Below are 130637 nucleotides of genomic sequence, written 5' to 3'. Positions count from 1 at the left end.
AGGGTAGAAAGTAAACAGAGGGTTCCCCCCACCCCCACTATCATTTCCTGTAGTCTAAAAAATGAGAGGAATGCAAACACTGAGAAGATAGGTACTCAGGCACCGGGTAATAAAAAGATTTAGTAAGAACCGCCAGGAAAGATAAGCCTGCCCGGCCGTGCCCCTCCTCCCTGAGTCAGAGCATCCTGCCTGCCCACCCGCCAGAAGCCCCCTGGCCTCCTTCACCCTCCACGCTCTCTCCTCGGCTTTGCTTCTTGCTCCTAAATCATTCTATCTCCTTGTTCTAAGCCAAGGCATGCATTATTAACGTCGTTCCCACTTTTTTTCAACTTCCCCATTCATTTCTACCCATCTGCTGCAAATTCTAGGTGGCTGGCTTTTTTTTTTTTTTTTTTAACTTCAATATTTTTTTTTTTCTGCACAAATGTAGTAGAAACCAAAAGTAGGGGGGGAAAAAAACAAAACCCAGATCCCACCACCTTATCGTATTGTCACTGACCCAGATTTTCTTTTTGGTATTTGGCCTTGAACAGACATTATTTCTATTTAAGGAGAAACAGTATAGGACAACGGTTGAAACTAGGTTTAGGCGTCAAGTGGTCCTGGTTTTGAACCCTTGCTCAATCACTTTCTTTCTTTCTTTTTTTTTTTTTTCTTTTTTTTTTTTTTTTAATCACTTTCTTTCTTGTGACAATAGGAGTAGCCCTATTATCTAACCCACTGGGGTGTCATGAGAAGTAAATATGAGCCCAGCATCTGGCATAGGGTCGGTAATCCACAAACACTAGCTTGGGAATAGTGGGGGACAGAAAGTGATTTTAAAGTTTCTCACTTTAAATCGTATAATGAGCATTTTTCCAAGTTACTTTTTTCTACTATGTCTTGTTCTTTTCTGAGCTGTAGGCCCCATACTGAGGATAAAGCCAGGTCCCATTCAGCTTTGGGATCCCAGTGTCTGGGGACACACCAAGTGCTGAGTAAAAATTACTGGAAAGAATAATCATTCTCCTTTTCTCTTTCTTTCTTCTTTCTTTCTTTCTTTCTTTCTTTCTTTCTTTCTTTCTTTCTTTCTTTCTTTCTTTCTTTCTTTCTTTCTTTCTTTTTAAAGTAATCTGTACACCCAACATGAGGCTCAAACTCATGACCCCAAGATCAAGAGTCACATGCTCTACTGCTGAGCCAGCCTGGAGCCTTGAAAGAATAATCATTTTAAATGCCTGCATAGTATTCCACTGAATGGCTCTGCCCCAACTCAGTTGACCATTAGATGAGGTAAGATATGTGGGTAGGTCCCATTTCTTTATAAACAGCATCGTTGTTGACATCTCCCCACACGCAGCATGTTCATCCCCAGGGGAAGAGGGTGTTGTTAATTTCATAAGTCCTTTCTGAATAAAGAATCTGAGCATTTTTTTACACTTTCTAAACATATTGCCAGATTGCCATCAGAAGGGCTGTACCAAATTTACACTTTACACTGTCGTTGGTGGCAATTTCGACGAGAACTACTTCTTGCGCTAATTTACAGTTTTTCTCTTGGATCTGGCCCCGGCTGGTTCCCCTGTGTGGCATGAGGCATATAAAAAAATGTCTGAATGATGGCTGTCAAAAGGGAGGAGTGTCTGGTATGTTTGTCGGTGTTTCTGTCTACTGGGCTGGGCCAGGTGGGGCTGGAAGCACTGAGTCAGTGCACTGTCTCCCTGGCTGCTCTTTGGTGCCCCCCACCCCAGACACCTTGCCAGGTGGGAACATCCCACACAACCCTGGAAGATTCTCTTCAGGTGACCATTAGTGTTACTAAGGTTGTTCCTGCTCTGAAACCAGCCAGTCATCTTCTGGCTTCATACAGTAAATGCATCAGTCACTCCTGGAAAGAGAATCCCTCAAAGAGGTTCTGGCATCTGTAGTCAGCTTTCTGTTCTGGGGGATGGGGGTGCAGGAGGTGGGTACAGAACGGCCTTCAGGTCAGGGAAGCCATGTTTTCTGCAGCCACAGCTCTGGACCACACTGCCAGTCTCTTGGCATGGCCAGCATCACTCACCCAGGCTCTGCGGCGGCCCCAGGGCCTCTTCCCCCTGCCACCTCGACTCTGGTCCTCCTCCTCTGGGGGTGGCCCTTGTTTGCAAACAGCCAGGGGAAGTTTTGACGCTGCTGATTAACCAGACTCCCACGGCTCTGGGTTCTTAGTCATCATGGCAAGTCTCAACCTTCCGCCTGCCTGGCCGACATCATTAGCTTCCAGGTGATTGGGAGCTCTCTAGTTTAACTGGCCTCCCTCCAGTCACCTTGGGGGGACGGAAGGGGAGAGAACCTCCACTCATCCCAAACAACTGGAATCCACGTAGGGCCTGAATACCACAGCAGGAATTTAATCTCATTTGATTTTGCTTGCCTTTGCTGAGAGTCAGCAATGTGTTACTAAAATGAAAACGACAGGCCCAAAATGTGGTCAGTTGTGTCAGAGGCCCTAATCAGTAAACTGAAACTTAAAACCTTATCTAACTACAGTTTCAATCCCCCTCCCCAGCCTGGCCCCACTGCCACCTTCACCCAAGAATGTAATCTTTGACCAGTCAATGTGGGAATTTCCTGGTCGGCACCAGATTTACTGATAGATCTCTTCTGTACACCTCAGAAGGGTGACCTTGCCTATACTGGCATTCTTGCTAATGATTTCCTTTTTTCTCATTCCATCTCTGTCTTTAAAAGTCTTTCTTGAGATCCCTGGGTGGCTCAGTGGTTTAGCGCCTGCCTTTGGCCCAGGGTGCAATCCTGGAGTCCCGGGATCGAGTCCCGCATTGGGTTCCCAGCATAGCATGGAGCCTGCTTCTCTCTCTCTCTCTCTCTGTCTATCATAAATAAATAAAATCTTAAAAAAAAAAAAAAAGTCTTTCTTAACCTGTAACTTGACAGTTTGTTTCTATTTGCTAGATGGGATGCTGCCCAATTCACGAATCATTAAATAAAGCCTCTTGGATCTTTAACTTTGCTCTGATGAATTTTGTTTGTTTTTTTAACAGTGCCAAGCACTGGGCTAACTCTATATGCAGGATTGGTGCCTTGGGATTCATTTAGTCCTCTCAACCACGTGTGCAATGTTATAATCCCATTTCACAGATGGAGAAACTGAGGTACTATGTTTTAAGAACTGCGAGGGGGAGGCTCCTGACTGAGTAGAGAGCATCTGTGAGAAGACGGCTGCAGGTGCTGGAAAAGGCAGGCGCTCCAGGGCAGGGCCGTGTTCCCAACCACTGAGGGGCCTTGGGCAGATGTCTTCCTCTCTCTGGGTCTCCTGTCCCTCCCTGGGTAAATGAGGAGGGTGGGCTGCTGACCTTTCTGGCACCAAAGCCATGAGGGAGGGAGTTGGCAAGAGGGAAGGGAGGACTCAAGATTCTGCCTGCTAAAGGCCAGGCTTCACCAGTTCACCAGTCACTTCACAAACAAGCACTAGCAAAAGCAAGGGGGTTAGTGGTTGGCTCAGGAGTGGGGATGGTGAGTGACTGCTAATGGGGTTTCTTTCTGGGGTGATAAAATATTCTATGATTGGATTATGGTTATGGTGGCGCCATTCTGCAAATATACTAAAAACCATTGAGTTGTACACTTTTTTTTTTTTTTTTTTTTTACGATTTATCTATCCGTTGGAGAGGAAGAGAGAGCATGAGCAAGAGGAACAGACAGAGAGGGAGAGAGAAGCAGACTCCAGGCCATTTGGAGCCCACCTCAGGGCTCGTATCCCACGAGCCCAAGATCATGACAGGAGCTGAAACCAAAAGTCAGATGCCCAATTGATTGCACCACCAGGTGCCCAAGTTGTACACCTTAAATGGGTGAATGTTATGGTATGTTAATTTAAATGTTAATAATTTATTGAGATAAAGCTGTTTAAGAAAGAAAGGAAGGAAGGAAAGTAGGATGGAAGGAAAGGGAAGAGGGAGGGAGGGGAGGAGGGAGGAAGGAAAGAGACCTGCATAAAGGTAGGGCCAGAGCTACCTTTGGGATTTGCCTTCTGGGAGTGGGACCCTCAGCACCAAGCCCTTCCCTGATTCTCTCTCCTTTGAGCATCCACAATCCAGAGCCTAGGAGGGTGTCTGGGAAGACACTCAAGTGGCAGGTGATGGCCCCAGATTCTGACAGGAGCTCCTGGTCTCCTTGAAGGCCAAAGGACCCATGAACCAAAGAGCACTTGTGGGCCTGGAGGAATGGGGAAGAAGGGGTGGTGGGGGTGGCAAGAAAATGGATGAAGGTCAAAGTAGGGGGAACATGGGAGGAGGCCCTGAGCTGGGGCCCATTGTTGCTCAGATTGGGAGGGCCTGGAAACAGACCCTGGCTGGCAAACACCGGGACACCCAGGGGCTCTCTCAGTTGCTTGGAAACATCGTGGCACACCAAAAAGCCCGCACAAGAAATACCTGCCACTCCTGAGGGCTCCCCCTACAACCCCCACAAACTAGTTACAGCTGTCTTCTTGGCAGCAGTGGGGAACACAGACAGATACAACTGTCCCAGAGGCAACGTCAGCCCAGTCTTGAGCCCAAGCCAGGTGCACAGGTGCAGGGGGCCCAAAATTAGGGTGAAATTGGCCAGTAAGAGGTAGGAGCTCAATCCACTCCTGTTGTTAGGTAAACTTACTGTTGAAAGAGGAGACTCCCAGAGGGTCTGGGAGGCACAGCCTCCGTGTCTAAATCTCTCCTTGCAAACACCTCTCCCGGACAAACCTTACCCAATGTACATCCTCTTCATAGGAGCTTCCTGGGGCAAATAGCACTGGATGGTCCAACCATAAGGGAACAAGGAAGCTACATCTTGGAGACTATGGCTACCTTCTGAGAGTCCCTGAAGGTCAAACCCGTGTGCCTGCCAAGCACCTGCTTGTCAATTATTAGGATTTTGCTCTGCTCTGAAGGAAACCTCCAACCTGGCGTCCTGCTCATGACTGGAAGTTCCTGGCAGCTGGGAACCTCTCGCCCAAGTGGGCTCAGTCCTCTACTTCTTCACAGGGAAAAGACCCGAATGCTTCCTTGGCATAAACCCATGCTGTGCCTGGCAGACAGGCTGGCAGAGGCTGAGGGAATACACCCCAGCCCTGGACTGAGGACTCTTGCCTTACTAAGGGGGGCACATGCCCTGCTCTATTGCTTTGACCCCAGGCAGGCTGGCTCTAGAGTCCAGGTCTTGAGGCACTGCACCATACTGCCTCTCAAGGCAATGGTCAGGGGAGTCCTGCAAGCGTTCAATGCTCTTCAGCATCCACCTGCAGCTGACCTGCCCAGCCTTCTCTCTCATTCACTCCCCTCAAGGCACCTCTCCCCATTCTTTCAGTTTATCCTGTGTCTGCGCCCTCCCACCTTTGTACCTCCCTGATGACAGCTCATTCTCCTTGGGAGGTTCAATGGAAAGGCTCCTCCACCAGACCTTCTTGACTTAACCCAGTCAGAACTCCCCCAGGACCACCGACCCTTCACTTAACTCACTTATTACCCTAGGTTGGAGCTTGTCTCCTCCATTAGACTGGAGCTCCCAGATTCAGGCTCCCGAGCTGTGTGACCTTGGATAAGGCATTTGACCTCTCTGAGTCTCAATGTCCTCATAAATGGCAGCCATTACGACTAATATTAATTAAGCACTTATTGTGTTCCAGGCACTATGGGCTAAGTACTTTATGTACATGATCTCATTTAATCCTTACAGCACCCTGGGAGGTGGGACCTCCCGCCCATTTTACAGATGCAGAAACCATCACTGCTGTTAGGATCACCACTATTTACATGAGTGCCATGCTTTATCCCAAAGCCTAGCACACAGCAGAGCTCAAATCCTGTTCCTTAAGTTCCAACCTGATGAAACTGGGAGGGGACTTGGACAGAAAAGAGTTTCAGCAGAAACAGCACCCTGCACACATTCCAGAGTGCTCAGACCTAAACCCTGTCCTGGCTGGGGCGGTACCATCTTTAAAGGCTGACAGTTGAGGTGGGGGACCCGGGGTGGCCTGCTTTCGCTTCTGCCATCATCCCTGACTTTACCCACAGAAGCAGACTCTGCCCAAACCAGCCCTGCGGTGTTCAGAGCCCCGTGATTATCAGGCCTCCTGGGTGGATGGCGATGGAGGCTCTGAGGGTCCTAGGAGGCGGACTGGGGGTGGAATTTGTAAACATTTATAACTAGAATAGTACAGGGTTGGTTTTGCCAGCTCACAGAATGCTCCAAGCTCAACCCCCCCCCCCAGTGAATTCTAGGACCCCCCCCCCAACATTTCTCAGAAACCCTAGGGGCTACTTTGCAAAGATCTTTACCCTTCACTCCCACCCACTGAACTGTGGCCACATCCGTGGTTCTGGCCTGGTTGTTCAACACTGAACCCCCTCACCAGGCACTGCCCCAGATGTTGGAAACACCAGCTCCAAAAATGAAAGTGAGGCTCTCACTCCTAAGAAACACTCCATTCACCGCAGGGAAGAAGGGGGAATTGTCCGCTATCTCAAGGATGCCAGGGCTGGCTCGTCCCACAGCAGGGCTGCCTGGGCTCATGGGGCTCATGGCGTCACAGTGCTCTGGTTCACCGTAAAGACGCCCAAGACCTCCACGCCCCTTTCCTTGCCACTTCGCCGCCCTGGCGCATAGGCAGTGAGTGCTTGGTGCCTAGATTAAGTCTGTGCTCTGTGGTGAGCTCTGCCTGGGGCCCCACGTCCATTCGTGTGACATACCCAGTGGGACTGGCCTCGCCCTGCAGACTGGCTTTTATATCCTTGAACTTCAACTGGGGTAATCAGAAGTCCTGTCCCTTCTTCCCCCAGGGCCTCCGAGCCCCAGATATAAACTATTGGACACAAACAGGAAGGATGTGGTCAAACACTGTCATCAGCCATTTAACCTGCTACTAATAGTCATTCTCAGATGTGCCTGGCACTATGAAGCAGAGGAGAGGAGGGTGCCCGCCACTTCCCATAGCTCCTGGTGTCCTCAGAACATCCCCATTTACAGGTGAGAAAACCTAGGCCCTAAAAGATAAAGTGGCCAATCCGAGGAGAGTGCCAGAACCAGGCATCCTGAGGCCACTTCCCTCCATGGCCCACCTGAACCCTGAAGCCTGATTCTCCTTGTCCCAAACCCAGGAGCCAGGCCAGGCGTCCAGGGAAGGTAGGGTCCTTCTTCCAGAGGCCTGTCTCACCCTTGGTTCCTTCCGAAGGAGGCCTCAGAGGATCTGCCTTCAGTCACGAACAGAAGCTGGACAGAAGGCAAGAGTCTGCCTGCCACTGGGGAAACTCTGGCTCCGTGAGTCACACCTGACATTCGTCGTCTACGCGTGACAAAACCACAAGGGGCTGTGGAGTGACAGCCGGCTGCTCTGTCTGTCGCAAGAATGTTGTTGCCAGACAGGTTCATGAGGCATCTGCCGAGCTGGGCTCCAGAAACCAGACCTGGGCTCCTGCCACACCAGGTGGCTCCCGGGAGGCCTCGGCCATGGGGCAGCCACCACCCCTCCCCACAGCAAGGGCTCAGGGACACCCAGCCCCAAACCTCAGCATAACCCCCAAGATGCATGGGAGCCAGCCACCGCTCTGCCAGCAGCCAACCCATCCAGGCAAGGGCTTTCGGGAAACGTGGCCCAGACAACCACCCCACCCTCGCCCACACCTCACAGAGGCCAGAGGGGCGGCAAGGCTTCCCCCCAGTCAATGTGTAGCCAGCACAGAACCTACCCTGAACCATTAGTACAGAGGTGATAAGAATGATGACAATAATACATTGTCCAGCCACCGGGGACTACCCTGAACACTTCCTCTGGATTATCACATACATGGATTATGAATTTCCGGTGGCCACTGTAACAAATCATCGCAACCTGGATGGCTTCAGCCACCATGTATCTCCTCATGGTTCTACTAGAGGTCCAAATTCAAGGTTTCGGTAGAGCCACACCTCTGACGGCTTTAGGGAAGAATCCTTTCTTGCCTCTTGCAGCCGTTGGTGGTTGTTAGCAATCCTTGGTGTTCCTTGGCTTAGATATGGGTCACTCCAATCTCTGTCTCTGTCTCTACATGGTGTTCTCCTCTTTGTCAGTGTCTTTGTCCAGATTTGTCTTTTCTTATAAAGACATCAGTCATATTGGATTAGGGCCCATTCTGATCTAGTATGATCTCATTTTACCTTGATTTCCTCTGCAAGGACCCTCTTTCTAAGTAAGGTCACATTCCAAAGGCACATAATTTGTAGGAGACACTATTCAACCCCGTGTATCACATGTAATTCTCCTAGGAACCCTGATACTGCTCTTACCACAATCTTACAGGTAATAAAACTGAGGGTTAGAGAGGTTAAACAACTAGCCCAAGGTCACACAGCCAGGACCAGAACCAGTCTTTCTGACGCTACAACTCACATTTATACAGACATCATCCTCATCACAGTCTCCTCACTGGGGCCCAGCAGTTCGGTGGGCACAAAGCTTCTCCTGGCCGTCATCATGCTTTCTTCCTGCCACAGCCATGAGGGGCCTGGCTTACAGTTTACAAAGGAAACAAAGGCTCCATTAGTTAACCTGACTAAAGATCACACAGCTAAAGAGGGCCAGATCTCTTGACCCCGGGCCCAGCACACTCCACTACATAGGCTCCAAATGGTGATCTAATGAGAGCATTCCAAGGCTTTGCCAAGCCAGTAGAGGCTATTTACCTAATGTGTCAATGCCCATGCTGTGTTTACTTCAGCCACACTTGCCAAGTCCATAAAAAGTATTGTAAATCTGAGGCTTAAATTCACCTCCTCAGGTTTCATCCCCTCGTCCCAGACGGTTCTTCACCAGCAGTGAGGCCAGCTGTTGGAGTGGTTACCAAGTGAAGCAAAACCAGGTCAAGATCGCTGAAGGGCCTCACAGCCTGCAGGTGAGCCGCAGAGCCTGGCAGCAGCAAGAGATGCAGTGGGTGCCATCCCCCAAGCCACTCCCAGACCGGAGGGGTCATGACATAGACACAGCCTGCTGTGGGCCCCATGCCAGGCACTGCTCCAGGTACAGCCTAGCACTTTCTGATAATCCTCACAAACACCCCACAAAGCAGTTACTATATCAGTTCTCCCACTTTCCCAGAGCTGGAGACTGAGTCTCAGAGGAAGGTCACTTGGCCAGCAAGTGGCCAAGCCAGGACTCAGTCCCAGGTCTGCCTGAGTCCACAGCCCCATCTTGGTCTCTGTAGAAAGTGAGATCAGGGATCGTCCAAGGCTACGAGTGTGGTCACTGTGAGGGGAGCCCCTTAGAGCATGCAAGGGATGGGGAGGGACTGGAGGAGTATTTGAGAGAGGGAGGACCAGCAGGCTGGGCAAGCCAGTGTGCTCTAGGCCATGCAGGGCAAGAGGGAGGACATAGCTTGGCACAGGCAGGAAGGTGGGAGGCTTAGGGGGCCTCACCTCTGATCCACCATGACAGCCAGAGAGGTCCTACCACGAAAAGCAGACCACATCACCTTCTGACTTTAAAAACCCGAGCAGCTTCCCATAGAGCTCACAACAGATCCAAACTCCTTGCCATGGTCAACAAGGCCCTGCAGGGCTGGCTCCCATGACCTCCTCCAGCTCAGTTCAGTTCTAGCTGCATAGGCTTCCTTATTGTTCCCCCAGACATGCCACCGGGCCTTTGCACTTACTATTCCCTCTGCCTGGAAAGCCATTCTGCCAACTTCATGGATGCAGGCTCCTTATCCTTAGGATCTCCGCTCCACTGTGCCTTCCTCAGGGAGGCCTTCCCTGGCCACCAATTCAGCATGGTCCCGTTATTGTCTATGTAATCCCCCCATTATCTTTCCTTCATAGCACTTAACGCAACCTGTGGTTGTCCTGTTTATTTATTGTTCCCCTTAATTGTCTTTCTCCCATCAAAGTAAGGATATTGTCTTGTTTTCCTGCTGACCCCAGCTCCTAGTACAATGCCTCCTGTGCAAGTGCTCAGTGGGTTTTTGTCGAGTGAATGAATGAATGCATTCAACAGAGATACAGAGTCATGGTGGATGGATCACCCAAAGGAAGCCTGGGAAAAGACCAGACTGGCAGTGGAAAGATGGCCCGTGAATGGCCCATAAGGCTGAGGCTGGAGCGGAAGCTGCTGGGGGAACCCCTGGGGGGAGGGGCAGGAGAGGAATGTGTGAGCCCCAAGGGGCTGCCTGGCTACACACAAGGGCAGAAATGGACAGAAACCAGGCTGTTTTCTCAAAAGCAGTGCAGACCAGTCCTCGTGGCCCACCAGCTGACAGAGGAGACCACAGAGTCTGGTGAGAGGTAGGAAGAGGAGCCAGGTGTTCCTCTGCTGCTCCAGCTATAGACACAGCCACAGAGACCTGGCCAGGGAAGGTTTCTTAGTCCATGCCCTCCTCCAGCTGGGAAGGACTTGGATCAGAACTTGCTTAGACTCAAAGGTGAACTTTCACCCTGTAACCCTCTGCAGTCCTCTGCCTGCAATCTTTCCAAATGCTCTGAAAGCTAATTGCCCCCTTGTGTCTTATAGGCCCCAGGGGAAGTACAAGGGTCAGCCTTCTTATCTCTATAGGTGCATGGGGGAGGGTTCTAGGTAGGGGATGGCTGGGGATCTTCACAATAATCTGCTGACCTCATTGCTCCAGAAGTTAAACAGAAACAACATATGCAAATAAGACCAAGAAAATTCCTCTAGGGCACAACGTCCCAGTGGTTAGGAACCTGGGCTCTGGGTTCAAATCCGAGTTCACTTCTTACCAGCTAAATGACCTCAGGCGAGGCCCTAAACCTCCCTGAGCCTGTTTCCTTATGTGCAATGGGGATAATCATATCACGTGTCTTTCAAAGGGTTGTTAATGAGATGAATGAGATCACGTATGTGAAGAGCTTGGTACACAGTAAGTGCTCAATACGTGGTAGCACTTATCCAGGGTCAATTATGTGCCAAGCATTGCTGGAGGAACATTCATTCTACAAAATAACCGGCTTATCCTCTTCAAAAATGTCAATGTCATGAAATACAAAGAAAAACTCTGGAATTATTTGGGATCAAAGGAGACTCAAGGGATCTGGTAGCCAAAGGTCACACCAAGATTAATTTCCTTTTGCCATAAAGGGCATTATTGGGAGAATTGACAAAACCCTAATACAGGCTATAGATTAGACAGTAATATTGTCTTACATTTCTTGGCTGATGGTGATCATCATACACTGGTTATAAAAGACAATTTCTTGTTTTTAGGAAATATAAACCTTTAGAGGTCAAGAGGTGTCATGTCTGCAATTTTCTCTTAAAATTCAGAGAGAGGGGGGCACCTGGGGGGGCTCAGCGGTTGAGCATCTGCCTTCAGTTCAGGGCATGATCCCGGGGTCCTGGAATCGAGTCCTGCATTGGCCTCCCCACAGGGAGCCTGCTTCTCCCTCTGCCTATGTCTCTGCCTCTCTCTCTGTGTCTCTCATGAGTAAATGACTAAAATCTTTTAAAAAAAATTTTTTTTAGAGAGAGAGAGAAAAGGATAAAGCCAACGTAAAGTGTTAACAATACGTTGGGGATCTAGGTGGCGGGTACCTCAGAATTCTTTGGATTCCCCTTGCAACTCTTCTGTAAAGTCTATAATTATGAAAGGAAAAGTAAAAGAAGAAATGCATGGTCCTTGCCCTTGAAAGGGTGCCGAGTTCTGGCATATTCCGCTGTCAGAGGAGAGAGCATGTCCCTCTGGTGGCAGGCTTTCAGGGCGGGTGACCAGCCATCAGGGATTGCTGGGGACTGTCCTGGCTTTGGCACTGAAAAGCTTGCATCCTGGGAAATCCCTGAGTCCTGTGTGAACTGGGACAGTGGGGCGGGGTGTCCCCCTATTTCCGGGCCAACCTTGCGGATGAAGCCAGTGAGCGTCCCTGGCAGCACCTACAGCCAGGGGCATAGATGCCGCGCGTGGCCAGGGTGCAGGCTGGACGTCTCACCCGACCACAGCAGGGCCGGAGACGGACTGGCCGAATCAGATGTTTCGCCTCCCACGAGACCTCACAGTGGCCCAGTCACCCTTCGCCCGGTCACAGCAGAGGCCCCAGAGCAGAGCGGAGCCCACGGTGAGGCCAGCCCTGCCCCGCTGCCGCCCCTTGGCCGGGCCCTCGCTCAGCCTCGGGCGATAGTTAACCTGCTTCTGAGCCTAAGCCTATCAGCTGCGCCTGGGGCCCTGGAGCCCAGCGAGGGACGGATGGGTGGCTGTCAGTGGCAGAGCCCCGAGGCCCCATCCGCGGGGCACCTCATGGCTGAGGAATGTGGCCAACGGCCGGTCCACCCCAGCCCAGCCTGCCTGGCGGGTCGCCGGTGGCCTGGGGCTGGCCCCGCGGGCAATCCCAGACTGCTCCCAGGCGGAGGCGCTCCTGGGGGACTTCCCACCCGAGTGGGGCAGAGCCCGGGCGCCACTCTCGGTCCTCGGTCCTCGGGTGTCACAGCACAGTCCCCTCCTTCCTGCCCTTCCCTGCCAGATGCCGAGCATCTGTGCTGTGGCCTTCCGGCCTCGAAGGGCCCCGAGGAGAGTCCACGGGGTTCACACACCAGCTCTGAGCTCCATCCACGAAAGCCTGGATTCTGTGATCATGACAAGGATACGAGCTTGCACGCAACGGGCTGTTACCACGGTGCTAAGGGGAGCCACTCCACTTAGCTCCCTGGGCTGCTGCAGAGCCAGCTGGGAGGCAGGCTTCGCCCTCCACCGTCTTCTTAATTTAGAGGAGCAGCAGCTGCCCGCCCAAATTAGCTGCCCTTCGTCCAGCTTCGAATCCGTGCTTCCCTTGCCTGTCTCCTGCTCAGTTCTTCCGCAAGCCAAGTTGGCACGTCGCCCTGTGTGGTGGTTTTCTTGTTTGACTCCTTTAGTAAATGCCACACAGGTGCAAACAGCACAAACTCCACTGAAAAATAAGAAGCCCCCTTACCGCTGACCCCTGTCCCCCATCTGCCTCCTCTGAAACAGTCATTGCAGCCAGCGGCTGGCGGATCCTTGCCTGGATGGTTCCCGTGTACAAGCTCACACGAAGAAATGCCCCATTCTCCCGCTAATGTTAGCACAGGAAAAACAGAACAAAAATAAAGCACACACACTTTGCTTTTCTTACCTAACCCTTCTGGGGATCCTCCAAATCACATAGAGACTTGCCCCCCTAAGGTTGTGTATCCTCCAAAGGGCAAATGGACCCAATTGATTTCAGTAGTCTCTATTGATAGATAATGGAGTCATTTATAATCTTTTACAACCACAAACAATGCTTCCAAAGGGAATGTCCTTGTAGCTGGATTTTAGTTCTCATTTACAAGTGGTCGTAGGTATTCCTAGAAGCAGCATTGCTGGCGTTTTAAAATTTAGGGTAGAAATCAGCAACGTCTTTGAGAATCTAATAAAAATTAGTTTTCTCTCCAGAAAAAACAAAAACAAAAACCTATGCAATTATTTTGCATCAATTTTCTGGAGGGAAGGGCACCTGGGTGGCTCAGTGGGTTAAGCATCTGCCTTTGGCTCAGGTAATGATCTCAGGTTCCTGGGATCAAATCTTACATCAGGCTCCCTGCTTAGCCAGGAGTCTGCTTCTACCTCTCCCTCTCCCTCTCCCCCTGCTCATTCTCTCTCTCTCTCTCTCTCTCAAATAAATAAATAAAATCTTTTAAGAAATTTTCTGGGGGAACACTCACAGACCCCACATTAAGAAGTCTTGGTACAGGGGGAAAGCATGTATAAGAAAATTGCATGTGACCACCAGCTCTGTGTATGTCTGTGCTTTGATTCAGTCATACAGGAAGCAGCCAGTTTGTCCCACTGACAATCAGAGACAGCTAGCACAGCTCAGTTCAGATTCCAGAAGTCAGATTCTTTACCACGCTCCATCCACCAGGGTACATACCTCTCACTGTCGTCGTCATGCTCCTTGACCTCAGATTTCCAGGAGGCAGCTGCTGAGCAGGAATGCTAGGCTGGGGCTGCTCCTCGCGGCGGCCCACTGAGGCGCTGGGGCCCTGGGGCCTGCTGCTGACCCTGCCTGCAGCTGCTGCCTCAGGGCTGTGAAACCAGAGCCTGTGTCTAGAAGGCGCTGGAGCCCACACGCTCGGTTAGGTATTAATATTTGATGGCAGCAGCCAATAAGGACTCAGGGAAACAACAGTATCTTCAGGAAAGCACCATACAAAGAGACAGGTGCCATTGTTTCTTGTCCAGGGCCCACATCAGACTAAAGGGACTCCATGAGAGAAAAGCTAAAAGGAACCAGAACTGAGAAAGGCCTGTGGCGGGTTAGAGTCTGGTGTCAACATGCTCAGGGGCTGCCTTTGGCGCCCTTGGGAGATGGGAGCTTCCCTTGGGCAGTGACCACAAGCCATAGCTTGGTATCCAGCTGGCTTTAAGCCCGAGGGCACTGCCCACAGTGATGACATGGCAAATGCTAAAGCCAGAGAGCCAAGGACCCTGACTGACGGTCCCCCGGGCCACTCACCTGACACAGGGCAGTATCCTTAAATCCAGAGTGGAGCCAAAGCCTCTCAGTGCCTGACATGGAGGATACACTCCACACTTGTCATCCCATTCCTTCCTTCCTTCCCTCTTCCCCTCAAAATGCCTGGGGTGCACCTCTCCAGAGCCTCTTGCTGCTTCTACAACGTGTCACAGGGATGTCATGTCAGCAGCCTCCTAACATGGCCATTTTTTGAGGCTGAGGAGTCATCAGCTTGGATCTTAGCAATGATGAGGCCATGGATGGTCAGAAACTCCCCTGCATTCCCCGAGCTACAAACATCCCCATAGGCAGAGAACATGTCTCTCATTCTTTGAAGAGGAGGGAACTGAGAACTCCCATTTCTAGAACCTCATATAAGTTCTAGAAAGTTCCATCCTGAAAGTGAAAGCCATTTTGTCATCTGTCACTTGTATACCAACAACAACAATAAAATATCTAACATCTACTGAGCACTCACTACATACCAGGTAGCAATGTCAGCATCTTAGATGTGTTAACTCATTTATTCCTCCTAGGAACCCCTCAAAGTAAGTTCTAGGATTATCTCATTTTCAGGTAAGGAAACCGAGGCACAGAAAGGTGAAGTCCTGATCGATGTCACACTACTGGTAAGTGGTAGGGCCTACCGTGTTGCCCAAGGACCACTCAGGGGCTTTCCTGTGGGCAGCCTCATAAGGAGAATGGAGAAGAAAGCAACTCTCTGTCCCACCTGCTCCTCCCCGTTACATTCATCCTCATGATGGAGCCCCCACATGTGTCTGTCACTGAACGAGGGCTTTACCTTTGTCATCTCATGTCACTTTTACAATTGCCCTGTGAGGTAGGAAGTATGGTTATGTCTCTGTCCCAGGGGAGGAAGCTGACATGAAGCAACCTGCCCAGCGACTCAGGGGTACAGCCAGGATCTGGCCCAGGGCTGCACCAGCTTTCCAGACCAGGCCCTCACTGGGCACTGCACGAGGCAGCCCACGTGCAGCCGTGGCCGTGAGGAAATGGAGTGAAGCGGGGGAGATGGCCAAGGAGGCATCGTGGGCGGCAGGAAGGAGGTGTGCGGCAAAGTCTTGTCTATGTCTCTGCCAAGAAGATGTGCTGGTAATTGTCTCTCTGAGGGTGGCACCCTGCACAGACAGCCTCGGGTGGGGCTCCATGCCTCTGGGCTGGGGTCCAAGCCTGGGTTCTCGTCCCAGCTCTCTGCCTGGACAGATCCAGCCTCTTCCTGGGTCTGGGCGGAGGGTAGGCTCTGCTGACCCTCCTGGCCCTAATACTTTGTGATGCAGGAGTGAGAAGCAAGGCAGATTGCATAAACCCTCATTCGTAGTAGGTTTTCACCGAGTGCCTGAGAAGCAGCCTGCTCCCCAGGGTTGTTGCTCAGCACCCCTCCACAAGCCCCATAGCAGAGAGCAGGGACAGCAAGCACCTTGGAACACTAACCAGATGCCAGGTGCCATAGGGCAACCTTGACACAAGCTACCTGCTATGGATTAAAGCAGACACGGTTGCTACATCCATTTTATGGATGAGGAAACTGAGACTCAGGAAAGTCCAATAATTGGCTCAAGGTCACCACAAACCCAGTAAGCCCAAGGCCTACTTATCCACCAGAGCTGGTGGGCACTGTGCTCGGTCCCACAGTACCTTTTTGGGAGGGCCCATGAAGATGTTCTCACTTCAGTTAAAAATCTGAAGGAAAGGGACGCCTGGGTGACTCTGCCTTTGGCAGATGTTGAGCATCTGCCTTTGGCTCAGGTCATGATCCCGGGCTCCTGGGATCGAGTCCCACATTGGGCTCCCCACAGGGAGCCTGCTTCTCCCTCTGCTTGTGTCTCTGCCTCTCTCTCAGTGTCTCTCATGAATAAATAAAATCTTAAAAAAAAAAAAAAAAAAAAAACCCTGAAGGAAAAAGTAAGCTTTCAGAATAAAGAAAATTTTTAATATATAATATTAGGATATTCATCTTTACATCAACATAGCAGTAGATAAGCTTTTAGATTTTTCTTTTTCATGGAGAAAGAGACCCATAAAGGCAAAAGTACCTAGGGCTCATGAAAGTCATCATATGGTACTCTGGGGAAGCAGCACTTGAACCCATATCTATTCCCTTCCCAAGGCCAGAGCTGTCAAAGAAATACTACAGCCTCTCTGCTGGTGTCAGAGGAGCAGCGCCCAGGGCAATCCTGGCTGCTGCCGAGTACACCTGTCCCTGGGAGGGCCTCAGTCAGAACGGCCACTTGGCCATGGACGCTCGCCCCACTGGCCACCATCCCTGGTGATTAAGCTTCCCCAGGCTCAACCCCTGGCAAGAAACTGTTGGAGCAGAGGAATCACACATCTCAGGGGCAAGTCATTCATGAGGAGATGGTGAGAAACAATGTGATCCCTGGAGATTCCTGCCTGTGAGACGCAAGAGAAGGACAAAGATCATCCAGAAGAACGTTCTAAACATTCTTCTTCACCTAACAGAAAAGAATAAACAGCCTGGACCAATAGTAGAAATCCTGTCTCTGAAAGTTCAGGTAGAGCCAGGTAGACAAAGAGCCTTAGCTTTGGAGCCATGTAGACCTGGGTTCTGGTTCCCATTCTACCACTTAGTTTACTGTGTGACCTTGAGAAAGTTACTTTACGTCTATGAGTTCCCTTCTAGAAAATGGTTAAGAGTAACAACCCTCCATAGTGTTGTAGTGAGAACGCTTCCTGTACAGAAAATGCTTGCTGTATAGAAAAGCAGTTGCAACTAAAAGCCATAGGAATATTCATTTGGGGAGGAAAGAAAAAAATTGATCCCAATATCCCTAGGGCCTCAGGTAATTGCTATGCTTTGGGCTTGCCCAAGACATTGATATATTTGGAGAAGCCAGCAAAGCTGCCATTACTATGAGGTCAGCCTCAATTTTCCCTCCAAGTCTTTGAGGGGAAGGTTTAGAAAGGAGGTAGTCACCTTGCTAACGAAAGAGGAGTGTCACCTCCAATTAAAGCGTCACTAGAGTTGGAAATTCATCAGCCCCAGTGACTTATGCCACACTGAGCCTTGCGAGTCCAGGATTACACAATGTTAGGCAGAAACTGTGAAACAGAACAGAGGTCTGAATAATGAGCAGATCTGAGGGTTCCTTCCAGGTGAGCAACATTGTTGCCCAGCAGGTGAGCCTGTCTTACACCAGGCTTGGTGCTATAGTTAGAACCGCATCTGTGCATACCAGGGGAGGCTGAACCCTGCTAACCCAACCAGCGAGCTCCTCCAGGCGTCCCCCAAAGCCCAAAGCACTTGGCAGGAGGCAGCCTCCTTGGATGACAGCACTCCCAACCCCCTCCCCCAGAGCGGTGCTTCTCAAATTGCACTGAATCACCTGGGATGTTGTTAAAATGCAGCTTAAGATTCAGTAGGGCTTGGGCTTCTGCATCTCTGACCAGCTGATGACCAGGTGATGCTGATGCACAAGGGCAAGACGTTCCTCTGGGGATGACCTTACGCGGTAGACCAGGGAGCCCTGAGCACTCTGCGCTCCAGAGCTTGGCATTCGAGGAACCAGCTGCACTAAGATAAACTAGATCCTCGTGCTTTCCTTTTTTTGGGTGGGGGATGGGGCAGAAGACGAATTAAATAGAAACATCTGTGGCAGGATAATTGATTGAACAGTTCATTTTTGCCCTTCCAGCAAACCCACTTCCCAACACACATGCCCAGCACCAAAGGTGCTGTCTTGCCACAGATGTTTTGAAATCACAACTAGTTGCAGTAATCAGATGCTTTCCTTTTAAAAAGAGAAGGCTCTGGATAAAGCCAACCCCTCTGCTATAACTCCCTCTCCTAACACCCCCCCCACCACCACCTTATGGAAAAGGACTCCCTGTTCATGCTTATGGAAAAGTATTTTCAAAGAGGGATTTTTGCGGAATCATCTTGGAGTGGCTTTTCTTTCCTTTTATAAAAATGGAAGCCCAGGGTCACCTAGCTGACTCAGTCTGTGACACATGAGACTCTAGATCTTGGGGTTGTGGGTTTGAGCCCCACATTGAGTGCAGAGATTACTTTAAAATAAAATCTTGAAATATACAGAGGGGCACCTGAGTGGCTCAGTCGGTTAAGAATCTGACTTTGCTTCAGGTCATGATCAGGGTCCTGGGATCAAGTCCTGCATCAGGCTCTCCATGATCAAGAGAGTCTGCTTCTCCCTCCCCCTCTGCCCCCCCCCCCCCACATTTGTGCTCTCTCTCTCTCAAATAAATAATTTTTAAAAATCTTAAAATATATATAAGCCCAGAGGCCCAGAATGGGGCAGGGGACATTGGTGCAAAATGTGGTGGTGGCAGGTGGTGATGGTGCCACAGGGGAGTTCGGGGCCTTCAGCGTCCCTATCAACCCCACTAGGACCCATCTGTAATTCCTGAACATAGGTAGGTCAGCCAGAGCACCCTGGGGATTCCCTGCACTGGGGAGGAAGACTGTGTGGGGGCCGAAGCAACCAGGGGGAGCTGAGTCTCAGAGAGAAGCTTCCAGCCACATCCCAGGCTCCCCACTGCAAGCATGCTGCACCTGAAAGCAGACCCCATGGACCCCCTGCCCCCCACCCTGGAGGATCCAAAGACTGGGACAGTTATGATGCCAGCGTCAGAAACGATGACAGAGAAGTACAGAGCCCCTACCCTTCACTCTGGTGAGTTCCCCATTCTGGAGATACCTAGAAAGGGGAGGGGTTCCAAAATTATTGAAAAGGAATTTAGGGCCAACCCTCTCCAAGACATCTGGGCGAAAGAACTAGGCACCATCAATGACAATTTTTAATTCTTTTCTTTAAGTGTATTTATTTACTTTATTTTTTTAAGATTTATTTATTTATTCATGATAAACATAGAGAGAGAGAGAGGCAGAGACACAGGCAGAGGGAGAAGCAGGCTCCATGCTGGTAGCCGGACGTGGGACTCTATCCCGGACTGCACCCTGGGCCAAAGGCAGGCGCTAAACCGCTGAGCTATGCAGGGATCCCCTATTTATTTACTTTAAAAAAAATGATCTCGACACCCAATGTGGGGCTCAAACTCAGGACCCTGAGATCAAGAGTTGCATGCTCTTCCAACTGAGCCAGCCAGGTGCCCCTTTCAATTTTTAAAGTAGTTTCATACCTACTGCACACACTTAGTTTAATGATACTCAATATTTAGGAAAGCACTTACCATTTTACTTTTAAAGTGATAGCGAACTGGGGTTTAGAAACATATTATTGACTATACCGTTGGATAAAAAAAAAATCGCTAAAGGTTACCATCTGTTAAACTCCTCTCAGCGCTCTCAGTGGAGCTCTCCTTGTTTCAACTATTCTACACCATCATTTTAGCTGGTCCCTGAGCAAGCTGCACTCCCTTGACATTATTTAAACACAGGAATGAATGAGTGAATGAGTGAAAGAATAAAGCAAAGGTTATACACATTATACAGTTCATTCAGTATTTAGTAAAACATTCACCTTGATCCTTCTTTTTTTTTTTTTTAACTGTTAAAATTCTGAAATCCCTGTGACATCAGAATACCCATAAAGTGCCATTGAGATGGGCCGTTCCCTACTGGCACCTCTGGACCACACTGCGCTTTGTAGAAACAGTGGTTAATTAGCAATGCTCGGGCCTCCGCTACACTGCCGCCTCACGTTCTTCACCAAGGAAGGCCATCCATCTAGGAAATAGTGGGAGATACCTGCCTGTGATAGTAAAGCTCAGGAGGATTAAAAAAAAGCAACAGAAAAGCATCCTCTCTCCTTTCCTCTTTGCCAGGACTGACTGGATCCCTACAGGGCCCCTCCGCCCTGTGAGTAAGACAGAGGAAGATTCCCTCCTTTGTTCTAGTCACAGTCATGGGAGAAATGCTGCCTCTGCCCTCAAGGCACTCTCTATCAACATCTGAGTAGATGATAGGCAATTTCATCATCAGAAGGTTTTGGCAACAGAAAAAAAAAGAACTTCTTTTAAAAACAAAACAAATTTTTAAAATATCAAGATCACATCAGCTCCTTTATCAACAAACAGCGAGGGGGTGAAAAATGAAAGTTTGTTTATTGAATCCCAGCCTGTTCTGAAAGAGGAAGTTGGAACATATTCCAAAAAGCAGTGAAGAGCACACGTATGGAGAGTCGAAGCATGTGTCTTCCAATGATGGCAAGTTGACAGTACAATTTTCCTTTGTGGATTTTCTGAAGTCCCCAGCATGAATATAGTAAGAACTATCATCTACTGGGTACTTACTACATGCCAGCATTTTCCATGGCCTTCCTCAAATTCTGAGAACAGCCCAGTGAGGTGGCACTACTCAGCCTATTTTATACTAACAGAAAGAATAAGTATCTAGCTCCAAGTTTTGTGGCTAATAAAACTCCATTCCAACCCAGGCACCCAGGCTGCTCTGGATGCCAGGGGATGATCCAATCTGGACTGACGTGCAGGTCACTCCTCTCAAGGGAACACGAAGGTTGTAGACACAGCACCCTAGTAGGGCTAAGACCTTCTTTTTTCTTGATAAAGAACTAAACTAAACCTCCCTCTCAAACAGTTGAATTCATGCAAGGTCAAAAGGAATTCGTGGTAGAGTTTTCTCTCCTAGGGCTGAAAACTCTATCTCACTGAACTACCCCCAAAAGGCAAAGAAAGATCACAAAAATGGTGTACTCTTGCTCCAAAAGCATTCTCAGTCCTTTAAAGATACATCATCTGATAGTTTATGAGTTCTTCTGAGTGTGTGTGTGTGGATGTGTGTGTGTGTTTGGAAAAGATGAGAGTTGGGGAAGCAGGCGACAACTGAGGAAGTCACCTCCATCTCAAAGAAACCATCACAACACTGAAAACGTAGCAGCAAACATAGGACAGTGTTGCCATAGCAACCACGTAATTGACATTTTCATTTTCCCAGCATTTATTCTGGGCAGGTGTGAGCAGATATGTGTCCTCAGGGGTGTGCAAGGATGAGGGTATGCATATTTGCCATGGTTAGGGTTCATAATTGGGGGGCTGGTACTGCCCCCAGATAAGGCCCTTGGAATCCAGGTCTGGGACACTCAGTACAGGGAGAAGCCTGTGTCTCCAAGCATCCATGCCAGGTAGAGCATCATCACCGGGTCACAGAGGTGGAGGCGATGGTACTCTTGAGCCTCTTCAATGCGTGGATGTGATGCTGAGGTTCAGGCAGAGGATCATACAGAGCGGCCGAGGCAGAGCTTGGTTCGGATCCAGGTGCGCTGCCCCCTGAGGGCTGCTCCACAGCAGCTTGCTGAACCAGGGTCGATTAGGAGGCGTTGGGGGAAACACGAGGTAAGGAGGCAGCATGGCACAGCCTAAACTCATCGACAGAACGGGGCCATCTTTTATATACTCAAACAGTAATCGTTTTCAGCAGGAGATGATGCATTACCAGCAAATCTGCTGCCAAGGAACAAAGAACAGAAATGAGAGCATCCTCGAGCTCAGCCATTGGAGACAGAATGAAAGGCAGATTTACCTGCAAGAGCAGCTGATATTTTTACTGCAAACCTCCTCCAAGCAGGCTGTGAGGTTTGAAATGCGCGTGCCCTGCAAGCTGCACACAGCAATCCTCCAGGCGGCCACGGCTGGGTCTTCGCAGCCTCCACGCACGCAGAATACTAAACACACCCCGGGAGTTCCCGATGCGGCCACCTGGTTACGGCCCTGCCCACGCTTGTCTGCAGCAATTGCTCTCTGGGAGAGGCTTCACGCATATCTGTTCCCGAGCATCTGTAGACAGTGTTCGCAAAGCACAGCTCCGTATGGGAAAATATGAGCCGCCAGCAAATCATCTTCATGGGGGCAGGAACATCTTCAGGTGGAAAATATTGCTCCGATGACTTCCGCGTAAGGAAAGAACCAGCTGAGATAGCTATAGTGCTATAGCTTCCATTTCCAATAAAGCAAAAGCCTTTCAAGAAGCCCTTCCAGGTTAGACGGTATCATAGCTGAGCTTAACCCATTCCTTCATGGGTTGGGCGTCCTCATCCTGGCCCCCAGAACCACTCCTGCACTTTATAGCTACTGCCGAATCTCATCATTAAAGGATCTGTAGCGTCGGTAGTGTCGTTTGAAAACCAAACAACAAAAAGGCACCGTGGCAGGCAGATGCATGAAGCACTTGATGGGATGGGTGACTTTAGTAAAGTGGCCTCTGGGAAATGTGGGGGTGGCCTGAAAAACTCAGTGGGGCTCCTCCTAAAAACTGAGAGCAGGGGTACCAGCAGCTCAGTCAGTAGAGTGTGTGACTCTTGATTTCAGGGTCCTGAGTTCAAGCCTAGTTCACCTCCGGCCTAGACCAGCCTAGAGCTTCCTTAAAAACTAAAACTGAGAGGAGCAGTCTGGGAAATAACCCTTATTCTGGGTGATACTCCTCTCCTAAAACATTAAAGGTTATTGGTAATTGTCTCTGTAATCAAAAAACAAAACAAAACAAAACAAAAAAACACAAAAAACAAAAAACCCAACAAGTATAAATTGGAGACTTCCCCTATTGTCATTCCCTTATTTTACTTTAAATTCCAATGAAATTCATTTTCAAGCACTTCCTGTGCCTTGAAAATGTAGGCATTTTGGCTAACATTATTATTTGCTGCTTTGCACTCAAATGCAATCAGTGTTAGGCTTATTTACCCAAATTTATTTAGATCTAGGTTTTGGATTTTTTTTTTTTAATCTGAAATTACAGGATACTTGAGGAACATGAATTTGTCTGTCACAGTTTCTTTTCTTTTCTTTTCTTTTTTTTAAAGATTTTATTTATTCATTTGAGAGAAAGAGAGCACAAGCAAGGGGAGTGGCAGAGGGAGAGGGAGAAGCAGACTCCCGGTTGTGCAGGAAGCCCGATGTGGATGGAGCTCAATCCCAGGACCCTGGGATCATGACCTGAGCCAAAAGCAGACACTTAACTGACGGAACCACCCAGGCACCCCCATCGGACAGTTTCGCCACTGTTTTAAGGACTATCTTTCTCCTCACCATCTTATTCCATCCACAACACCATCTTAGTGATCTTACACCTCAAGTGGACTCCCCACGCCAAATTGCCCCTCCCCATCTATGTCCCCTCAGCCTTCCTGGTCACAAGTGGTCAAATCAAAATCATCATTACTCAAATCCACACCCCAGTTGTTAGCAAGTCCAGTGGGCCTTGTATGCTGGATAATGTCCAACCGGACCACCTCTCACCATCCTCACTCTAGAGGTCTTCAGAAGTCACCTCACCAGGCTCCCTGTGTCCCCTCCCTCCACGCGTCAGCAAGGGGGACCTGGTAAAAGCATAACGTACAACATGTCACTTTATTCAGGCTCTCATTCAGCAAATATGTACATATTTACTCTGGGCCAGCACTGTTCTAGCAATTTCTTGACCTGACTAGACCTTCCTTCCTTTCAGGCAAGGGACAAGTGCCAAAATTAGAGTAAAATGTAGGAATTTCTTCTGGGTGCCCCTCTACCTCCTGGTCTGGGCCACTCCATTCCCCTCTCCCTGCACACACACCCATCCTTCATTCTCCTTTTCTCAAGGCTGGCTCCTTGACAGATGTCACTTCCTTGCAGCTTTTTCTTCCAGGTCTGAGAGATGTCACTTCCTTAGAGGGGCCTTGCCTGAACACCCCAGCCTCCCATTACCCGCCTTCTTCCTGTATTTCATTCTCATCAAGGCTCTTGTCACCATCCAGAATTGTTTCCCGTCTGCCTCAGCTACGGGGAACGCAAGCTCTGCGAGAGAGTGGTGGTGGCCCATCCAACAGCCTGGAACGGGGCTTGGTTTGGAGCAAATGTTCAATACGTATTTGCTGAATGAAGCAATCCATCCGTCAAGTAGAACTAGTGAACGAACTTGTAAATCATTAATGTGATCCAGGGCAGCAGATCGGGCATCGCTCAAAAACTAATCAACCCCTGTCTCAGGCTCTGCCATCTTATCAACATTAAAACAATAACAAAAGTAGTAATAAAAATGATTCAATAATTCCATCTCATAATTCTATTCTATCAAAACAGTTCCATAAGACTAATAACTCGGGCATTTATTCAAAGCCCTCAGCATTTACTATCTCTCTTCATCTGGTGACAACCCAGTGAGAGATGGTCCATTCTTCCCATTTGAATAGGTCCAAGCACTGGGGTGTCAGAGATGTTTCGTGACTTGCCCAAGGTCACACAGCCAGTAAAGGGCAGAGCCAAGACCTTCACACCAGGCCACACAGTTGTATTCAAATTTCCCTCAATAACATCAGGAAGCACAGATTGTGTACAAGAAACCCTGGAAGAAAAAGTTGCAAAGATAGATGATCGCAGAGGTGAATTGAGATGTTTCAGACAAAAGGTTTTTCAATGAATTCTGAACTCCTTGACAGAGATCCAACCATAGTATAGTCAGAATGTGATATAAACCATTTAATGAGCGCTTCCTCCCAACCATGTCCTGGGCTATGCACCTCACGTGCATGACCTCATTGCTATGTACTATTATCCACACTTTACAAATGAGCAAAGTAAGTAACCTGCTCAAGGTCCTAGGGCCAGAAAGGGATGGATCTGGGTGCTGAGCGCTGCCCTGATGGTGGAGATATTCACCACAGGAAAAAACCTAGTCCTCTGTGTTAAATCTGGTCAGTTGGCAGGAGTTTCTGAGTACAGAAGATACTAGAAATGCCTAATCAGGCAACGTTGAGACCTGTTTGCAGGACTTGAAGGAAACTATCCATGCCCCTTCCCGGAGAAGATCCTTTCCTTTATCTAAAGACACAATCAACCCCTTGGCAACATCTGGTAGTCACCCCTTTATTCCTTACCTCTAAACTGCGGCCTGTCATCTCAGAGACCAGGATGCTTTCCAGGGAGGAGGCTTGAAGTTTGGCAAGGAGAGCTCTGTTGGAGATGCAGGGGCCAGGCCATGGCCCGCTGTCACAGCCAGGGGCCTCGTCCCGGCCTGTGCTGGGGTCCCTCTCGCCCTCTCCCCGCCGTCCCCCCCGCAGGGCCCAGCTGTTCGAGCTCAGCCGCACCAGGGCTGGGACCACAAACATGGTCAGGCTGTGGGAGTGGAGGCTTCCAAACCGGTGCCCGGAATGGCCCGTGCCCTGGAATTTTCTGCTTGGTTCACCAATTCCTGGCTGGACCCTCTGTGGCTTTGGTGCTGAACAAGGCCGCCATTCAGTCTTTAGTCCTGCAATTAAAAGGCTCTGAAGGCAGGCGCTCCTTCGGCTTCCGGGGGATGATTCAGGTCGCAAGCCGGGGTCCTGAAATGTTGTCTTCTGGGTTTTCTCGCCAGTGTGTCTCCTCTGCGGTCCATTCGGTTTTGAGAAAAATTGGAATTGGAACAGAATGGGGGGGGGGTGCAAGAATAAACTTAATTAGGCTCTCCTGACAGTCAGGTGGGAACTCAAGGTGTCCACAGTAGAACCTTGATTTCCTCTCCCCCCAAATCCTGCTTCACCCCCTCCTTCCTGTCCCAGCTGATAGTGGCCGCATCCCTCCCATGACTTGTGGACTCTTCCTCTCTTTCACACCCCACACCCTGTCCATCACACCTCCTGGGGGCCCACCTCCAAGTATTATCTAGAATCTGACCACTTTGCACCACTGCCTTGGCTCCCTCCAGCTCAGCCTGGAGCCTGCAGGAGGCTCCCATAGGTGTCCCCGCTCCGGCCCTGACTCGCTGCTGTTACTCCTCAACGCAGCAGCTGGAGTGTCCTGTTTAAATCAGAGTCGAATCAACTCACTCCTGCGTAGAGCCTTTGATGGCTTCCGTGTCCTTTGGAGTAAAAGCCCCAGTCTTACAGGGGCACTCGAGGCCTCTCTGCTCCAAACCTGCCACCAATGGCCCGTCTCCACCCTGCTCCTGACACCCGCCAGGCACCCTGAGGGCCTTGGCACTGGCTGTTTCCTCTACCTGGATGCTCCTTCCCCGGATACCCACATGGCTCCCTCTCTCCTGCCTTCACACCTGCTCAGATGTCTTATCTCAAGGAGGTGCACCCTGACCACCTTATTGAAAATGACAGCTCATTTCTCAACCCCTCCCCGTCTTCCACCTCTGTGCCCTCTTCCCCTCCCCATCCCTTACCATGCCCTAGTTTTTTTTCCCCCTTCATAGCATTCAACACCCCCAGCATACTAAACAATGTGCTTAATGGTTGTGCCTATTGTTCCGTATCTATTCTCCTCTATGACAGGGAGCAAGCCCTGCAGGGTGGGGATCTTTGTCTATTTTGTTTGCCCGTGTATCTCAGGCAGCCGGACAGAGCCTGACACGTGAAGGGAGCATAGGAAAGATGTGAAATGAAGGGGAGGCCCTTCGAGGCACAAAATTTCTGTCCAACCAGGATGAGAAAGAGCACAGAGAAAATGTTTTAGATCTTCCAGCCCCTTGTGGAGCTTAGAAGGGGAAGAGGGAGTGGGGGAGGAGCTGGGGACCAGGTAGGGACCCTCCCACACACACAGTGACTTGCAAACCTATGCCCACCCCCACCCCAACACGGAAAGTAGGTCCCGGACCTCTAGGGGCCCCTAGCTAGGTGCAGGGAGAGCTCCACCCCTGACCCTGAGTGGGGCTGGACAACAGACGACTTCCACCCATGGGGTCCTCAGCTGGTGGGGCTTCTGGCTCCAAACCCCAAGTCAGGCTGGGAAAAGCAGACAGAGCTGTAGGGTATATCTTTCCCTACCTGTGGCCTCTAGCAGCCTCCAACCTGGACTCCGGGCCTTCCAGACACGCAGCTTTCTAAATAAAAATGTTGATTGCTGAAGAAAGAGAATGGTACAGAGTGAGCCTAACAGAAGTGAGCTCTCTGCAGAGGCTGGAAGGCAGTGTCCTGCTGGGAATTGTAACCATCCAAGACAGTGCAGCCCCTTGTCTTGTCAAACCCATCCTGGCCCCAACTCTTTAATGAATCTGGTCACAGACAGCTGGTCTCCCTCCTCTCTCTCCCTCTCCATCTGGGTGTTAAGGCGAAAAGCAGATTAGAAATGTCACTCCCGTGGCTGGCTCAAAGCCACACCATCAGTCCACGCTCGTTCAACACTCACAGGTCCAATGACCTTCCCTAAACACTCAGGTATTGGGTTTTGAGAAATCTTCTACTTATATGAATTTCATGAACTCAACTATGACCCAGGGTAAGTCTTTTATGAGCAAAACAAAGAAATGCTCAACAAAAAGGAGTTTGTTCTCCTTCATGACTCCAAACAGAGTCTATGCATGTCGAACACACACAGGGCCTGCCCAGTTCTCTGTTGTAGGCAGGGAAGGGGAGGTGTGTCCTATAAGGGGATCTGCCAAAGATATTCCTTCATCTTACTGTTCAAGAGTATATACTTTCAGATTAAGGCCAGAGGCTGGAAGAGTCCTTCACAAAGCAATTTTGAAATCCTCTGGAAAATGATTGTTGGAACATCTTTGTCTTTGATTAAAAATAAATCAGAAGCCAAAGTTTTAGCACTAAGTCATTACTTTACATCCAGTGCCTTGAAATTGCCACATATTTGGGGGAGTCAATTAAAGCTATAAGCTCATTTTGTCCACTTGAGTGTTCATGTGCTTTCATGATGCCCTTGGGAAGTAAGAGATGTCCTGGAGTCGTTGTTACTTAGTCATTGTTTTCTTTAGTATAAAGCTGGAAATGAACAAGGTGTGATTTATCTGAAGAAGGACCACACAAAGAGATGAAATTCAGGACCTGTGTTAAGACGCCTGGTGAATCTCATTTTCTATTCTGTGTGTGGACCACCAAAGCATCTCTCCCACTAAACAGAAGCCCTAAGAATCACTACATAGCATTTTTAACAAAAAGATGTACCGTGGCTTAGGACTTTATGCTTCTGATACCTTTAGGCAGCCTTAGAAAAAAAAAAAAAACAACAAACAAACAAAAACTATGGAGGTTCAGCTGTAATTTTCAGTTTGTGAAAATTCTGTTAGAAAAAGAAAAATCTAAAGAATTTAGAGTCCCTGGAGGCAGTGATCTTCAACTTTGTTTTGTGGGAGAAAAATAGTCACATAAAATTAAGCTTTGTGAGAGAAGTTCTATGATGACTTCATTTCGCCTTTTTCTCCCCTCAATGAGACATTAATCCTGAAATCCCCAAATTGTTCTCCCTTCAGATGTCATGATAAGTAACCCACTTTTTCTGTGCTTTGTAACAAGCAGAAAACATTAGTACTGAGTGATCAGATGGTACAAGGGATTAGCAGAGAGGTTAGCAATAAGCTTTAAAGGTTTATACCTGTGGCTCCTTTAGTCTGAAACTGGGTCCCCTATTGGTGGAGACAGGAGCCCTGTTAACCAACTCAAGGCAAATTCCATGACAATTCCTCGGTAATTGGTAGTCCCAGCTGAAAGGGTAAATTGTAAATAAGCACAGAAATGAAACCCAGTTTTCACTCATCAATGGACTCCCTACAGGTCAGTCTCATTGAAATAAATAACCTTGTAGATAATGACAATGCAAGCTTACTCCAGAGCAATTGAGATACACTGTGTGTGTGTGTGTGTGTGTGTGTGTGTGTGTGTGTGTGTGTGTGTGTGTGAGTAAAAGCAGTCTTTGCGCTTACTGATGGAATTACTTTAAAGCACTTACTAATGTGTTCGGTGGGTTCATGGTGGCACTTCAAGAATCTGAAAGTCAGTAGAGTCTTTTCGATTGTAGCTACTACTCATTGTTCTATGAAGGGAAGGACACAAAACTGTTGCTTCTGGAATAGAAGATGTTAGGTAGAGGTACATAAGATGAGGTTTTTATGTTTCTTCACAGCGTGATGTTAAAATTCAAAGGACTTGCAATGGTTTACTCTTGTTTGTAATGGGAAATTTCTTTTTTAAAGATTTTATTTATTCATTCATGAGAGACCCAGAGAGAGAGGCAGAGACATAGGCAGAGGGAGAAGCAGGCTCCATGCAGGGAGTCTGATGTGGGACTCGATCCCAGGACCCCGGGATCATACCTTGGGCTGAAGGCAGACGCTAAACCACTGAGCCATCCAGGCATCCCTGTAATGGGAAATTTTTAAAGGGGGAAACTTTATTAAGAGAGAGAGATTTCTTTTCCTCCTTTGGTTAGTGATGGAAAAAATCTCTGAGGAAAACACACTGGGAAAATATCAGGACACACCTGAGATTTGCGGACTTTAAAGAATGAGTCATCATTGTGCTGGGCGTTCAGCAAGGCATTTTCGATCTAGGAGTTCATGTGCTTTGGTTTTGGGGAAATTTCCTGTTATTTCTCTGACATTGTCCTTCCCTCCATTGTCTTGACTTTCTCTGGAATTCCTTTGCATTTGTTTTTGGAATTCCTAATTTGATTCTACCTTTCTTTTCTCTTCTACCTATCATCTCTTTTTGTTCTAGCTCCTGAGAAATTTCCTCAACTGTACCTTCCAACCTGACCTATTGATTCCCTCCCCCACAGTATTTTTCTTTTTGATTCCCCAGAGATTTTTCTTGCATTTGAATATTTATTTATTTAATAGCATTCCAAGCATGCAATTGTATCTCATCTCTCCTGGATAACTAATTACAGGTTTGTTTGTTTTTTTCTTCTCTCTTCTTGCTTGTTTTCTCTTTCTTTTTTCCTGTTTGCTTTGTGTTGATCTCTATTTTTCAGCTAGAGACTTCCTATTAGATTATTCTTGACTTCTGTTCATATTTAAGGATGGGGCACTACAGAGGCAATTGGAAATCGTTTGTGTGGGTGGAGCTTGTGACTGAACTAATTCCTGCAGGGGGAAGGATAGGTGGGGATCCCAACATTTCCCTGGAAAGGCTCCACTGCAAGTTTTATTAGGTCCTTTCTCTTGAGCTGGTCAATTTCCCCCCAAGTGAATAATCCTCTCTCCTGTGGAGGTTGGGTATAATCCCAGCTGCCAACATTCTGAGCCCTAAGAGAGGGAAGGAGGCAGAGGTCTCATTGTTCAGAGTCAGAGTCAGACTTAATCCTTGTTTGGGGTTCTGTGCCTCATCTGCGCTCACCTCCACACTGCGTCTTTCTACGTCCAGATTTTTTTATGCCTTTTGTCTGATGCTTTTCCTGTTCTATTATCTTTATCCGTATAGGTTTTTACTTTTTAAACCCTTTACAGTCATCTCATTTGGGTTTAGGAAGGAATGAAAATAAATGCATACACTCAAGGCTTCACGCTTAACCAGAAGTCCTGCACATTCATATTTTACTTTGAGAGGATTAGTGCAAAGCTCATTCATATTAGGAACAATTATTGCTCATAAGCTATAGTGAGCCCAAGTGGGAAAGAGTAGAGAAAACATACGCGCCAAAAAGATGTCTACGTTCCACCCAGAGTGGTAGAATTTCAATTCTAAGTAGACTGTGCCAAATTAGATCCATATATTGTGTTGTCGTTCCCAGAGCAACTTAAAAAACTTTTGTAGAACATTTCTTTGAATAGAAAAGCTAGAACTCTTTTTTAAAGATTTTATTTATTTATTCATGAGTGACAGAGAGAGAGAAAGAGATAGAGAGAGAGGCAGAGACACAGGCAGAAGGAGTAGCAGGCTCCACGCAGGGAGCCCGACATGGGACTCGATCCTGGGTCTCCAGGATCACACCCTGAGCCAAAGGCGGCACTAAACCACTGAGCCACCTGGGCTGCCCCACTAGAACTTTTTTGTATAGAACTAAAACTACTATGCCCTAGTATGTAAATAAAACATGTCTTTGTCTAGAAAGACTACACAAAGAAATATAATGGAACACCCAATAGATAAATTAAAATGGTATACCAAAAAAATGTCCAAAGAGCCTAAAGGAGGGCAAGGAAGGCCAAATAAAGAAACAAAAAATGGAGAGGACAAACAGAAAACTAGTAATAACATGGTAGACCTAAATTCAAATATATTAATAATTATATTAAATGTAAATAGCCTCAACATACCAATCAAAAGACAAATTGTTAAACTGGAGTTTTTAAAAGATCCAACTACATGATTCCTATAAGAAATCTACTTTATGTACAGTGGTGTAGGTATATTAAAAGCATAAAGATGGAAATATATATACATGCTAACAAACAGCTGGAGTGGTTATAGCAATATCAGACAAAGTAAATTTCAGAGCAAAGAGATTACCAGGAATAAAGACAAATATTAGGTAATAATAAGAGGGTCAACTCACCAAGAAGACATAATAATTCTAAATGTATAGGCACCTAAGAACAGAGCTTCAAAATGTATGCAGCAAAAACAGAAATAGGGCAGTGGGCCTCTGCCACTCTCTTGAAAGTAAGCTTTGACATATCTTTAGAAAATGGATTTCATGATATATGAATGGTTACTGGCATTATTATTATTACCAAAATCTTGGGCTCATTGATATTGGTGATGCTGGTCTCATAACAGGAGGTGGGAGATATCTCTGGTCTATTTTCTGGAAGCGATTATGAAGAGGTGGTGTTATATGTTCTCTAAATGTTTGGTAAAATTCACCAGTGAAATCTTCCGGGCCTGGAGTTTTATTTTCCTAGAAGGATTTCACTATAAATTCAATTTCTTTTTTTTTCCAAGATTTTATTTATTTATGAGAGAGGGAGAAAAAAGCAGGGGGGAGGAACAGAAGGAGGAGCGGAAGGAGTGGGACAAGCAAACTTGGTGATGAAAGCAAAGCCCCATGCGGGGCTCAATTCCACAACACTGAGATTATGACCTGAGCCTTAACTAAAAGTTGGACACTTATCTGAATGAGCCATATAGGCACCTCTATAAATTCAATTTCTTTTTTTTTAATTTTTATGATAGTCACACAGAGAGAGAGAGAGAGAGGCAGAGACATAGGCAGAGGGAGAAGCAGGCTCCATGCACCGGGAGCCCGACATGGGATTCGATCCCGGGTCTCCAGGATCGCGCCCTGGGCCAAAGGCAGGCGCTAAACTGCTGCACCACCCAGGGATCCCATAAATTCAATTTCTTATAACAGATATAGAACTGTTTAGTCTATCCATTTCTTCTTGGGTCAGTTTTGGTAGTTTGTGGCTTTAAGGAATTGGTCTGTTTTGTCTAAGTTGTCAAACTTATGTGTATAGAGTTGTTTGTAATATACCTTTAATATTACCCCTTAATGTCAGTGAGAGTCTTTCATTATAATCTTCTATTTCTGATCTTGGTGATTCCTGTCTTCTCTCTTTTCTTCTTTGTCCATCTGGCTAGAGGTTCATCAGTTTTATGGATCTTTTCCAAGAACTAGCTTTTGGTTTTATTGCTTTTTTTCTATCATTTTTCCATTTTAAATTGTACTGATTTCTGCTACTAACTTTATTATTTTCCTGCTTCTGCTTGCTTTGGATTTATTTTATTTGTATCCTAATTTCTTAAGATGTAAGCTTAGCTTTTTGGGTTGAGATTTTTTTCTAATACAAGCATTCAATGCTATACATTTTTCCTCTAAGCACTTCTTATTTGCATCCCACAAATTTTCATATGCTGTATTTCCCTTTCACACTCAGTTTAAAATATTTTCTGATTTCTGTTGAGACTTCCATTTTGATTCATGGATTATTTAGAAATGTGTCCTCTAAATTCCAAATACTTGGAGATCTTCCAGGTATTTTTCTATTGATTTCTAGTTTCATTCCAATATGGTCAGAGAACATACTTTATGGGATTTAAACTCTTTTACAATTATTAAACTTTGTTTTATGCCCCAGAATATGGTCTATCATGGTGAATGTTCTATGTGCACTTGAAAATAATACGTGTTCTGCTGTTACTGGGTGGACTATTCCATAAGTGCTCATTAGATTCATTTGAGTGATGGTAATATTCACTACTCTATCCTTGATAATTTTCTGCCTACTTGCTTTACTAATTCCTGAGAGAGACAAGGTGAAGACTCCAACTATAATGGTGGATTTGTCTATTTTTCCTTTTATTTCTAAGTTTTTTAAAATTAATTAATTTATTTTTTTTAAGATTTTATTTATTTATTTATTTATTTATTTATTTATTTATTCATAGAGACACACACACAGAGAGAGAGGCAGAGACACAGGCAGAGGGAGAAGCAGGCACCATGCAGAGAGCCTGACATAGGACTCGATCCAGGGTCTCCAGGACCATGCCCTAGGCTGCAGGCAGCGCTAAACCATTGCCCAACGGTTTTTTTTTTTTAAAGATTTTTTTTTTTTTTAATTTTGAGCTGCGTGTCTTTCTAAGGAACTCCAGAGGGAAGCATACATGATCCTGGTTATTGTCAGCTTCTCCAGGAAACAGAACTTGCAGGTCAGGCATCATCATTCCTAAGATGCCAGCCCTCTTTCCTTGGGAAAGTCTTTCTTTCTTTCTTTCTTTCTTTCTTTCTTTCTTTCTTTCTTTCTTTCTTTCTTTCTTTCTTTTTTCTTTCTTCAGATTTATTTATTTATTTTAGAGAGAGAGAGAGAGAGAGAGAGCATGGGTGGGGGATGGGACAGAAAGTGAGGGAGAGAATCTCCAGCAGACTCCCTGCTAAGCACAAAGCCCTAGACTCCAGAGACATCAGGCTTCATCCCATGACCCAGAGGTCATGACCTGAGCCGAAATCAAGAGTCTGACGCCCAACCAGGTGTCCAAGGGAAAGCTTGCTTCTGAACCTTGCTCTTGGTCCTCTGACTTCAGCCTGGCCTCTTGAGATTATTCTCTCATATTTTACTTCCCAGAGTCTCCTAGGATCCTACCTCTCTTGCCCCCTCCCCCCCAAAAAAAAACCAAACTTCCTTTCTCTCCCTGTTCAAATTTCCTAATATTTAACAAGCAGAGAAATTTAGTTTCTTTGAGTCTTGGAGCCTCATTGCACAACCTGAAGGTCCAAAAATAAAATGTCCCCAGGATGAAGAACACTTTGCCCCTTAGTGAAGCTTTCTTTTCCCCGGAATTCAGAAGCAGCTGGGCAGGTTTTAGGTTTTTGTTTTTGTCTCATTCGTTTTTATTTTTCACTTCCTGTCCCACTTCAATAGTAGAAAGACAGGCAGTGTAAGTTTTGTGCACTACTTATCAGAAAAGCAAAGTGTACAACTGTCTTTCTCTGTTGTTCTGCTCCAGATGTATGGTTAAATGCTGCTCACCTTCTATTGCTTGCTAGTTCACAAGCACACCTTTTCTATGCCTTACTGTCTTGAAAAAATTTTAATATATATATATAATTGAATTCTCAGAACAAATTTAATGCCCATTTGTGTCAAGACAGACCAATGCATAAAAAAATTTATTAAGTACTCTTTGGTTTTATACAAAAGAAGATAAACAAAAAGACACTTTTACTTTGCATTCTTATAGTCTTAAAATACTATATAGGAGGGGCGCCTGGGTGGCTCAGTCAATTAAGCATCTGTCTTTTGCTCAGGTCAAGATCTTAGAGTCCTAGGATTGAGCCCTACATCGGGCTCTCTGCTCAGCTGAAGGGGTCTGCTTCTCCCTCTCCCTCTGCTCCCTCCCCTACTCATTCTCTCTCTGTCTCTCTCAAATAAATAAATAAAATCTTGAAATATATATATATTTATATATATGTGTATATATATTTATATATGTGTGTATATGTGTGTGTGTCTATATATATATATATATATATATATATATATATATATATATATAAACATCACCAGCTCAGAGTTAGATTTCCTTAAAGCCATGGCTACCCTATAACTTTATACTGCAGTGGGCAGCAAAGATCTAAAGAGGAGAGACAAAGCCTTTCCAGAAATGTCTTCACTAAAAACACTTACTTTCCACACATCCAGAATAGTTGACTAATGCATTCTTTCCACTTATTTTCCCCGCTTCCACTTCCAAATTTGAGAAAAAGCTTGCCCTCCCTTACCCAAAATTTCAGTTTTGCAGTTAAAATGGCATGAATGACTTTAGTTAGGAGTAAAAGGCATTGCAGTGAAAGAGCTACTAATTATCTTCTCACCAAGCTTTCAGAAACTCCACCAGGGGGCTCATCCATCCCTACCAAGCTGCCACAGACCCCGAGATTATGTTGTCTATGCTGGCATTAGAAATTCCCTCACATGGTTCCCCTCCCACATCCCCTGAGTAATAGACAGTGACGACAGGAGGCAAGCTGTGTAGGTAACTGAAAATGCCGAACTACTGGTTTCATTTCAAAACACATGACCTACAAAAGAACAAACAACCAGCCACGAGTGTGGCAGATGAGGGCTCCTAATGCCTACCAAGAAAATTACATAAAGACAGAGGAAAGTGTAGAAAATCAAATTGGACATACCAACGAAATTAACCACGTATTGGCACTCATCACCACCATCAATCTTCTATCTCAGTGTCCCTCCCTCTGATTCTATTGCCAAGAAAGCCTCCACTAGTTTGTCGGTCTCCTATATCACATGGGATTGACCTGGCCTGGAAGCTCTCAAGGAGATGTTCACAGCTGGTGGCAAGAAGAACTATGGACCGAGGTGCTGGCACTTGCCCAGCAGACACAGGGGACACAGTGTTCATGTGGTCTGAAGGGGCAGGCTGGCAGAAGGGTGCAGTGTGAGCAACATAACCTTTTCCTACAGGTAAAACAAATCATCTCCAGCTCGGGGAACTGGAGCATTGGTCAACAGTGTGTACAGATCATCAAAGAGTGAGGATGAGCTTCCAGGTACAAATCCTGGCCGGTTGGGCTTTTTGGGGCTGCCTGAGTCTGGGAGCTCTTCTGTTCCTCCTGTGTCACCTTCTCAGAGAGACCTTCCTTAACTTCTCTTTCTCAACTAAGTACTTAGCTAATGCATGGATGAATAAAGCAATGGAGCGCACACCTGAGTTGAGTTTCCTCCTTTGTCATGGGGAGAGCCAATGGGTCTTTGCAGACCTTCACTGGGCCCCCACAATGTGCTGGCTCAGAAAGGAGCTCTGGGGGTGCAGTGGGGAGACAAAGAGAGGAGCCAAGGTGAACTTTCCTGGCAGGAGAGGATCCCAAGGATGAGAGACAAAATACTAAAAATGCCTGACATGGAGTAAGCTCTTGATAAATAGGAGCCTTTAGTGCCTCTTAAAAGAAACCGCAAACTTGGAAATCTATGCGAATGAGACAAAGAAATTTTCTTGTGCTTGGAACATTTCAAGGGTCCTCATTCTATCCAGGACTTTGCTTCTCTTTTTTCCATGCACAACTCCTCCCACCTGCATCCTCACCCCCTGGACACATTTGAAATACAATTCTGTTCACAAAACTTCTAATTTGGGATGTGAAGTGATGTTAATGGTAATAATAAATATAATTAGTGCTTGAGTAGGACAACAGGAAAATAGGATGGTTCTGGACTTGGAGACTCTTTTAAAAAAAGAGTCTCAAAAAATTCCCTCTGGGGCAAAGCGGCAGCTCAGAGCCTACTCAGAGCAGCCCCCCATCAATGGTCCCAAAAGCTCTTCCCCTCCAGCTATAGGGAAAAGCCCTGCAACCCACCAAGTGGGCCACTGCAGGCTGGTCTTGGTGGTGACAGGTCCAGGAGAGAGAAATAATGTCCTCGGTCATCGGTGGTGGTAACAAAAAGAAAAAAAGCTCTGGTGGAAGCAGAATTTGGACAACTAAAAGGAACACATCAATGGCATGTTCCAGAAAAGGAAGGAGATGACAAAGGTGGCCTGAAGAGGTCTATTTGTCCTTAACCCTAATCAGGCAATGCTGGGAGGCGAGTGGGGGCACAGGGGTTCTCGATCCCGTTTATGATGGGGGGGGGACACTCTACAGGGAGATCTGTGCTTTAACTTGAAATGCCATTAAATTGCATTTTAGGGGCACTTGGCTGGCTCAGTGGGAAGAGCATATGACTCTTTTTGTTTTTGTTTTTGTTTTTGTTTTTAGCATGTGACTCTTGATCTCAGGGTTGGGAGTTTGAGCCCCATCTCGGTGTACAGATTCCTTAAAAAAAAAAACCTAAAAACATTTTTAAATAAATACATTGCACTATCTTAAAGATTGCATTTATTTATTTGAGAGAGAGATAGTGAGAGATAGAGGTAGCAAGAGAGTGAGCACAAGCGGGAAGGAGAAGGAGTTATGGGGCTCCATCCCAGGATCCTGGGATCATGACCTTAGTGAAAGGCAGATGCTTAACCCACTGAGCTACCCAGGCACCCCCTAAATAAATTGCATTTAAAAATAATTTCAAAGATGTCATTTAAGCAGTATATGTGTTTAATTAAAACTTCATTTTGTCAGTGCTAAGTAATTCAAGGACTAGACTTGTAACAACCCTCTAAGGATATTGGTCACGACCCGGATCACCGTTTTCCAAAGAGAAGTCTGTGGGTTCCACGCCCAAGGTCTGTCTCCAAAGCGTCTTCCCCTCCCGTCCCCACTGTGCGGCCCCTGTCAGGCCACCACCTGGGTTTCCTGGCCTCCAGCCCCCATGCAGCTGCCAGGGTGCTCTTTCTGAAAAGCAGAACCATCCAGGCCATTCCCTGAGCTGTACTCCTTCCTGGGCTGTCCCGCCACCTCTAGAGTCAAAGGTGCATTGTAAGCATAACCCCTTCAGAGTGGGGCCTTCAGAGGCCTTTAGAGTGTTTCCTGCTTCCAGGCTTGCCAGCCACCACTTTGCCCCGGGCCCTTTGGGCTCAGCCACAACCTGCAGCTCTCCAGCAAGCCTTCCCACCTTTCCCACGCTCTTCCCTGTCCAGAAGATTCTGCCTCCTATTTCTCAGTCCCCAAGCCCCCATGTATGTCCTTCAGCCTCAAAGATAATCTCACCAAAATCTTCCTTTTTTAAAAAAGATTTTTAAAAATTTATTTACTGAGGGAGAGAGAGAGAGAGCGCGCGAGAGAGAGCTAGCATGAGCAGGGGGGAGGGGTGTAGGCAGAGGGAGAAGCAGACTCCCGCTGAGCAGGGATCATGCTTTGGGGCTCCACCCCAGGACCCTGAGACCTGAGCTCAAGGCAGAGGTTTAACCAACTGAGCCACCCAGGCGCCCCCAAATCTTCGCTTTAAATTCCTCAAGCAGGGGATCCCTGGGTTTGGCACCTGCCTTTGGCCCAGGGCGCGATCCTGGGGTCCCGGGATCAAGTCCCACATCGGGCTCCCGGCATGAAGCCTGCTTCTCCCTCCTCCTGTGTCTCTGCTTCTGTGTGTGTGTGTGTGTGTCTATCATGAATAAATAAATAAATCTTAAAAAAAATAAATTCCTCAAGCAGCTGGTTGCAAATTCCTCCAAGTGACCAGAGTGTACTACAATCCCCTCTATTATAGCATCTTTGATTGAGGGTGTGACTTTTTATTTCATTTCTGTATTTCTTTTTCAAGATTTTATTTATTTATTCATGAGACACAGAGAGAGAGGCAGAGGGAGAAGCAGGCTACCTGTGGGGAACCCGATGTGGGACTTGATCCCAGGACCCCAGGATCACAACTGGAGCCAAAGGCAGATGCTCAGCAGCTGAGCCACCCATACATCCTATCATTTCTCTATTTTTTTAAAGATTTATTTATTTATTTATCCATGAGAAACACAGACTGAGAGAGAGAGAGAGAGGCAGAGACATAGGCAGAGGGAGAAGCAGGCCCCTTCCCACAGGGAGCCCGATGCCGACCGGATCCTGGATTCCGGGATCACGACCTGAGCCGAAGGCAGGCGCTCAACCGCTGAGTCACCCAGGCGTCCCCATTTCTCTATTTCTTCAGAGAATATGAGTTCTTTGAAAACTTGTCTCACTTAAAAAAAAAAAAATTCCCAGTGCCTAGCATTGTGCAAAGCAAAAGGTAGCTTCTTCTTGGGTGGAATGAGTGAGTGAGCCAATGGTCCCCTGCAGGTGCCGCAGCGCTCCTTCTGCAAAGCGAATCCGACCACATCTCTCTCTGACCTACCTTCCTTCCTGGGCTCCTGCTCTGGTGAGGAGTTTACAAGGGAGCTATTAACAAACAAGAATTCAATGAACCAAACAAACAAAAACGAAATGGCCGCAGAAGGGGAGAAGTCCAGGGGACTCTGACAAATTACTTATTTTCACTGAGTTTCTGTTTCCTCATTTGTGAAATAGGAGGGCTGCCCCAGGGTGAGCTCTAAAGGAATCTTCCAGTTTTCAAATTCCAGCTGGCAGGGCTCCAGGAAGGACAGTTTTCTGGAGTCCTGGCAGCTATAACCCAAGTCTTAGCACCATCTAGTGATAAACCGGCTCAGTAGCAGCAAGGAGGAAGGCTGGAGAATGAGGACCATAGGCAGAGAAAGAAACCTCGAGCTTATTTTAGGAGGCAGCAAGAAATCAGGTCAAATGTGAAGTAAAGCCAAGAGGCCCAACTTGGGAGACTTTGAGTCCTTCCTCCTGGTGTTGGAACTAACGAGCCATGAACAGGTGAGAAGCGGCCAACCGGGACCCTTAAAACACTATCAAGGCAACAAAACAACGCCTGTGTGCTATGGTCCTCTTGTTCTTTTATTAAGTTACTGCTTGCTATCTCAGTGGAAATCTTTTCCTTGGGAGGAGATGTACTTTTGAAGAACCTATGGTGTGGCACTCTAAAAGTCCCCCCAAAAGTACAAATTATTCAATTCAAAGTTTATATGAATTTTTGAAATGTCTTTTTTTTTTTTTTTTAAACCTTCATCAGAGTGCAATAAGAAATGTTAAAATTTCTAGGTGGCTCAGTCAGTTGCATGTCTTGCTCCAGCTCCGGTCATGGTCCTAGGGTCCTGGGATCAAGTCCCACATTGGGCTCCCAGTATGGAGCCTGCTTCTCCCTGTGCCTGTGTGTCTGCCTCTCTCTGTGTGTGTCTCTCATGAATAAATAAATAAAATCTTAAAAAATTAAGATAAAATAAATTTAAAAATAGAAACCTGACTGATGGAGGATGACACCGAGTCTTTGCTCCATGCTCTGTCCCTGCGGCCAGGCTCCCGAGATGGCATTCTGGGCAAAGCAAACAGTTAGAAGCTTCTTCACAGACACTCGAGCGAAGCAGGGCCTTTGAGTGGGGAGCAAGACTAAGCAGTCCTACATCTAAGCCATCTCTGAAGGCAGATCCCATTGGAGGGCGTAATTCCATTTGCCAAAAAACAACCTACATCTGCAGAGGGCCTGCTTCTAGAAACCTGTCCTTATACATCCTACCTCACTGGGGTGCAGTAGAAGCCCACTAGCTGTTTATTGGCTGGCAATGACTTACATCACTGAGATGCAGTAATTATTATTACACGCACCCCCCCCCCCCCGCTGCGCCGGACACATATAGTGTGACATGGCAACCAGGACCATTTCACCATAGTGACCGTATTTTCCAAACCCAATCTGAAGCCATGTGCACAGACAAGGACTTCTGCGCACACAGATGTGGAGGGGACGCAGGGACTGCCCGTGCACATCACCTCCAGATCCTGCCTTGGGAAATGTATAATCTCGAAGTGTCTGGAAAAGGCAAAAACTGCAGATGGGGGGCGTCTAGGTGGCTCAGAGGTTGAGCATCTGCCTTCAGCTCAGGTCGTGATCCTGGAGTCCCGGGATCGAATCCCACATCAGGTTCCCCGCAAGGAGCCTGCTTCTCCCTCTGCCTGTGTCTCTGCCTCTGTGTCTCTCATGAATAAATACACAAAATCTAAAAAAAAAAAAAAAACTGCAGATGGAAAAGCTAGTTGGTGTTTTCCGAACTGGAATCAGAATGAAATGGGCAGGGTTTGGAGGCAGCTTTGAAGAAAGGGGGTAAGCAGCCGGGCACAGTTGGCTCAGGCATTAGCAACATAGAGGAATGTTGCTTTTTAAGAGCCATGGACTCAGGAGGCAGGTCTGGGCCTGAGTTTTTTATTCTACCTGCTGTCGAACATACGCCCTAACCTGTAAGCCGACCAGAGGTACCTCTTTTACTTCCAACACAGTTACATAAAAGATGACCCGTTCTACTTAGATCAGCTCAAGTTTACCTGACAAATCTGAAACGAGGCTTGGAAAACAGACTCCAAATAAAATTTTAAATTCTAATTGTGTTGAAATCGGTACCCAGAGCCCTGGGGGGGCGGGGGGGAGGGAAGGTCCATTAGCTCGGTACCAAGTCATCAGCTTCATCATAAATTCCAAACAAGGGAAACCCCTGCAATTAATTTCATGGGGATTTAACATATATTAGGTGATTGTGAATGTTACCTTCCAAACAGCACCCATTGAAATGTAAATGTGTTCTTTATTCTCCAAACTCTCCCATTATTTTCTTCCCGAAATTCCATTTGGAAACTGTGTACATCCGCAGATGTCACAGTCATTACCTCCTTTTTGTTGATAAGTATGCTCGAGGTTTTCATAAGAGTTATCTTTCCTGTAATGAATACTCAGCAATCCAAGCCTGCCTTTCAGCTAGCTGGATGTAAGTGTCTCTTGATTAATGGACCTGTCAGCTCCATCAGTGGCTATCATACAACAAAAGCTCAGCCTGAAAAATGTCACTTCTTATCCTGGTCGTCCAAGCATTTCTGGTTTACAAGCTTTGTGCACCAATCAGACATACCTAGGATTTCATTTTGGGTTTGGTTGATCATAAGGAAAGTTACATTAAAGTAGATAACTGAAGGATTTAATGTCACAGGACGATTTCTTTTGTTCAAACAATGCAATTTCTACGATGGAGGGTTTTCCTTTTCTTTCTGGTTTTTCAGTCCTATCTGCTGAACTGCTATCTAACCACTTAAATCAATGTATAGATCAATATAAACAACATCCATTTTTTTCCCCCTCAATTCTGCCTGGAGTTAGAGCTTTGCAAGACTAGAACTGCTTTGGATGAAAAAAAAAAATCAAGTCCTTAAATGAAATTATTCTGCTTTAGTAAGTCAAAGACATAGAATCAGTTAAAATTAAGGGTGTATGCTGTGAAAGTCAATTTTGTGTGTGCTTTTATGTTGTTGGATTCCATTTCAGTGCACGAATCAGAGCTCTCAGATTATAAAGGGACAGAATCATGGGTGACTCCAAGCTTCTAGATAGACAATATTCTTTTAATATTTTTTCTTTTTTTTTAAGATTTTATTTATTTATTCATGAGAGACACACAGAGAGAAAGAGAGAGGCAGAGACACAGGCAGAGGGAGAAGCAGGCCCCACGCAGGGAGCCCAATGGGGACTCGATCCTGGGATTCCAGGATCATGCCCTGGGCCGAAGGCAGGCACTAAACTGCTGAGCTACCCAGGGATCCTCCTTAATATTTTTTCTAAAAGATTTTGTTTTTAAGTAATGTCTATACCTGACGTGGGGCTGGAACTCACAACCCCAAGATCAAAAGCCTTATGCATTACGGACTGAACCAGCCAGGTACTTGTAGATTGACAATATTCTTGAAAAATTATGTAACTTTCTACATAGGATAAATTTCAAGGGGATTATGAAGACCATTGGTCCCAAAATTATAAGAGAGTGGATTACCTCAATGTGTTCCACATTATAAATAAAAGCACCAAATGCCATGCTGCGGGCCCCCATAATACAAGGAAGGCAAAAAACTCTTTCAATGTCTGGGGAGAAAAAATGTCTGGGGGGATAGATAACATAAAACGTAGGTCTCAAAGGAAACAAGGACTAGTGTAGGGTATAAAATTTCCATAAGTATAAAAATCTAAAATGTTCCTAAATAATAAGAAATGATGGGGCACCTGGGTGGCTCAGCGGTTGAGCATCCGCCTTTCGCTCAGGTCATGATCCCGGGATGCTGGGATCAAGTCCCACACTGGGTTCCCACAGGGAGCCTGCTTCTCCCTCTGCCTGTGTGTGTCTCTGCCTCTCTCTCTGTGTCTCTCATGAGTAAATAAATAAAATCTTTTTTAAAAAAGTAATAAGACCCTCAACTGAATACAGTAGAGTAAGGCTCATACACTGCAAATACACAACTTACATGGAGTATGAAGAGATTTAAACAAGCTTTCTGCAGAAACTAAAGTTTATGCTGAAATAAAACCTTAGAGAAATCCATAAAGTCTCTGTAGCTGACCACTTTATTTCATTATGCCATTCTAATAGAGCAACCATCTCTTCTGCTAGATATTCCACAAACACCAAAAAGAAATTGCCAAGGAAAACAACTTCAAATCTATATGCACACGGAGCACTCACTGAGCGCTACTTGCTGGTGGTGCCATTTCTACATCCTATCGTTTGCTGACAAATTAAGAGGAATATTCTTATTTTCTTTCATATTAGCAACCTCATACAGGTACTGTTAGGCTTCTGCTGTTTCCAGTGGGTGGGTGCCCTTGTTTTCCTGGTAAGCCAGTCTGAGAAATTCTGTGATTCAGCAAGTGTTATTCCTGGTTTCGGTTTAATGTCTTTAGGGGTATTACTCACATCTGGAAGAATTACCCCAGGTTGCAATGGATAATTCAAATCTGAATCATACAAAGTTTCTAATCTCCTTGTTAGTCTTCAAAAAGTTCTTCTCCATAGTTACCATGTCATGTTCCTAAGGGGTAATTTAAAAGGGGCTCTACCTGTATCCTCAGTTCTATCCTTGTAAGTAAATGTAGTTTCTGATAGAATGTGAAATATTATTTTTTGGTACAAATTTTTGTGGCTCATACTCTTTCCTGGCAGCTTTCTTCCCTGGTAAAAGTGCTGTTCATTATAATTTTTAAAATTTATTTATTCATGACAGAGAAAGAGAGGCAGAGACAGAAGCAGGCTCCCATGACTCCGGGATCATGCTCTGAGCCGAAGGCAGATTCTCAACCGCTGAGCCACCCAGGCATCCCTGTTCATTATAAATTTGCCCAAAGTCATCAATGTATTTTCCTCCGTAGAACTAAGGTCAATCTGATTTTACAAACTTTTGCTTTTAAACATTTTAGGCTTATCTGTGGAAATTTTCAGTCTTATCTGAATTATTCTTTTGGACCTGTCTGGAAACAGTTCGGGTTCTTTTTTACCCTTTCTTTAAGGAGCAAAACGCTTTGTTTTTAGATATTTGGAAGTGTGAAAGGCGGGGTTGACCACAGCAGTCTCTGTGTACATTGCTACATACATTGGCTATGGGGAAATACAACTTCCCTGGATTTCTTGGTGCTTGTGTAAAAGCCCTGGCCTCTGGAGGCCCTTCCAAGCTGTGATAATTAGATCTGTAGTCATTTATCTAGCTAATTGCTCTTCTCTGAGAGGATAATGAAGTTCCACTATCTCAGGGAGAGGGCCAAATGGCTCCAGTTGGATCTAGGACCCTAGGTGAAGCCACAAGGCTGCAGAAGTCTACGGTGCTATCTCTGTGGGTAGATAGTCACATCAAAAGGAATAAAGTCCTAGAATGTGCAGACTCCACAAGCGGGTAAAAGCAGAGACACGGGGGGGCGGCTAACTCCTGGAGAGACTATTTACATACCAAAGGGTTGGAGTTAGGTTTCAGATCCATTTGGTATCCAAGCAGAGTCTTTCAAGAAGGAAGGGGGGCTATCTACTTCCTTCCTGTTTGTTTATAAGCAAAGAAGCATTATTTTTCCCTTGCATAGGACATTTGACCCCTGGCCAAGGGCTAAGGTCTGGAGGACTCTGGGGTGGAGGTGACATATTTATTTTTTACTTTAAGGCAGTTAATAAGAGATCTGTCTCAGATGCAGAACACCTTGTCTACCTACACATTCAGGTTACAATTAATAACAATAAACATTAAAAACCAAACACTGACAGACTGGGTGATCTGACTGGGGCGGCAGAGGGGGGTCCTTTCCCTCCTGCAAGAAACATGACCAGCTCTGGAGAAGGGAGGGAGTAAGGTGTCCAATCAAAAGCTTAGTCCTGCCTTTCCAGGCTGGGGGTTCCTGAGGTCAGCAAAGGAGGCTGCAGGCTCTGTGGTGCAGTTGGTCTGCACTGAGCGGATTGCCAGATAAGATACAGGATCCCCTGTCAAATGTGAATTTTGGATAAATAACAAATAATTAATAGCATAAGTATATCCCAATATCACATGGGCCATACTTATGCTTTAAAAAAAAAACCCTCCATTCATTCTTTTTTTTTTTTTTTAAGATTTCATTTATTTGAGAGAGAGTACAAGTGGGAGGGACAGAGGGAGAGGAAGAGAGAAATTCAAGCAGACTCCATGCTGAGTGCAGAGCCTGAGGCCCGGCCCTATCTTACCATCCTGAGATCATGACCTGAGCCACCCAGGCGTCCCTTTTTTTTCTTTTTCTTTTTTTTTTCTTTTTCTTTTTCTTTTTCTTTTTTTAAGATGTATTGATTTATTTGAGAGAGAGAAAGAGCATGCAAGTGGGAAGAAATTCAAGCAGACTCCACACTGAGTGCAGAACCCAATTCAGACCTCTATCTCACATCCTTGGGATCACAATCTGAGCTGAAACCAAAAAACCGGTTGGTTAACTGATTGAGCCACCCAGGTGCCCAACCCTCCATTCATTCTTTTTTTGAAATTGAAATTTAACTGGCCATCCCATACTTTTATTTGCTAAATTTGGCACCCTACCACAATGACAGGGACCTCTTAGAGATGCCAATAACTCATGTGCATTGAAAGAATACATTTTAAAGGGCCCTTTTAAAAGACGAAGGGGGCCGTCCTCTTCATTTGTGAAGGGTTGTTGGAGGAGATTGTGCTCAGATACCAAATCCAGGAAATGTGGACATCTATAATTTACGTGTTAGGGCTAAATGTGTCCCCCAACCCGTTCATGTGAAGGCCTAACCTACCAGTTTGGAGATGAAGCCTCTGAGGACATAATTAAAGCTAAATGAAGTCACACGGATGGGGCCCTGAGCCCATAAGCGTAGTGACCTTAGAAGAAGAGACACAGGAGAGCTCAAGCTCTCTCTCCACATGCACAGAAGAAAGGCCTTTCGAGGACCATGGGAAAGCAGCCATCTGCAAGCCCAGAAGACAGCTCTCACCAGAAACCAACCCTGCAATCTCGGGCTTTCCAGCCTTCAGAACCCTGAGAAAATACATTTGTCATTTAAGCCACCCAGTCTGTGTTTTGTCCTGGCAGCCTGAGCTGGCTAAGGTGACACAGGCACAGCGCCACAAGTGTCTGCAGAACTTTTTTTTTTTTTTTTTTTTTTTTTTTATTCATGATAGTCACACAGAGAGAGAAAGAGAGGCAGAGACATAGGCAGAGGGAGAAGCAGGCTCCATGCACCAGGAGCCCGACGTGGGATTCGATCCCAGGTCTCCGGGATCGCGCCCTGGGCCAAAGGCAGGCGCCAAACTGCTGCGCCACCCAGGGATCCCCTCTACAGAACCTTCTTACCGCCACCCTGGAGGGATTGTTTTATTTCTTCCAGCACAGAGACACAACTTCGAAGGCCTGGAAAATAGTAGAAAAGTGCTTGGCACATAGAAAGATCTTTTAAAATTATTGAATGAATGAAAGTTACCCACCTGAGGTGGCACTGCGGGTCTGTGGCAGAGGTGGAGCAGGGGCCTCTCAACTGTTTCCATCTCTTGCCCAGGAGTCCCGGTCCCCTGAGGATGAATCCCTTTGCCTGTGTAGGTTTGGCTTTCCTCGGCTCTCATCTGGGTTTCCTAATTCCCTTTCTGATCACCTCACAGCAGCACAGTGGACAAAACTAATCGAATGAGAAAGCTGAGAACCTTCAAGAGCAATCACCTGTGTTCTGAGCCTTACTTGTTTTGTTTTTAAAGGTTTTATTTACTTATTCACGAGAGACACAGAGAGATAAGCAGAGACACAGGAAGAGGGAGAAGCAGGTTCCCTACAGGGAGCCCGATACGGGACTCGATCCCAAGACCCCGGGATGATGCCCTAAGCCAAAGGCAGACAGATGCTCAACCACTGAGCCACCCAAGAGTCCCTGAGCCTTACTGGTAAGAGAAAACAGTGAAAGGCACCAGTCTAGAGGATCAGTCAGAAGGAGGGTCTGTCCCAGGGATCTTTGCTGTTAGGTCCTTCTGCAGATAAGGGCGGAACTGGAAGAGCAGGAAGGGAAATGTACCTTGATGCCCAAGTGCTCCTCTGGGGTAAATCACTGCCTTCCACTGGGTTTCCCATCCACAGAGAAGCATTTGAATTTGATCTTGGTCCAAATGCCCTCTTCTCTCCTCCGCTCCCTCCTCTGAAGGTCTCTTCCTGATGTTTGAATTTAGAAACCATAGAAGCCTGGGCCAGACCAAAGTGGGTGGGAATCATGCCCAGAGTGGGTGTTGGCCTAGATCTTGAATTTTAAACAACCAGGAAACTCCCAGAAGTACTTTTGTCAGCATCAGTGAGGTTTCTTTTATCATGAGCAATGGAAGCTAACTCTGGCCGACCTCAGCCTAAGGCATATTTATTCAAATACACGAGGTAGCCCGTGTAATTTAGGCAGAGCTGAAGAGTGGGCCAAGGAGGCAGGAATGTGGATAGTGACGAAGACCTGAGCAATTGAAACCAACGGTGTGTGTGGGCAGGTGTCGGGGCTCCGATGCACCTGCTCCCTCTCTCTTTCCCTCCCCATCTCAAGGCCCTCCCAGCTGGATGTTTTCAGCCACAAGTAAGAGATCCTGACTACAAATGGCTTAATAATAAAGGTATTTCATTGCCTCAGGGTGCTCAGGTGGCTCAGTGGCTTAAGCACCTGCCTTCAGCTCAGATCATGATCCCAGGGTTCTGGGATTGACCCCGTATTGGGCTCCCTGCTCTGTGGGGAGCGTGCTTCTCCCTCTGCCCTTCCCCCCTGCTCATTCTCTCCCTCTCTCTCAAATAAATAAATAAAACCTTAAAAATAAAATAAAGGTATTTCATTGTCTCATGTAACAAGTCTTCTGGAGATGAGTGGTTTGGGATTGGTGTGGCAACTCAACCCTCCTGCAGTCTACATCATTGATTCCTTGGCTGTTCCATCACAAAATGGCTGCTGCAGCTCCAGATATATTCCACCCATAAAGATGGGTAGCAGAAATAGGGGGTGTCCCTTTTTATTAAGGAGGCTTCTCATAACTCTTCCTTTTATAATTCTTCGCTCCTGGGGCTGGGCATATTGCTGCACAAAGCCAAATCAGGGCTCTGTTAGCAACGAGGAAGGGCAGTAGCTCTCGTGATTCAGATTCCCTGGAAAGAGACCCCATGCATGATGGAAAGGTGTTTCAAAAAGGAGCGGGATCCTGTGGCTGGAAGAAGGGAGATGAAAGCTGAGTGCCAGAAGGACATATCTCTACTTCTGCCTTTGGCCTTTCCAGGTATCAGGGGCTATTCCAGCCTAGGAAGGACAGGCTCTACAATTTGTGGGAGCCAGTACAAATCAAAATGTGGGATGCCTTATTCAGAAATTATTAAGAATTTCAAGACAGTGGCAGCAGAGCAGTAAACAAGTATAGGGCCATTCTGAACATGAGGCCACATGTGACTGTGCGGGTCACACACCATGAAGCCTGCCCTGGGCCCAGCCCAGAGTGGAGCGATCATCCCAGGAAAGTAAGCCATAGGTGGGGTGTTTTAGGGTCTGTTTTTGTATGAAATTGGGTTAAATACATTTGTGGATGATGCAGAAGGCTGTTATTTATATTGTTATAATTAAATATGTCCAGGTGTTTGTGTAAACTTTCAGTTAAAGTGCAAAGAAAGGGGGACGCCTCGGTGGCTCAGTGGTAGAGCGTCTGCCTTTGGCTCAGGGTATGGTCCCGGGGTCCTGGGATCAAGTCCCACATGGGGCTGGCTGCATGGAGCCTGCTTCTCCCTCTGCCTGTGTCTCTGCCTCTCTCTGTCTCTCATGAATAAATAAAATAAAATCTTAAAAAAAAAGCAAAGAAGGGGTGATCACATCTCTTCTGTATGTATACCCATGAACAGAGGCAGAATTCAGGCCAGAGAGAGTTCTCAGGGAGCTTCCACTGCACCCCAACCACAGCAGAGTAAGAAGGGTGGCAAGTTAGCTTTACCCCTCATGCCCATTCAGACTTGATAATGCCTATTATTTGATCATCACTGTGGCCCTGTACAGTGCAGCATATCATCTGCATCTTCTAGATGAGGTTGTTGGAGCTCAGAGAGGTCCATAGTCATCTGTGGTCCATGGTCAAACTAGGATTGGAAGCTGCACAGTCTGAATCCAGAGTCCATGTTCATCAGCACACTACATCACTGGACAAGTCTAAAGGAGTTGGGGTCATAGTGAGCAGTTGGCTTGATGAGATCAGTAGATTTGACCAGACATAAAGTGGTTGTTTTTAAGGGTCTTAGAGTCCTAGGGTCCATGGAGAGGGGTGCCACAAGGATGTCCCTCAAGCACCGGGAATGCAGGATGGATGACAGCCCCAAGGATGTCACTCTCAGATAAGCAAGGAAGCCTGAACTGGGAAACAAACTTAGGTTTCCTCACAAAAGGATCTGTCACACATGGTCAATTTCTGAAATGAATCCACAAGCCAGGAACATTTGTCTAAACGCTTTAATTAAAATGCATTGTAATAGGATGAAAGTCAGAGTCTAAATACAGTGTTCATGTTTGCTAAGAAAACAAATGAAAATATTCCAGGTAGCCAAATACATTTTGATAATGAAATTTTAAACAGCTTCTTGGTTTTAATTCTATTTAAAATATTTATATAGTTTAAAAAAATAGCTTCCTATTCATTTTCTACCACAGTACAGGAAATGTTGAGACATTGGAAATTGGTAGAGATTCAACACACATAAATAAAGATTCTGATTCAGTTGCAGAATTACAGTATTCTGAGCTGTACCATCCAGACCTTGGCGACCAACCAGTCCAATTCTATTTGGAGAATAATGCTAGCCTCAAATTCAATTTACCTAACATCCAACTTTTTGAAAGCGTCGAGTTTAAGGAAGTATCACAGTGAAATTAAGATACTGCTCATCTCATTTCAAAATCAATTTTCTTTCCAGGACAGTTCTCGGGAACCTCAAGAATCTTTCACTTTATATAATAAGCAGTATACATTCAAGGGTTAGTATCTAAAAGAATGAGTATATTCATATAAAAAAAAGATTCCTTGTAAAATAAGATCTCACAGTGAAGGTGCCTTTGAAACATTTTGCCATCTACTGAAGGGTAATACATTGACTTTATTGATATAGCTGAAATACTTGGCTAAAGATGGAAGCATTTCTCTATGCCTGGATCTTAGAATACGTGATGCAAATATGACTATGATAAATGAGGTTGCAAAGACAAAAATGAGCCCAAACCGCCAGACTTTCCCTACTTAAAAATAGTGTTGACCAGTGAAATTATGCATAAGATTTTTGTTTATTGCGGCCTTATTTTCAACAGCATGAGATTGGAAACCCTGCAAATGCCTGTTCATGGGAGAGCAATTCAATGTGATGGGACTTGCATTCAATGGACCAGACTGCAGGCATGAAAAGTCAACATGCCCTTGATGTACTAAGAAAGGAGGAGCTTCAAAACAAATGAAAAACAGCAGCACTAGTGTGTTACTATTTGTGTAAAGAAAAAAGGGCATGAGGAGCTGATAGCGGTGGTGGCTTCCAGGAAGGGGACTGGGCACAAGGGGTAGGAGACATCATTTTAACTGGGTAGCCTTTCCTACCCATGAAAATATGTTACTAGCTATTAAAATAAATTAATAAAAGCTTTTTAAAAGGCTAACCTAATGTTGCTCATCGCTATATTCGATGTGGTGATTACTCAGATCACAAGGCATGTCATCGACTAGATAAATCTGTTACCCTGGGATTTGGAAATGTTTAGAGCAGCCTGGCAACTTCCATATTGTGTCATTTTTTTTTTTCACAGGGGAAAGGAATGTTCTGCTTTTAGACTGACAGACAAATAGACACATTTGCAAGCCCTTGAAGGCCCCAGCAGCAGAGCACAGTGTCCTATAATTTGATACGAAGTGGGCAGTACCTCTTGGAATTCCAGGCCTTTGGTGTTTGTTGTTGCTGGTGGAAACAAATGGCCCAACACTAGTTTTTAATCACTCACTCCCCCAAGAGCCATTAGATATGCAAATAAAATCCTCCCAATATTCAGTGACTGAATGACTCCTCCCCACCCGGCCCCCCTTGTATCTTGAATCATTGAAGCAATGTAACTTGATCTGGAGAAACCTTAGGAACTTCAGTGGTGTCCGCGATTTCTGTCTCCTAGGATTAATGGAAGGTGCTGCCATCATCTCTGTAGCAAAGGTGTCGGAAGCAAGCAAGCGTGACTCCCTGCAGACCAGAATTGGGGGCCTGGCAGGGGCGCTCAGAACCGCTCACAGCCCGTTGCCAGTAAGTCCACTTGCATTTTATGTTCTGAAAGACTGGTCTCACACTTGGAACTAAATACAGCCTGGGGAAGATGGGTGCTAAGCGCTCTAATGAGCAGAGGATCCCTAATGTGACTGCCCAGCACGGATCATCGGGTCAAATGACCAGCACAACCACCCTTTGTGCTGACCAGGGTTTTTTAAAGTAATCTCTAAACCCAAGGTGGGGCTTGAACTTGCAACCCTGAGACCAAGAGCCACATGTTCTACCGACTGAGCCAGCCGGGCTCCCCACAACTGCTGGCAGGTTTTCCTTTTCTTTTTCTTTCTTTCTTTTTTTTTTTTTTTTTTTTTGCTGGCAGGTTTTCTATCCTTGAAACGTGGGAGATGAAATTCAAACATTTGATAACGCTTTAGTCTCCAACAGAGCTTCCCAGGGCTCGGAGCCCCATTCTATGCTCTGCCTATAAACTTCTAAAATGGAAAAGAATTTTGTTCTTAAAAATAAGAGTCGGGAGAGGTAGGGTTCTCAGGTGATGGTGAGGACTTAGGGGCACAAACACTACATTTGTTGACTTCAAAACCAGCGGCGGCAGAAACCGATGCGGGGGCAAGGAGTGGTGGGATGGACTCTACTGCCCCTGGAGTCTGGGCCTGCGGGAAGTGAGGCGCGGGGCTGGGGGACCCGCCTGGGTGCGGGTGGATACACCTGCCCGGAGGGGGGCGCCGGGGGCCCTCACTCGGCCTCTTTCTTCTCCTCCGGGACCTCTACCGACAGGATCTGTTCACTGGGATCCGGGCCCGGGCTCATGCGGATCAGCACCGATGGCTCCGAGGGCCCGGCCTCCCCCTCCCCGCCTTCCTCGGGCCTCTCCGAGGCAGGTGGCGAGGCAGGTGGCGAGGCAGGTGGCGAAGAGCGTGTGGCCGGGGGCTCCTGGGATTCTGGGTGCTCGGGCGCTGGGGGCTGGTCCTGGTCTGGGGCCGCCTGGCCTGCCTCTCCTGCAGCATCCTGCGAGCTCTTGGCCTAAAATCCAGAAAGGGTGATTGGTAAGGCAAAGAAGGTCTGAGAGTTCTTTGAGGGGTCCTGGAGGAGTCTTGAACAGCTTCCTGCTCCCCTTCTTGGACCCCCAAAAAGGAGGATGGCAGAGTGCACAGGGGTGCCATCTAATGTATGGGAAGTGGGGGGCCAGAGGGCATCAGGATTATTTGGTAGGAACAGAGTATGTTATGGGGAAGTTTAGGGATTAAAAATCCTGGTTGGATCTAGTAGAAGGTCTTGGGGATATTTTCCATCTCTGTTGATGGGCAGGGCCAGAAGCCAGAGTGAGGCTGTGGGTTCAGGCCTGCCCCTGAGCTATGGAGGAAGGAGGGGTGTGACCCGGAGGGAGCACCAGCAGGGACTTTGCAAAGCTGAGCCAACTGCCCTGTCCACCCCAGTTACCAGGGCTGGGTGCTCCTGGATGGATGAGAACAATTCTAAGCAAACAAGGTAAAAAGGCTGAGAGGGTAAAAGCTGCTGTGGCCCGGCCTCCTTTCTGGAAGGTCTCATAGGTCGAGCCTGCCACCCGCACACTCTTATTCCCCAGGAAGGAGGATGGGCAGGGTAGTACTGGCATTAGGCTGGGCTGAGCCCCCATGTTTGGGGACTTGGTGGGGACTTCCAGCCTCTAGCCTTCGTGGTTCCTGTGGACACTGACCAGTCTGTGTGTCAGTAAAAACCCAAGCCTTCAAAGATACTCATGGCCTGTCCTGCCCTGTCTGACCCACTTCTGTGGAGACATAAAGGGGACAGAGGGGTTCCCCGGAGGAGACCTGAATGGCCCACAGTGATCTAAGACCCTCTTAAGGTAGCAGCAGTGAATTTCAAATGAGAGCAGTCAGCATGCTTGTGAGGAAGAAGCCTGCTCAAATCATAGAGTGTTGAAGGAAGGGAAATGGGGAAGCCCACTCCTAGAACCCAAGGCAACTCTGGGGACCCATCCCTCCCCCCATCTTGGAGTTCCTGCATGTTCCACCATCCCGTGTCTGTCCTAAACTCCGACGACAACGACGACGACGACATACTCCAAGGCAGGATGGTGCCCATTATGGGACTTCTGGAAGTATCCTGCTATGAATGGAACCAGAAGAATCATGGGGAGTTTAGTCAGGTGTTTTGCCATGCCAAAATGCTTTTAAAAAGATATCCAAGGTACCCTGCTTCATCTCTACAACCCTACGCTGGAACCATGAGTAACCTGAGTCTCAGAAAGCATGAAGAGCTTCTCCGGGTCACAGAGCTGGCAGTGACAGAGCTGGGATTTAGACCCGTGTCTTTGGATTGTTATTTCAGAACTCCTTGCACTCGGCATTCTGTCCTGATTGTTCTAAAATTGCCTTTTATTAGAATTCTCATGCAAATTTAATTCACATCTCCAAGCTGCCTGGGTGAAGAGCTAATACTCAGGAGCAAAAGACCCATTTCATATAAAAGCCTTTCACTGTATTGAGAACAGTCTTGGAGTTCATGTCTGCTCAGTCCCATGCAGCAGCTGGCACCAAAGACCTCAACTTCCTGGCTCAACCTTGACCCTGGCTCTGGGTAAGCCAGGCAGTCATGTCTGTCCTCAGTCTGGGGCCATGGGTGGCTGTATCTTGAGAATATCTTGGAACCCTGGGTGGCTTTGATGGCACCTCCCAGACTCCAGATGTCAAATGATCTCCTGACAGGTTCCCTGGACTCCGACACCAGCCTGGCTTGTTCCAACCTAGGTTCCTTTGAATTCTGTTGTGTAGACTGCAGCACCCTCCTGGCCACTGAGCTCCTGCCTACCCACCACCCCCCTTCCCAGCAGCCTCCCTAAAGGACAATCGTGAATAGTCATAATTAGTGCAATCATTCTAATTGGCATTTTTGGCATTAGTCACAGAAAAGAGTCCCAGAACTAATTTTAAAATTCCCTTCAGATTTCCAAGGGGGGGGGGGGGGACAGTCAGCACTGTGCCTGTCAGCAGGGTTTTTTCTCTTTAAATCTCTGAAATTGTCACAGATGCAAATATTAAATATGAGACAATCACTGCCATCTGGGGAGGGACACTGCCCGCTCACACCCAGTGCTCCTACCTTTGCAACAGCACCAGGACTCCCTTGGGGGGATTGCTCCCCTCGGCCCAGGGATGGCACAGGAGCCTGGCCTCTCCCAGGGCAGCACAGTGAACGGCTCAGGAATTGACATGTGACCCAAATCTGTCCAATGACAATGAGCCCTGGGACTTTTGCTGGAATCACTGGGCAAGAGGGACTTTCTATGGGAGTTGCTGCTAAACCAGGAGGATGTAATCCTAGTGCTCTTGTGATCTGAAGTCATCATCGAGGGAAGCAGAAATGACAAGATGGCAAAGCTCATCCCATTGGCATTATTTGAACTTCTGGATCCAGCCTTGTCTGAACTTTTAAGCTACTTGACCCCATCCATCCCCTGGTCTCTTAAGCTAATGTGAGCTTGCACCATGACCTGGATTTCTGTTACTTGCAACCAAAGGAGTCCTGACTGGTATAAAGGAAGGGGAGACATTCCCTACAGTGCAAGGCATGGTCCACAATCTGGCACAATGTTGAAATGGGGGTGTGGCTAATTCCCCACCATCTTACCTGTTCCAGCAACTGTTGCTGCCTCGCAGCTGCCTCCAGTGCAGCCAGTTCTTTGAGCCGAGCCCTCAGGTGGGCAAGTTTACCGGCTTTGGCTCCCTTGGCGCCCATCTTTCCTGCTACGGCCAGGGCAGCATTGAAGAGCTTGGGGGTGCCTGCCCGGGGAGGAAGGATGAGCACGCTCTTCGGCTCCTTGGGCTTGTTGTTATTTCTCAGCATGCGCCTGAAAGAAAGCAGCACCCACAAACATTACAAACATACTCCAGAAGAGAAGAAAGGCTCCTCGGCGGAGGACTATGATAGAGTTGCACGGTGGCGGTGGTCGTCTTGGCTAATGGTCTGTGAGCAAACACAGCGTACTTAACGCTTTATGCACAGCATCTCAGTGATCGGAACAACCAGAATGACATGGGTCTTACCGTCTGGACCTTACAGAGGAGGAAATTGGAGGCTCAGAGAGGTTGAGTCACTTTAGTGAAGTCACACAGGAAATACCGAATGATACTATAATATATGGACTCAGAAACAGGATGCCCAGGTGAAAAAAGATACGCTTTTTGCTTCTCTCCCTTTTGCATATGTCACCATCCTCACCATTACCTCCGTCAACATGTAATGAGTGTCTACATGTGTCAGGCCCTATGCTTGGTCCTTTAGAGGCACCCTGATGGCTCCTGGAGACCTCCTTTCTGGTGTCTCTTTCTCCATGTGACTTGTTTTTGACCAGTAGAATACAGCAAGGGTGATCAGATATCCCCTTTGTGAACATGTCACATGGGATTGTGATCTCTGTCTTGCAAGGACTCTCCCTTCCTGGCTTTGATGCAGCCAGTGACCATGTTGAGGGAGGCCCATGTGGCGAGAACCAAGGGAAGCCACCGGCCAGCAATTAGCTGGGAACGGAGGCCCCCAGTCCTCCAACCGCAGGGAACTGAATTTGGCTGACCTCCATGTGACCTTGGAAGCAGACCCTTCCCCAGGGGAGACATGAGATGAGACTCAGCTCTGGCCAGTACCCACCTAAGCTGTCCCAGACTTCCGACCCATAGAAGCTGTGAGGTAATACATATGTGTGGTTTTAAGCTATTGAATGGGTGGTAAGATTATTATACAACAGATAACTAGTACATACATTGTCCTGTAAATCCCACAGAATCTTCCCAGGTAGGTCCCTATTTTTTTCATCTCATTTCGAATAAAGACATGGAAGACCAGAAGGGGTAAATAATTTTCCCAAGGTTACACAGCTACGAAGTGGCCAGAATTAAATCCCAGATCTAAATGCAGTGCGCTCCCATGCTCTCTAAGTAGGGATAGGATCTTCCATCGGACAGAGCCCCAGCCTTTGATAGGGAATTTTTTTTCATGCTACAGATATGTGATGAGTGGTTTGGCTCAAGAACAAATGTATTTCATCTGCAGTCTAGTGGGCCTCGACTCCTAATTGGCAAATTCATTCACCAGGGCTCCAGCAAAACTTGTTTGTTTAAAAATGAGGCCATTACTGGCTGCTTATCTAATCAGAAGCAATGGATTTGAATTGTGCATATTGATATTAATTGCCCAAGACTTGCATTTTCTGGCTGGGGCTTCCCTAGGAGAACACAAACATGATAATTCATCAGAGGCCTCTTCATGCCTGGCACTATCACCTGTGTTATTCAGCCATCATTCACAGCATGACAGTCTGTGGTACAAAGATTGGTACAAAAATGACACAAAAGAACTATCTGTGGGACTTTTGTTAACTGCTAATGGCAGTCTCTCTTTTGAAACATTGCACTGGCCTCTGGGACATTTCCAGAGTAAGGAAATTGAGCCTCGTTTTCAGATGATGCGTTTTCCTATAAGCAGGATCACGCATTCATCCCTGGAGAAAGTGGCATGCGTGAAAACTTTTAGCCCCATTTCCTAGAGTGGCCAAGCCAGACAGCTGAGCACTTCACTTCTTTGGGGCCCCAGGTCCCCCATCTGTAAAGCAGGTAGCTTACAACCAGAATCCCACACATGACTCACATGACTCTCACCAGCTCAGATGTCCCAGGCCCTGTGGTTCCCAGATTGTGTCTTTCCTTTGATGGTCAGAGCTCATGCATGATCCCCTGCCTCCGTCCTGACGCTTGCCTGTCCAGGGAACCAGGCTCTCTAATGAATCATCCTACAGCTCTGGTCCCAAGGCCTCTCTGCTGCAAGGCCCTGCGGCTCCTCCTCTTTCCTGCAGCTGCCATAGGCTGGGACCTCAGCCTTTTCCAGCAAAGGGCTCAGGCTTGACACATGGGTCAGGAGCCTCACCTAACCCAGCCAAAGGAGTGGGGTAGCTGGGCTACACGCATTGCTTTCCTGAGCCTTGCTCCTCTGGCAGGGGGAGGAAGGGAGGGCAGGGGGAACTGGAGCCACATCTCAGACACAGTTGATTCTCATTATTCGCGGTGGTGTCATTCTGTAGAGTCCCCGCAAACACTGAAATCTCAAACACCGAACCATTGTTTCTGGGGGGGAAATACAGGGTTAGGTTGCTGTGAGCCTCTCATTACATTTCATCAATTGATCAATACTTTGCATATTTCTGTTTAAAGACATCCAGTTGATTCACTGACACTGAAATGAGGACCCACAAAATCGCCAACAACGATCACAAAAATGTGAAAAATGTGGTGCTAAATAGACCATGAAAAGACACTTGTTTACAAGTGTTCAGATGCTTCTGAGCTGAAACAATAAAGCAGAGTGTCACCTTGTTTAACTCTTGCTGGGGACATGAGCTTAGGGCCCAACTCAAATTTTTTACCGCTCTGTGCACGTCCACAAATTACTAGGAATGCCCACGAGTACTGATTTTGGGGTTACAAATACATTTTAGTGAGTAGGTTAGTTACAGACACAGAATCACAGCTACGTGAATAATGAGCACAGACTGTACTTCCCCGTTTCTCAGGTGAGTAGGGGGAAGCAGGCAGATGTTGTGAGAAAAGTTCAGACAGACTAGCCTTTGGAAGGGCCCAGTGACTTCCTTAAGAGCAAACAGGTAAAATGAGTTACAGGGCAGCTTCCTTCCTCAGAGGATGCCAGCATCCTGTGGGTATTATGCTTCACCAATACAGCATCACCCCCTCTTGGCGTTGCCAAAGGGGTCCTGTTAAAACTAAGTCCTGGAGCACCTGGGTGGCTCAGTGGTTGAGCGTCTGCCTTTGGCTCAGGTTGTGATCCCATGGTCCTGGGATTGAGTCCTGCATGGGGCTCCCCGCAGGGAGCCTGCTTCTCCCGCTGCCTGTGTCTCTGCCTCTCTCATGAATAAATAAATAAAATCTTGTTTTAAAACAACAAGAACAAACCCCTAAGTCACATCAATTTGCTTGTCTGTGTAAAACCGTACATAGCTGCCCTCTCCCTCAGAGTAAAACCCAAAGCCACTGTAAGACTTCATCTCCAAGGCCCCACCCGATCTCATCCCCTGGACCTCTCCCCTCCCATGTCAAGCTACACTTACTTTCTGGCTGGTCTGCACACACACACTCTCTCCTCTGCAGAGCCTTTCCATGTGCTGTTGCCTCTGACTAGGATGCTCTTCCATGCAAGCAGTCCCATCACTCTTTCAGTCTGTGCGGATTTCAGCTAAAATTCCACTTCCTCAGAATGGCTTTCCCTGCCCAACTTATCTCAGATAACTCCCTCCATCACCTCTGTCTCCTCAATGTGGCTTTGTTTCCTCACAGCCCTGTCCCCAGCTGACACATCACAGAATCCTTCATTTCTCCATGGTCGGGCTCCCTCATTAGGAGGCAAGCTTTATTTGGTCCCTGCTGTGTCCCTAGGGCCTAGAACTATGTACTCAATCAATGATTGTGCACTCTGAGTTCCCTTTATGGTGACTATTCTCTGTACAGTTTATTTATGGTGTCATTTCATAGAATGAGGTAGAAAATGGGAATATGTGGTAAAAGGCAATGGAGAGAAAAACAGGATATATAGATTTAAAAGGCTTTATCCAATGGCAAAATTACAGAGAGTACTTGATGGGTAAAGAGGAGCAATTATCATTATGAATATTCATGGAGTTCTCCCACCTGCCGGGTACCCTGCTGGAGATATTCACACACACTTACTTTATTTAAGCTTCCCAACAACAAAATAGGGGGTTAAAACCCTTATTTTACATAATTGCAGAAAATGGAGACCAGAGAAGTTAACTTTTCTGTGACTTTTCCAAGGCCACACAGCCAGTACCTCATACTACAGATAGGGTGTGAGCTCCATCAGCTTCCTGAGCCTGTTGTGGATTTTCTACCACACTGTGTTGCCTCTTTCACTCGACTGGAAATCTGATCTTAAGGGTCTGAAAACAAAGACCTGCTTCTCTAAAAAGTTACCCACTCTTCAACAGTACAAAATGCAGATGCACAAGGTTATTCCTCAGGGAGCTGCGTATAATGGCAAAATACTGGAAATGACCTTACTGCCCCTTCCCAGGAATGCTCTGCAACTGTCAGAGGAATGAGGGAGCTGTCTATGGACTGAGAAAAAACATCTTCTGGGTTGGTTGTCATGTAAAAAAAAAAAAAAAGCAAAGTGCAAAAGAAAATCTACAGTATGCTACGTTTTATGTAAGATGGGAAAAATAAAATGTTCACCGTTCTACCTACTTTTGCAAAAGGAAACACATTAAGGAAGCAGCAGAAACAAATGAGACTGGGCTCGTGGACGGCCAGGGGCAGCAGGTGGGGGGACCCGGACACCTCTCTAGGCTTTGTTGCATTATGACTTTTGGTACCATGTTAATGCTTGACATATTCAAGACAACAAAAAGTCAACAAGGATTGAAGTGGGAAGAATCATAAAATATGGAGTGCAAACCAAAACACACAAGTCTGGGTATGTTTCAAATGAGCAAAACCACCACATTAAAGGGAGGAAAAAGAAAACGAATCGAAATAAGTCTGAACATAACACTTACTTCACGGGTACTCAGCTGAAGACAAAAAGAATTGGCGCCAAATACTGAATTTTGCTGAGAAGGCTTTCCATACCCCAACCCCTACTGCCCCAGTGCCTTGGGATAGCAATTCTGCAACTGCTTTGTCTGTATCCTAAGACTAAACAAATGAGGGCAGCCCCAGTGGCGCAGCGGTTGATATATATATGTATATATATTTATATGTATGTATATCTGCATTTATGTACACAGGTGGACATGCAGATGTGTTTCCCAGCTCTGTCCACTTGGGAGCCTAGTAGCAGCCTAGTAGCCATGAGGTTTCTAAAACCCATTCCCACCTGCAAGGAATCAAGTCTCCTTGAAGAAATGGCCATTTCCAGGGATGTGGCAGAGAGAAGGTCACAAGATGAGCCCAGTGAGTCTAATTGTATTTGTGAGCAAGGAAGTGCTAAAATATTTAGAGGACATAACAAAGAGTCACAAAGGCCAGCCCGAAGAGATGCCTGCTGGCCAAATCTGCAACAATTTGAGCACCAGAATGATGATTGTAACAGGATATTTACAGAACAAAACAAATCCACACTTATATAGACAAATGAAGAAACAAATAAATTGAAATCGGAGAGAAGAGGAAAGATCTCCCTCACAGTAGCATGCTCACTAATAAATGCAGAAGGCATGATGGAATCAGAAAAAATCACCATTCTGCACCCATGGTGGCCACCACTGATTTAGCAACGAGCCTTCAGGGAATGCTGATGGTAGCAGGTGAAGGCTTGCTTGATGGGAAACAGGAGAGGAGGTCTAGATAGCCTCAGAGTGACGCCCTGCTGATTACTTATTAATTACAAAGAGGAAAACGTTAACTTTAGAGTGTAGAAACCTTAACCAAGTGAGCAAAAGGAAAATCATCAATACTGGGAGAAGCCAGCATCCTGGGCCTCTCCACATGCTGCATTAAGTATACAACATCGCAGGGCGCCTGGGTGGCTCAGTGGGTTCAGCGTCTGCCTTCAGCTTAGGTCATGATCCCGGGGTCCTGGGATGGAGCCCGTTGGGCTCCCTGCTCAGCAGGGAGTCTGCTTCTCCCTTTTCCTCGGCCCTTTCCCCTTGTGTATGTGTTTGGTCTCTCTCTCTTTCCCTTATAAATAAATAAAATATATTTTTTAAAGATTTTATTTATTTATTCATGAGAGACACACAGAGAGAGAGGCAGAGACACAGGCAGAGGGAGAAGCAGGGACTCCACGCAGGGAGCCCAACGTGGGACTCCCAGGTCTCCAGGATCATGCCCTTGGCTAAAGGCAGTGCTAAAGCGCTGAGCTATCCAGGCGTCCCAATGAAATTAAAAAAAAAAAAAAAACAAAAACACAACATCACTTCTTAAAAAGTAGGCTCCATGCCCAATGTCGGGCTTGAGCTCATAACCCTGAATTCAAGAGTGGCATGCCTTACCAACTGAGCCAGCCAGGCACCCCACAACATCTTTTCTGAGGAATTCCTGCCCCCATGCAGAACCTGAAGTTAATCAGCTAAACCTAAATCAGCTAAATGAAGGGACAGTCTACAAAATAACTGGCTTGTCCTCCTCAAATCACTCAAGATGGAAAAAGGCTGAGGGACAATCCCAGATCCAAAGAAAGTGAAGACACAGGCTATGTGATGAAACAGGTGGTCCTACACTAGATCCAGAGATGGAAAAGAAGACCAGAAAGGCTACCCAAGGTATAATTGGGACAATCGGCCAAATTTGAAGATGGACTGGGGATGAGATAATAGCATCGTTTCAGCAGCACATTTCCTGATTTTGATAAAGGTACCACGGCCATGTAAGAGAAAGTTTTAGTCCTTAAGAAATGCGCAATGACGTAATATATGGATTTTTTTGTGTGTTAAATAAAAAAATGTACCTGGCCTTCTTCCGGAGTAACTTCTGAGACTCAGGATAATGCACCAAAATTTCATTCAGGTCCTTCTTATCCAGAATGAAGAGGTTGGTAAACCCGTGGGCGACCACATTGGCTGTGCGCCGATTCCCGCCCCCAACAGCCAGTAAGCTGGGGTAGAGAAGGAAGGAGGTGAGACCTGGCAGGCTGGGGTTAGAATCCCACTAAAATGTCCCTTCCCACCCCCTTCCCGGAGCGCAGTGGAGGCCCCACATGATCGAGAGCCAGGGCTCACCCTGCATATGTCAGCATCCACAGTGGCCTCCTTCCACCAAAGGGCCCTTGAGGACGAGGTCTTCCCTCCCATGGACAGCCCCCCACCCCAGTTTGGGCCCAGGTCCGCCCATTTCACCCCAGCTCCCCTCTGACCTTATTTCTCCAAACACAGATCCAGCTTTCAGCGTCACCAGCACAGCCTTCCCATCGGGGCCGCCCAACACCTGCACCTCTCCTGCCTTTATAATGTACATCTCTCGGCCTATCTCCCCCTGAAACAGAGAAGGGGTGAGCCCCTCTGCCATTACCAAAAGTGACCACAGAGGCGGCGGGGCTGGGCCCGGAGGCTACTGGTGCAATGCAGAGGACCCTAGGATGGCATCCAGCCCCACCACTGACTCAGTGTGCGGTGCAGGGTCAGTCACTTCCCCTCTGGGGCCTCAGTTTCCCCATCTGTGGATTGGGGAGAGTGGCCACCCCCGGCCTGCCTGACTGACAGGATTACTTGGGGAGTTAGTGATGTGATGGAAAGGGAAGTAAGCTAGGTAAGCTAGAAGGTGCATGTGTGATGGCATTCTGCAAATTCCTGAATCTACACGCCAGTGGAGGGCCCGGAGGCATGGAGAAAATTAACAGCGGTTCATCCAATAAATTGATACCTAGCCCATGTCCCTTCAGGAGCTCGGTAAGTGTTTGCTAACTGAAAGAGGAATGATAACAGCATCAGTAATGAAGTCCAATGCTCGTGCTACATTTTCCTGTGCGGGGCATTGCTCCAAGTCCCAGGTCTGCTCAATGATAACAGCATCAGTAATGAAGTCCAGTGCTCGTGCTACATTTCCTGTGCGGGGCATTGCTCCAAGTCCCAGGTCCTCAACAGCTCTGGGGCAGGAACTCTTTGCCCGAGGTCGCAAAGCTAGGCCAAGGGAGAGTGGGGATTTGAACCCAGACAGCCTGGGTCCAGAGCTCATGGCTGCTGTGGATGGAATGGTGTCCTTCCCAACCTCATATGTTGAAGTCCTCACCCCCCGTTGTTCAGAACGTGACCTTTTTTTAGAAATAGGGTCATTGCAGACGTCATCCATTAAATAAAGATAAGGTCCTACTGGAGTTGTATGAGCCCCTAATCCAATACAACTGGTGTCTCTAAAGGGGATACTCGGAGACAGAGACAGTTATACTGAGAAGATGATACAAAGTGACACAGGGAGAGGACAGCCATCTATAACCCAAGGAGAGAGGAGCATACCTTTCCCTCGCAGCCCTGAGAAGGAACCAACCCAACTAACCCCTTGATCTTGGGCTTCTAGCCTCCAAAACTGAGAGACAATGCATTTCTGTTGCTAAAGCCGCCCAGTCTCTGACACTTGGTTGGAGCAGCTGGAGCAAACGAATGCAATGGTCTGAATCCCAAATCAAAGCAAACGAATGAATGAAAGCGTGCATGCATACATGCACGACTGAGTGAATGAATGAATGAATGGCTTGCTTCAGACTGCAATCAGAAACACCCAGTCTACCATGCACCTTCCAATCCTCATGCCCTCACAGTCCCCTGCCACATGTCCATCACACCTGGAATGTTTGAAAGGAGAGAGAGCAAAATAGATAAATTGATTACACTTTGTACTCATTCGACAAACGTTTCCTGGGCGTCTCACACGTGCATGAGCTTCTCAACAGGAAAAAAGTTTCATGTCCCTGTTCTTCGTCCAATTTGACACAGGGCTGAAGGGTCTAAAGAGCTCACCCTCGCCTCATTAACCGCCCTGGGGTGGGCAATCAATGGTGGGAGGCGACAGGTGGGGGGAGGGGGGTGCCAATCTCAGCAAGATCAGCGCAGCGCAAAACTGGACAGCAGAGGGCGCCATTCCCACTTGCTCATCAAGTGCTCTCCCCCGCCAACTCCAACCACCTGGTTCGGTCTTGCTCCTTTGCCAGCAAGTTCTACATTACCCAAGGATAGTAACAGCGGCAGTGGCACCGACTCTGCCAGCACGGTGCCAAACTCTGTAGGCACAGCTTATTCAATTTTCACAACCACCCCAGGAGGGAGTACCAGCAACATCCCTACTTTACCCATGAGAAGCGAGAGACTCAGAGAGGGCAAGCCACTGCCCCAAGGGGCACAGCTAGGAAGTAGCCCTGGTGTCAGACAAATCACCCAAACCCCTCTTGGCCTCTAGGGCTGCAGCTCTAAGTTCTCAACCATCTCTCCTCAGTCCCCACGGCTCTCTGCTTCCGGAAACTTCACTACTGTACAGCATACAACTTTGGCATGGGGGCCTTCTTGGGCTGGGGTTTCCTGTGTCTCAGAGGGGTTGCTTGGGTGTTTTGTTCACCCCTGTACACACACCCAGCCTGAACAGCTCTGTAACAGGGGAGCTGAAATCTGAGTTCTTGCCTTTCCACCCTAACCACCCACTCACAGGTGACCTTGGTCTCACCGTGTATCCCAGGGAATGGGAGCAGAAAGGGCCTCAACACTGTGTAGCCCCAGGTTCAAATCCAAATGTGTTCTAGGATCTGATGGGCAGTTTAAGGAATGAAGGGAGCCTGGTAGAGGGCAGTGGGGAGGGCTGGGGCCTGTGGAATCAGGAGAGAGGGTGATGTCCCGCCCTCAGGAGCAACCCCTTCTTCACTCCAGTAGACTCTTGCTATTTGGGACAGTGGAGCTCAGTTTTCAGCCAGAAGTCTGGATTTTTATGTAAGACCTTCAAATTTTTTAAAGGTTGGGAACTGATCCAACATTTTTTTTTTTAAGATTAGGAAAAAAGGGGAGCCTGGGATCCAGCCCTGCATCCAGCCTGCTTCTCCCTCTCCCTCTGCCTGTCTCTCTGCCTACTTGGGCTCTCTCTCTCTGCATCAAATAAATAAATAAATAATTTTTTTTTAATTAGGGGGAAAAACCCCACACCCCAAACCACAAAACAATGTATGGGCTGGTTCCTATATGAAGGCCACCAGTTTGCAACCTCCAACCTACCCCAGCCCCATTTTCCTGATAGGAAGACCAAGACCCTGGAAGCAGCTCCATCTATAGGGTCAAGGCCCAACCTCCTGCTCGGCCCCTTACTTTCCTTTTCTGGAAAGCGGGGTTCCTCATCCCAGTGCCCCTGGTCCTGTGTCCTGAGCAGAGCCTGAGGCACACCTGGGTTCAAGGCCTGGAGCCAGACAAAGCCACCTCATGCCAAACAACCCGAGAGCCCTGGGGTCAGCTCTCCCTCCCCAGGGATGCCGCTCTCCCTGGGCTTGCCAACACTCCCAGGCCTCCAAAGGCACCCCCTTCAGCCCAGCTCCCAGCAGGCAGGTGCACCGTAAATCCCAGACTGTCGTGCAGCTGCCTCGGGCCACTCACCTTCTTGCACACGTAGTCGTTGGGCAGATAGACGACAGAACGAAGCCTCTTCAGCATGTCAAAGATCAACTGCCGGTCACAGCCCTGTCCCCAAGAAGAGGGTAAAACAATGCCTGTTTAGGGGACGATGTGGCCTCGGGGCCTTCCCGGAAGCCCGGGGATGGGGGTCCTGGGGGGGCCATACCTGGAAGAGAGCCACTTTGCTGACAATGTTATAGTTCACGTCGATGGCGAGGTCCAACCGCATCTTGTCTGGAAGCTGCACCATCAGTTCTGACTCGTCTGGAAAGGAGACCCTGGCAAGTGTCAGAGGCACATCCAGGCCTCTGCCCCACCCTCCCACGGGGCCCTGGCCACACCATTCCTCTGCCCCCCCGGACCACGCTATACAGGGAGAGTCCCCTCTCTGGGTTGTTCAGATGCTATTCCCTGTGCAGGGAACACCCTCATGTCTTTCCCTGGTTAACTTCTACTCATTCTTCAGACCCCAGGACTAACGTCACCTCCTCCAAGAAGCCTTCCCTGGAGATCCCCATGCCCAGACATTCTGTTTAGCAGTCTCTGTGCTGTAGCACTGATCACACCCCTCATTGCAATGGTTTCTTCCCACCAGCCCGAGAACTGAAGTATATGGAACACTTTTTTACAGAGAGCTTTACAAAGGTGGTTTTAGTAAATCTTCCCAACAACCCGAGAGGTCCCCACTACTATAATCCCCACTTTGCAAGAAAGGGAGGCTCAGGAGGGCAGTGACTTGCCCACAGCCACGCAGCCCAGGGGAAATGGCATCAGCCCCCCACCCCGGTTGTGGGGTCCTGGGCCCGTCCCAGGAGAGCAGGGGCCGAGAGCGTTTTGCCCATGATGGGGTCCGCCCCTCCCAGCAGAGCGCCTGGCACAGAATGAATGTCGAGGCCAGGGACAGGAAATGCACTGCCTGACCTCGATCCCGACGCCCCTCCCGCTGCACCACCATTATTTATGGGCTCAAGTGTGGATCTGCACGACCCTGGCCCTCTCCTGTGGCCCCTTCGTGTGGAAGAGGGCAATGGTTCAGATGTCACAGGGCTGTCACTGGGACAGAATGAGGCAATGGACGGCAACATGTCTTTACAGACTGAGTGCAATAGCAGCGGATAGCGGCGAAGGCTCGACCACTCACTGTCCACAGATTTGACAACCCCTCGGCTCGGCTCAGGAGATTGGGCGCTGAAGTGTGGCTTCTTCAGAGAGGGAAGCGCGTGGAAGCAGCGGGGCCCTGAATCAGCTGAGACAGTTGAGGGGGTTCTAAGGCACAGTGCCAGTGGCCCACTGGCTTCTCAGGGGCTTTCAAAATGATGTCTAATCTCTGAAAACTAAATTACTAGCGCCCCAAGATTTAAAAAAAACGACTGGGGAGAAAATGTGTGACTTAATTAATGTATAAGTAGCACATTCAAATTTAATTAAGAATCTGATTAGAATTCACGAAAACTTCACTACATTTAAAAACAATGTACAGGGGCACCCGGGTGGCTCAGTGGTGGAGTGGTGTGATCCCGGGGTTCCGGGATCGGGTCCCACATGTGGCTCCCTGCATGGAGCCTGCTTCTCCCTCTGCCTGTGTCTCTGCCTCTCTAAGTCTCTTTCATGAATAAATACATAAAATCTTAAAAGAGAAAAAAAAAGAAAGAAAACAACGTACAGGTAAGTTTCCCCCACTTCACAAGGGTCACTGAGCCCACCCTATCATTGGCAAGAAAGCAGAAACGGTGGTGAATTAAAGGCATCATTGTGGCCAAAGAATCTCAGAAGCAAAGCATAACATCAAAAAACCTAGCAAAAAATATGTGTATGTGTGCATGTATATGGAAGAGAAAGAGAGGGGCCTTCCCCCTGCCCCGATTCCTACTGTACTTCCATCTCTGATGGGGACGCATCTCAGAGGTGATGGGGGGCAGGGCACCTCAAGTCTTCAGGGGTCTCCTGACAGCCCAGTTGGGGGTACCTCATGGACCTCCCTTAGGCCCCCCTCACTTGAAAATGTTGGGGCCACAGCCAAGAGGCCCCAGTGCTCAGGACCTCAGGGACACAGGGCAGAGGCAGGGGCCAGGAAGGCAGGGGCCCAGGAGGAGGTGGCCGGGGGATAGCTGGTGGCACCCAGAGCACCCATCTTACCCAGCATGCCTTGGGACTGCCAGGTGTACTCGTACCAGGTCTTGACACGGTTCTGCACGGACCTGGGGATCTTGTAGAAATTCATGTACTTCACTGTGCTGTCCATGCAGCTGCGGTAGTAGGTCTGCCCGGCGGTGGCGGCCCCCACCACGTCTCTCATCTAGGGGCAAAGTGAAAGAGTCGAGGGTCAGAGTGGGGCTTTGGGGCCGTGCATCATGAGCACGTTTACTCTACACAGACGAGGGGCACTCGAGGAAGGGGGATCAGGAGGGAGGGAGGCTGCCGACAGGGGTAGGCAGGAGCGAGGCTGCTGACCCCCTGAGCAGCCTCAGGCCCTGGAGCCCCACCAGGAGGAAAGGCCTCGCTGGGCTGGGCTGCTTCTGGTCCCACCTGGCCCCTTGGTGCCTAAAGCCACTTTGACCTCAGGGAAGAAATGTGAACCTGATGTACTACTGCTTGGGCAGGACCCAATTCTGAGGCCGCCTGACTCTGGCTTCCTGCACTGAATAGAATATGAGATGGAGCCCTCCCCCTGCACATTAGACACCCCCAGGGGTTTCTCTCCGAGGGAGCAGTCCAAATCCCCAGGCCTTGCAGACAGCCATTCAGCCCAGCTCCGCAAAGATAACCCAAAGGGACCGACCTTTCCAATGGAAGCAACGGTAGAGAAGATTGGGACCTAGACCCCCACCCCCACCCCTTTCACCCAACAGGTCCCAGAGCTCCAGGCTCCTGAGTCTAGGACTCGTGCTCTTTCCCAGACTTAGTCCAAAAGGAATGGCCACAGATGGTGACATTTCTGGCAGTAGTGGGAGGGGCCCTGGCAGACGGGTGGGTGGCAAGCCAGACTGGTGACCCAGCTACCTGTCCGATCATCACAGAGAAAGCAAAGACACCCGTGAAATAGTTCAGCCCCTGGAAGACAATTTCAAAGAGCGTTCTGGGGTCAGGCAGCCCACCAATGGTGATGAGGGTCTTCACAGCCCAGTAGTAACAGCGAATGTAACTAGAGAGAGAAGAGGAAGGGGACCTCGGTCAGCAAAGGCCCCACCCTGCTGAGCCTGGGTGGCCTGGCTCTGACAGCTGTGCAAGATGCAAACGCTTTATTTCTAAGTACAAGGAAAACAGCTTCACACCCACAGAGCCCTGCGGTTTGCCGAGCGTGCTCATAGATGCAGAGGCTTGTTGTCAACTCCATATACAGATGTGGAAACTGAGGCTCCAGGAGATTGTTAGAAAGACTTGGCAGGAGGATAGACCAGGGTCTTCTGACTCCTGATGTCTGGGCTCCCTCTATATTCTTTCAATGTCCACTAACTTCCCTTTGCCATCCCGCCACATTGGTTCATGGAAAGCAAGAGCGACTTTGCACTTGAAAGACATATCAGGACTACCTTTCTGACACTCTGCTTTTCCCACTCCTTTTCCAGATAGGGAAACTGAGGTCCCAGAAGGCAAAGGAAACGGTCATGGTCACCAGCTGGCCAGGTACAGAGCTGGGATTAGAATTCAGGCTGTCATCTGCTTCTCGGAGCTTCACCCACTGTTAGTAACACCTCTACACAAGTGCATGAACCTAGGAAGGGAGGTCTGGGTGATAGGGTCCTACTGGGTGGTAGAAGGCATAGGAGATGCCCCAAGTTTATCTCATTATCACAGAGAAGTAAGAGTCCTTCATACATCTGTTCACACCTTCAGGCTGTGCCCTTCCAATGGGTGAGGTGAGCAAGGCTCAAGGACAGGACAAGCCCAGCTGTCCTGTGTTCCTCCCTGGGTGTGCAGGAGGTGTCCAGAGCCTGCCCCACCTCCAGCGTCCTGATACACCCACACTTCTGAGGTCCCTGCTCAGCACCAAAACCAAGACCATCATCTGGCTGGCAAAGATCACCCAGTCTGATGATGACCCCAATTGGGTTCCCCCCTGGTGCTCTGTTCACCAGCTATTTTTGTAGAGCTGTGGTCAGAACATGGGCTCTGGGTGGGACTGCCTGGGCTCAAACCCAGCTCCACCACTTCCTAGCTGCATTAACATGGACAAATTATTAATCTCAGCAAGCCTTGGCTTCTTTCTCCTAAAATGGACATGGCAGGGATCCCTGGGTGGCGCAGCGGTTTAGCGCCTGCCTTTGGCCCAGGGCGTGATCCTGGAGACCCGGGATCGAATCCCATGTCGGGCTCCTGGAGCATGGAGCCTGCTTCTCCCACTGCCTATGTCTCTGCCTCTCTCTCTCTCTCTGTGACTATCATAAATAAATAAAAATTAAAAAAAAAAGAAACAGTTTTAAAAAACAAATAAATAAAATAAAATAAAATGGACATGGCAATAGAACATCCTTCACAGGGGGACCGTGAGGAAAAAATGAGGTGCTAGAAGAGCTCCCGGGACATGATGAGCTCTCAGTAAACGTCCGCTACCAGAGCTTTCTCTGTCGCTGGCACCGGCCACACGCCCAACCGCTGTAGGGAACAGCAGACTCGCCTGTGTCCTCAAGCAGCTCACCATCTAATGGACAGCACGAAATCGTGCAAAGAGCCCTGGGAGGGAGCCCTGAAAGGGAGCAGAGGTTACTGGGGAGTTATGTTGGAGGGGTCTCCGCCTCTGACTACGAGCTGGGAGGCCTGGGGTGGGGTGCTGGGTAACCCTGGGCGACCCTGCTCCTCCTTCCGCCCTGGTACTAGACGTCTCAGAGCAAGGGTCTCCCCAGTAAAGCCCCGGTCATACCGTCCCCCGGCCACCAGAGGGCGTGCAAAGCAGCCTTAAGCAGAGAATGAGGGGAGCACCTGTCTGGGAGCTCAGGGAGTGCCCCTAGGCCACCAACAGAAAGGCGTGGGAGCAAGGTCCCCAAGCCTCTCCCCAAACGCTTTCTGGTTGGAGGAAACTTCTACTGGCGTGGCCCGTCTCAGGGTCTTGAAGTCCTGGCATCTTCCCTGCTACTGGGCCTGTGGGGACCCCTGCGTGCTCCAGGCCAGGCAGAAGCAGAGCAGGATGGGAGACCCCCATAGGTGTGAGCTTGGGTCCTCAAGCCCCTGGGCCAGAGCAGACACTCAACAAACAGTCACTACTTTGAAAGTAATTTACCCATGATATTGGACTTTTGGAGGGATCCTTCACCATTTGTGCTTTTTTGCACATATTGGGGGTTCCCTGTAGGATTTTGTTCAGAGAAAGGTAGTGCTGCCAAGACAGAGTGTCCCTTCTAAGGTCCCTGCAGGAGGAAGTCCCTGATAGCTGTCCCCTGTCTTCCCCTTCTCTGCTTGCCATTCCATCCCAGGCCTGCCCATGATAGGTGTGCCAGGCTCAATCCTGGGACCTAGGTTTTTAGCTTGTTGGAGCACAAACCCCTTTGTGAATCTAAGGAAAGCTAGCAACCTTCTCCTTCAGGAAGCCAGCATGTCCTCAAAATTTAGCTCCAATTTCCAGGAAGGTGGTGGTGGGGTCACCCTCTACGAGTCTGGATCCCGGGTTAGGAACCTCTCTCCTGGTATGCCGGCTTCCCTGTAAGAATGACTGTAGCTAGAAAATGGCCACTGACTCCTGTCCAGGCATGACCTGGACATGCTGCACACATTAGTTTATCATTCCCCACAAGAAATCTCAATGTAGGGACGCCTGGGTGGCTCAGTGGTGCAGCGCCTGCCTTTGGCTCAGGTCGTGATCCCCGGGTCCTGGGATCGAGTCCTGTATCAGGCTCCCTGCATGGAGCCTGCTTCTCCCTCTGCCTGTGTCTCTGCCTCTCTCTCTCTCTCTCTCTCTCTCTGTGTGTGTGTGTGTCTCTCATGAATAAATAAAGTCTTTTTTAAAAAGAAGAAATCTGAATGTAACACCATCTTCAAGTTGTAGAAGAGAAACTGAGTCTCAGGAAGGGAGGGGCCTCCACCAAGGTCACAGAACAAGTTTTAACGAATAGCTTCTGTTCTTCCCTTCCCTGGACTCCTAAAGTCTGTGCCCAGGCTCTCCAGGCTCACACCCCTGATCTGGACTCCAAGTGTTCCTGCTTACCTTCCCACATGGCCCTCCCTCCCCCTGATCATACCAACCCTTTGTCAGGGCCTTTTGTTGCTCCTCCTATCAGGTCCCTGGGCTTCCTGCCTATCTTGTTGGTCCATCCTCCCCTCAACCATCATCAGCAGAGTCATCTTTCTGAGATCCCCCTGGGCCCTGTCATCTTCCTGCTTCCAAGGTTTTGAGGCAAGAGGTGAGAGGGTAGCCCGGGTAGCTCTCCGCATCCATCTGACCATTACAAATGTGGCCGCATACAGGAACTCCCTGTACTTCCCCATCGGCTCTTCTGTTAAACCTGGAACCGCTCTAAAAAACATAGTGTACTAACTACAAAAATAATATATATATTTTTTAATCTTAGAAATGTTCATATCCTTGGCCGTGCCATCCCCCTTCAGGAATTTATTATGAGGAAACACTCAGGTCAGAGGACAAAGATGCTCACTGCAGCATCCCGGGTCAGACAGAAGAACTGGAGGCATACCTCCAGAGCCCAGCGATGAGGGCATAGTCAAAGAAACACTGGCCTCTCTGCACGGCAGGGATATTACTATTGTGGTTTAAAAAAAATTAATGATGGACAGATATGCATGATATTATGTTATTCTATATCCCTGTGGGTGACATATTTTTCCACATTTTCACATTTCTAAAACTGGGATGTCTCTTAAAATCTATGGGTACATTTGTTGTAATTTTTTTTTTTTTTTTTGCAAAAAGCTGTATTGACTCAAAAATGCATCACAGGATGGACTACATCTTAGAATGCAAGAAATAAAGAATGTTCCTGATCTTTCTTTAATAATCAGAATAAATATATATGAAATGAAGAACTGCAAAGAAGAACCCCATACTGGGGTCCCCATGGCTCAGAACCACACTATCCCATTAAAATATGATGAGACCCACATACCGAATTTAAAACTTTTTCCAGCTGCTACATTTCCTCAAAGTAAAATGAAACAGGTGAAATTAATTTCAATAACATTTTTTAGTGACCCAAAATATCAAAATGAATATCATTTCAATGCATAACCAAAGTTTTGGGCATTAGTAATAAGGCAGTTGACGTGTTTCTTCATATCTTCTGAACCCGTGTGTATTTCACATCTTAGTCATGCTGCGTTTTAAATATTTGGTGGCCCCTGGTGGCTAGTGGCCATGATATTGGGTAGCCCCTGCCACCACACAAGAGGGCTCCCAGAGCCCTGACTCCACCATTTTGCAACTCTGCACCTTTGTTCCGCTGCTCCCTCCCCCAAGGCTTCTCTGCCCCTTCCCTCCACCTACCAAGGCCAAAATCAAATGCAGCTTTTGGGAACTGACCGTCCTGTGCCACGTTCCCCATGCTTCTCTGGCACCAGGCAGATGGTGCGCTGGTTAAGACTGCAGACACACTGCCCAGGTTCAAATCCCAGCTCTGGAACTTATGAATGAACTGTGCGACCTTGGTTAGTCATTTCTCATCTGTAAGATGGGAATGATGTACCTATCTCATGTGATTCCTAGAAGGATTCAATGAGTTACTTTGCTAAGTACTTAAACCAGGGCTGGTACAGAATAAGCATTCTCTGCTGTAAGGGCTCGCTGCTCGGGTTAGTAGAAGTACCTTGACATCGTCATTATTTGAACACGTCCCACAACGTATGGCAGCTCTCTGGTCTGGCAAGCAGGCTTCACCTTGTTTGCCAGCTCCCGCGTGGCTAGCGACGCCCAGGGAGCTATGTTGAGAAGTGTGCTTTGGCCTCCTTCCCACTTGGCTGTGTCCATGGAGTAGAGAAGTAGACGCACACGTGAGGTGAATTTGCCAACTCTACTAGGCTTTAGGAGGCTGAAAGGATCTTTCTAGCAGGTCTAGTTTCTTTCTGTGCCTCCCTCTGCCTAGCACGTGGCAGGTGCTCAGGAAACGTGAGCTCAGTGAGGACACAGACACATGGTCCTCATACTTTCTCATGGCAGCAATGGGACCTCTTTCCAGGACTCTCTGTGGATTAGAGCCCCAGGAGGGTGACTGGCTCACCTGTTTCCCACACCATCGTAAACCCAGTGAGTGGAGCCGAGGCCCTGATAGGCAGATGCCCAGTAATACAGACAGGAGTTGACATGCAGACTGTAGAGCAGGTAGGCCGTGGTCCTGATGACCCTGCGGGAGAAGGAAAGGTGTGACCACAGCAACGGGAAGGGTGGCCATGATCTGTCACCCAGGGGGACTGTGGGAAACAAGCCCACCTTCACCTCCTCTGACACCTGCCTCAGACATCTCCCTGCTGGAGCTTCATGGCCCTGTCCCTCGGCCTGGCAGGATGGACACCTGGCTGATGGGAACCAGCCGGTGGCCAGACTGGGCCAACTGGATGCTGTTTTGAGACTTGGACAGTTAGGGATGGTGGCCTGTGAATGGCAAATCGTCAAGGCCAGGGGCTGGAATGGCCCTGAGTTCCATTTGCAGATGGTTCTGGGGGCAGGAAGGACAGAGGGTGTGTATCCTTGGAGAGGGCCAGAGAAGGGACAGATGTGTGCAGAGAAGCGCCACTCGAGAGCAACGTGGAGGAGCTTTGTCCCTGAGTGTGGCCGGCTGGTCTAGTGCCCCCGACGAGAGTTGGCCCGCCGTCCTTACACACAGCCCCCCTATGTTCGAGCCAGGTTGAGGCACCCAGTTCCCTGAGCTGAGATCAAAATGAGGCCCGGCTCCCTGGAAACAGTGGCGAGCTGTACATAGGAACCTCTGTGCGCTCTCCTCACAATTGGGGGAAATGGGACATTCTTGGTTCTCTAAAAAAACAAACATCCCTTTAGAGAAGGGCCAGGAAGAGGCCTGGCTTCCGGTAGCACTGGGGCCTGCAGGGCCAGGGGAGCTTGAAAGGGGAAGAAATATGAGTAGAGAGTGCCTTGCTCCGTTGTTGCTGCAAACGGCCAGTGTACACGCACGTGTGTGTGCGTGTGTGTCTCACCTGTAAACATAGGCTTTGCTGAGGATGGATTCCAGGCGGCTGTTAAATTCGAAGAAGGCCATGTACTGGGAAGAAGAGCAAAGCATGAGGACAGCCCGCCGTCCATGGGGGGTGTGCTACCCTCCCCTCTCCAGCCTGCTCCCCAGAACGGAGGCCTCTCTCTGCAGCGCCCCCCCAGGAGGCTGGGCAGTGACACTCACAAATCAGAGGTCCTTAGCCCTCCCATGGGTGGTGGCCAGGAACCCCATTTACCAATCCGCTGGAAACTGTGACCCCCCTCTTCCCACAGCAATTACATCCCATCCTGTTCTCACAGTTTGCATTTGTGTCAGGGGGGCTCCGAGACCATCCGAAGCCCATCGTGACATCTTCAGGGGGACATGCATCTCAGGTTTAGGACCCTGTTTTCAACGTCTATTTATAAAAGAAACCATTTTACAAAGAAACATCATCCCTACCACCCCTCACCTAGATCCTTCAAAGGCTTGTTTATAATAATACAATTATAGTAGTGACTGCTCTTCTTCACGAACACCTCTGCTTTTTATACATGGCCTCCTTACTTATTTACACGTGAGCTATGTGGTATCATGCTCCTTTTACAGAGAGGAAATTGGCACTTCGTGAAGCTGAGTCACCTGCCCAGAGTACACAGCTGCTAAGTGACAGAGGCAGGATTTGAGCCCAGAGCATACTCATAACAGCAACACCTGGCACATGTATTGCTTGACATTTGAGAACAACGGTGAGGGAAATGCCCTGAGCCATGCACTGGTCATCCTCCAGGCAGTCATTCTAAAGTCCCCCCAGAGTTTGGCGGGGGGGGGGGGGGGGATGCTTGGGGCTGGGGTCTTGGATCTCTCTCCCCTTAGGCTCAGAATTTTGTCCTGGGGTCGTGCTAAACACCAGACACATGAGTCACACACGCTCACCACCACCACGTGAACCCAGACGTGGATCCCACCACTATGTGGGGAGTAAACCTCGGCTTGCTCTGCTCTTTGGCTCTAAAGAAACCTACCTCTGTGGCCCCCAGGGGGCTGGCACATGTCGGATAAGACCGGTGCTGCTTCCAGGCTCGCCCTGCCTCTTGGGCAGCCGGGGAGCCCAGCGGTAGGATCTGCGCTCAATTCCAACACGATGTGCTGTCTTCTCTTCAGGGTCCTTGCCTGCTTCCTATTTTCCTCTGTCCTGTTTCTCCAAGTTATTCAGGGTATTGTGTTTGCCTCTTTTTGTGAATTCCCTCATTAGCGTTTTGGAGAAGAGGCAACAGTATCGCGTAAGGAGAGAGATGAATTTAATTGATCTGCCAGAAAAATCCATTTGGGAGCCTGCTTCTCTCTCTTCCCCACCTCCCTACTTGTGTTCTCTCTCTCTCTCTCTCTTTCAAATAGATAAATAAAATCTTTTAAAAAATTAAAAGAAGAAACACGTATTGGGCTGCACATCCAAATCTCTCCTGGGTACTTCCTGGCTCCTGTAACCTTGAGCAAGTGACCCAAGCTTTCCAAGCCTCAGTGTCCCCATCTTTCAGATGCACACCATCATAAAAGCAGAAGTCCCCCTGTTGTTTCTATAATTAATGCAAGCATAGACAGTGGAGGCAGGCTGCCTGGGTTCAAATCCGGACTTCATTCCTTCCGACCTGTGTGACCTAGGGCAAGTTACTGAGCCTCTGGTAAAATGCTGGTACTAAACACTCATCTCACAGGGTCGAGGAGTAAGTACTCGTAAAGCTTTGGGAATAATACCTAACACACAGCACAAGTGAGAAGCGCTAACACTTTTAGGGAACTTCCCATCCCCCCTCCCCCCCACACACCCTGAAGCGCCCCCCACCCTCCCTGCTCCCCAGTGCTGCTCAGCTGCTCAGGGCAGAGCTCAAATGGCAGGGCCAGTGCAGAGCCTGGGGGAGCCGAGGTCTCCGGTGGGAAGCCTACCTTCAAACAGCGGGGCAAGCGCAGGAGGGGATTCACGCCAAACTTCAAATACAGGAAGTCCAAGGGCAGGAGGCAGAGCATGTCCATCTGAAATCCCAGTGGGACACCACAGTGTATGAAATGGGCCGCCCCAGGGGTTGGGGGTTCGGGGAATGACAGGTCTCTACCTTCAGGGGAAAAGCGCAGTCAGAATGCCCCAGGAGGGGGCACAGAGCACTCCACCAACAAGCCTGTGTTTGCCCACCCAGAGTGATCCTGGTGGGAACCACATCACACCCGCCCCACAGCACCCAGGGTCCCCAGACACACTGCCTCCCAAGACCAGGCAGAAGCTCGCCTGCCCACCCCCCCCCAACGCGCACCTTAAAGCGACGAGATTTCAGGTAGTTGTCCCGCATCTCCTTTTTGTCTGTCTGAAAGAAACAGAATACCGACCGTGAGATGGCCGGAGAGCCTCATCCCTGACCCCGTGGGAGCAGCGTGGACATTCCTTAGACCCATGTGCTAAGAGCATGAGCCTAAAACTGAATGTCCAGCTAGGAGATGGGAATCTACCTGGGGTGGGCCTGGACAACTGCCAAGTCAAAACCAGGACTCAGTTTCCTCCCCAGTAAGCAGGGCCTGTACCAGGGCACAGGGTCTCACACGGGTCCAAGCAGCATGCTCTCTGCAGGACCCCCAGGAAGCATTGTTGGCCAGCAGTTCCCCACACTGGCCGCTCTGCAGACATGATCTCAATCTGCCCTCACAGCAGCACTATGAAGCGGGAACAATTACTATCCCCATTTCACAGATGAGAAAACTGGGGCTCAGAGGTGGCAGGGGGGCGGCATCTAGTTATGGTAGTGCTGGGATTCGAACCAGATCCACCTAAAGGTCCTTCTCTGGTCCACTTTCCATCTTTCATTCCATCAGATGGTCCAGGAGCCATTTCTCCCCTGAACAATATTCGGTGCGTGTAATTTGAACTAGCACAGGCAAATGTTCCCGAGATCCTGGCACGGGCAGATGTTCCCGAGATCCTGTTCATTTGTCTCATCTATCGCAGCAGCAGCAGCAACAGGGGGCAGGCTCCTGAAGGCCCTGGCTGCAGGGTCTGCCCCTGCCCTGCCTGCCTCCACTTGCCCGGGACTCACAATGATGTCTCCCCCTCTGACAAACTGCAGGCGCAGCTGGAACACGGTGATGTCCAGGAGGTAGATGAGATCACATAGATAATCCATCAGCAGCCAGAGGTGGATGTTGTTTGGTGTCTGGTAAGGGAAGGCCCAGCGCACGGGGATCAGCCAACAGTTCCAGTTCCACGCCAGCACCACAAAGAACAGCCACAGGATGTACATCAGGTCTGCAGGGAGCGGAGGGACAGGAACATGCTAGATGTCAGCTGGAGGAGGGCTCCTCCACAGTAGGATTAGGGAAGGACCTTCCTTCTTTCCACTTGTCTGTTCCTAGATGCGGCACTTCTGTGACTGGCGTGTGTGTGTGTGTGTGGGGGGGGTATAAAACTATCTTTGATTCAAAAATAAATCACTGCTAGGCCCTAATAAACCAGAATACTCGAAGAGAGGCTATGGGGGCATTATTAGATAATAGGCAGCTAACTAGAAAACACTTACGCTCTGTTTCCTATTGAAATATTTCCAAAAATGTATTTCCTGCTTTAGTAAATACACAATAGTAAATAACGGATAGAAGATGGACACACGGACAGGTGGATGGATGGATGGATCGTGGTCATGTAGTCATTTCCAAGGCCCGGTGGACACCAGGGGTCCTGTGCCCCCAGGACTTCCTGTGTGACCACGGGGGAGTCTCTCTCTGGCACCCACCCTGCCTCCCCAGGGAAGCCACAAAGAGAGGTCAGCTGAGAAAGGCTGGGAGGTTCTTCGTAAACTGTAAAGCACTGTGCCCATATGAGGGGTTGTCATTCCTGAGGAATAGAACATGGGCTAAGAGGGACGTGAGGGGAATTCACTTTAGATGTAGAAGAATTTCTGCCCTTTCCTGCTCAGAGTAATAGATCCAGGAAGGGGCCAGCAAGAGCAGAAAGCAGACTTGACCAAGGGTCAGGGCTCCAGTCTGACTAACTAGTCGTGCCTCAGTTTCCTTGTCTGTGCGGTGGGTGTGATAGTAGGTTCCTATTCGGGGCTTGCACTCCCCCGGCTTCTCCCTCTTGTTCTGCCCTCACACAGTATGCCGTGGCAAGGCCCAGGCCCACCCAGGACTCACTGGTCAGCGGGTCGATGCTCTGGGGAAAGCGGTACGTCTTCCAGGGGCGGCGCTTGAACTTGCAGCAGAGCATGTCACAATAGTGCTCCTCCTCCTCCACCTGCCCCACCTCAGCCGGCTTCACGACTGGGGCAGGCTCTGGGGCTTTCTTGGCCGGGGCTGTGGGATGACACCAATGACCATCTGACCCTGCCCTGAGGCTCGGGCAGAGGATACAGGGAGAGGGCTCCCAACCCCAGATTCTGGACCTGGATCCGAGGGAACCTGGCGCCACCTCACAACATGCTGTCAGCCCTGCGTGCAGAAGCCGGGGTGCTCTCCTGCAGCAAACCCCACAGCACCTGCCCTGACACTCTTATCAGCTACCAGTCTGGAGCTGCTTCTCAGGAGCTGCCCAGAATGAGATGTTTCTGGACAAGTTGGATGTTTGAAAAAGTCTGTGTGTGCATCTGTGTTTAGACCCCCTCAGTTCTCTCTGGAGGGCTGGGGGCGTTTCATACCCAGATTCCTACGACCCAGGGCCAGAAGTCAGGGAAACCTTGCTCTGGGTTTTACAGAACAAGAACCTTTGCTCCTTTATTTCTGAAATAGGACGCTGAAGGGAACCAGAGCCTCCCTGTGCATTGAAGGCAATGTTGTTGGTGACCTAGAGGTTGAATTTTGTAGGTTCAATATGGTTGCATTTCTAGCTCTAGGACTCTGGATCCAGGCCCTGCTAGGTCCATTGTTGAGACCTGGGGCACAGTCCTCCTTTGGAAAGACCTGGAAAACCTCTCATTTCCCTCTGGAATCTTGAAAACAGGAAACTTTCAGGTAGCCCCATGAGACTATTCCAAATGAGGCCTCCAAAAAATAAGACTGCCTGGTTCCAGAGTGGGGTGTGGACACCCTCTGAGTGTAAGTCCATGAGATGCCTCCCAGGCTGAACCACCTGCCTGCCAGAGGGAAAGGGCCAGAAGGGCCAATGAGGGTACTTTGCCCAGAGGGAAAGCCAAGTAAAACTGGATCATTGGTCAGAATTTGACCTTATTTTGTCCCCTGGATACATAGCTAAACCTGTACATACAGGACCCCAAAATCCAGACAGTGGGGACGTAGGCCTTTCTCAAGCACCTCAACCATTTCCTTGCGGGTGCCCTCACCAGGAGTTTACAAGGGCTTTAGGGGCTCCGTTTCTGATAGGGTGAATCATCCGAGCTCTGGACTCACAGGGCTTTGGGCTCTCCTCATCGGAGGTGACATCAGGGTCGATGAGCTTCTCCTTCACTTTCTCCGTCCGCTCCTTGAAAAGCTTCACCAGCTCCTGGAGCCGGTCATTGATGATGGCGCTGTTCTGGCTGGCCGTGGAGGTTGCGCGATCCTGGCCACTGTGGACACACCACCCGAAGTGAGTGGGCTGGAGGGGAAGGGACCCCTGTGCCCCCGGGCAAGAGCTGAATGGCATCTGTATTCCACCTGGCCCTAAGGAGGTAAAAGCTGTCCTGGTGTCCTTCTGACACCAGAAATATCAAATCCACTTTAATAGCTTCGAGGACGAAATTCAGTCTGGGGCTAACACCCGGGGGCCCAGCTTTTAGAAAATGTACCACGTGGGATCTGATTCAGATGGAGAGTTCTGAGAAAACTTTGATCCCACTTGAGATTTAGGCAGCAAAGCTTAGAACTTAGATCAGGGCTGTTGGTCCCAATTCAGGGTTCACATGAGATTCGTGTCTGGGACACATCAAAGAAGGGACGGGGCTACATTTTTGGCTCAGGAAATAGCTGGTGGAAAAGAATATTGTGGATATATTATGTAACCTTTTGGGGCGCCTGGGTGGCTCAATGGTTGGATGTCTGCCTTTGGCTCAGGGTGTGATCCCGGGTCCTGGGATCAAGTCCCACATCGGATTCCCCTCAGGGAGCCTGCTTCTCTCTCTGCCTGTGTCTCTGCCTCTGTGTGTGTGTGTGTGTGTGTGTGTGTGTGTGTGTGATGAATAAATCAATAAAATCTTTTTAAAAATTGTTTCCTTTTAACTTAAAGGAATTTAAACTGCATGCACTTGCAGCAAGAGAGACAGATGGACAGAGAGACAGCAAGAGAGAGAGTGCAAGTCTGCCCACCACTCCACTCAGCATGGGGCAAGTGCCTGGAGTGAGCTGAGACAGGCTGCAAATCGGCTGTCCTTTGAGCAGCCTCACTGGGACCATTGTGCTGAGCTGAGTGTAATACTAGTATTTTCACATCTATTTGTTTTCATCCACAAAGGTAACCAGAATGCAAGCCAGCTCCTCTCCCCGTGCTCACTTGATGAGGCAGGCTGGAGACAAGCGGTCCAGGGGCCTTAACAAGAGACAGCACAAAGGGGTGGTGGAGATGCCAGCTGCTCACCCACATCGGCTCCCGTGGGAGAGGTCGCTGGGCCGCAGACACCCAGCGAGGGGCTGCAGGTCTTGCGTGTGGCCGGGCGAGCTCCCACCAGGGGAACACGAATGGACATACTACATTACATGCATCCCTGAACCCCTTGCCTGGCGTTCTCCCCTTCTAGGGGTGACCTGTGGGGTCTTGGAAGCCACATGAAGGTGGCAGAGCTGCTGTCAGCGGGGTCCCTAAACTGACTGAATGGAGCAGAATCCTCCACTGATCTAGTGACATGTTTATGATAAATGAGACATCTTGTTGCTTAAGCCACTGAATCTGTGGGGTCTATTTGTTACAGAGGCTGAGCCCACCTCGCTAGCGCATGGATCCCCACACTGAACCCCCTAAGAGGCTTCAAGGGTAACTTTTATTATTATAACTGATTTCGGTCTTGTTTGCTGCTACTAAACTCTGACCCTGTCCCAACCCTACTGCATAACCCCACTGTATACTCAAATGGACCAGTGAACTAGGGGTGAGGTTTGGATTTTTTTTTCCTGCTCCTCTAACATTTCTGAACTTTCCACAACTCTGTAAAACAAACTCCATAAATTATGGGTAAAAAAAAAAAAAAAAAAAAAGGCTGGGAGGAAAGTCTAGTGCCTCCTGTGGCCACTCCTGGAGCTGTGGCTGGAAATAGGTTGGGGATCCCAGACCAGAGCCTGCAGCCAGGGGATTCACCATCAACCAGACATCTCAGACTCTTCAGGAAAACATCTTCTGTTGGCCCAGTCTTTGGAATAGGTAGATGTCAGAGACCCAGGTTCCAATGCCCTCACTGTGGCCTCTAAATATTGTCCCACAGACCACCTGGAGGCTTATAAAAATGTGAATGCCCCAGGGCCCACTGTCTGAGGTTCTGATCCAGCAGGTCTGGGCAGGGGCTGGCAATCTGTATTTTTAACAAGCTCCCTGGGTTCAGACCCTGGAAGATCGTTGTGGTCCTCACTCCACCTGCTGACCCTCTCAGGGGTTTAGTGCCAGGAGCCAACCTCTGCCTGTGGGCCAGGAGACTCTCTTTCACAACAAAGCCTCTGTGCAAAGACAGAGTGTATTCTGCAGATTTTTAAAAGATTTTGTTTATTTACTCATGAGAGACACAGAGAGAGGCAGAGACACAGGCAGAGGGAGAAGCAGGCGCCATGCAGGGAGACCAATGTGGGACTCGATCTCAGGACCCCGGGATCACGCCCTGAGCCAAAGGCAGATGCTCCAACCACTGAGCCACCCAGGCGTCCCTATTCTGCAGACTTTACAGAACTCCTAGGCCAGCCAAAAGCAGCCTGGATGGGAGACAGAGCCCTGCCTTACGGCTCAGATGGTGCTGCAAATTCATGGTACAGGGTTCTAAAAAGGTCTGTGCTGTCCGCCACCCCATTCACCTCCCCTTGCCTGCTCATCCCTATCCATACTTCCAACCTCTGAGACCCTGGAGGTGATCCCCACTCACTCAGTGCCTTGTGGGCTGGATGGGTCTGACCAGGCGACCATGGGGGACTCAGCTGGTGACAGTGCCCTGAGCTCTTCAGCCTCATCATCTTGGGAGGGCAGCCTCTTCCTGCAAGGACACAGACAGAGAAGAGGCCTTCAGCAAGGGCAGGGGCCTCGGGGAAATGAGCCGACTTTGACGCCTGCAGATCACCTAGAGCTGAACCCTGGGCAGGGGGAATGGGGCAGGGGGTAGAATGAGTTACTTAGGACTCACTGGGACCTCAGCTTAAATGTTCTTCTGCCTCCCCTCCCAGTCTACACAGCCTGCGTCCCCTCCCAGTCTACAGGGCCCGTGTCCCCTCTCAGTCTACAGGGCCTGCGTCCCTTCCCAATCTATAGGAGCTGTGTCCCCTCCCAGTCTACAGGGCATGCGTCCCCGCCCCCCCCCAGTCTACAGGGCTTGTGTCCCCTCCCAGTCTACAGGGCCTGCGTCCCCTCCCAGTCTATAGGGAATGCATCCCCAGCGCACCTCTTCCAGGCTCCCTGTCTGAGGAAGGAACACCAAGCCTCCCCAGGGTCCCCTGTCATTTGGTCCATGTCTATGGCAACTGCACTTGGAGCCATTGGAGTCCTGGCTGATGGTGTCTGGGTTCAAATCCACCTGTCTTTCTTCCCATCCCCAACCACCAGGACTCAGGATCCCAGACATTTTAGAAGGATACAGCCTGGGGGGATGTGCAGCACTTGCCTTTATTCTAGAAGCTCTGGAACTATCCATTTGCCCTCTGCTACCTCCCCAAGGAAGGCGGCACTCATGGGTTCACTTCTTTCAACTCTAAATAAAATTCACATTCGAGGGCACTGAGGGCAGAGTTTGCACAGGGGGGACCCAAACTCGGTACTCTTGCACCCAGCCTGGTGTTCTCTCCTGAGCCAGGAGAGCACATGCTGCCCGAGACCCCAGAGTGTGGATTTGAGTCAGCAGCTAGGCTCCCACAGCCCTGTGCTAAGCACCTGGCATGAATTAACTCATTGAATTCTTCCAGCAATCTAGTAACTGGTGGTGTGTTTATCCCCATCTTACAGGAAGAACAGGAAGACCAGGAATGTTAACTGCTTGCCTTGAGCCTCACATCAGTGAGTGATGAGCTGGGATTCACCCCAAAACCAGGCTTTAAGCTATGAGGCATGGCCTTGCCTGTGTGCCCCTCCCGTCAGCCTCTGTGGTTCCTGTGGTGTTTTGGTGCCTATCAATTGCCCACAATGCTCCTTCCACCTCTGACCATAGGCACCACTGGCCTCTCAAGTCAGGTATCAGAATTTTCCCTTCTCAGGGCCATGCTCAGGCAGAGGCTCAAGTAGAGGATCTCCTGGTTTCTCGGAGTCATGTTCAACTTAGTGCTCTCTGGAGCAGTCTTGTCTGTTCATAGTCTATCCCAGCCCCCCTAGAACATCAGCTCTGTGACAGCAGGCCCCTGTCAGGCTCCTCCTTGATGCATCCCCAGCACCCCAGAGCAGAGCCTGATATATAAAGATGTTCAATAAATGTTTGTGAATGAATGAGTGAGTGAGTGCTAAGGTCAAGGCCTAGCCCATAAACAGAAGGCAGAGGGCTTGGATTTTATCCTCAGGTGAGCCTACTCCCCTCTCTGTGCCCAGATATCTACCCCCAACCCTGTATGGTGAGAGCAGAGGGAGGTAGACCAGATGTCTGCAACAGTTTTGGCTCCATTTCCTGTTATGTGTGCTTTGTGTATAGTTCAAAGAATGAAACAAGAAGACTGATAGGACAGTGGGCTGTGATCCAAGGCTAGATGAGATTACAACTCTTTTCTTTACATTAAAATCAGAGAGCCCTCAGTTGGTCACATCTAGCCATCTCTGTTACAGCAAGCTTTTTACCTTGGCTGAGAAAGTACTCAAGGCCCATTAGAGGAGAGTAAAGACTAATCAAGAAAAGGAAGCTATCTCACAATTCAACCACTAAAGGAGAAGCAGCTGGCACTCCCTGCAGTTTAAATACAGTTATTTACAAAGTACTGCAAAGCACTTCACAGTTTATCTACAGCTATATGCAAGACCTCTGTTACCTGGCTCAGGTTGTCCAAAACCAACTCTAATCATACAACAAATTTATATCAAGAGGCATAAAAACATGTACAGCCTTGACCAGGAGCTCCACTTGAGAAAGGAGCCCAAGGACAGAGAGAAGAAACCCAAAGAGATGTTCTTAGCTCCATTATGGAGAGTGCCCAATGAGAATATATTTATGAAGTTTATTCTGGCACATGGAACTGCAGGAATGTCAGATGTGGTCTTGGATGAGATGTGACCCAAATCACTCCTCCAGTTAAAACCACACACAAGCAAGGGCCCATAGACCAGATACAGAAGAGAAGGCAGTAAAATGAAATCACTATCTAGTGTGGTGGGATGAGGATGCTTATTTTTCTAGTGTTTTTTGATATCTCCATTCCATTATTTTCATAATAAAATGAGGGAGTGGAGATTAGCCTTATCACATTTATTATCCCCTTCTATACTTGGGACAGGACTTCCTTGGAGAATCCTTTATAGAGTCCTAAACCAGGATTTAGGACCAGGGAGTAGGGCCATAGTCCCAGTCCTGACACCAAAGCACTGAGTGACTGAAAAGCCCAAGGGAAGCGTAAAAGGTGACCTTTCTGTTCCTGCGGCAGATCCTGGGACCGTGAGGGTGTCGGCTTTGGCAGGAGAAGGTGGTGGCAGCTCAGGTGAGGGGGTATTTTCCACGATCAGGGGATGGCTGTCCGCATCAACATCTTCCACCTGCACTTCCGGGTGCTCTTTTGTAGCAGGCACTTGGAGAGAGGCAGGAGAGGACAGTCAGAAAGAGAGAGACAGAGAGAAGCCGGGTCCCAAGGGCCTTGCTCTGTTCTTGAGTAAAGCCACAGAAAGCATGTTTGGAGGGGCCTCTGGCAGCCTCACCCCCCAGTGGGGCCCACAGGAGAGCTCCATGCAGAGAGTGCAAGAACATAGAGCTCCGGGGGCCTCTGAGGGCCTGGCCACCCCAGACACCGGCCCAGGAACTGCAAAAGGAGCCACCACACCATAGAAGCACAGAAGCTCCTGAGCACTGCCTGGAGTCTAGCTCTCCCAAGCTCAGGCTGGTTTCCCCAGGCCCAGAGAAGCATCAAGGACCTGGGGCTTGGCGGGAGTGGGGTGGGGGTGCTGGGCGGCAGCACCCAGGGAGAGGCTGGGAGAGCCCAAGTCCCAGGGCCTGGCCTCACACAGCCTCAGCTGCTTCCCCTCTCTGGGCCTCAGTTTCCCCATCCCAAGGTAGGGATGATAAAGGCACATGGCCTCATACTCCTGAAGGGCCTCACGTGGAGACATTGGGAATTTTCTTGCAATTCAAGATAGCAGCTTGTCCCGGTCAGATGTGTCACCCCTGTTTGGGAATCTGTTTTGGTATCTCCTTGTTTTTGGGTGTGCCAGAAGCCCCTGGAACTCATCAGCCCAATTCCTCCCTCCTGACCTCTGACAGGTCTGGTGCCGTTTCCCACATCCCAAGAACTGGGGCCTCCCTGGGGAGGCAGGGGGTGGCCCTGCCTCAGGCTTCATCGCCCACCCCGAGGGCTGTGGGGACCCCTGCCTGAGGTGAAGCTCGGAGGATGCTGAGGGGCCCAGAGCAGGCCGGGCGGGGCGGGGGGGGGGTCTCCCAGCCACACCTGGGTGGGACCACTGGCTAGCAGCCAGGCGCAAGCCCAGTACCAGCTAGGAGGGCACATACCACCAAAATGGGGAGAGGGAGCATTTTGAAACCCTCGGAGACAAAATTTTCGTTTGAAATGGCCACCATGAGAAAAGCCAGCACTTTGTGGACTTTGACGGAGGGGGTCTAAGCAAGGCCTTTTAGCATCTGTCCTACTAAGCCTTCAGCCCTCAGAGGAAGAGGATGAGCGGGGGTGGAGATGTTTCTAAAGATTTAAGGAGGAAGTTTTGCCGAACTAACAAGAGATACCCTGGGCTGCAGAAAGCAGGAGAGGGAGTGAGGTACAGGTACCTGGGCCTGCTTCCCGGCTGGGTGAGCTGGGGCGGGGGTAGGGTGGGGCTGGGGCAGCAGCCGGACCCAGGGCAGCCTGTCCAAAATGCTCAGGGCCCCAGACTTCCCGGCGTAGCCCCTCTGTGAGGCCGTCTCCGGGAGCCTGGGAGGCGGGGGGCAGTCTTGCTGAGCAAGACTCTGCAACCTCCATCACCCCCAGGAAAGGAGGAAAACCCCTAAGCCTGGTATTTTATTTTTATAGAATGAGAATAATATTGTGGAAAAAAAAAAAAAGAAAGAATAATATGGCATGATTAAATTGGTTTAGAGAATAGTTCATATTTACTGTGAAGCACTTCCGATGTGCCTGCCAGGCATTTATTTTACTAAATTCTTTGTGTTTTACATATATTAATTCTTTCCCCCTTCCCAGCCCTTCTAGAAGGCTGCTGTTATCATGGTCCCTGTTTTGGGGATAAACTGAAGCACAGACAAGTTAAGAACCTGGCCGCAGAGCCAGGATTTGGACTCAGGCAGCCCGGCTCTGAGCCTCTTCCTCCATCCCGAGGCAGGTGACCAGCACACATAGAGGCCTCTGTTTAAACAAAGCCTCACGGTGTGCCAAGCAGCATCCCTGAAATAGGGATAATCTTACTACGTGCTGCCACACCTTATCCGCAACATCTCAAATCATCTCTGGTCATACCCCCACAGCTGGATCAGTCCACTGTCCCAACGTGACAGTGGGACTATTTCCCCAAGTGTGGGGCTCCCAGGGACCAGGGAAGACACAAGATGATTTAAGATGACACAGATGAGGCAAAGGAAACATAGAATGAGAACATTCCTCCCATTCCCATTCTTTCTAGATCCTGAACGCGCACAGAGAAGTCTCAGCGTGGTGCTACCATAGCCTTGATGCCTCTCGGACACATCCTAATTCCTCTTCGTGGCTAAGGGAGCAGGACTCCCCTGGGAGCCTTCAGCAGGTCATTGCACTTCGCTAGAACAATTAGCATGACTTTGTTTTCTTATTTGTTATTTCGATGTATGCCTTCTATTTATGGCACATGATGTTGGTTTCTTACTGGAATAGTATTGTAAAGGTTCCTGATTAAATAAACTTAACGAAATTTAAAAAATGAATATACCGAAATAAAAATACCAAGCGAATAAATGTAGAACCAGTACAGAAGGTAGCATAAATTGAGAAGGGATCCGTGGGGGTAGAAATTGGAAGATGCTCTGGAGTGAGTAGATGTAGGGCTTGCCCAGAAGACTGAGCCTGGCGGGCCAATCCCTGCACCACCTCATCCCCATCCTATGCCCACCACGAGCCAGGAAAAAAAGACAGAACTAGATCTATTCTCAGGAAATGTTCAGTTCTACCTGCCTACTGACCTCACAGGCAACCTTGCACACTATCACTCAATTAAAAGGGAAAGTGGGCAGGTCTGGCTCCAGTTAAAGCAGAGTGATAGGGATTAGTCCAGAGGCGCCAGGATTTTCCCGAGCACTTGGTCACCAAGAAGCAAGCAGCAGGAGCCCAAAGGCTGTTGCAGGGACCTTGTTACAATTAAACAGATCCAAACAGCCCTCCTTCCCTGGCCCCCAGGATGCTTCTACTCCTGGTCTGCCTGCAGACACCTGGGGGCCTCTCCTTTCCTAAAATGGAATTTTCTAGGCAGTATCAACAATTCTTAGAAAGTCCAGCTCCCAGAAAATCATCAAGGTCAGCAAGACTCTGTCTGAAATGGGTCCCCACCTTCCCCTTCTGCCCCAATCCCCTCAATTTATTTTCTTCCCCCACCCAAGTTTCTTGGCCTAGAGAGCTTAGTAATCTGTTTAAACTGGGGTGTGATTGACTATCTGTAAAAACAAAAAGAAAAAAAAAATGATGATCTACAGAATGCAATGTTTAACCCAAAGAACTTAACTGCTAATTGTGGGATTTGAGGCACAGAGATAAGGGGACTAATACTTCTTAAGTCACCACAAAGCAAGATGAAGGCATTGGTCAACAGAGGAGGGGGTGGTTTTCCATGAATTCAACTGGCAGTCCTATACCTTGCCACGGTACCCATGCAGGGAACAGCCCGAGCCATGCAGAAGCACACACTGAGGCACAAGCATGCTAGGTGCATGAGATCACACTACCTAGGCGACGGATGGAACTCCTGGTCTCCTTGGCGAAGTTGGAGTTGGACAAGGCCGTCCTCCGGGAGATGAGGACAGGGATGCGGGTGATTGGGGGGTGGTAGCTGGGCACATTGGGGAGGTGCTCCACCAGGGCTGGGGGAGCAAGCCCTGGAGCCACCTGGCCGGGTGGCTGGTCCTGGACCAGGTGATTGAGCTCCACGTCCTGGCCTGGTTTGGTCATGGTGCTGGGGCCGGGGTGCTCAGGTGGAGGTGGGACCCTGGGGACTGCAACCAGGAACAAGGGTTGGGGGAGGCAGGGCAGGTAGGCTCCTGCCCACCAGCGCCAACGTGGGCCAGCCAGTACCCTCCTGCACTTGTAGCAGCTGCACCCAAAGCCTGGAACGTCGTTTGTGTCCCTGGAGTCAATGTCAGAAGCGTCATCATGTCATGTCATGTGGCTGGTCTACTTGACAGCTCTGAGGGACAGCACCGGGCCCCCCAACTTTTTGTGCTCTGTTAACCAACCACTGGTGGCATTTCCCAACTCAGACAGAAAATGTTAGAATCAAGGAACCCACATATCCTGGACTGAAGCATTCTCAGCCAGGTAGGATGTTCCATTCCAAAGAAACCCTGGAGCTCAATGAATTTCTCTTCCACCCAGAAGCAGGAATGTTCTGTAGGCTTTACATCGGAATCACCTGGGGACACTCAGAAATGTCTGATTTTTAAAATCTCCCCAAATGATTTTGGTGCGCAGACATGTTTGAGAACCAGGGCTCGAGGCCATTGCCTCTCAAACACTATTGTGCAAAAAACCACCAGGGATCTGGTTATAATGCAATTCTGGTTCAGCAGATCTGGGGTGGGGCCTGGGATTCTGTGTTTCCAACCAGCTCCCAGGTAACACCAAAGCTGCTGGTTCTAGGTCCACACTTTTGAGGAGCAGCAGACAAATGGCACTGCCTGTGTTTCTGAGCGTGGTTCCCAGGCCACCTGCTTCCAGATGACCCGGAGAAGGAGGCAGAACAAGGCCCTCAGAACCTGAGTCTGCAGCAGGGCAACCCTGGTCTTATTCATCTGTGTGGGGTTCCGACTTAGTAGGTTTCCTACCGATAACATGTTCAAGTCAATAGAAGGTGCTTTTCAGAGATCAGGTGGGGAGCAAGCTCGGGATGCCTGGGGTCAGGACACCTGCGTCCAGTCCCAGGTCAGTCTCTGGCTGGCTGGGACACAGGCCTCGTGGTCCCCATGTGGCCTCCTGCCTCAGCGCCACACAGGGTTGGGTACCTGCAACACACTATCCCCCCGCCCTGCCCACCTGCCTTAGGAGGTGGGTACTACTATTGCCCTGTCTTCCTTGTGGGGAGCCACAGTTAGGAGAGGTCACACACCCGGCTCCAGGTCACACAGCAACGGGAGGAAGGAGCCAACGGTGACGTGCAGGTCTGTGCCCTTGACCGCTCAGCCACATCCTCTAATGGTCTGTCTGCCTCACAGTGTGGCTAGAGCACTGGCGGCTCGAGGGACCTGGAGGCTTGTAAGGCCAGGGCTCGTGTCACCTGTCTCGGGCTCCCCAGCCTAGCTATCCTCGGCTCCCCTGGACTCTACCGCACCATCCCTGGAGTTCTCGGGTTTGGGGGTGAGGGCGGTAAATAACAGCAAAGTGCATGTGCTGGGCGGGGCCTGGGGATCTGAGCAGTAAGGAAAAGCTTATCATGACATGGATCTAGGCCGGGCCCTTTGCAAGCTGGGGTCCCGACTGTCACTCAGAGAGGCTACATTTCAGCCAATCCCTCTCTAGCTGGTGGTCCAGAGAACGGCGTTCCCAGTGAGGCAGGGGGCTGGAGGGGCTGACCGGGAGTGGGGTTTCCACAGGCCTGCTGGAGTCCTGGGAGCCTCCAGTGATTCTCCTGGGGCCTTTGAAATACATCACGAAGCTCAATAATGTGGCCCCAAGATGCAGAGGATGGGTTTTGCCCAAGGATGAGACAGGCATAGGGACGGCAGAGATGGAGGGAGAGGGGGTGCATGCCCTTGTGCCTAGGCTGCCCCCTGGCCTGAAAACATCCGCAACATTCTGTGCGCCCCCCGACCCCAGGGCACACCTACCTTCTGGGCTGGTGGTCACGGCCTCCTCCTGCAGCTCCTGCAGACAATGAAGGGGAAACAGAAGCTGAGACCCCCAAGCCTCCTCCTAGCCCCAGGCCTGCCCAGACCCTGTTAGAGTCCTCAGGGGCCCCGATTCCACTCCTAGCGCTGCCTCACGGGTCAGGCCCTGCCACCGCACCTGCTGGGGCATCCAGGGAGGCAGCCTCCACCCTGGAGAGGGGAGGGCACACGGGAGCCCTGGGCCCCAGTGCCTGGAGTTGGCGCAGATGAGGAGGGAGGTCTTCTCACGCAGCCCTGTGCATGCAGGCCTCGAGCGGCTAAAGCAGCCACCACAGGCTCCCCCTGGGCACTACACTTCACAGTGTATGACTACACGTGACGCCCTAGAGAGGGGTCCTTAGCTCCGTTTTACAAAGGTGGCCACTGAGGCTCAGAGTGGGGAGGCGACTCGTCCAGAGTCACTCAGCCACATGAGGACCGGCGTGCAGGACCACTGCTCCCCACCATGACCGTGTCATCCCAGGCCCCCCCTGGTACCACAGGACCCTTGGTATAATTAGCAAGGCCCTGCTGTAGCCACCACCCTGCTTCCCTCTGTCCAGTCGGCATCTCACCAGCTGAAAATCCCCCTGTAAACAAAGTAGACAAAGCCGCAGCCACTTCTGCCGACGCCCACCCAGGCCTCAGAGGTGGTCGGTACCAGGCCCGGTGCCGCTCCGTACCTGCTGGGAGGCCCTCTGGGGCTGGCTTCTGTCTACTCCAGTCAGGTCCTCGCCAGCCTGCGCCTCCAGACAGCTATCCAGCAGGACACTGTGACCCCACGGGGGAGGAGGAAAGGGCTAGCATTAGGGACATTAGACATTTCCTGAGCCCTGCTGAGAGCCAGCCCCTGTGTTGGGAGCTGGTGCACCAAGATGCCCACAAATAGGTCCTCACCCTCACGAGGATCCCTGCACAGGCCAAGCAGACCACAAATGTGCCTAGGAAGGAGGCCTGCCCAGAGGAGGTGGCCTCGGAGCTGGATCTCAGGGACAATGAGTTGATCATGAGGAATGGGTAAGGAAGGGTGTCCAGGAAGAGGGAACAGCATGTGCAAAGAAAAATGTGGTGGGTGATTTGAGGAACTGTCCTCTGGGGGTGGGACCAATGGCACTGTATAGTGTTCAAAATATACTCCCAGCATTCCCCCTCTGCAGGTCCCCAGGTGATGTTGGTGATGCAGGCAAGCAGGGAATATGAGGAAAGTGAGGCCCAGGGAGGTGATCTAACCTGGCCAAAATCACATTGTCGGACACCACACAAACCTTGAATGCAAGCCCTACTTCTTTCCAGGCATGAGATCAGAGCCACACTTCGGCCGCTGAAGCTTTCAGGGGTCCCTGGCCCAGGCTGACGGGGACCAGGGGTGCAGAGAACGTGTACCCATCCGAGTCAGCAATCCCACTTGGCTTGAAAAATCTTCCGATTTTCAAGAGGAGCCTGAACTACATGTTTTGACGGTGGGATCTCCAATCTTTAGTTGCTGATAATTAATCCAAATTAGTATACTCATGGTAATATGTAGATAAACAAAAGAGCCTGTATATGGGCTAAATTGGGCCTTTCGATACCCGTGCACAGCCTCTGGGTTGAAGTGGTGACTCAGAACCAGGGGCCAATGGGACTTTTGTAGTTAGAATCAGATCTTGGTTTCTAGTGGCCCACCCCACCTCACAGACCTCTGTCAGCAAGGGCTCACAGAGGGTGCTCTGTAATGTCTGCCGTCTGGAAAACCCGGATTCACCATCTCCTGCCCAGAGGGCTGAGCCTCAGTTCTCCCGAGGTGGGGTGAGCCGGTTGGGACAGAATTGCAACCCCAGTCTGTTTGCAGCCAGTAGCCTGGGGGCAGGAATCAATCAGTGATCACATTGTCACAGCAGTCCGCATGGGCTATGACTCCCTGCATTCTCACCCAAACCACCCTGAGAGGCTGGGGCTGTGACTGGTCCCATTCCAGCTCAGCAATGGAAGGCACAGAGAGGGCAGATGGCCCATCCACGGTCACACAGCTGGCACAAGGCAAGCCTGGATAAAACACAGGTACCTCTGACCCCAAGGCCATGTCCTCAATACTTGGCTGCCTGCCTCTGAGAGTCTACACGGCCCCGTGTGACATGGAGGAGTGAGGCAAGTGTCTGTCCTGAGGATCCGATCACCTAACTCACTTCATTTCCCTTCATCAGCACATAACTATTTCCACTGTAAGGGGCCTCAGCTATCAGGGTCATACTCCCCACCCTGCCCAGGAAGAGACAGATTTTCTTAAAGAGATTCAAATCACAAAAGCAAAAGCACCTGATGACTTTCCTGGGGCCTGGGCACTTTAGCCCTCGTGGGCCCCTTTGTCCTTAAAAAGAAAAATTCTATTTTGTGATTACATTTATATGAAGATCTATATGTTGCTATTATATATTCGAACATTCTCTTCCACTGAAAGTTCATATTGGGGTCTGATGTCAAAAGAAATTAAAATGTGCTTGAAGGCCCCTAAAAACATTGTGGGAACTATGCCCTGCCCAGTTCTCCAAGCAGAAAAGCCCAGGACATGAGCGTTCACGGTCCAGTCAAGGGCTGCCTGGGGTGTTGCTCATTCCAGAATCAGGCCAGGAAATCACTAGATGGCCTTGAGCATGTCACTGGGAAGCCCTCAGTCTGCCTCTGTTTGCCCATCTGTCAAATGAGTAGGACTTACTCAGCCTGTCCAGCCTGACTTATTTGAGTAAAGTCAGAAGGGCCAGTGAGAATCTCATGAAAAAGTAAAAAAAAGACTTCCCATGCCTGGTGTCATTCTTCATCCCCCATCTTTCAACACTGATAAGCAATTTCCTTGTCTGTGGCACCAACTGTTAGCTATGGTCCCAGCTCTGCACTTGCTGGCAGTGCACCCCTTGGACATGGAGAGGACTGTGAGCCCCAGTTCCATCTTCTGTGAAATGGGATGAATAATCAGTGCCCAGAGTCTGGCATGGACACCAAGTGTTACTCAGATGGCAGCTGTTGTCATGATTGTTTTCATCGTTATTATTACTAATCGTAGGGGAGGCAGCATCCTGCAGGGTTATGAGTCACCCACGTGGATTGGAAACATCTTGCACAAACATCTCCAGCTATCAAGACACCTAACAAGCCCTACTGTGGCCCTGTCAGCGCCTCCAGGGGCTGTTTTGAGAGCTATGTACCCAAAGTCACATTGCCCCTGGCCCACAATGGGCCCCAGGCCCCCTCCTTGCCTGGCTCAGAAGCAGTAGACCATCAACTTCTAGAAACCTCCCCAATCCTAGCAATTTCCAAGCAGAGGATCAGACAAACTGGCTGAGGTGGGCATCCAGAGGGGCTCCCCAGCTGGCTATCGAAGGTAGAGGTGCAGGGAGAAGCCAATGCTGGCCACCCCTGCTCCTCTTCCCCAGCAGCACCTGGCAGGCTATGCCCCTAAGCCAAGGTCTTCAGCACACTCCTCACCAGGGACCCCAACCCTGAAAGGAAGAAGGGGAACCCCTAGGAAGAAGTAGCCACCTACTTGGGTCTCGCTGTCTTTGCCGACAAGAGGGCCCATGATGCAGGAGTTCAGCTGGGGGCGGTGACATTCATCCCGAGCCCCGGGTCGAGTGCACACAGGTAGACAGCTGGGGGACCCCCGGCCCAGCCCCAGGCCTGCCAGGCCAGCGCTGGAGCCAGGGTGGCTCGGGTGGCAGATGAGCCACTGATCCTTCCTGCTTCTAATCAGATTGAGGGGGGGTGCAGGGAACTCTGCCGAAATGCCCCCAGGGAGGCTAGGTGGGGACCAAAAGGCTGCGGTTGCTAGGAAGAGCTGAGCTGTTGCCGGCAGAGACCAGGTCGCTAGGCGACTGTCTGCCTGTTACCAGGGCCTGCGCACGTCATCAGTAACCCCTGTGCCTCTGCAAAGCTGGAGAGAGCATCCTCCCCCAGCCAGGACAGCCCCAGCCGCTTGCCCACACCTGACACCCTCTGGCCCTGGCCCTGGGATCACTTGCACTCTCGTCCCCATCCAGGGCCCTGGGCCCTAAAGTTCCCCAAGTTTGAAACTCTGGGTAAATGTGTGTGATTACATGTGTGTCTGCAGTGTTTGTGGGTAATTATATACACAGGCTTATGTGCATGAGCATGTGCACAGGGCAGAGCGTGCCTACATGCAAGTGTGCATCTGCGTGCCTGTGTGTGCACGTGTGTGTGGACACATAGATGAGTGTGTGTGCGTGTGTGTGCTTGTGCATGTGTGCGGGTTATGTGCGGGTGTAACTGTGTGCATACCTGCACATATAGGTGTGTGCCCAACCCCATGTGTGTGTCTGTATGTATGTGTTGGCGTGTACGCATAGTGCAATCCGTGCGTGTACCAGTGTGTACTGTGCACTGACAACATGTGCGTAGTCGGTGCCTGCGTGTGAGTACACTAACTCGCTGGCCTTCAAGGTGAAAAGCAGACAGCAGATGGGGCTGCATGAATAAGGCTGGGCCACACCTAAGCCTTCACCCAAGAGAAGGGCTGTCACCTGTAAGTGAGAGCACCCCGGCTCTGGGGGACCCAGAGGGCAGAATTCGGACTGGGTTACAGAAACCATAGGGAAACATGCTCATTTTTTATGGAAGAAATAATTTCATAAGTCAGAGGTGTATAAGGATGGGATGGATGTCCCTCAAGAGGTTGTGAGCTCCCCATCACTGGAGGCAAGCAAGTGGCTGTGTGGTCTCCTCCCAGTGATGAAAAAGTTATATGCAAACTAGGGAAAGTGGAATAAAGGCAGATGCCACTGAGCAGGTCTTCAGCCCGGAAGTCCTGTGCTGGTCTCATGGTATGACTATTTCCTGACTGGGACGGTAAGTGACCCTCAGTGGGGATGAGAACATTGACGACCTTTGATGGGGCACCCACTGCGGGCCAGACCCTAATATACCGGCTACACAGCTGGCCCTGTGCCTACTCTGCAGGGGCTGTTGGTACCCTTGTTCCATAGACATAGAGGCAGAAGCTCCATGCCGTGTGCACGTGCTCAGGTCACTCTGCCAGGAGGAGCAGAGCCCGTCTCGAGCCAGGGCCAGGGGCACAGGTCAAGGAGGAAGGTGTGGACCGGGGCACCATGGAGGGAACAGGCACAGGGATGGGGACTAATGCAAGGGACAGATTAAATCCGTCTGGCCTGCCCCGTGATAGCAGCCTCTTCACAGCTCTTCCTGCCTCAGTCTCCCCACACTACAGCTGCCAGATCACCCCCCCCTTCACGAACCTTCAATGGCTCCCCAGTGCTCCCAGGAAAGCAAGCACAAGGCCTTAACAATCTGGCCCCCACCTCTGATGCATCCTCTCTCCCCATGTCCACCAGCTGCATTGTCACTGGTCCCTGGACAACGGGCTGCTTCTGAGGCAGCAAACCACTCCCTCTTTGAACCCCTGGGCTCCACACTCTTTTCGTCTCCCACCCCCCTCACAGGCACCTCCTCCTCAGGCCTTTCTGGGTCCTCGAATCTCCGAATCTCCGTGGCTCTGATGTGGCGTCTGGGCCTCTCCTCCACCATGCCAGCTCCCCCAGCTTCTCCTCCAGCCCTGTGGTTTCCAGCTCTGTCTAACATCCTGACTTTACACTCCAACCCCTCACCCCCAACTCCACTTGGGCCCCGCCACCTGCTACCCATCTCTCCCTGTGTCCCCCCTCTCCATCTGTCCTGTCCATCCCACACTGCTAAAATTCTCCCTCTTGGTGGTCTTTTTTTTATCATTGAAATGTGTTTGACATAATATTGTGTAAATTTTGGGTGTACGGCACATTGATTTGGTGCGTTTCTATATTATAATATGATTGCCATTGCGGTGCTAATTAGCACCTCGACCATGTCACATGATGATCATTCCTTGTTAGTGGCTGGAAATAACTAAGATCTAGTCTTTCAGCGGGTTTGATGATTGTAACTTTTAGTGGTTTCTGACTGCCATTCTTTAACCATTATTTTAACTTATTTCTCTATGTATTCCTGTGGAAATCTTTATGGATGTGGGTGGAGAATCAACCATTAATGGGCCATAGAACAGAATCTGGGACAGACCTTCAGTGTCAAAGGCACCCATGGGACCATTGTGGGCAGCGTGGATGGGGACACAGCCCTATACTTTGGTTTGGCTCATGACAGGGGCTGTGAGCCCACTGTGTGGGCCCCTTCCCCCATCCATCCATGCACTCAGCTGGCATTATTTGGTGCCTAGGCTCTAGGGACATGGGAGTGAGCACAATGGACAAACCCCCACCCCCAAGGAGGCTGCATTCTAGTGTTCATGCGTGTATACAGGTGTGTGAGAGTTTCAGCGGTGGACAATAAGAGGTCCAGATCATAATGAGCACAGTGGGGGGACCCCCAGCTTCCCCAGCCTCTCTGCTCAGTGCTCAGCAGCACACAGCACAGAACAAGGAAAGAGCTCCAGCACCCCAGAAGCCCCACTGCCCCTTCCTGTAACCCCTCCCTTAGTCGCCCTTGTGGGAAGGATGGAGAACACACAAGCACCTTACTTTGCCTCCTCCTCATCTTCTCCCTCCTCCTCTCCATCCTCCTCCTCATCTTCTCTCTCCTCTTGAATCCAGGGCAGCTTCCTGAGTTGAGGTCAGAAGTAGGAGGTGAGCCCACCTGCAGCACCACCCCAAGTCCACCTCCTGTCCCCGTTTTCAGGAAGATGTCCTGTGACCTCTGAGACCAGACCTGGACTTCTTAACCAAGACTTGATAAGGGAACCCCACCTAAGCATCCTCGGGCTCTCTCCAGCAGCAAGGCCACTTCACAGCATGAGGGGCCTGACTCAACTCCTGCCATCCTAGTGGCAACTCTAGGCCAGCCCCTGAGCCTCTCTGGGCCTCAGTTTCCCCACCTTGACAACGTAGGTCAGAGGCCTGTGGACCTGAGACCTTCCAGCTCAAGAGGCTATCTCCAAGACAACTAGTGGGAACAATGATTGTGATGTCCCTATGGAGGGGCAGCCCCCGTTCTGGAAACTTATCCTGCACACCTACTCACGTGCATGTATTAGGACATATGTGCAAGAGTGTTTGTTGAAAAATATTTATAATAACAGAATTTCAGGGGCACCTGGGTGGCTCAGTCAGTTAAGTGTCTGCCTTCGGCTCGGGTCATAATCCTGGGATCCTGGGATTGAGCCCCACTTCGGGCTCCTTGCTCAGCAGGGAGCCTGCTTCTCCCTCTGACTCTTCCCCTGCTTGTACTGTCTTGCTCAAATAAATAAATAAAATCTTAAAAAAAAGAGAAAATTTCAGAATCATAAATGTCCATCCATAGCGGGCAGAGTAGATAACTTCTACTCTTCATCCATACAACACAATACTATGCCGTTGTAAACAACAACAAAAAATGCTGTGGATGATCTCTCTAAGCTCTGAAGGTGGAGGGGTATCTTGTTGAATGAATAGAGCAACAAGGGATTGACCTCCTGGTAGAGGTGATCCCACCTTCAGATAGGAATCAGTTGTTTTCACTATTTTTTCCATGTACCCAGGTCCCTGACACTGCAAACAGTGTGGGGCAGAAGGAGGATAAGGGAGTCTCATCAGGAATCCCCAACAAGCAAGAGAAAGGGGAAAAGGGGAGACGTTGCCTGACTCTCAGGTGTTCCCTCAAAGCTCTGGCATCCTGATGGCCCTTCAGCCAAGCATGAATTACTAACAGTGACTTTATTTTTTTTTTAAGATTTTTTAAATCTAGGTAGGTGCATGTGATATGCTATCTTCTGTGCAAAAAAAAAAAAAAAAAAAAAGGAGGTGGGGAGCCATGCCTGTAAATGCTCAGGTGCTCCCCGAACTGGCAGAGAAGAGACCTGCAGTTTCTGTTCCCAGAGAGAGGGATGGATGTCTGGGGGAGGGAGGAGAAAGAAGCAGAGGCAGGTTTGGTTCCTGTTCTATGCCCTTTGGTACCTTTGGGATTCTGTACTGTGTACCTGTTATCTTCTCAAACAGTCATTTTTTCTGGGGCTTTCTCTGGCTCCCACCTGGGCATCTCCTCTACAGCCTCATTCTCCTCTTCATAAGCTGGAGCTGCCTCTGAGTCCTGTGGGCTGGCGCCACCATCCTGATGCTCATCCTCCTCCCAGTGGGGGTCAACCTCTTCTAGGACGAGATCGGGCTCCTCTTGGCCTCCAGGGAGGATGCAGACTGCAGGGGACACAGGGCACAGGGGAGAGTGGGCTTGGGCCTCTGAGTCCCAGGACCACATGGGGGGCCTTGGACTTCACCAGCCATGAGCCAGCTCCCAGCCAAGCAGCAGAAAGAGCACCATCATCTGGGAAACTTCAGCAACCAGACCAGGGCTGAAGCCCATGATCATTCATTCACCCAGTCTCCTTCTAGTCGTCTTCCCCTTCTTTTTCCTCCTGAGATAGAGCTTTGATAGCAGTTAGCCGTTGTGTCCCCTTGGGCCACCTTCTTGGAGGCTTATGCAAAAGCAGAACCATAGCATCACAGGTGATATGAAAGATCCAGGCTTGGGGTCCGCTTTGGCATGTGCAGATGCAGGGTGGCCTAGACTGTCCCCAGGGATGCAGAGAGAGCTTGCCCCCCACCCCGCCCCGCCCCGCCTATTCTCTAGACGCCACCCACTGATGACAGCATACTACATGCTCCTAACCTCAGCACCCGCTTCCAGGAGTCTTTCCCTCCTGGGCCTAGAGACTCTGACGGGATTGACCTCCTGGTAGAGGTGATCCCACCTTCAGATAGGAATCAGTTGTTTTCACTATTTTTTCCATGTACCCAGGTCCCTGACACTGCAAACAGTGTGGGGCAGAAGGAGGATAAGGGAATCCCATCAGGAACCCCCAACAAGCAAGAGAAAGGGGAAAAGCGGAGACATTGCCTGACTCTCAGGTGTTCCCTCAAAGCTCTGGCATCCTGATGGCCCTTCAGCCAAGCATGAATTACTAAGTGACTTTATTTTTTTAAAGATTTTTATTTATTTATTTGACAGAGAGATTGAGCACAAGGAGGGGGGAGCTGCAGAGGGGAGAAGGAGAAGCAGGCTCCCCACTGAGCAGGGAGCCCAACGTGGGGCTCGATCCCAGGACCCTGGGATCATGACCTGAGCCAAAGGCAGATGCCCAACTGACTGAGCCACCCAGGTACCCTAACAATGACTTTATTTATTTATTTATTTATTTATTTATTTATTTATTTGAGATTTTATTTATTTATTTGACTGAAAGAGAGAAAGCACGAGCAGGGGGAGCAGCAAGCAGAGGGAGAGGGAGAAGCAGGCTCCCCACTGAGCAGGGAGCCTGACACGGGGTTTAGTCTCAGGACCCCGGGATCATGACCAAAGCCAAAGGCAGATGATCAACTGACTGAGCCACCCAGGCTCCCCTAACAGTGACTGTAAATGGGAGTTCGCTCCAAGTCTTGTTCTGTGACTTTGGAAATTATTGTTCATGGTGCAGAAAAGTAATACTAATAATAATATAATGGCAGTCGCATTTATTGAGCACTTCCAATGTGCCTGACCTAGTGATATACATGAATTAATTCAATGATCCTCACACCAACCTTTGAGGTGGGAATAATTGTTACCCCCCATTTTATTTTCCCCCTTTTATGTTATTCCCCATTTTACAGATGAGCAAACTGAGACTCAGGTTAACACCTTCTTGTACAGGGTGCTTCCCATGTCCCAGGCTCGGGGCTGTCTGCTTTCTGGGAGCTGCCCCTTCCTGCTCCCCCTCCTGGCTCCCGAGTACAGACATCATCCTGCCTCTCAGAGAGAGGATAAGCCTGCCCCCGGGGAAGTTCCCCACAGGCATCCTGAACTAGCTAGGCTTCCACGCAGTCCTGGCTCCTCAGCCCCACAAACAGCCCTGGGGTCTAACCAGGGAGGCTCTTCCAAGCGTGGCTCTAATCCAGTGGTGGGTCGCATCATAAACATCATTCTCGACCAACGTCCAGTCATGGTGTAGCATCTCTCCCCTGAGCAGCCACTTGGGGTGCAAGTCCCCACCTGACATAGCAAGGGGCATCCTGCTATGTCACGGAACAACCTCTGGCCCATGAGCTCATTAACTTTCATAGCAACTCTACATGGGGAGAACATTGCTCTCACCATTTGATAAACCACAGAGCCAGCTCCAAGAGGTTGAGTGACGTGTCTAAGGCCACACAGGATGTCGGAGGCATTGCCTGACATTGCCTGACCTGACAGGTCTCCTTGACTGCCAATTCCCTAGTGTGCTATCCCAGGCGATGAACATGTCCCATGAGTGTCTCCCTGGCATGGGTGGCCTCTCTGTAATGGGCACTGGGTGAGCCCAGCGTTTGGTGTCCTAAAGAGTCGATGCCATCTTTGTTTATGTCCTTGCTTTCTTTTTCAGTATTCTTTAGTGAGTAAACATTTTGCAAGCTTTTCCTCCTTCGATTGCTGTGCCAGTCTTGTGAGCCATGCCCTATATTGTCCCCATGTTACAGCCAAAGATTCTGTGGCTCTGAGAAGAGGATGGTGGCCAAGGTACCAGGTGGGCAGGGCCCAGGCATGGGGTACTTGGCCACACTGACCCAGGGGTGCGGTTCTGAGACCCTCTCTGTAGGCATCCGATTCTCAGCTCTGCTGGCTTTTCCAGGGCCCCATCCCTGGGTGGCACATGGGGCCACTGAAGCACTGCGGGTGCTCAAGCTCACACGGACACCCCTGGTGCCATGTGGGGCTGAAACTCGGCTCCTGGAGTCCCTCACTGGCATACCACCTCCTGGCCAGCAGCCTCTCTGCCAGCCTAGGATGGCCCTTAGGGCAACTGAATGGGCTGCCTCCAGCAGAGAAGGTCATCAGGTGAATCTGGGGAGGGAGCTCCTATTTCCAGGATCAGCAAACAAGGAGGCTAAGGGCGTGGATTCTAGGCCAAGGTCCCCACCAGACCCTGGGTTTCTGGCAAAGCCCAAGCTCAGGCACATCCTCTCTGGCACAGTTGGGTCCTAGATGCTTTGGATGTGGCCCAAAGTTCAAGAACCTTTGCTTCAATTGCTTTCTCTGCCTCCAATGCTTGCTCAGTCTCAGAGTCATCTTTGTGAAGTCACTCCTCTGCTCAATCACTTTCGGTGGCTCTCCATTGCTAAAGTCTAGTCTCCTAAAATCAGGCCCCAGCTTTTCTGGTTTTATTTTCTACATCAGGAACTCGGGTTTCAGTGAAGTACTCACCACTCTCCCTCTCTCATCTCTAGGCATTTGCTCACTTTATTCCCTCTCCCAGGCTGCCCTTCACTTGCCGCCAGTTTGGGACCTCAGGGGCCTCAAAGTCAAAGACCTATGTAGCCAGGGAGATGGTTTATGTGGGTGAAGGGGAGCATGTTACCTGCCTTCAGGGGGCAGCTGTTGCTCACACTGTCCTCACAAGCACTGTGTGGATATTCCTAGTTTTTGAGAGAAGCCAGACTTTTCCTGTGCAATGTCCCCTCATCTTTAGATATTGGCAACTAATTCTAATGTTTAAAATCATTCCTGTCCAAACACAGACATCTGTGGACCAGCTGGAGCCCAGGGCAACTGGTTCAGGATCCCTGGCAAACTCCTCCTTCCTGCTGCCCCCAGACCACAGGCCACCTTAACCTACCCATCCTTCAAACCTAAGTACCCAGATTAACTTCCTCTGAAGTAAAGATATCATGCAATCACAGCTTTGATGTGCTAATTTATGGTTTTTAATGTCACTGAAGGCATGTGTTGCTGTCCATTGCTGGGCCCTAACTCTTCAAGGGAAAGAACACAGCCAAACCTAAGGGGATCCTCTTCTGGGAAAAAATGCATCCTGTGAGGGCACCAACTGTGTGCCGGGCCCCATGCTGAAGGCTGTGCAGGCCAGCTCTGGAAGAGAGTCCTCCATGGGCTTTCCTGCAGCCTTCTGTTGGGAAGTTTTCCTGCTGTCTAGCCTGAGTCCCACAGGCTGCCCTCGGCTGCCCTTCTTGCTTCCATGGAAAGGGGCAGTTCTGGGATTGGTTCCCCTCGCCCTGCCTGGGAGCGTGCAGAGTGGCAGGGGTGTCACTGTTGGAGGAGGGTGCCAGGTGGACAGCCACTCCTTCCCCTCCCCTGCAGGTCTTCAGGGCACCCTTCTTTCCTTCCATCCGACCATCCGTTTGTCCATCCGTGCTCTCCCAGGATCCCTTCTCTTCTGTTTCAGAGGCCTCCTGCTGTCGCCATGCCTGAAACAAGACGGAAGGGTGGGTGGCTGGGTGGGCAGGCGGAAGGAATGAATGAGCAGGTGTGTGAGGAGTGAATGGGCAGGGAGACTGGAAGCAGAGCCAGCAGCACGGGAGGGAACTCATCCCCCCACCCTGTGGGTCACCCTGCTAAGTGGGTTGAACAGTTTAGTGTCCCCCTAAAACATACACTCAGTTCTAATCCCTGTGACCTGTGAATGTGACCTCATTTAGAAATAGTCTTTGCAGGGACACCTGAACGGCTCAGTGGTTGAGTGTCTGCCCTCGGCTCAGGGCTGATACCAGGGTCCTGGGATTGAGTCCCACATCAGGGTCCCCACAGGAAGCCTGCTTCTCCCTCTGCCTGTGTCTCTGCCTCTCTCTGTGTGTCTCTCATGAATAATAAAATCTGGAAGGAAGGAAGGAAGGAAGGAAGGAAGGAAGGAAGGAAGGAAGGAAGGAAGGAAGGAAAAAGGAAAGAAGAAAGAAAGAAAGAAAGAAAGAAAGAAAAGAAAGAAAGAAGAAAGAAGAGAAAGAAAGAAAGAAAGAAAGAAAGAAAGAAAGAAAGAAAGAAAGAAAGAAAGAAAGAAAGAAAGAAAGAAAAAGAAAGGAAGGAAGGAAGGAAGGAAGGAAGGAAGGAAGGAAGGAAGGAAGGAAGGAAGGAAAAGAAAGAAAGAAAGAAAGAAAGAAGAAAGAAAGAAAGAAAGAAAGAAAGGAAGGAAGGAAGGAAGGAAGGAAGGAAGGAAGGAAGGAAGGAAGAAAGAAAGAAAGAAAAAAGAAAGAAAGAAAGAAAGAAAGAAAGAAAGAAAAGAAAGAAAGAAAGAAAAGTCTCTGTAGGTGTCATCAGTTAAGATCTCAAGGTGAACTCATCCTGGTTTTAGGATGGGCCTTATATCCGTGACTGGTGTCTTTACAAGAGAAAGGAGAGGAGATTGGGACACAGAGGAAGAGGCAGAGGTTGGAGGCCAGCCGGAAGCCTATCGGACTCCAAGGAGTGCCAGCAGCCACCAGAAGCCCCGAGAGAGGTGTGGGATGGTTTCCCCCTCAGAGCACCAGGAGGAGCCAACCCCACAACACTTCAAGGCAGAGTTCTGGATCGTGAGCTGTGAGGCAGTACATTCCTGCTGTCTGAAGGCGCCCGGTTTGTGGTTCTTTGCCTCAGCAGCCCTGGGGAGCTAACACACCCGGTGCCTGGGCCTGGTGCCCTGCGCCCACCCACGACCCGCACACTCCCGGCTTGTGCCCGGCTACAGCTGGCTGAGCACCCTGCCTCCTTCCGGAGGAGCAGAGAAGAGGAGGAGAGGGGGCCAGGGGCTCCGTTTTCAGAGCTCCCCAGGGCCCCTGTTCCAAGGCCCCTGCTCCAGGGTCTCTGCTCCAGGGAACGTTGTCTGTTCCTTCAATCTTGACAACTGCCGCCAGGCCAAGGGGATGCTAGTCGTCGCTCTGTGACAACTCACTCGGTGACCTTGGGCACATCTCTGTGCCTCTGCCCACCCCAACAGCCATACAGGGTCACTGCTCTACACAGGGACTCCACGAGACTGAGCAAGCCCTGCTCTGAGGCCTGCCCTCACAGCATCATCACCCCTCTACAAACCCCACCTCTTCCCACAGCCACTCTGCCAGACAACCCCACGCCGCAGCTGGCTGGCCCGTCTGTGCTCCAGGCTGTGGTGGCCAGCCTCACCCTTGCAGTGCTCGTAAAGACCACTATCAGCCTCGTGGAGCTACGGATGACAGCCTCTGGACACCTGAGGCCCATGGTCTGAGGGCCTGTGTCCAGGGTCAGGAGGGCCACTGCCCACAGGCCCTGAGCTCTGCTTTGCTCACCTCTAGTACTTTTCACAGCCAGTACATAGCAAGCCCTCTGTGACCTTTATGAATGAAGAAATGCCCTATAACCACATGTCTCTCAAACTGAGGCCATGACATGAAAGGAGGAGCAGATTTTGGACCCGAGCTGTCCCCTCCTGCCCTTAGTACGTCCCCCAATACTTGTGCGGGGCTGGGATAAAAGGCAGCACACACCTCCCCCCCCCCCCACCATCTTTTGACGAGGGGAACCCTCCTGGCTCAAGAGAGCTGGAGTTTATGGGAGCTAGTTCCCCCAGGAGACCCCATGCCTCTCCGCTTACCCCTTAACCAGGGACTCTGCTTAGCCAAACACCCTGGCCCAGGGGAGTAGTGGAGAGCTCTCTGTAGGTGTTCCCCCCAACTTGGATAGAAACTGGAAGGCAAGCCAGCGCCCCCCCACCCCACCCCCCACCTCCAGCTCCTTGGAGGGGCCTCCAGCCACCATCTGGCTCGGGCCAGGCTCTGACTACGTGGCCAGGCTGACTTGAGGGGAAGCTTGCAGGACCTGGGCTCTCTCAGGGCCTGGCCTAGTGCCCTCAGGCCAAGCAACTGCACTGGAGATGCACATGAAAACCCACCAAGGAGGCACTTACTGGTCTGCACGTCACAGGTCACAGGGGAGTCAGGCTCCTGCATGGGGAGAAAGGGGAAAAATGCTGTGTCTCCTCATCAGCCCCCCTGTCTCCACTGCCCCTCCCAGCACATGCAGGAGCTTGAGGGTTTTCCTCATCCCCAAGGAGGACACGCGGAAGACCCAGTTGCTCCTGGCTCCTCTCTGGCCTGCTTCTCCCCTCCTGCCTCAGGGCCCGCAGGCTCTCTCCTCCCTGGATCACCACCGGCTCCCTCCTCAGCTCCTTTGCCCAGGTGGGGCCACCTGCCTGAGATGCCTGCCTACCTCCCCTGCTCCCAGCCTTCCCTGGGGGGTTGTCTCCAAGCTCTATCTGCCAGGGACTCCTCTCCCCCTCCAGCACCACACCTTCCCTGGCCCCAGCCCCGTCCCCAGGGGCCCCTCCTGTCTGTGAGGAGGACATGTTGTTCCTGCTACCAGGCCTCTCTCCCCTCCTCTCGGAAAAGTCCAAAGCTGCATTTCCTCTGCTGCCGGCAGAGGCCCTATGGACTCAGAGCTTGAGGGCTCGGCCTGCAGGGAAGGGTGCCTCCCCCACCTGACGTTTCTTGTCCACCTCCTATTACAGCCAGGACTGGGACCCAGGCCTCCTGCCTCCCAGCTCCAGCTGCTGTCAAGATACACAATTGTTCCCAAGAGAGGGGCCAGGTACCAGGTTTTTTTTTAATTTTTTTTTTTAATTTATTTACTTATGATAGTCAGAGAGAGAGAGAGAGAGAGAGAGAGGCAGAGACACAGGCAGAGGGAGAAGCAGGCTCCATGCACCGGGAGCCTGATATGGGATTCGATCCCGGGTCTCCAGGATCGCGCCCTGGGCCAAAGGCAGGCGCCAAACCACTGCGCCACCCAGGGATCCCTATTTTAATTTTTTTAACATTTTTTTAATTTTAATTTTTTAAAAAGATTTCATGTATTTATTTAGAGAGAGAACATGCACAAGCAAGGGGAGGGGCAGCAGGAAAGGGAGAATCTGAAGCAGACTCCCTGCTGAGCATAGAGCCCCAAGTGGGCCTTGATCCCATGCCCCTGACATCATGACCCACCTGAGCTGAAATCAAGAGTCAGACGATTAACCAACTGAGCCACCCAGGCACCCCTAGGTGCCAGGTTCTTGGAGAAGGAGAGGAAAAGGTGACAGAGGCCTTGCTCCCCCACCCACCCATCCTAGGTTCTCAGAAATGCACACACAGCCCTCTGCTTTCCTGCAAGCCCCACTCCTTTCTAGAACATTCCAGGCTTCTCTTGTTTCTGGGCCTTTGCATATGCTGATCCTTTGCCTAAAGGGCTCTCCCTACACTGGCCCCCTTCATTTACCCACCCCCATTCTACTTCTCCCTCAGGTCTCTGGCTTGAAAGCCACCTCCATCAGGAAGCCTTCCTTCATGCTCCTGGAAACTCTCCTCCTCTTCACCCCACGTCTTCTCTGCTCCCCCCATGGAAGCACCTCCCCCACAGACTGTGACCTCCTGGTTAGCAAGGCTGGGCCAGCCCCTTTCAGCCCTGTGGCCAAGGTGCCTCAGAGAGTGCACATGGAATGAGTGTGATCTGAGAAGATGGGCTGCATGGGGTGGGCTGCATGGGGTGGGCTCCTGCTCCAGGTTCCCTTCTTCCTTCTGTGCCTTGCCCTCAGACTTTCCATCCCAAGACCCTTCCCACCACTACCTAGGCCCCATTCTCCCAGCCCAGAACAGACCTGCTCCCTGGCCTTCCCATGGAGCACCGGCTGCGGCAGGGCCATCTCCAGCCTGTGCAGGAGCCAAGCCATCAACCTGCAAGTGGAAGAAAACAGGCCATGTCCATGCAGCAGGGCCCCTGGGGAAACTGAGATCAGAGTTGGGTCCCTCCCAAGGCAGACAGCAAACTCACCAGAAGGCAGACCTGAACCCAGGTCTCTAGCCCCAAGGCCTGCTGCCCTCCTGCCTGGCCTCCCTAGGCCAGCCTCTGGGGACCTACTGCTCAGACCCCAGCAGCCCCCCGCCCCGCCCTGAGGGTGCATGCAGGCCTCTCCCACACTGCCAGCAACACCTAACCTGATTTCAAAAGCATGCATCCTTTGGCTCAGGAACTCCAGTTCCTTGGATTTACCCTACAGGTAATCCACACAAGCAAAATAAATGATGCTTGTACAAGGCCACCAATGGTAGCAAAAGAGTGGAAATAAACCTAATGGCCAGCAAATGGCCACAGAAAAGCGGTACGGCCATACAACGGGGCACTCTGCAGCTGTTGAAAGAATAAGTAAGCCAATGTACATAAAACCACCCTAAGATAGACTTTTTGGTAAAAAAAAAAAAAAAAAAAAAAAAAAGCAAAATGCGGAAAAGTATATAGATTTTGCTGTTGGCTGGTAGGTGTGTTTCTTTCAAGGAGAAGCAGACTCCCAAGCTTGTCTGTGCTTCCAGAAGGCGTGGAAGGATGATGGCTGATGTGGCTGACCTGGGAAGGGCCCTGGGGAGTCCCTTGAACATTTTCTCCCGGAGCGATATGATACTTTTAAATTTAAAAAAAACTAGTTTTAAAAAAAAATAAAAAATAAAAAAACTAGTTTGGTGAAGTGTTGGACATTGGGCTGAGGCCAAGTACTGGTTCTGCCATGAAAGAGGAAGCAATTGGGGGGCTCACCTGGCAGGGTCACTGGGGAGCAGCAAGGAGGAAGCCTGAGGGCTGAGCTGGGGCTCTGAAGGCGGCTCCTCCTGGGGCTCCAAGGGGCCAGCAGTGGGCACGCAGGAGCTCTCTGGGGCCTGCAGCACGGGCTCTGTTTCCAGGGTGGGCCCAGGGGGCTCTAAGCAGCAAGGAGAGCACATCTAAAGATGACAAGACAGGGCTCCACGGGACCCCTCATGGGCACTGGGGACCAGATTTGAGGCACCAATATGATGGTGTCAGGAGCCCCTTGGGCCCACTCCACTACCTGTCTCATCAGTCAGATGTGGAAGTGAGACCTGGGAAGTTCAAGGGACTTGTCCAAGACCTCACAGCCTGGACTGAGGCAGGGGTTCTGAGGCCCACCACTCCCTGCCAGCCCCGAGCCCCTCCGTACCCCAGCTGATGGCTAAGGGCTTCCCGCGGGTTCTCTCAGGCCCCGTTGCACCCCCAGCCCTGCCTGTGACCATGCTGGGCAGCCTTTCCCAGGTCCCCTCCCTGTACCTGTGTCCAAGGCAGCATCTGCAGGTTCATCTCTCTGGTCCTAGATCAGAAACAGGAAGTGGGGTCATATCAAAAACTACGTCTGAAACTTATGATGTACTGTATGTTGGCAAATTAAATTTAAATTTAAAAAAAGAAAAGGACGTGGGGTTGTGGAATAAAGCAAGCCCTGAGCATTCCCTCCCTTGGCCAGCCGTACCCAGGGCAGGCGGCAAGGGGCCCTCATCCTTCCCGATGAGCTCCCTTGCTGTTTTGCAGTCACACCTCCCCATGGAGAACCCGCCAGGAGGTTTTATGTAACCCGGGGGTGGGATAGCCAGCTGGGCCCTTCCTGGGGCCCCAGAAACCCTCCCAGGTGGTCATCTGCCCACTCCTCCTTTTCTTTGACTTACCTTGGAGGTTTTGGGAGGTTGAGGCAGAACTTTCTCCAGATTCTGCTCAAGCCACCTGAGCAGCCAGGGCCCAGACCTGCACAGGGGCCAGTGGTCAGTGGCACAGCCAGGTCACAGCGACCTTAACGTCTGCTGGAGTCCCAGCCCCCGGCCAGCCCTTCCTTGCCTCTAGCCTCATCTGCACAGTGGGGACCCTACATTGGCTACTCTGTAAGGTCAGGGGGGCAACTTTTGCCAGCCTCAAATTCTGACCTCTGGCTGGACCAGGCCCAGAACAACAGACCCAGCCTTGGCCACCCGGGCAGCAGGTGAGAACCAGGGGCTGCTTGGGAACCTGAATGCAGCATGGGGGGTTCCCCGTGCCTGGCACAGATAAGTCTGGCTCCACTGGCCTGGGAGAAGGGCAGTCATACGGGGCCCAATACTTAGAAGGGCTCATTTTTGGTTTCATGCTGTTGGCACAATCCTAAACTCAATCTTAAACTTAAATTTTTAAAAGATTTATTTATTTAAAAGCAGAAGAATGAGAGGAAGAGAGAGAATATCAAGCAAACTCTCTGCTGAGCACGGAGCCTGATGTGGGCCTCGATCTCACAACCCTGAGATCATGACCTGAGCCAAAACCAGGAGTCAGATGCTCAACCAACTCTACCACCCAAGTGCCCCAAACTCTTATTAATTTTTTAAAGGAGTCTTGCATTTTAATCTTGCACTGGGCCCCACAAATTACATAGCTGGTCCTGGGGCAAATGGCCCCCAGACCATGGCCTCCAGGCAGCTGCTCTCTCTTCAGGGAAGCTCCATGTTCCCAAGGGAACCCCTCTCTCAGGTATAACCCAAAAGAAAGCTAACAAGTCCCCTGGGGGCCTTCATCCTAAATTGCTTTACTGGTCTCATGAGTCAGCTCAGTGGCCCTGGGGACCCCTGACCTGGGCAGCCTCCAGGAGACAAAAAGAAATAGACAGTGAGCTGGAATAATGAGTGAATGAATGAATACATTCATTCATTCATCCCCTCTGTGCTGAGTCCTCCTTACGGTAGGCACTGTGTTGGATACCAGCAGTGATGAGACAAAAGCCTCTGCACTCAAGAATTCAACAGTCTAACAAGCGAATAAGGAAAGGAATGAATGAATGGGGTGAATAAAGATGAATGCATAACTCTGGGTTTCCAGCAGAGATTGCAAACTGGAGCATGCGGAAGAGATGAAAGGTGAGTCCAATACCACACGCTGAGGTGGTGGTGTACCTTGCTCCTGAACCCAAGACCCTCAGCTCTGGGCACACTGCTCCCCCCACCACACACACTACGCAGGAGGCTCAGGGGCTCCCAAACCAGTGCTCAGGGATGAGGACTCACCTGGTGTCCCCAGCAGCCTCACCAAGTCCATCTGAGAAGAAAGGAGGGTGGTGAGCATCAAGAGGCCTGCCCAGACCCCATCCTCCCATCAGCTTCACTCAAACCCAGGCTGTAATCCAGGGCCAGTCACATAAGCGTCCCCCGCCTGTGGGCTCTCTGCAGTGGCAGGGCCCATCCCAAGTCCTGCGGTCCCATCCCTGCAAAGCTGGCCTCACCTGAGCTCCCAGTGCTGCATTGCCCAGACACCTGTGCTCCTGCCTGCCAGGACAGACAGACAGATGAGGACAGAGAACCCAGAGGCAGCGGCCTCCCACCCTGCCTCCCTCAGCTCCTGGCCTCAGAAGTACCTGAGCAGGGCCCTCCCCGCCAGCAGCGGTGCTCTGGGCCAGCCTGCTGCTGGGGACAGGCTGTGGGACCACCTTCTCCACGCTCTTCTTAAGCCATGTCAGCACCCAGTCGTTGGAACTGCTGAGGGACAGAGGTACCGACCCATCCTCAAGGTCCCCTGCCCCACCCCAGTCCCAGTGGCACTTCATTCACAGTGTCCTGATGAACTTGGCTTGAATCCCAATGTCTATCTCCTCACTGTGAGACTTCAGATTTGCCACCTCCCCCCTGAGTCTTATGTCCAGCTCTGGAAAATGGGGGACACCGGCCCTTGGAGAGGTGTGCCATCCTGAGCCCATTCCCATTGGATGCTAGGCACAAAGCAGCCAAGTTCTGTCATCCTGCTTCCCCCTTAGCCTGGTCCCAGGGGGTCCCATCCTATCTATACTTGGCACACGTCCTGTGCTCTAGAAGGGTTGAGGGTTTCCTATGGGGTGTTTCCTTGTGGCTGAGGCTGGACGGTCTCAGTGTGAGGGTCACAGACACTGCCTGAGCCTCACCCCCGACAGGCATGCCCACTTGGATAAGTGCTAATGGTCTAAAATGAGTCAACTTTGAGTTATCATGCAATAGTCTGGATTTCTGGCTCTGTTAGGTAAATTGGAAACTCTAACCACATGGATCTGCATTTCCCCCAAGCACTGAGAACACTCTGGACCCTACTCACTGTTTCTCTTGGTCACATTGTCCATTTGGCCTAGGAGATCCCTGATCCCTGCCCGAGGCTCCCTTCCCAAGATGCTTGGGGCAGTTGCCTGGGAATGAGTAGAGACCTAAGAGCAATGCTGGTCCCCACCCCCAAGTGGCTCCCTAGATTGGGGGCCCCTGAGGAGAGGGCAGGGTGGTGTGGTACCTGTTCACTTCAGGAGCCACAGTGATCTGGGCCTGGAGGGATGTAGGCGGACTCAGGGCAGCCTCCTGGATTTCTGGAAAAGAGACCCTCATACTTCAGATCTGGAGCCTCAGAGTGGCCCATTTCTCCCCTGCTAGGAAAGTCAAGTCAGAGGCAGAGAAAAGAGGAGAGCTCCAAGGGAGTCAGAAGGCCAAGGCTCCAGCTCAGTTCAGCTAAAGTGTCCCCAGGAACCCAGCCCTCAACTTCTCTGAGCTTCAGTTTCTTCATCTGTGAAATGGGCTTGCCAGTCTGTGGATGTGGCAAGGTCCTGAGGGAGAATACACTCCACCCCGCAGCCTGGCCCTGGGCTTCCGGCACTCACCCTGAGGGCCTGGGTCAGCTGCAGCCACTTCCTCCAATGGCTCTTCAGGTGGCTGGAAGGTTCAAACAGGACCACATAAGCCCTCTGTGAGACCAGCCTGGTTCAGGCAGGAACAGCCCCTAAAACCACCTGCATAAGACCCCCTACCCTACAGGACCTAGTAGCTCTGTTCTCACAATTGTCCCCGTAAATCCTGGCAGCTTCACCTTCAGCCTGGGACACTCCCTTCCTCCCAATCCCAGGGGTCCCTCATCCAGGATAGGGCCCTGAGTGCCCCCCACCAAGGTAGGCTCTGGGCCTATCATACTCCCCAGGAAGCTGCCCCACTCCACTGGCCTGAGAATAGGGAGAAATGTTGGAGCAAACTGAGGGGGAGAGGGAGGTGAGAGCCCCCCTACATACCTCCCCCGCAGCCAGAGCTCTTCCTCTCCTCTGGGCCAAAACTTCCATTCTCCTCTAGCAGCTGGGGGGCATTCAGCACCCACCACCTGCCTCTCATCTGCCTCCGAGCTGCAGCTCCTACCACTGCATGCACATATGTGTGTGTACAAACATGCATGTGCACACAGGGATGCTAACATGTGCACACTCACTGTGATATGTAAATGTATGAGCACACATAAATTTCCATATGAGTCCAGATGCATACATGCATAAGTACACATATGTATACATACAGTAACACAGAGATGTGTGTATACACACATGAACAGACACAAAAACAAATGTATCTGCCCACACCTGCATATGTACATGCAAGACTCAAGCACACGTGCATATACATTTGTGTGTGCATGTGTGCCCCACCACACATGCATGTGCATACAGGCACATGCACACATATTCATATATATATGCACATATCCAGATGCACACAAATGCAGATACCTGCAAATATACATACACATATGCACACACATGTACACACATATATTTGCATATATATACAGACACAGATATTTATGTATACACATATGCACATTTATATGCTTAGTCACACAGACATAGACACATACACAGATACACTCACGGACACAAATGTGTATTCATGAACGCATCCTTTCATATGTGCATCAACACATAATCAAATACACACGTAGGCAAACATACAAGCATATGTCTGTACACATACATATGCATGTATACCTGCACACACAAAGTTCTGCATCTGAACACACACATATATGTGCACAGATGTACAAATATGTATGTACATAAACATGCAGACACATGCCAGAGATGTCTGTACACACATACATGCACAAATACACAAACATGTGCATACACAAACACATGAATACATTCACTGACTCAGAAGCATATGCATATACACACTTACATGCTTACAGCATGCCTCACAGGCACATGGAACTACAGACATATCAATGCATGTGTGCACACAAGTGCACATATACGAGTACATGTGTGCACAGAAATCCATGTAAATATGTGTGTTCATGTGTACACGGTTTGCTAGTGCATATGTATGTGCAGACATACCACAAAGGACACAGGGCATGCACATACATGTACACTTGTGTGCACATGCAAACACTATACACACAAACCCTATACCTGGGTAGTCACTGTTTCCTCAGTGTACCCTGTGCTGCCAAGAACTAGCCTTTCCTCTGCCAGGCACACCCCAGGTCTTCATCTCCCATCACACTGGGCCCAGCCCTCCATGTCTGGGAAGCACTCCCCCTCCACTCTCCGGAGTTAAGATGATTCTCTCTCTCCTCTGAGCTCCCATAGTTCTGTGTGATGAACTTGCTCGGCCCTCCCTGGAAGGTAGAGCTGAGCCCAGTGTTGGAGATCCCTGCATTTCCTCATCACCTCTGTCTTCTGATAGGATGATCTGGCTGGTACTTGTCTGCTGCCCCCCGGGGACAAAGCCTCACTCATCATCATGCTCCCCAGCTCAGGGTACAGGCCTGGCATCAATTAGAAACTAAATCAAATCTATAGAATTGAGCTTCTGAATTAGTTGTCATCATCAGGCCCCTGAATGGATGGGATGCAGAACTGGCAACTGTGGATGTGCTGGAGTCACCCCATGGAAGCTCCTGGGGGACAGCTGACCCAAGCTAGGAATTTGTTCCCTCAGGCTCATTCTCTTACCAGGGAGTCCCCTTGCTCGGCCTCCTCAAGGGCTGTTTCAGGCTCCAGCTCTGGTTCCTGCTTCACCTCTGGCTCTGGCTCTGGCTCTGGGTCTGCGCCTCCCTCCTCCTCTACCTTGGTCTTCTGAGGGGTCCCTGGGGGCTGAGGCAGCACCCTCTGGACCCAGCTCAACATCCCGACACCTGTAGGACACAGAGCCCTTAGGCCTCCCCAGAGTGTGCACCCTTGCTCCTGCCACTTGGGGGCCACTTCTGTGGGTCACACATTTCCCTTTTCTCTCAGTAAATCTTTCAAAACATTTTTTACAAGTGATACCTCCAGGTATTCACTTGATAGAAAAACTCAGGCAAAAAAGAAAAGAAGAGAAAAAAGAAAAGAAATACTCAAGCCAAAAACACATGTATAAAGAGGTTGGTCACCACAGTGTTATAGCAAGAGATGAAAAACATCCAAATATTCATCAGTAGGACCCAGATTATTGGAAAATACCTAAATTTTCATCTGTAAGAAGGATACATATTAAATAAATTATAATACATCCAATGATGGAATATTATGGAGCCATAAAAATGTAGATCTATTTGAACTAACATGAAAAGATGTACCTGCTCTGGATTCTAGTCATGACCAAGTCAGGTGAACTCTCTGAGCCTTGGTGTGCTTGTCTGTAAAACAGGGATGTTACAGAACCTATCTTGTGGAGAGGATTGTGAGGATAAAATAACGTGATACAAATGTGACTGGCACACACTGAGAACTTAATAAAGTGCTGGCTGTGACCATTATTTGGTGTCAAGCAAAAACATCAATTTTAGAATATCGTGTATTTAATTTAATGTATTTTTAAAAATACATTATGAACAGCATATGAATGGAAAATATTTTAACATAAATGTTAACCTATTTTCATGATTTAAAAATGTTTAAGATAAAATGATAGTCAAATCCCTTTTCAAGATGTACTGGGGTAGGGATCCCTGGGTAGCGCAGCGGTTTGGCACCTGCCTTTGGCCCAGGGCACGATCCTAGAGACCTGGGATCGAATCCCACATCAGGCTCCCGGTGCATGGAGCCTGCTTCTCCCTCTGCCTGTGTCTCTGCCTCTCTCTCTCTCTCTCTCTCTCTGTGACTATCATAAATAAATAAAAATTAAAAAAAAAAAAAAAAAAGATGTACTGGGGTATTTCAGCCTTACCTTATACAGGTTCAGTTTCTGGCGTCATTTCCCTTCTGGAGACAGTGGGGGGGGGCTCTGCACTCACTACTAAATCCCTATGGACAGGCCTGGCCCAGCGAGCACCACACAGGTCAGTATGTGCAAACTTACACCCTCGAAAGGCTCTTCAAAGGCGATGCCCAACATGATAGAAGGTGTCTCTGTCTCTCCTTTGCCAGAGACCCTGACCCCACGCTGAAAAGGACAGGCAGAGGGCCCAGGATCCCTGCCCCAGTCCCCCAGGCCCCACACCTGCCCTTCTACTCACAGCCCTGACTTCTGTCCCTGCTCTGGCCTCAGCAGTCCAGCTCCCCTAGGAGAGGCCGTGGTGAGGGGCAGACTTCCGGGTGGGAAAATCAGATCCCTGACTCGGCATCCGAAAAGATGACCCTGGGCAGCCCAGGTGGCTCAGCGGTTTAGCGCTGCCTTCGACCCAGGGCCTGATCCTGGAGACCCGGGATCAAGTCCCATGTTGGGCTCCCTGCAAGGAGCCTGCTTTTCCCTCTGCCTGTGTCTCTGCCTCTGTTCCTGTGTGTGTGTGTGTGTGTGTGTGTGTGTGTGTGTGTGTGTGTGTATCTCATGAATAAATAAATAAAAAATCTTTAAAAAAAAAAAAAAAAAAGGTGAACCTGAGCCAGACGTTAGCCCTTCCGGTCTGCCATGTCTTTGTTGGGTTGGGGCGCAGACACAGGGATTTCCAAGCCTGGGAGAGCCAAGACCCTATGTTTAGGATGGTGGATTCCACCGATGTGGCCAACCCCAAATAGCCCCAAGAGCCCAAATGAAGCTAAGTGTCTTTTACCCCAGATCACACTCATCCTCATTGTCCCCACCGGCCACCAGCCTCAGGAAGTTAAGGGCTACCACTTTACAGCTAAGGAAACAGAGGCACGGAGCGATTGGTAGACTTGCCCAAAGTGACACAGTCGGCAAGCAACCAAGCTGAGCCACACTCAGGTCTGCTGAACTCCAGATGCCCCACATCTACTCTCCATGGTATTAATATGTGCTCAGGGCTGGCTGCCGCAGGCCAGTCCTACAGACCCTTTCCCAGTGGGCAGCAGTTCTGTTTGTGTTTCTGAACCTTCTGGAAATGACCAGGGAAGCCCTCCCCACTCCCAATTTTTCTTCTTCCCCCTGACCCAGCCATTTCCTCCGGCAAAGACATATTTGCATGTCCCTGCTGACTCCACAGTGATAAGGGCGGGCAAAGGTGGGAAGGGGGAGCTGAAAGCCCAGGGTAACCATGGTGCTGGGACACCAGCCTTTCAGAATCTTCTGGGAAGCTAGTGAAAACACAGATTCCTCTGCTCCTCTCAACCCTCTGTGGGGCCTGGAATCTGCATGCCACAAGCTGCCTTGAGGATTTGCTAAGGTTTGAGCACCACAGGTGGAGAGGGAAGCTCCAGGTTTCCAGCTTTTCCCTATTCTCCACATCTAAATGCCTCGCTAGAAGGAGAGCATAGGCGTCCCACCAGAGGTCCCACTGAGCCACCACATCATCCTGACTTACTTGCTCAGATGCCGACCACCAGCCAGGAATTGCCTTCTCCCTGTCACTTGCAGCTCATCTCTCAGACACAGGGGGGATTAACTGGCAGCAGCGGGACAGGGGCCGTGTGCAAAGGATTAGCAGGTGCCCAACAGGGGTGGGGAGGTGGCGGTGGAACAGGAGCTCGATGGCCAGGCAGCCAGCAGCAACCCTCCAGGGGCCAACAGGGATCTAGGCCCCAGGGAAGGAGCCCCATGGTGTCACTGGGACACCATGAGTTGCCAGGGGACCTCTCCAGGCTCCAGGGATCCAGTGTCCCACATACTTTGGCCAAGCCACAGAGTGGCCAGTGGGAGAATAAGAGCTTCATGTCCCCACGTGATCCTGGGAGATTCTAGGTGGCAAGGGCTTGTCAACTCTCAATCATCAGTGGCAGGAGGTACCCCAGCCTCCAGCTCCAGAGCCAGGACTCAAGCAGAGTCTCTCTGGCCCTGAGTCTTCTGCAACTTCCCAAGGTAGCTGGCATGGGAGAATGTTCTTTCTGCCAGCAAGGCCGAACACCAATGGCAGAGCTCAAGCTGGCCCTGCGCCTCCTCTGTAAATACACCAGGTTGCAGGGGATGAGGGCTCCTCCCATGGTACCTGTGGCCTGCAAGTACCTGTGGCCTGCAAGTTCATGGTACCTGTGAACAGCAAGCTCTTCAGGTCTGCCCGGCCTGCAGGCAATGGCCTATGTCCTCAGTGATAATCACCCTTGCCCCCGGCTTGACAGAGGCCCATGCAGAGATGGCAGCAGGTGGGAACAGGGGAACAGAGACCAGGAGATGTTGAGGGTATAGCTCAGGCAACTGGGTGGCAGATGATGCTATTTACCTAAAAGAGGAAGGCTGGGGCTGCGAGGTAGGGGGAAGAGTTTTGGGGGGCAGGGGAACTCACGAACTCTAGTTTAGTAAGATGTCTGAAGAGACTTCCAAATGGGAATGTGCACTAGGTGGCAGAGTTGTGTGTGTGTGTATGTGTGTGTCTGTGTGTGTCTGTGTGTGTGTGTCTGTGTGTCTGTGCATCTGTCTGGAGTTTGGGAAGATGGAAATGTTGGACCTATTAGCTCAGCAGTAGATGCTGCTTAAAGCCCCAGGACAGATTGAGAACCCCTGGGAAATGCAATGCAGCTAAAGAAGAGAAGGGGACACAGAATCCTGTAGCACATTTTGAGGCTGAGAAGAGGAGGAGGAGCAGGAAGTGAGGGTGCTGCAAGCCAAGGAGAGTGAGGTGCTTGGGAAGGGGTGATTATATGGGACCCTGCATGAGTGAGGCTTGGCCTGTGCCCCTCTCTCTAGGCTGATCAACCTGGAGGCAGCGGAGCCCCTGGAGAGCAGGCAAAGTCAGATGTGCCTGGGGGAAGAGTAAGTGGCTCTAGGGAAAGGAAATGAACATACTTTGGCCGCACACCAGTTTGGATGACCCTCATGTACATGGAGGGAAAGGGGTCAGACTCAAGACTCCAGGGGCCAATATACAAAGCTCAAAAGCTTGTATATTGGGATGGATAAGGGGTGTGTGGGAGCTTCTAGGAGGCAGCAGGGCCCTCCCTGTTTCTTGCTTTCTTTAGCTGACATCAATTTAAAAATTTTTTAAAAACAAATTCCCGAGGTATAATTTATATTTTTAACATTTATATTTTTAACATTGACCGAGCTAGGCAACTTGCACCATCCTGTTTGAGAACATTGTCATCGCCCCGATGAGGCCCTTTATGCTTGATGGGCATCACTCCCATCCTCAGCCACAGCTCTAGACAGCTGCCAATCTGCACCACCCCCCAGATTGGCCTTTTCTGGACATTTTATATAAATGGATCATACAACATGTGTAGTGTTTTTTGTGTCTGATTTCTTTCATTCAGCATAACGTTTTTGAGGATCACCCACAGGGTACCATGTATTAGTACTTCATTCTTTTCAATTCCTGAGTAACCCATGGAAGAGATATACCACAGTCTGTTTCTCTACTCACCAGTCAATGGCCACTTGGGTTGTTCCCACCTACTGGCTATTTGAAATAATTGGCATGAACATTCACATGCCAGTCTTTGTGTGGACATTTTCAGTTCTCTTGGGAAGATTCCTAGGGGTAAAATTGCTGTGTCGTGTAGTAATTTTATGTGTCAGGTTTTAAGAAACTGCTAATCTGTTTTGCAAAGTAGTACCTCTTGTCTTGATCTGAACTCACTTTATAAATTATTAGTTACACTATATACTTATGCACTTGCTGCATTTGTTGTATTTTATAACTTTTAAAGAACCAAAAACAAATTGGGAGTGGGGTGGTGAACAGAGGCAATCCTGGGAAACTTTTCTCTAAGGGGTGGGGCTTGAGGATGCTGTCTGGAGCTGCATGCAGTCCTGGAGGTAGAGCCCCTAGGAAGCCAGGATCCTGGGTGACCCTCACAAGGGGCATCTTCCAGGACCCAGCAGCCTCAGTACCTGGGCAGGTGTCTGCGGAGCATATACCGATACAGGCAAATAAGCTAGACTTTCCCCAGGGTCTCTTCACCCTTGGGGTCCATTGCCAATAATTGTGACTGGGGTGGTTGGCAGGTCCCAGGGCTTTCGTGCCGGGCTTAGGCACTCATGACCTCTCTTTCCTAAGAAGGAGGGAGGGAGGCTCTAGGCCTGCAAGGGGCCAGAGCTAGGATATCACCTGTTAATCCCTAGCCTGCTGAGGCCACCACTCTCTCTGATCCCTTTATGCTGACCCTGGATACTGACCACTGCTAATCACCACCCCTGGAGACCCAAGAGCTGGCAGGCAGGGCAGTACCCTCTGCTCTCAAGTCTGCAGGAGGGCTCACAGTCACCCTGCATGCCAGGGCCTAGGATCTTGCCTGACATAGAGCTGTGTGAGGCCCTGAGAGAGATAGCGACTAGCCCGGGATCACACAGGACTCGCCCTGGCAGGGCCACCTCCAGGGAGGCCTGCTTCCTCTCTGACATTTTTCAACACACCCGGCTTGAGCTAAGGCCTAGAAGACAGCAACCTTCAGGAAAGCCGAAAGTGGGAGCCAGTGCACAACACCCCAGGTAGCTGGCTCCTCTCCTGGGAGCCTACCGTTGTCAGGGTTGCCGAGGAAGAGGAGGCGCCCTCACAATCAGGTGGCAATGGGCATTGTCTCTCTGCAGAATGTTCCTTTATTCTCCTACTGTATGAGGTGCTGGGGCCAGCCCATCTCCCTGCCTCTTCTCCCCACTGAGCAGTCGGAAGAGCAGAGAACCCTCACAGACCTGTGCACCTGCAGACCAGGTAGCCACCGTCGGAGGGTGAGGAGCAAGGAGTCCTTTGTGTCCTCTTGTCCCTGCCCCACTTCCCGTCCCCCCCAGGCAGGCCCGCACCCTAAGACAGCTTCCCCAGGGCCAGTCACCTTGCCCTCTCCCTGCTCTTCCACCATCTGAGGTCCTCGCTCCTCCCATCCACCTACCACTCACCTCCGTCTCACACGTCTAACTGGGTCAGGCAGAAAGCAAGCTGACTCAACAAATTCTCACTGAAGTTTCAATGACTGAAAAGCCATGGGAATAGCCACTCTTTAAAGGGAAGCGCTGAGTAACCAGCAATGTTTTCCTAGTCCCTATCTCTCATGCCTCGCCCCTGATTTAAAACTTTCCTATGCCTCCCTGTAGAATTTTGAGTAAATGCCAGATACTTTAGCTAAGGCCAGAAGTCCATAATTAGCTACCCAGAGGCAAACTGAGCTAAATCCTGAAAGCACTTGCTGTTCACGAATTAAGAATAGACTCCTATGCATCCTCTTTTAGACCATCCCCAACCACATAGCCCCTGTACTGACCCATCAGAGCCCTTAGCACATCGTGTGTGCACGGGTGGGCGTGAGTCTGAATGCCCCCAACACCACATGGGAGCCCCCAGCTCTGGGTAGTCGTGTTGGACAGGAAAACAAATCTGCAGGGCCAGGGTTGTGCTACCCTATAGAAGGGTGTTGGGTCGGGGTGTCTCTGCTCCCCAGCCATGGCCCGCATCATCGACCTGGTGCCCTGGGATGACGGCTCCACGCACATGTATGCCTCCCCGGCCATTCTGCTGCCTGTGGAGCGGACACGCAACCAGTTGGCCGGCGTGAAGCAGCAGCTCTACCACCCGGCCCTGCCCAGCCTGCGCCGCATGGACATGGACTCGGTCAGGGCCTGCCTTTCCGACGAGCACTGCCAGTCCACCACCTACTGCCGCAAAGGTCCAGCCACCTGGCTGCCTCTGGGCCTTGGGGGAAGGGGTGGGTGGTTTCCGGGGAGAGCCCTGGTGGAGGGAACACCCGGAAGCACGGTGGGGGGGTGAGGGGTTAGGGAGGTGGGAGAGGGGACCTGCCCAGGCCTGAGCCTCTGCTTTCTTATTAGGAAAATGGGATAACAGGGCCTGCCTCATATTATGGTGAGATTGAAACAAGCTAAGAGAATAGGGGACAGGAGGGGAAAATAAAACGAGATAAAATCATAGAAGGAGACAAACCATAAGAGACTCTTAATCGTAGGAAACACACTGAGGGTTGGTGGAGGGGAGGGTGTGATGGAATGAGCACTGGGTGTTACATACAACCAACGAATCACTGACCTCTACCTCTGAAACTAATAATATACTATATGTTAATTAATTGAATTTAAATTTAAAAATAAACAAGCTAAGAGAAGCACTTAAAGTTGTGCCAAGCATATAGTACCTGCTCAACAATACTATAATGGTGGTTACTCTTGGAGTAGTGTGAAGTCAGTAGTCGGGGTGCTAGGGATGATCATAAAGTGATAGTGAGGTCTTCTGTCCAATGTGCTGTCTGTGTGGAAAGGGAAGAGAAAGACCCTCCTCACACTTGCCATGAATGAGCTGTGGACAGGAGAGAAGAGCCTTTGGGATGAAAAGGCTGCATGCACCCGAGGAAGAGCCCTTCGTCGATTGAGGAGCTTGGGTGCAGAGGTGGGGGTGCCTGTGAGTGAATGAATGAATGGATGGATGGGTGAATGAATACACTTTCATTTTCAGCACATTTATTAAGCACTTGCTTTGTGCCTGATGTTCCTGGGGAAGCAGGGAAACAAAGGTATCCTAGCTAGAGGGGTCAGTGTGGGTGGTGGGGGGGCCTGGAAGGCAAAACCTGCCCCAGGTGTTGGGGGACCTTGAGGGGTTTGGTAGGGCCAAAGGACAAGTTTGGAGCGGCAGCAAGAGCCAGGGCTGGGGATGAGGGAACTGTTGCTAAGCTCAGAGGCCTGGACCTTGGAGGCACAGGGGAAGTTCTGAAGACTTGAAGTAGGAATGAGGTCTGAGCAATCTGGGGGTGGAGAGGTAGAGGATGGCCCAAAGGGACCAAAGATGAATGGGGGCTGGGTAGTATGACAGGGAGCGACCACAGTCTTCAGGAAGGAGTGACAGTGTGTTGGCCACTGGAGAGGGCTCGGGAAGGTATTTAGGAGATAAAGATAGGATTTGGTAGCAGCGTGGATGAGGGGCAAGAGTAGGACGTCTGGAACCATACCCAGGTTCCAGCTCAGGTGACAAATGCGGCAAAAGTATCATAGACTGCTGGAGTTCTCTAGAGGTCCCATGCAGAGCCCTGGGGGGCCAGCATGGGAAGTGCTGGAGGTGGGTGGGGAAGCAGTGAGGAGGGAGGGATGAAAGGTGAAGTGGAGCCCCCACACCTGGCCCTCTAAGGGGGAACAGCCACGGGGCTCCCGCTAACTGCTGTGTGGGAAGGCTCAGCACGTTTCTTCCAATTTCCTGGCTTCTCTTGGAAGTCAGGAATCTAGATTTCTAGGGAAAGCTCTTGATTTAAATATGTATTTTATTGCAAGCATATGCTTTTTAAGAAAGTGATAGAGGAAAAATAAATAAATAAATAAATAGTAATAGGGTGGCTCAGTCAGTTAAGTGTCTGCCTTCGGCTCAAGTCATGATCTCAGGGTCCTGGGATCGAGTCCTGAGTCAGGCTCCCTGCTCAACAGGGAGTCTGCTTCTCCCTTTCCCTCTGCCCCCCACCCCCTGCACTCGTGCTCTTCCTCTCTCAAATAAACAAAATCCTTTTAAAAAGTAATAGAGTCACAGGTTCAAAATTCAAAATGTTGTAACAATGTACATCTCCCTCCACGGCAACCCACCTGTGCTTACAGGTAACCACCGTTTCTAACATACCCTTCTACTATTTATTTACTAATGTGAATACAAACATATATTCTTTTGCTCCCCAACTTTTTGTTATAAATATGTTCCAACATAGAGAAAAGTTGAAAGGATAATATTACGGACACCCAGTGCCTTCCACCTTCTCCAGTTAATCTATTACTTTATTTGGTTCATCTCTCTCTCACACACACACACACACACACACTCACACACACTTCAGCAAGCAGTTCCCAGTGACAACAACCTCCTATATGACATAATACCATTTTCACATCTAAGAAAGTTAACAATAATAGCACCTACTCTTTGCTCCATATTAAAATGTCCCAAATGACTACTAAAGATGTCTTATAGCTTTAAAATCTTTCTGGAACCAGGCTGCAATCTAGGATTGTGCACTGCAACTGGTGGTTATGTATCTTTTGTGGTCTGAAATAGTCCACCCACTTTCCATTTTTCCCTAATATCGACTTCTTTAGAGTTCAAAACAGTTATGTTGTATACAGTCCTACATTGTGAATTTGAGTGATTGTTTCCTTACAATGCTGTTTACCATAATTGTTTTCTGTAAACTAGAAACTAGGTGTACAGGCTTGGTTAGCCAGGCAAAACATTGCTGGCCAGAATCTTGCACAGGTGACGGATGCCATGTTTGCCCTAATGCTTCAGCAGGAGACAGGTAATGCTATTAGCCCACTATTCATGATGCAAAGTTTGATGACTTGGTTAAGGTGGTGACCTGAATGTATATTCTTCTCTGCCTCCATCATCTCAGTTTTAGGCTTTCAAGCAAAAGATAGCATACAGCATATATTCTCATGCATATTGGAGGGTCTCGTATAGAGAACTTCCTCTATTTTAAGTAGCTGCCTAGTAAGGAGGTATCATAGGGTATTTAATGAGTCCTTTAATGACAGACACTTGAGCTGTTTCATCATTCTCTGCTACAAACAATGCTGAAATGGGCAGATCTTTTACCCACATCATTTGCCAGTCATACACCTGTAATGTGGGATAAATTCCCAGAAGTAGGATTATTAAGTCCAAAGGTATATGAATCTAAACTCACATACTCCTGATAGATAATGCCAGTTGCTTTCCATAGGCTGGAATCAATTTATACTTCCTCTGGCAATGTTAGGGCAGTGTCACTGTTTCCGATAACTGCACTAACTTTTGGATTGTTTCCAATCTGATAGGCAAATACTGGCATCTTAATGTAGTTTGAATATGCATTCATCTTATTGTGAATGAGGCTGAGTGTCTTTTCACATGTTTTAGGGACCATCTGCACTCCTTGTGTTTGTGTGTGAACCACCTATGCATATGGCTTGCTCATTTTTCTTTTCTTGTCTCAATTTCTAGCAATTCTTAGGGCAATTGCTCCATCTGTAAACTAAATGGGAATATTTTTTTCCCCATTTGTCCCTTGATTCTTGTCAGTTTTGCTGAGCAGAAGTTTATGTTTATGTAGTCAAAGTCATCAATCTTTCCTTTTTGGCTATTGGATTGTGGGTGAGTTGGTATGGCCTTCCCCACCCCAAGGTTATAAGGGAATTTACATGTTTTCCTCTAGTACTTTCATGGTTTCATTCTTTTACATTGAAATCTTTGAACTACTTGGAGTTTATCTGTTGTAAAAGTAAAAATCTAGGGACACCTGGGTGGCTCAGCAGTTGAGTGTCTGCTTTCGGCTCAGGGCGTGATCCCAGAGTTCTCCTGCTTCTCCCTCTGTCTATGTCTCTGCCTCTCTCTCTGTGTCTCTCATGAATAAATAAAATCTTTTTTAAAAAAAGTAAAATCTAATCTTGTTTTTTTTTTTTTTAAGTTGTCAAAAACTCCCAAAAACTTTTGAAGCAGTGTGGGCCAAAGATCTCCTGAATGGGTGTACAACAGGCTGGTGGAGGAGACATCTCTTCTTTCTCTTTTTCAGATGATTTTGACAATGCCCATTTCACACTTTTGGGTGTCCCCAACAAACCCCTGCATTGCTTGGTAAGTGTCCTTTGCTCCTGGACCTCCCTGGATTTGCTCAGGAAAGAGGATGTGAAGGTCCTGCCTGCGCCCAGCCCCAGAGTACCTCGGGTTCTTCAGCCGCCTGCTTGGGCCCCTTCCCCCTTTCCCATGTCCTTTAGGGGGCTTCTCCGGCTCTGGGCCAGGCACCTAGGTCAGACAGGCCAAGATGTCAGTTGCGGTCTATAGGATGGACTGGATCGCCCCCCCCACCCCATCGCCCCAATCCCGCCCCCCCTCCGGCCAAGCTTCTGCACCTACCCACGCGTTCCTGACTCCCATGGCCCCGGCAGGACATCACGGCGACCGGCCAGAAACTCCGCAACAGGTACCGCGAGGGAAAGCTGGTACCCATTGCTCCAGGCATCAACCGGCCGGACTGGCCCCGCTTCACACGCGCCATTGAGGACTGGTCCCGCTTCGTGTCCGCCGCCGGCGAGTTCAAGCTGCCCTGCCCGAGCAGGAAGGGTCAGTCTCCTGGGCCCGGAGGACGCCCTCGGGGAGGGGCTGGGGCCGACCCGGAGCTCCAACTGCGGCGGGGGGCATCGGGTGGGCTGCGACAAGGACCGCGGGGAGGCGGAGGAGCAGCTGGGGCGCGTGGAGCGGGCAGGACCGCGATGGGAAGAGGGACAAAGAGATGGGGCTCGTCCTGGGGAGGGGGCAGGGGCCAGGTCCCGCCGGAGGGAGCCCCTGGGGAGGAGGCCGAGCGCGGGGCGCGTTCCGTACGGGGGGAGCAGGGTCGCGGGGCGCGGCGGTCCCGGCGGGGCAGTGGAGGCGGGACTGGCTCGCCCACAGGTGTGGGCGTGGTTGGGCCGGGGGCGGGCCTAGTAGGGCGGGGGCGGGGCGGGGCGGGGCGGGGGCGGGACTGGCTGGGCGCTGGAGGCTGGCGGGCCCCCCGCAGGCGAGAGTTTCAGCGGCTACGCGGTGCGGTACTTGAAGCCGGAGGTGACCCAGAACTGGCGGGTAAGGAAGATCTGCGCGCTGACCTGGCCCTGGGGACCAGGAGGTGGGGGAGGAGAGGCCAGCACGCGGAGCGGGGTAGGGGAGAGGTCACCCAGAGCAGAGTTTTCCAGGCCCCAGGGCCAAGATCTCTGGCAGAGAGGGCTGTGGGGGCCGGGGAGGGGGCCAGTGTCCCCCTCGGCTCACTGCCCCCCCCCCATTTCTCTGGCCCGCGCCAGTACTGTCTCAACCAGAACCCCAGCCTGGACCGCTACGGACAGAAGCCCCTGCCTTTTGACTCCCTGTAAGTGACACCACAAGCCCTGGAACCCCATACCTGGAGGAGGGAGGATGAGGGCTTGGCCACTTTCCTCAGAGCACATTTAGGGACCCTTGAATATGTGAGACCCGGGAAAACTGCTTGGTTCCAATACACCACAAGAAAACAGCAGTTTCAAAATGGATAGATGTTTAATTCTCATCAAACGGTGCACCCTGTCGTCCAGTCCCTGGCAACCCCACCCTTTCGGAGTAGAGGCCTTAGGTGGGACAAGAGTGGAATGTAATCCTCCCGGTGGGATGGCGCCTCCCGAGATGGGAATGAGGTTCCTGGAGAGGGTCGCCCCCACCTCGGGCTCACCTTCCTCTTCTTCCACAGGAACGCTTTCCGACGCTTTGGCTCAATCTACAGGTAGGGGAATGACCCCGCCCGGCTCCACACCCAGCCACTCCCCGAGGGGCGGTGCCCAGATAGCCTCGGGGCTCAGGCCATTCTCAGACCCCTCTCCACTCCACTTCACCCAAGGATTGGTACCTCCTGGGTGATATGGGGGTGCCAAGCTGCTTCCCTCCAGAGAGATCTGCACCTGCCCAAGGTGTGGCCTACTGAGAGATGGGAGCAGAATGCATGTCCCACCCAATTTGGCTCAGGCTGGGCCAAAAGGAGAGGGCTTACCAGGTGGAGATCAGGGGCCAGAGAAGTAAACAGACATATAAGAAACATGATAGAGAGAACTTAGAGTCCACCTTCCAGAATGGGGGTAGGTGGGAGAGGCTGAGGCTCCTGTTCCCAGCAGGACAGTGCAAGATGTTCCCAGCAGGACAGTGCAAGATGGTCATTTGGCCATCTCCCACCTACCTAGCCCTCTTTCCTGCACCACAGCAGTACCACCTTCCTTGGTGTCACCCAAAGTACCAGTACACCCAAGTACACCAGGCCTTTGCCGGTGCTGTTTCAGGGCCTAGATGATCCTTCCTTCTCTGCCTGGAAATTTCCTCCTCACTCTTGAAAGCTCAGCCTAGATGTGCCATCCTCCTTCAAGCCTTCCCTGCCCCTCTGCCCCTCCCCTGCAGCTCAAACCCTCAAGGTTGGCCACCACAGGTGCATCCCTATCTGATAAGCATGCAGAGTATTGCGTTATAGTTACCGATGGAAAGCTTACCTTCTCTCACCCACCCTGTGCACACACAGGGGAACACTTTCTGATATTTTACTATGATATAATGCCTGCCAGAGTAAGTGCACTAAAAGTTTGAAAAATGAGTAAAGCAGGGCAGGACTGGGGATCAATGAGAAACAAAGATGAGGCAAACTGGAAGGGGAGGGGACTTGAGAGTCAAGCAGAGTCTCAGAAATTATATAAATAAAATGAAATAGGGAGCTGTTGAAGGCTCTTGAGCCAGGAGAGGCAGGATAGAAGCTGTGTTTTCGGAGCCTTGAGGACAGGAAGATGGGGTGGGGGGCAGGCCTGCAGAAGGACAGCCTGATTTTCCCCAGGACACCCTGGAGGCCCCTGCATCAGCCCTCCTTCTTTCCACAGCCGTGTCAACTACCAGATCCCTTGGCATTAATCTGTGAAAAGGAAGCCAAGCTTCAGGCTGCTGGACTATGTCATCTCAGTTTCTCCAGCAGGACAGAGGGTATATGGTGGCATCACTCATCTCCCTAAGAGTTCAGCCTGACTGGAAATAAACCTAGTAATAATAAGCCAGGCCCATGTCTATGTGTGTGTGTGCGTGCACACATGTGTTGCAGGGACTGGGAAAGGATGATAGTATCTTACCTGTACCTGCCCCCTGCCAACTCCTGGAGGACAGTACAGAGGCTAGAAAAAGATGTCTCATGACCCCAAGTAGAGATCCAGGGTCTGCGCCCCAAGACTCAACTGGGAGTGAGGTGTAGAGGCAGCCTGGGAATTGCATTTCCCCTGTGCCCTTGTTCGCTGCTTGCAGCCCCACAACCAAGCCCCCTCCACCTCAGGCTCTGAACTTGGTCCCTAAAGAGAAAAGAAGAAGTTTGAAAGGGATTTTAGATACCTCTCTCAGAAGCTTTCAGCAGACCAGTATAATCTGGGGGGCTTCCCTCGGCCTGGCAGGCTCTGGGGAGCTAGATGCATCTCTGGGCATGGAGCAAGAGTTGTCTATTCTATCCACATAGCTTCAGGACTAGCCCTTACATCTGTCCACTGCACTACAGAAAGGAATGTATGATGCATGATGTCCTGGAGACAGCCATCGGCACTCCTGGGCCAGGTCCAGAATGATGCCACTCAAAGGGCTAAGGAAGAGTTTCTCTGGCATGGTTGGGGGATTAGAGAGCCAGGATCAATGGATAGCTCCCAGACTTTCCAGACATCCCACCTGCATCCTGCTTGTGGGCAGTCTGCAAAGACATATAGCCACCAAGCTCTATGACTATTTGGACAAGACCCCTGCTGCTAGGATCTGGGGCCTCAGGGATCCACGAACCTTTGGAAATTATGAGCAACACTGTGTGTCCTGGGGCACCTCGGTGGCTCAGTGATTGAGCCTTTGGCTCAGGCCATGAGCCTGGGGTCCTGGGATCAAGTTCTGCATCGGGTTCCCTGCAGGAAGCCTGTTTCTCCCTCTGCCTATGTCTCTCCTCTCTGTGTGTCTCATAAATAAATAAAATCTTTATTAAAAAAATGAAACTTGTCCCCCACACACATACACACACATACACACATACAATTTCCCCATGGAGAGGCTCCTTTTCATCTGATTCTCAGGATAGTCTGTGCCCACAAAGGTTAGGAAACCCTGACTTATACCCTCCCCAGCCCCTTCCACTAATATTTACTGAGCAACTACTGTATGCAAGCCAGGTCTCCGGTGGAAGGGATTTGAAGAACAATACTATCCTTTTATTTATGGACTCTATGTTACACTATTCAGAATACATTGTCATGTGACTCATTATCACTTTTTGGCTGTAAGCCCCATAAAAACTCTGAAAAGTGACCAGAATGAATGCTATCCTATATCACAGATAAGAAAATTGAGGCCCAGATTGGGAAGTAGTTCACTTCAGCCAAACCCACAACTCAGGACTCAAAGCAAGTCCTGGCACTTGACACAATGGTCACTTATAGTTTATACTCAACATTGTAGAATAAATTATTTCCCAGAATGGGAGGTCTTTTGTTTCTCAGGTAAAAAAACAAGGAGGTGAATTATATTATTGTCATCTGAAAATGCAGAGAGAGCCTGCCTTACAGACTCTAGGCTGATTTTAATTTCTTTTAGGGGTGGAGGTGATGGTTACTATCCTTATACTGAGGCGAGGGACCAGGGTGTCTGTCTCTGTCCTCAAGTGTGGGATTCTGCTGACAATAGAGCAGAAGCTTGGGGGCGTGGGATGCCTGGGTTGCTCAGCGGTAGAGTGTCTGCCTTTGGCTCAGGACGTGATCCCGGGGTCCTGGGATCAAGTCCCACATCGGGCTCCCTGCATGGAGCCTGCTCCTCCCTCTGCCTGTGTCTCTGCCTCTCTCTCTCTCTCTCTCTCTCTCTCATGAATAAATAAATAAAATCTTTTAAAAAAAAAGAAGAAGAAGAAGAAGCATTGGGGGCAGAGCAGACAGGTAAACAGATCACGGAAACCCTTCTCCTTTGGGGGCCTATTGGGAAGGTACTCAGCCTCCTGCCATTTCATGCAGGAAGAAACCCTTTCGTCCCAGCCCAGTGGGCGGTCCACCAGGCTTGAACCTTGGGAAGCCACTGACAGAACCCGTTGGGGTGCCAGAGCCACACTCTGCAAACCTGAGTGCCTCCTCCAACACAACAGCTCAGAGAAAAGAATTGCCCAAGGCTCACATCATGGCAGGGATGCTGGAGTCCTGGCCCCTGTGGGACTGGGGACAGCCAAAGAGCACACTTCAGTATGCCAGAGGGAATCAAGTGCCTGGGAGCTTTTTCCTGGCCCTGCCTTCTTGACACCGAATGACAGGGCAAGGCCCTCCAGGAATTTGGCCCAGCAGACATTTGAGGTCTTGCCTGGCCCCATGCTGGCTTCAGGAAGGACACGGACCAGATGCCATCCCTGCCTGGGAGGTGCTTCCAGTCCAGGAAGAGAAAGGCAGGCCACGCTGATTCAAATATGAAAGTGAAAGGTGAGAATATGGGTGACCACGTTCCTCAAACCCGAGACACTGTGAATGGTAACCTGCACCAGCAATTTA

General features: G+C 49.8%; 2 protein-coding genes and 2 long non-coding RNA genes across 7 annotated transcripts; 2 read left to right on the top strand and 2 right to left on the bottom strand.

Moving 5' to 3' along the window:
* Positions 1-46389: 46389 nt before the first annotated feature.
* LOC140633006 (uncharacterized) lies at positions 46390-47498 on the bottom strand. Its single transcript, XR_012030637.1, has 3 exons — positions 47316-47498; positions 46741-46844; positions 46390-46666 (listed from the first exon to the last, which is right to left on the bottom strand). It is a non-coding gene; the product is annotated as an uncharacterized lncRNA (long non-coding RNA).
* A 1915-nt stretch (positions 47499-49413) lies between these two features.
* On the top strand, positions 49414-62015 carry LOC140633824 (uncharacterized). The gene is made up of 2 exons (XR_012031421.1): positions 49414-51847; positions 51903-62015. It is a non-coding gene; the product is annotated as an uncharacterized lncRNA (long non-coding RNA).
* CNGB1 (cyclic nucleotide gated channel subunit beta 1) lies at positions 51900-119149 on the bottom strand. Its single transcript, XM_072826930.1, has 33 exons — positions 119044-119149; positions 114323-114504; positions 112202-112253; positions 111841-111913; positions 110948-111068; positions 110816-110858; positions 110601-110631; positions 109242-109317; positions 108850-108889; positions 108325-108484; positions 107396-107471; positions 105671-105707; positions 99047-99209; positions 91731-91818; positions 91009-91045; positions 88915-89181; positions 85414-85573; positions 82753-82860; positions 80108-80265; positions 78899-79057; positions 77806-78014; positions 77032-77082; positions 76670-76756; positions 74730-74794; positions 73799-73921; positions 68640-68781; positions 67776-67935; positions 65806-65903; positions 65622-65705; positions 62417-62535; positions 62012-62158; positions 55172-55391; positions 51900-52564 (listed from the first exon to the last, which is right to left on the bottom strand). The coding sequence occupies exons 1-33, from the start codon at positions 119129-119131 to the stop codon at positions 52277-52279; spliced, it is 3912 nt and encodes a 1303-aa protein (XP_072683031.1). The 5' UTR covers positions 119132-119149; the 3' UTR covers positions 51900-52276.
* Positions 119150-120217: 1068 nt separating this feature from the next.
* On the top strand, positions 120218-128146 carry SPMIP8 (sperm microtubule inner protein 8). Of its 4 annotated transcripts, none has more exons than XM_072826927.1 (8): positions 120218-120330; positions 121052-121276; positions 125141-125202; positions 125514-125688; positions 126122-126183; positions 126399-126463; positions 126818-126850; positions 127980-128146. In XM_072826927.1, the coding sequence occupies exons 1-8, from the start codon at positions 120234-120236 to the stop codon at positions 128008-128010; spliced, it is 750 nt and encodes a 249-aa protein (XP_072683028.1). In that variant the 5' UTR covers positions 120218-120233; the 3' UTR covers positions 128011-128146. The 4 variants fall into 4 exon arrangements, with proteins under 4 accessions (XP_072683028.1, XP_072683027.1, XP_072683029.1 ...); XM_072826926.1 differs by having other exon boundaries at positions 121052-121315; XM_072826928.1 differs by having other exon boundaries at positions 120218-120347; positions 121052-121315.
* Positions 128147-130637: the final 2491 nt, after the last annotated feature.

This window comes from Canis lupus, chromosome 5 (genome assembly GCF_048164855.1).
Source record: "Canis lupus baileyi chromosome 5, mCanLup2.hap1, whole genome shotgun sequence".
Taxonomy (NCBI): domain Eukaryota; kingdom Metazoa; phylum Chordata; class Mammalia; order Carnivora; family Canidae; genus Canis; species Canis lupus.
Note: the sequence above shows the minus strand (reverse complement) of the source record. Positions and strands in the feature narration are given on the sequence as shown.

Coding starts and splice junctions, on each gene's coding strand:
- CNGB1 (XM_072826930.1), bottom strand. CDS start 119,131: ATGTCCACACAAAGACTGGCATGTGAATGTTCATGCCAATTATTTCAA. Junction 110,859..110,947: donor GCGGGGAGGGCCCTGCTCAG/GTACTTCTGAGG, acceptor CTGTCCTGGCAG/GCAGGAGCACAGGTGTCTGG. Junction 78,015..78,898: donor GAGCATCGACCCGCTGACCA/GTGAGTCCTGGG, acceptor CGCTCCCTGCAG/ACCTGATGTACATCCTGTGG.
- SPMIP8 (XM_072826926.1), top strand. CDS start 120,234: ATGAGGTGCTGGGGCCAGCCCATCTCCCTGCCTCTTCTCCCCACTGAG. Junction 120,331..121,051: donor CCTGTGCACCTGCAGACCAG/GTAGCCACCGTC, acceptor TCTGCTCCCCAG/CCATGGCCCGCATCATCGAC. Junction 121,316..125,140: donor TCTGGGCCTTGGGGGAAGGG/GTGGGTGGTTTC, acceptor TCTCTTTTTCAG/ATGATTTTGACAATGCCCAT.